We start from the raw sequence: 144,179 nt of genomic DNA on the forward strand, positions 1-144,179 counted from the left end.
GAAGACAGCGCTAGATGGATTTTGGCCAACATTCTGCCAATTTTCTCGTTGATTAAACATTTGATCTCAATACAGTTTTCTATTCCCAAAACTAGAATTTGTTATGAATAGAGTAGACTAAGTTTTGTAGACTTTACCCTTTGCCAAAATAAATTGAGTTTTCGCACATGCACATTTAACAAAGTAGGCGTTCCCTAATGGAAATATGCAAATACATGCTACAGTAAAACGCTAGGTCATGCTTGGCTCTACCCATCTCTTTGCTTGTTCTGGCCACTATGATTAATTTGCTGCGGAATATCTTAGGTTAGATCTAAAAATCTTTGATATAGCGTTTGATCACGTGCAACTACGTTAACAATTTTTATTGGCTGATGCGCATTTTGAGAAAGAAAAAGTTCAAACTTAAGTATGGCCCCGTAATGTTTGTATGTGAAAACTATTTTTAGAGATGCATCATTTTAGTTGTTCAGAACTCACTTCACTCTCGCTAAAGAGGGAGGCTCGCTAGGCTGGTGCTATCACATATACAGATCTAATACACCACTGGAACACTGAATAAATAAACAAATTAGGTACATTTGGGCAGTCTTGATTCAAAATTTTGAACAGAAATGCAATGGTTCATTTGGTCAGCCTAAAACTTGGCACATACAATGCTGCCATCTAGTGGCCAAAATCTAAATTGCAGCTGGGCTGGAATAATACAGTATGGCCTTTCCCTTGCATTTCAAAGATGAGATGGAAGAGAAAAAAATACAAAAGAACGGTTGGTTTTGTTCTTTGTATTATTTTTTACCAGATCTATTGTGTTACATTCTCCTACATTCCTTTCACATTTCCAGAAACTTCAAAGTGTTTCCTTTCAAATGGGACCAAGAATATGCATATCCTTGCTTCAGGGCCTGAGCTACAGGCAGTTAGATTTGGGTTTGTCATTTTAGGCAACAATGGGAAAGAAAGGGGCTGATCCTTAATCAACGTTGTTTCCACATCATTTCAATTAAATTATATTGAACCAATGAGGAATAGAGGTTGAATTGACGTCTGTTCCCAGTGGGTAGCGTGCATGTAAACATACTCAGTGAGTATTCTTGATTAAATTGAGAAAAATAAAATAAAATAAAAACAATTCTAAATCACATTGGTGAATCTCAACCTAATCCCTGTGATCATGGTGTTGCTTTGGTTTGTAGTGGTTTCTATAAATCAAGGCTCTCCAACCCTGTTCCTGGCCCCAGCGTTTCCCAAACTCGGTCCTCAGGACTCCAAGGGGTGCACGTTTTAGTTTTTTCTCCTAGCACTACACAGATGATTAACCTGTTGGGGCTAGGGGGCAGCATTGAGAATTTTGGAAAAAATATGTGCCCATTTTTAACTGCCTCCTACACCAACTCAGAAGCTAGAATATGCATATTATTGTTCAGGTTTGGATAGAAAACACCCTAAAGTTTCTAAAACTGTTTGAATGGTGTCTGTGAGTATAACAGAACTCCTATGGCAGGCAAAAACCTGACCAGGTTTCATGCAGGAAGTACCCTGTCTGACAAGGAGTCGTGCGTCTTGCATCTGTTTATTGAAGAGTAAGGATCTTAGCTGTAACGTGACAATTCCTAGGGCTCCAATAGGCTCTCAGAGCCCGGGAAAAACAGGAATGATGACGAGGCAGCCTCAGGCTGAAACAGATTATCGCCTTTTCCAAGTGTCGCATTAGGTGTCAATGCAATGATGCGCGTGCACGATTCCCCCCCGTGGAGAAATTTCAGTCGGCTGTTTAGGCTCATTGCAGATTCCCGGTCGGAATAGTATCGCTTTTCTACGAGATAAATGGCATAAAAATTGGTTTTAAACAGCGGTTGACATGCTTCGAAGTACGGTAATGGAATATTTAGAATTTTTTTGTCACGCCATGCGCAATGCTCGTGACAGTGATTTAGTATGCTGATAGTGTCTAGAACTCACGAACAAAACGCCGCTGTTTGGATATAACGATGGATTATTTGGGACCAAACCTACATTTGTTATTGAAGTAGAAGTCGTGGGAGTGCATTCTGACGAAGAACAAGAAAGGTAATAACATTTTTCTTATAGGAAATGTGATTTTGATGAAGGCTAATCTTGCCGGGTGTCTAAATAGCTAGCCCGTGATGGCTGGCTATGTACTTAGAGTATTGCAAAATGTGCTTCATCCGAAAAGCTATTTTAAAATCGGACATATCGAGTGCATAGAGGAGTAATGTATCTATAATTCTTAAAATAATTGTTATGCTTTTTGTGAACGTTTATCGTGAGTAATTTAGCAAACTGTTAGTAAATTCCCCGGAAGTTTGCGGGGGGTATGCTTTTTCTGAACGTCACATGCTAATGTAAAAAGCTGTTTTTTGATATAAATATGAACTTGATTGAACAGACATGCATGTATTGTATAACATAATGTCCTAGGTGTGTCATCTGATGAAGATCATAAAAGGTTAGTGCTGCATTTAGCTGTGGTTTGGGTTTATGTGACATGATATGCTAGCTTGAAAAATGGGTGTCTGATTATTTCTGGCTGGGCACTCTCCTGACATAATCTAATGTTTTGCTTTCGTTGTAAAGCCTTTTCGAAATCGGACAGTGTGGTTAGATTAACGAGATTCTTGTCTTAAATAGCTGTAAAATAGTCATATGTTTGAGAAATTGAAGTAATAGTATTTCAAACGATTCAAAAATCGCGCCACTGGATTGAAGTGGCTGTTACGTAGGTGGGACGAATTCGTCCCACATGCGCCAGACAGGTTAAAGTTATCAAAGCTTGATGACTAGTTTATTATTTGAATATGCTGTGTGGTGCTAGGGGGCAAAAAAACAAAAATGTGCACCCCTTGGGGTCCTGAGGACCGAGTTTAGAAAACGCTGAACTAACCTGATTCAGTTTACGCACCAGCTAATTATTAGAATCAGGTGCATTAGATCAACCTACAGGATTGTTGCTCTCTGGGAACAGGGTTCGAGAGGCCTGCCACAAATCTATCTGATACAAATGACTCTGTTAGCTGGAGATGCATCACATGATCGAGGCCAGGGTGTAGGCTCGCCACTAACTTACACCTGGAGTTGGAGGACAATACCAAAGGACTAGTCAGCTCTTCCCCCCCTCTGAGGGGCCAACATGTATCTATCTCTGTTACAGTATCCAGAGGACTACTGAATGACTGATAGAATAATGATATATTAACCATGTCTGGTATATATCGGAGACTTGCTCACTCTAGCGCTATCAACAGCATATGATGTATGATGTACAGGGGGAACTCTGAATTACTCTCAATGAGGGTCTATTGTCTTCTCAGGAATTCTGTCTAATTTACATTGGTCATTGGTCTCAAATCCCACACAAGCTCTTAGACGGTGTGACACAGTACAAAACATGGATTGCGCGGTACAAAACATGGATTTAATATGTTTCTGAGTTTTCCCCCGAGAATGAATACAGTATCGCCAAGAGCAGGTTAGTTGAAAAATCTATGGCAGAGTTTTGTGTAAGCTAACCTGTAACGCACAGTAATGGAAACATAGTAAACACATTCTTTAGGGGCTCTGATGTAGTCTGTGTATATCTCTCTCTCTAGAATGCATTTCCACATAGTGCACCTGTCCTCTGCCCAGCTCTGGGCTCTGATGGATCAAGGGAGACACTCAAGTTTTTTAATCTCTTGACACATTGATGAAAATAGTCATGGCCTCTAAATCTTGAAGCTGCATACTGGACTCTATTCCAACTAAACTACTGAAAGAGCTGCTTCCTGTGCTCGGCCCTCCTATGTTGAACATACATAAATGGCTCCCTATCCACCGTATGTGTACCAAACTCACTAAAAGTGGCAGTAATAAAGCCTCTCTTGAAAAAGCCAAACCTTGACCCAGAAAATATAAAAAACGATCGGCCTAAATCGAATCTCCCATTCCTCTCAAAAAAAATTAAAAAGCTGTCACTGCCTTCCTGAAGACAAACAATGTATACGAACCGCTTCAGTCTGGTTTTAGACCCAATCATAGCACTGAGACTGCACTCGTGAAGGTGGAAAATTACCTTTTAATGGCGTCAGACCAAGGCTCTGCATCTGTCCTCGTACTCCTAGACCTGAGTGCTGCTTTTGACACCATCGATCACCATATTCTTTTGGAGAGATTGGAAACCCAAATTGGTCTACACTGACAAGTTCTGGCCTGGTTTAGATCTAATCTGTCTGTCGGAAAGATATCAGTTTGTCTCTGTGGATGGTTTGTCCTCTGACAAATCAACTGTACATTTCGGTGTTCCTCAAGGTTCCGTTTTAGGACCACTATTGTTTTCACTATATATTTTACCTCTTGGTGATGTTATTCGGGAAACATAATGTTAACTTTCACTGCTATGCGGACGATACACAGCTGTACATTTTGATGAAACGTGGTGAAGTCCCAAAATTGCCCTCCCTGAAAGCCTGTGTTTTAGACATGAAGAAGAGGATGGTGGCACATGTTTTACTTTTAATCTCGAACAAAACAGAGATGCTAGTTTTAGGTTCCAAATAAACAAAGAGATCTTCTGTTGGATCTGACAATTAATCTTAATGGTTGTACAGTCGTCTCAAATAAAACTGAAAGGCGTTACTCTGGACCCTGATCTGTCTTTTTTCCATCTATGTAACATTGCAAAAATCAGAAACTTTCAGACCAAAAATAATGCAGAAAAATGTATCCATGCATTTGTCACTTCTAGATTAGACTACTGCAATGCTCTACTTTCCGGCAACCCGGATAAATCACTAAATAATCTTCAGTTAGTGCTAAACATGGCTGCTAGAATCTTGACTAGAACCAAAATATGTTATCATGTTACTCCAGTGCTAGCCTCTCTACACTGGCTTCCTGTTAACCTGTTAGGGTATAGGGGGGCAGTATTTTCACGGCTGGATAAAAAAATGTACCCGATTTAATCGGGTTACTAATCCTACCCAGTAACTACAATATGCATATACTTATTATATATGGATAGAAAACACCCTAAAGTTTCAAAAACTGTTTGAATGGTGTCTGTGAGTATAACAGAACTCATTTGGCAGGCAAAACCCTGAGACAGATTCTGACTGGAAGTGGATACCTGATGTGTTGAATTGACTTTAAGCCTATACCATTGAAAAACAAAGGGGCTGAGGAATATTTTGGCACTTCCTATTGCTTCCACAAGATGTCCCCAGCCTTTACAAAGTGTTTTGAGTCTTCTACAGTGAGATCTGACTGAAGAAGAGCCTTGGAACGTGATGACCCATTAGACACCTGGCGCGCAAGTTGATGGTGGGTACTCTCATTCCGAAACGTTTTAAAAGAGAACCCAATGGTCCGCCTTGAATTTTATTCATGTTCTGGTTAAAAAAGGCCCTAATGATTTATGCGATACAACGTTTGACATGTTTGAACGAACGTAAATATATTTTTTCCGTTCTTGAAGTGAAGTGAAGTCCGGCTGGCTTAGATCATGTGCTACAACACGGAGGTTTTTTGACATAAATTATGAGCTTTTTTGAACAAAACTACATTCGTTATGGACCTGGGATTCTTTGGAAGTGACATCTGATGAAGAGAATCAAAGGTAATGGATTATTTACATAGTATTTTCGATTTTAGATCTCTCCAACATGGCGGTTAGTCTGTATCGCAATGCGTATTTTTCTGGCGCAGTGCTCAGATTATTGCAAAGTGTGATTTCCCAGTAAGGTTAATTTTAAATCTGGCAAGTCCATTGCGTTCAAGAGATGTAAATCTATAATTCTTTGAATGACAATATAATATTTTACCAATGTTTTCTAATATTAATTAATTATTTTGTTGTCATGACTTGACTGCCGGTATTGGAGGGAAACGATTTCCTGAACATCAACGCCATAGTAAAACGCTGTTTTTAGATATAAATATGAACTTGATAGAACTAAAAATGCATGCATTGTCTAACATAATGTCCTAGGAGTGTCATCTGATGGAGATTGTAAAAGGTTAGTGCATAATTTTAGCTGATTGTATGGTTTTGGTGACGCCTGTCTTTGAATCGACAATACACTACACACAGCTATTGTCAATGTACTCTCCTAACATAACCTAACTTTATGCTTTCCCCGTAAAACCTTTTTGAAATCGGAAAACGTGGTTAGATTAAGGAGATGTTTATCTTTCAAAGGTTGTAAGTTAGTTGTATGTTTGAGAAATTTGAATTTTGACATTTATTTGGTTTCAAATTTGCCGCTCTTGAAATGCACCTGCTGTTGATAGGGTGCGCCACGGGTGGCACGCTAACGTCCCACATAGCCCCAAGAAGTTAAGGCAAGGGCTGGTTTCAAGGTTTTACTGCTAACCTACAAAGCATTATATGGGCTTGCTCCTACCTATCTTTCCGATTTGTTCCTGCCGTACATACCTACACGTACGCTACGGTCACAAGACGCAGGCCTCCTTATTGTCCCTAGAATTTCTAAGCAAACAGCTGGAGGCAGGGCTTTCTCCTATAGAGCTCCATTTTTATGGAATGGTCTACCTATCCATGTGAGAGACGCAGACTCAGTCTCAAACTTTAAGTCATTATTGAAGACTCATCTCTTCAGTAGGTCCTATGATTGAGTGTAGTCTGGCCCAGGGGTGTAAAGGTGAACGGAAAGACACTGGAGCGACGATCCACCCTTGCTGTCTCTGCCTGGCCGGTTCCCCTCTCACCACTGGGATTCTCTGCCTCTAACCTTATTACAGGGCCTGAGTCACTGGCTTACTGGTGCTCTTCCAAGCCGTACCTAGGAGGGGTGCGTCACTTGAGTGTACTGAGTCACTGATGTGATCTTCCTGTCCGGTTTGGCACCACCCTCGGGTTCGTGCCGTGGGGGAGATCTTCGTGGGCTATACTCAGCCTTGTCTCAGGGTAGTAAGGTGGTGGTCTGTTGATATCCCTCTGGTGTGGGGGCTGTGCTTTGGCAAAGTGGGTGGCGTTATATCCTGCTTGTTTGGCCCTGTCCGGGGGTATCGTCTCCTGACCCCTCCTGTCTCAGCCTCCAGTATTTATGCTGCAGTAGTTTATGTGTCGGGGGGCTAGGGTCAGTGTGTTATATCTGGAGTATTTCTCCTGTCTTATCCGGTGTCCTGTGTGAATTTAAGTATGCTCCCTCTAATTCTCTCTCTTTAATTCTCTCTCTTTCTCTCTTCTCTCGGAGGACCTGAGCCCTAGGACCATGCCTCAGGACTACCTGGCCTGATGACTCCTTGCTGTCCCCAGTCCACCTGGTCGTGCTGCTGTTCCAGTTTCAACTGCCCTGCCTGCGGCTATGGAACGTTGACCTGTTCACCGGACGTGCTACCTTGTCCTGGACCTGCTGTTTTCAACTCTCTCTCTCTACTGCACTTGCTGAATCTAACTCTGAATAGAGTTCTCTAGGACCTTCCCTGTGGCTCAGTTGGTAGAGCATGGTGTTAGCAACGCAAGCATGGTTTGTGCAACGCCAGGGTTGTGGGTTTGATTCCCACGGGGGGCCAGTATAAAAAAAATAAAAAAATGTATGAAAAAAAAGAGCGTCTGGATAAGAGCGTCTGCTAAATGACTAAAATGTAAATGAATAAACAGCTATGAAAAGCCAACTGACATTTACTCCTGAGGTGCTGACCTGTTGCCCCCTTTATGACCATTATTATTATCTGACCCTGCTGGTCATCTATGAACGTTTGAACATCTTGGCCATGTTCTGCTATAATCTCCACCCGGCACATCCAGAAGAGGACTGGCCACCCCTCCTCTCTAGGTTACTTCCTAGGTTCCTGCCTTTCTAGGGAGTTTTTCCTAGCCACCGTGCTTCTACATCTGCATTGCTTGCTGTTTGGGGTTTTAGGCTGGGTTTCTGTATAGCACTTTGTGACATCGGCTGATGTAAAAAGGGCTTTATAAATCAATTTGATTGATTGATTGATTGATTGACGTAGTCTGTGTATGTCTCTCTCTAGAGTGCATTGCCATATATTGCACCTGTCCTCTGCCTAGCCTTGGGCTCTGATCCAGGCAGGGAAGCAGGCAGGAGCCCTTCTGCCCCTGCTGAACACATCCCTGCTGGGGCCACTCAGTTCAAATGCTGTCCTCGCATTAGAGGGATATCTAACCAGGTACACCTCTCATGAGAGGGATATCTAACCAGGTACACCTCTCATCAGAGGGATATCTAACCAGGTACACCTCTCATCAGAGGGATATCTAACCAGGTACACCTCTCATCAGAGGGATATCTAACCAGGTATACCTCTCATCAGAGGGATATCTAACCAGGTATACCTCTCATCAGAGATAGTTCATCCCCTAATCAGAACACTGATCCACACACAATACTAACATTGACCAGTGGTTTTCAAACCTCTCCTCTAGGACTCCCAGAAGTTTCATAATTTTGCTGTAGCCCTGACCTAGCTCACCCAATTCATCTAACTGAGGGCTTGATTATTAGTTCAATCATGTGTGCTAGCTCTGGAATATATCAAATCCATGGAATGGCTGGGGTTCCCTGAAGAGAGGTTTGAAAACCCCTGATATATACCACATTCATCTCTGCTACATCACAAGGTAACATAGGGGGGATCACAAGGTAACACAGGGGGCATCACAAGGTAACACAGGGGGCATCACAAGGTAACACAGGGGGCATCACAAGGTAACACAGGGGGCATCACAAGGTAACATAGGGGGCATCACAAGGTAACATAGGGGGATCACAAGGCAACACAGGGGGCATCACAAGGTAACACAGGGGCATCACAAGGTAACACAGGGGGCATCACAAGGTAACACAGGGGGCATCACAAGGTAACACAGCGGGCATCACAAGGTAACACAGGGATCATCACGAGGCAACACGGGGGGCATCACAAGGCAACAGAGGGGCATCACAAGGTAACACGGGGGCTCCTCCACCCACACTGAGGACAATGGTTATTTTCCAAATGAATACCTGAATATAACCAGTCATCTAAACAGCCAATCACCCTGTACCTGTTAGGCGTGTATATGGGAGGCGAAGTCAAGTGCAGGAGAGCGGATTATATTAAACAGGCACACTTTAATACAGGTCAACAACGACAGCACATAAAACATACTAGTGCCACAAACACGGTCTATAACAAAAGTGCAGCGCCTGACAAAATAATCACGTAACAATAAACAAGTACACACAAAGACATGATGGGAACAGAGGACTAAATACATGTAGATTGATTGGGGAATGAAAACCAGGTGTGTATGGAACAAGACAAAAACAAATGGACATATGAGAAATGGAGAGGAGCCGACTTCGGTGGAAGTCGTGACAGTACCCCCCCCCCCCCCCCCCCCGACGCATGGCTCCAGCGGCGTGCCGACACCGGCCTCAGAGACAACCCGGAGGGTGAGGCGCAGGGCGATCCGGCCGGCGACGGTGAAACTCCCGCAGCAGTTCGGGGTCCAAAACATCCGCAACCGGAACCCAGCACCTCTCCTCCGGACCGTACCCCTCCCACTCCACGAGGTACTGAAGGCCCCCTGCCCGACGCCTCGAATCCAGGATGGAACGAACGATATGTGCCGGGGACCCCTCGATGTCCAAAGGGTCCTCCCGCACCTCCCGCACCTCAGATTCCTGGAGCGGACCAGCCACCACCAGCCTGAGGAGAGACACATGGAACGAGGGGTTAATACGATAATCAGAGGGAAGCTGTGATCTGTAATACACCTCGTTCACCTCCTCAGGACTTTGAAGGTCCCCACAAACCTGCCCTTCCGGCAGAGCAGGTGGAGGGGCAGTGGAGCGGCAGGTTTTGGGTCGAGAGCCAGACCCGGTCCCTCACTGCGGTGACGGTCCGGGCTGGTTTTCTGGCGAAGTGCGGCTCGCTGGAGGTGTACACGGGTGGCCTCTCATGTCTCCTCCGTGCGCCTGAACCAGTTGTCCACCGCAGGAGCCTCGGTCTGACCCTGATGCCACGGCGCCAGAACCGTCTGGTACCCCAATACGCACTGAAAGGGGGAGAGGTTAGTGGAGGAGTGGCAAAGCGAGTTCTGTGCCTTCTCGGCCCAGGGCATGAATGCCGCCCACTCCCCAGGCTGTCCTGGCAATAGGACTGCAGAAATCTACCCACATCCTGGTTGACTCTGTCAATGTGAAAACCCGAGGTAAGGCTGATCGAGACCCCAGACGTTCCATGAATGCCTTCCAGACTCTCGACGTGAACTGGGGACCCCGATCAGACACTATATCCTCAGGCACCCCGTAGTGCCAGAAGACGTGAGTAAACAGGGCTTCCGCAGTCTGTAGGACCGTAGGAAGACCGGGCAAAGGGAGGAGACGACAGGACTTAGAGAAACGATCCACAATGACCAGGATCGTAGTGTTTCCCTGTGAGAGGTAGATCAGTTAAAAAATCCACAGACAGGTGTGACCAAGGTCGTTGTGGAACGGGTAAGGGGTGTAGCTTACCTCTGGGCTGGTGTCTCGGAGCCTTACACTGGGCGCACACCGAGCAGGAGGAAACATAGATCCTCACCTCCTTAGCCAAGGTGGGCCACCAGTACTTCCCAGTCAGACAGCGCGCCGTCCGACCGATCCCCGGATGACCAGAGGAGGGTGATGTGTGGGCCCAATAGATCAACTGGTCATGGACAGCAGACGGAACACTGGGGAGCTGTACGCAATGTCCGCGTCCAGCTCCCACATGACCGGCGCTACCAGGCAAGAGGCCGGGAGTATAGGAGTCTGATCCATGGGCCGCTCCTGTGTCATACAGCCGGAACAGTGTGTCTGCCTTCATATTCTGGGAACCTGGTCTGTAGGACAGGGTAAACACAAAATGGGTAAAGAACATGGCCCACCTTGCCTGACGAGGATTCAGTCTCCTCGCTGCCCGGATGTACTCCAGGTTGCGGTGGTCAGTCCAGATGAGGAAAGGGTGTTTAGCCCCCTAAAAATCGCTGCACCTCCTTTACCGTGGTGGGAGTCGGCCAATTACGCACGGCTGCAATGCGGTCACACTCCATCTCCACACCTGATGTGGAAATGCGATACCCTAGGAAGGAGACGGCTTGCTGAAAGAACAGGCATTTCTCAGCCTTGACGTACAGGTCATGCTCCAACAGTCGTCTAAGTACCCTGCGTACCAAGGACACATGCTTGGCGCGTGTAGCGGAGTATATCAGAATGTCATCGATATACACCACTACACCCTGCCCATGCAGCTCCCTGAAAATCTCATCAACAAAGGATTGGAAAACTGATGGAGCATTCATCAACCCGTACAGCATGACTAAGTACTCATAATGCCCTGAGGTGCCCCTAAACGCTGTCTTCCACTCGTCTCCCTCCCGAATACGCACCAGGTTATATGCACTCCGGAGATCCAGTTTCGTGAAGAAGCGCGCCCCATGCATTGACTCAATCGCCGTGGCGATAAGAGGTAGCGGGGTAACTGTACCTCACCGTGATTTGATTTAGACCTCTATAGTCAATGCACGGGCGTAGACCTCCATCCTTCTTCTTCACAAAAAAGAAACTCGAGGAGGCGGGTGAAGTGGAGGACCGAATGTACCCCTGACGCAGGGATTCGGAGACATATGTCTCCATAGCCACTGATTTCCAGGCTGAATCACAGCAGTCTAAGGCACTGCATCTCAGTGCTAGAAGCATCACGACAGACCCTGGTTCGATTTCAAGGCTGAATCACAGCCAAGAAGCTGATTAAACAGCATGATCATTACACAGGTGCACCTTGTGCTGGGAACAATAAAAAGGACACTTTAAATGTGCAGTTTAGTCACACAACACAATGCCACAGATGTCTCAAGTTTTGAAGGAGCGTGCAATTGGCATGCTGACTGCTAGAATGTCCACCAGAGCTGTTGCCAGAGAATATAATGTTAATTTCTTTACCATAAGCCGCCTCCAACATTATTCTGGAGATTTTGGCAGTATGTCCCACCGACAGGGTGCTGAGGAGTATTTCTGTCTGTAATAAAGCCCTTTTATGGGGAAAAACAAATTCTGATTGGCTGGGCCTGGGCCTGGCTCCCAAGTGGGTGTGTCTGGCTGCCAAGTAAGGGGGCCTTTACCCTAGGACCACACATGGCTATGCCCCTGCCTCCCAGGCCCACCCATGGCTGTGCCTCTGCCCAGTCATGTGAAATCCATAGACTAGGGCCTAAAGAATTTCTTTAAATTGACTGATTTCCTTATATGAACTGTAACTCAGAAAAATCTTTGAAATTGTTGTGTGTTGTGTTTAAATTATTCTTCAGTATATATATATATATATATATATATATATATATATATATATATATATATATATATATATATATATATATATATATATAACAGACTGATGATTTATACATTAACCCATGACTTCTAAAGCTACCAGAGCCCTAAACTAAACTCCCTCCCCCTGAGCACTGAGCTTTGATGTAACTTTAATCTCCTGCTAATAAACAAAGTCCACAGGATTCAGCCCTAGTTTACAAGACAGTCTAATTATTTACTGGTCTGGTCAAAGTCTCTTCACTGTCAACGGGATGAACTAGGATCCATTCAAAACATTTTATTTGACACTTAGGCTATATTGAGTATTCGGTTTACCGTCGTTCAATCGGAAATAAACTTTATAAACCTTGGTTTGGTTGAATTATTAATTAAATAGATGGTCTATGAATTATGGGTTCCACTTTAAATTACTTCAGCTTATGCCTTCCTTAACAATACATAAATATGTTACAAAGCATCTATAACTGTATGTCAAGCTTAATAAAGAGTTCATAAATGTGGCATAACTGTTTGAGATAATCACCAGTGTCAAATGTGACATAACCCATTATATCGAATATGATATAAACATTATATCATGACATCACCCATTTATAAAGGGTGACATGCTGTGCTGAAGGATGGTAAAATATTCTAAACTGATGTCATACGCTGTAAAGTGATGTCATACGCTCTAAAGTGATGTCATACGCTCTAAAGTGATGTCATACGCTCTAAAGTGATGTCATACGTTCTAAAGTGATGTCATACGCTCTAAAGTGATGTCATATGCTCTAAAGTGATTTCATACACTCAAGTGATGTCATACGCTCTAAAGTGATGTCATACGCTCTAAAGTGATGTCATACGCTCTTATGTGATGTCATACATTCAAAAGTGATGTCATACGTTCTAAAGTGATGTCATACGTTCTAAAGTGATGTCATACGTTCTAAAGTGATGTCATACGCTCTAAAGTGATGTCATACGTTCTAAAGTGATGTCATACGTTCTAAAGTGATGTCATACGCTCTAAAGTGATGTCATACGCTCTAAAGTGATGTCATACGCTCTTATGTGATGTCATACATTCTAAAGTGATGTCATACGTTCTAAAGTGATGTCATACGTTCTAAAGTGATGTCATACGCTCTAAAGTGATGTCATACGTTCTAAAGTGATGTCATACGTTCTAAAGTGATGTCATACGCTCTAAAGTGATGTCATACGTTCTAAAGTGATGTCATACGTTCTAAAGTGATGTACGTTCTAAAGTGATGTCATACGTTCTAAAGTGATGTCATGTTAGTCACATTACACCTAATCTTGTTCCCAGACACTTCCGCCCTAATGTGCAGAAGGTCTGATGGACCAACGCATCAAACCTGGCCTTCATTAGTTAGGGTTAGGTTTAAAATAACATTTTAAGAAGATAAATTGTGGTAATGGGCAGGGTTTATAAATAAATATGACTTTGTGACTGTGTTAATACTTTACTCAGTAAGGCCACTCCTATAGAATGTAATGGTCACTCCCTCTAAGGCCAACTCTGAATGGTTGATATCCCAGGCTTATATGTGCTGTGTGTTCAATAGCCTGGAGGCGACGTTAAACCAAGAAACACTTACCTTGATGAAAACCCCCAACCTGAAGAAACACTGACCTTGATGAAAACCCCCAACCTGAAGAAACACTGACCTTGACAAAAAATACATTTAAATTCTATTTCTTCTGGAACCAAGTTACATGTTCCTCAGTACACAGAAGCAACAAAAACAATCCATGTGATGGGTCAAGTCAGGTCTTTAACATTACAATATAACCAGCCACAATCGCACAGTGCTGTGCCCAGTCAGGTCTTTAACATCACAATATAACGAGCCACAATCGCACAGTGCTGGGCCCAGTCAGGTCTTTAAAACAACAAAAACAGGCCATACTGCACAGTACTGGGCCCAGTCAGGTCTTTAACATCACAATATAACGAGCCACAATCGCACAGTGCTGGGCCCAGTCAGGTCTTTGACACATCCACTCCCCTGCTGAAAGATCAGCCACAAAATGTCAGCACCATTGTAAACAGGATGTAATCAAGCCCTGGTCTCCATGGGAACAGAAGAGGAACACCTGGAGCGGTAGTCTCAAGTTGGACTACTCCACACACACACACACACACACACACACACACAAGCTAGGCAGGTCCATCAACCCATGTAAATACCTCTCACACCCTTCAGTAACCTGTGGATAATGAGAGAACCTTCATAAATCAACAGAATGTTAATAACCTAGTTATTGACACTTGATGTAGTATCCTGTAATACTTAGCTTGAAGTGAGACAACTTTAGGTCTTTGCTAACACATCCATAACAACTCTATATCCCATGATGCTGCACTTCATTTAAAAAGTCAGACACCTTTGGTCATTCATAGCATAAACATAAAGGCCATGGAAGAACTGGGATATTTTCACCTTCCAGGAATTATGTACAGATCCTTGTTGACATGAGGTTGTGCATTATCGTGCTGAAACATGAGGTGATGGTGGCGTCTGAATGCCACGACAACGGGCCTCAGGATCTCATCACTGTATCTCTGTGCATTCAAATTGCCAATGATAAAATGCAATTGTGTTAGTTGTCCGTAGCTTATCCCTGACCATTCCATAACCTCACCGCCACTATGGGGCACTTTTTTTACAACGTGTCTGCCATCTGCCCGGTACAGTTGAAACCGGGATTCATCCGTGAAAAGCACACTTCTCCAGCGAGCCAGTGGCCATCAAAGGTGAGCATTTTCCCACTGAAGTCAGTTACGTCGCCAAACTGCAGTCAGGTTAAGACCCTGGTGAGGACGATGAGCTTCCCTGAGACGGTTTCTGACAGTTTGTTCAGAAATTCTTCGGTTGTACAAACCCACTGTTTCATCAGCTGTCCAGGTGGCTGGTCTCAGACCGATCCCGCAGGTGAAGAAGCCAGATGTGGAGGTCCTGGGCTGGAGTCGTTTCACGTGGTCTGCAGTTGTGAGGCCGGTTGGCCGTACTGCCAAATTCTCTAAAACAACGTTGGAGGTGGCTTTTGGTATAGAAATGAACATTCAATTATCTGGCAACAGCTCTGGTGGACATTCCTGCAGTCACCATGACCATTGCACGCTCCCTTGAGACATCTATGGCATTGTGTTGTGTGACAAAAACGACAAATTTTACAGTGGCCTTTTATTGTCCCCAGCACAAGGTGCACCTGTGTAATGATCATGCTGTTTAATCAGCTTCTTGATATGCCACACCTGTCAGGTGAATGGATTATCTTGGCAACGGAGAAATGCTCACTAACTGGTAAGTAAAAAAAAATTTGTACACAAAATTTAAGGACATTTCCTTTTATTTCAGCTCATGAAACATAGGACCAACACTTTGCATGTTGTGTTATTAACCAAACAACAGGGCAGGGCATGCTCACTAAATGAATGGCCAATCACACAGTTTCTGAGACCTCAAAAGTTATCCACTGATGTGGTTTAAAGGGTTGTTGTGAACACCGAAAATAACATTTAGTTGTTTTCTATTAATAAAATGTGTGATAAAACTGGGTTAAACTAGAAACAAAATGGAGAAATCTGAAACCTGGATAAACAAAACCTCCCAAAAAAAGGAATTTGGGAAAAATAACTGAAGTAGGTAAAAAATAAACTGCTTTAAAAGGCCCGACCATTGTTTTGTTGCTGTTCATGACTACACATTAGAGTATGTGTCATCCTGCAGCACAAGCATTTTGGGGGAAGTTAAGGTCAGGTCCAATATTGACTATGTACCCAGGAGGGGAAAAAGGTTGGGCCATCCTAGAAATGTTTTAGTGAAATATAGTATATAACATTTAGCAGAAGCTTTTATCGAATGGCTTTTTTTTAATGTATGCTTGGTCCCGGGTACTGAACCCAATATCTTGTCATTGCAATGCTCTACCAAGATATATGACAGGGTTATAAACGCTTTGTGAAGCATCAATTTAATATGATTTATAAGGCCTTTATTAAGCGGTGCTTATGCCACCCTTTATAAAGCACAGGTTTATGTCATATTTGACATAGTGGCTTATGTCACATTTGACGTTGGTGGTTATGTCACACAGTTATGCCACATTTATGAACCCTTTATAAAGCATGAGATAAGGTTATAGATGATCTGTAACACATTTATGTAGTTTTTATAAAGGCTTTATGAAGTGAACATAATTTAAAGCAGGATCAAATTATGAATCAACAAACCTGACATTGCACTTTAACATGTCGTCTGCCTGTTTAAACAGTAGCTTATCCCTCTAAATTTGAAGAGAGAGATCAGTCACTCCATCTCTCCCTATCATTCTGAGTGTTTTAGACAAAGATAGTGAATAGGGTCTAATAAGAGGTTTCCAACCTCTCTCCAACCACTTGGACAGTAAGAAAGGTTTCACCCTGTCTGATGTGGTGCGTCATCTCTGCCTTCTTTATCTTCTCTGCCTAGAAGTCCAGCATCCCGGAGTCGCCTCTTCACTGTTGACGTTGTGACTGGTGTTTTGCCGGAACTATTTAATGAAGCTGCCAGTTGAGGACTTGTGAGGCGTCTGTTTCTCAAACTAGACACTAATATACTTGTCCTCTTGCTCAGTTGTGCACCGGGGCCTCCCACTCCTCTTTCTATTCCGGTTAGAGCCAGTTTGCGCTGTTCTGTGAAGGGAGTAGTACACAGCGTTGTACGAGATCTTCAGTTTCTTGGCAATTTCTCGCATGGAATAGCCTTAATTTCTAAGAACAAGAATAGACTGACGAGTTTCAGAAGAAAATCCTTTGTTTCTGGCCATTTTGAGCCTGTAACCAAACCCACAAATGCTGATGCTCCAGATACTCAAATAGTCTAAAGAAGACCAGTTTTATTGCTTCTTTAATCAGAACAACAGTTTTCAGCTGTGCTAACATAATTGCAAAAGGGTTTTCTAATGATCAATTAGCCTTTTAAAATGATAAACTTGGATTAGCTAACACAACGAGCCATTGGAACACAGGAGTGATGGTTGCTGATAATGGGCCTCTGTACGCCTATGTAGATATTCCATTAAAAGAAATCAGCCATTTCAAGCTACAGAGGTACAGATGCTTCACTGGTGTTGCAACATGCAAGGTGTTTAAATAAACAAAAGTCCACTGAGAGTCTTTACAACATCCACCCCCCCCCCCCCCCCCTGAATTGACTCGATTCCACGGGATAATGGTTTAGGAACTAGAGAAGAGTTGGAGGGGGGAGGATTGGTCTGCCTGTTCACTGCCTCTCTGTGTCACTGAGTAACCACTGTCCAAACAGACACATTGGAGTGATCAAGAAAACCACATCAGCTCACCACAAAACAAAACACCAGGGCAGAATCACATGATCACAAAAAATTATATATATTTATGTTTTATTACACAAGTATCAAGGTCCTTATTTTTTACCATTATGTTTATTTGATTGAAATGAAAAAAAGTGAGTGTGTGCTGAATTCTTCCTACAGTGTTGTGATATAATTCTATGACCTACTGAAGTAATGGTGGTTAATGGTTAACCCTTGTAAATGTGTGTTGAACAATGGTGTGAATACATTACCGGGAACAAACATGTGACCTGAAAAAGAAAAACGTGTGTAATAGATGGTTTTATACATTCTGATCAAATTCAAAAAAACACTTTTCAAGAGTAAACAACGAAAGGTTTGCTTGAACGGAAATCCTCACAGTCAAAACAGTACGCAAATCAAAACGTAGAAGTGGGAGTTTTTTTTTTTAAAGTCCTCTTTTGTCAGATGAGAGGTGTGCGTCTGTCAGGCTGCTTACAGACTCAGAGTTCAGACGGTGCAATTGTATCATATCCACACTGCCAACAAGACCAGCTTTAGCCATGTCGTCCGTCTCCGTCCCGCCACCAAAATGTCTCCAGAAAACCTTTGTGGCTCCGAGGCGACACATGTTTGGACCCGGACCGTCCAATGTTCCTCCTCGCATCTTAGCGGCAGGGGCCGAGCCCGTCATCGGTCACATGCATCCAGAAATGCTCGAGGTAGGTCTACAAAGTTTGATTATGAACAATCAATCTCAACTTAAGGTAACCGTGCAACAAAAAAATGTACTTTTATGCAGAATTTACGCATATGCCTAAATGGTTGAATTGGATATTTTAGAAAAGGCTTATAATATTATCCATATATATATATATATATATTCAGCTCGTTGCCTGTATAAAAGACACCTGGGAGCCAGAAATCTTTCTGATTGAGAGGGGGTCAAATACTTATTTCCCTCATTAAAATGCTAATCATTTTATAAAATTTTTGACATGCGTTTTTCTGGATTTTTTTGTTGTTATTCTGTCTCTCACCGTTCAAATAAACATACCATTAAAATTATAGACTGATCATTTCTTTGTCAGTGGGCAAACGTACAAAATAAGCATGGGATCAAATTATTTTTTCCCTCACTGTAGGTTTCCATCCAATTGGGGACAGATTTTCATGCACAGATTCTATAATCTGCATAGAAACAATATGCACATTTTTCCCACCAGCGATGTTTCCATCAAATTGACTTGTGGCGGATAAAAGGATGTGTGTAGTGACGTAGTGCACATAAAAATTCCCATGTACCGAATAAAAAAACAACAATTTAAATGGGTTTCCATCGCATTTTCAACTCCAAAAAGAAAGGAGGACCAAGGCACTCTTCATATAATTGATTAAAATGCCTTTATTAGTATGGCATGTTCAATAGAAACAATGTTTTTAAAAAACCGACGCGTTTCGGCTGCATGGCCTTCATCAGGGTGTACAAAGAAATAATACAATGTTCTCTGTTTAACAGCTTTTCCAATTAACCCTAATTAGAAGGGGGAGTGGTTAAAATTGATTGGACACACCTAGTAAGCAATAGTATACACACTTTAAAGTGAAATGCTGTAGCTATGTTATCATAAAAATGTAACTCCAAACTAGAAGTATCAGAACACTTAGAAAGGTAGTTCTAACCTTAAATATGTCTGGGCTAAGTGTCAAGAATAAGAAAGCAATACATTCCATAGTACACTAGAACACAGCAAAACATGAACAACAACAGTCTAAACATAGCTGAGGGCAATTGAGCAAAGATATCCACTAGATGACAGCAAATGTACCCATCACAACCCTACAGGAAGGGTGAGAAATCCATATCTTCATTCAAACCCGGGTATTTAGTGGCCTGTAGTTTGTAAATCCAAAAACTTTCCATTTGGTTTAACTGTTTAAGGCGGTCCCCTTTTCTAATAGAGGCCGGGATATGATCAATACCCATAGCTTGTAGGGAGGCAGGGTTGCCATGGTGTAAGGACTTGTAGTGCCTTGCCATGGGGTAGTCTTCAATGACTACCCGTTAACTACATTTGGGTCGTCCGCGTTGCCCTAAACTAAACACAGCATGTAGTCTGCGTATAGGAAGAGGCGGCTCTGCGTTCAACTGATGTAAAAGTGACGTGTGTTTTAAATCTGTTTTGACAACCCATCGAACCTATTACAGTGTTGAGACAAACGTACCAAATCATTATATGAGACGTAGTATCGGATGAAGTTTTATATCCCGAGGGGGGGAAAATTGTCTTAGACACACAGTACTGCAGTATACACAACAGACACCGTACACTACACACTAGACATAACACATAGAGTACACGTCCTAATACTCAGTGTCTTCCCACACAGACTCTTGGTCCCACAATCATCTCTTTACTGTGTGTTTGTTGGTATTCTAGATAATGAGTGACATCAAGAGCGGGATCCAATATGCCTTCCAGACCGAGAACAACATGACGATAGCAGTGAGTGGCACAGGACACACGGCCATGGAGTGTGCCATCTTCAACGCCGTAGAGCCAGGGGAAGGGGTTCTCACCGCGGTCAACGGGATCTGGGGAGAACGGGCAGCGGAGATGGCAGAGAGGATAGGTACTTGATTGTTATTGGATACGTTCCAAATGGCCCCCTTGTTCCCTTTTTTTTGACAAGAGCCCTATGGGTCGTGGTCGACAGCAGTGCCCTATGGGTCGTGGTCAACAGCAGTGCACTATGGGTCGTGGTCGACAGCAGTGCACTATGGGTCGTGGTCGACAGCAGTGCACTATGGGTCGTGGTCGACAGCAGTGCACTATGGGTCGTGGTCGACAGCAGTGCACTATGGGTCGTGGTCGACAGCAGTGCTCTATGGGTCGTGGTCAGCAGCAGTGCACTATGGGTCCTGGTCAACAGCAGTGCTCTATGGGTCCTGGTCAGCAGCAGTGCTCTATATAGGAGATGTCATTGGGTAACCATGACCATTGCCTGTAAAAGTGTTGCTTCTGACCCTCTCCTCGCCCCAACCTGGGCTCGAACCAGGGACCCTCTGAACACATCAACAACTGCCTTCACACAAAGCATTGTTACCTATCGCTCCACAACAGCCACAGCCTTAGCAGAGCAAGGGGAACAACTAGTTCAAGGTCTCAGAGCGAGTGACGTCACCAACTGAAACGCTACTAGCGTGCACCGCTAACTAGCTAGCAGTTTCACCCTATTTACACGCCTGTGACACAAATATGAACCTGTGAGCACACCTGGTTATAAAGACCTCGTTTCAAATACAGTTGCTTTGCCCATTGATGAAGTTCCCTTTAAATTGATACATTTGTGATTTACATAATACATTTTCCATCAACCCAACAGGTGCCAAAGTTAATTCCATTGTGACAACTGCGGGGGGGTATTTCACCAGTGAAGAGATTGATCAGGTAATGACACACCTCTCATTTGATCTCCTCCTACCCTGACCTTCTATAGAGACTCCTACCCTAACCTTCATCTATAGATTCCTACCCTAACCTTTGTCTATAGATACTCCTACCCTAACCTTCATCTATAGATACTCCTACCCTAACCTTCATCTATAGATACTGCTACCCTAACCGTCATCAGTAGGTATAGATAATTCTACCCTAAACTTCATCAGTAGGTATAGATACTTCTACCCTAACCTTCATCTATAGGTATAGAGACTACTACCCTAACCTTCATCCATAGAGACTCCTACCCTAACCTTCATCAGTAGGTATAGATACTCCTACCCGAACCTTCATCTATAGAGATTCCTACCCTAACCTTCATCTATAGAGATTCCTACCCTAACCTTCATCTATAGATATTCCTACCCTAACCTTCATCTATAGGTATAGATACTCCTACCCGAACCTTCATCTATAGAGATTCCTACCCTAACCTTCATCTATAGGTATAGATACTCCTACCCTAACCTTCATCTATAGATACTCCTACCCTAACCTTCATCAGTAGGTATAGAGACTCCTACCCTAACCTTCATCTATAGATACTCCTACCCTAACCTTCATCAGTAGGTATAGAGACCTCTACCCTAACATTCATCTATAGATACTCCAACCCTAACCTTCATCAGTAGGTATAGAGACTCCTACCCTAACCTTCATCTATAGACTCCTACCCTAACCTTCATCTATAGAGACTCCTACCCTAACCTTCATCTATAGAGACTCCTACCCTAACCTTCATCTATAGAGGCTCCTACCCTAACCTTCATCCATAGAGACTGCTACCCTAACCTTCATCTATAGAGACTCCTACCCTAACCTTCATCTATAGAGACTCCTACCCTAACCTTCATCTATAGAGACTCCTACCCTAACCTTCGTCTATAGATACTCCTACCCTAACCTTCATCTATAGAGACTCCTACCCTAACCTTCGTCTATAGATACTCCTACCCTAACCTTCATCTATAGAGACTCCTACCCTAACCTTCATCTATAGAGACTCCTACCCTAACCTTCATCTATAGAGACTCCTACCCTAACCTTCGTCTATAGATACTCCTACCCTAATCTTCGTCTATAGATACTCCTACCCTAACCTTCATCAGTAGGTATAGATATACCAAATTGCTACTATCCAATACACCATAAGTGTGTCCCAAGTGGAACCCTATTCCCTATATAGTGTATTACTTTAGACCAGGGCCCTATTCCTTATGTAGTGTATTACTTTAGACCAGGGCCCTATTCCCTATGTAGTGTATTACTTTAGACCAGGGCCCTATTCCCTATGTAGTGTATTACTTTAGACCAGGGCCCTATTCCCTATGTAGTGTATTACTTTAGACCAGGGCCCTATTCCCTATATAGTGTATTCCTTTAGACCAGAACCCTATTCCCTATGTAGTGTATTACTTTAGACCAGGGCCCTATTCCCTATGTAGTGTACTACTTTAGACCAGGACCCATTTCATCCTGATCTGTCCTGTCATTGTTTCACCCCAGGCCCTGGCCAAACACAAGCCTGTGCTGTTCTTCCTCACCCACGGAGAATCCTCCACAGGAGTAGTTCATCCACTCGATGGCATTGGAGACATATGTCACAAGTAAGAGCCCTTTAATCCACCTCTTCAGCTTCCATGTCAATATAAATGCTTATAAAAACCCAACAGATACCAGTGAATCATTTGTTATAAAGTAGTGCCTCTCCTTTCTTTCTGCAAGGCACAACTGTCTGTTTCTCGTTGACTGTGTGGCTTCAATGGGAGGTGCCCCACTTTACATGGACAAACAAGGTATGGTGGTGTAGTGACCCAGTAGCAAATAGCACAAGGACCCTGCAGGAATAACAGAGTTCCTGTTGAGAGGGATGAGCAAAGATCACACACGTTGCTCCCGGTTACACAGACAGGTTTATCAAGACCACCTAGTTAAAGACCCTGGGGGAAAGCTAGTTAAAGACCCTGGGGGACAGCTAGTTAAAAACCCTGGGGAGAGCTAGTTAAAGACCCTGGGGACAGCTAGTTAAATACCCTGGGGGAAACTAGTTAAAGACCCTGGGGACAGCTAGTTAAAGACCCTGGGGGAAAGCTAGTTAAAGACCCTGGGGAGAGCTAGTTAAAGACCCTGGGGGAAAGCTAGTTAAAGACCCTGGGGACAGCTAGTTAAAGACCCTGGGGAGAGCTAGTTAAAGACCCTGGGGACAGCTAGTTAAAAGACCCTGGGGGGAAACTAGTTAAAGACCCTGGGGGAAAGCTAGTTAAAGACCCTGGGGACAGCTAGTTAAAAGACCCTGGGGGGAAACTAGTTAAAGACCCTGGGGGAAAGCTAGTTAAAGACCCAGGGGGAAAACTAGTTAAAGACCCTGGGGGACAGCTAGTTAAAGACCCTGGGGAGAGCTAGTTAAAGACCCTGGGGGAAAACTAGTTAAAGACGCTGGGGGGAAACTAGTTAAAGACCCTGGGGGAAAGCTAGTTAAAGACCCTGGGGGACAGCTAGTTAAATACCCTCGGGGAAAGCTAGTTAAAGACCCTGGGAACAGCTAGTTAAAGACCCTGGGGGAAAGCTAGTTAAAGACCCTGGGGGAAAACTAGTTAAAGACAGTGGGGGAAAGCTAGTTAAAGACCGTGGGGGACAGCTAGTTAAAAACCCTGGGGAGAGCTAGTTAAAGACCCTGGGGGAAAGCTAGTTAAAAGACCCTGGGGAGAGCTAGTTAAAAACGCTGGGGGAAAGCTTGCCTCTGTGTTGATGCTTATTATGAAGCTACTTTGGACTATTGTCATGCACCATAACCCTGCATATAACTTTGCTAGATACTTATTATTTAACTATGTGAAAATAGCATCACTGTAACGGTCGTCGTAGTGGATGGACCAAGGCGCAGGGGGTTGAGAGCTCATATTAACTTTATTAGAACACTTATAAATAAAACAAGAAAAACCAACACACAGCTATGCAAAGAACAACCTCCCACAAATCCCATGACAAACACATTCCTATTTATAAGACCTTCAATCAGAGGCAACGATAGACAGCTGCCTCCAATTGAAGGCCCCAACCCCAATTACCTAAACATAGAAATAGAAATGACTAGACAGAACATAGAAATACACTAACATAGAACAATGACAAAAACCCCGGAATACATAAACCAAACACCCCTCTACATACACACACACCCCGAACCATATAAAACAAATACCCCCTGCCACATCCTGACCAAACTATAATAACAATTAACCCCTTTACTGGTCAGGACGTGACAATTACTACTAGTTTAATTCATTGTACTTCCATAAGAGCTAACAGATTTTCAGATTAAACTTAACTAGTCAAGTTAATTTTGGTTCGTTGTGTTTTCTTCAGGTATCGACATCCTGTACTCTGGCTCACAGAAGGTCTTGAATGCCCCACCTGGGACCGCTCCCATTTCCTTCAGTGAAAGAGCATGGTGAGGAAGGTGTTCTAGTCCCTAGCTTTAGAAATGTAAAAACAATTATAAAAATACATGTTGGAAGCACTTTTTAATGGTACAAAAATGACCTGATATTTACGAAGCAATTAAACAGTAACAACCTATGAAATTCATTTTTTCTATGAGCACTTATTTTCTGCTTCTATCCAGCCAGAAAGTATTCAATCGGAAAACAAAGCCAGTGTCGTTCTTCCTGGACATGACCTGGCTGGCAAACTACTGGGGTTGTGACGGCAAACCTGCCAGAATGTGAGACTCCCATAATGCATTACATCAGAGTCTTGTATCACCAACACATCATCTAACACCACATTCTATGACATCATCTAACACCACATTCTATGACATCATCTACCTTGACAAAAACACAGTTTAACATGATGCTCTTGTGAATGTCAAGGGAATCGCAGCTCAGAGCGTAAGTAAATCAGAATGTATCATTAGTGACAGAACTTAGTCTGACCTGTTGTTCCTTTGAACAGATACCACCACACTGCGCCTGTGTCTGCCTTCTACGCTCTCCGGGAGAGTCTGGCTATCCTCGCTGAGCAGGTGACTTTAGTCTGGTTCCTAAATCATGATGCAATTCACACCCTCTTAGATAGAGTTACAACTTATAGATTCATACGATGATTCACAGGGATAAATTATATCATAGCACTCTGATGTATGTTTTAAATTCTCTCTCTCTCTCGATCGATAATTAAAAACGGGAATATGTTATAGCAGCATAGCGCACGGTAGTTGTGTTCGTGATGATAAAATGACAGACCTGTGTCTCTACTCTCTGCCAGGGTCTGGAGAACTCCTGGCAAAGACACCGGGAAGTAGCAGAATACCTCCATGAAGGTGTAGAGAACATGGGCCTCAAACTGTTTGTGAAAGACAAGGTCAGTATCAGAGACGTTAAAGAGATTTACTGTAAACTATTTATTGTAGTCTATTTAAAGTACAAATGAAAAAAAATATATACATTCAATAACTTAGCGACACATACGCTATAACTTTATTCTGTGTTCTAACAGAAGTATGTTAAATATATTGCAGACGGCCATATGTTTTACAGTGAAACAAAACACTCAGACACCTTAAACACTCCTCTTTCCATATGTTTTACTGTAAAACAAAACACACAGACCCCTTAAAAACTCCTCTTTCCATGTTTTACTGTAAAACAAAACACTCAGACATCTTAAACACTCCTCTTTCCATATGTTTTACTGTAAAACAAAACACACAGACCCCTTAAAAACTCCTCTTTCCATATGTTTTACTGTAAAACAAAACACTCAGACCACTTAAACACTCCTCTTTCCATATGTTTTACTGTAAATCAAAACACTCAGACCACTTAAACACTCCTCTTTCCATATGTTTTACTGTAAATCAAAACACTCTGACACCTTAAACACTCCTCTTTCCATTGATGGTTCCATTCACCAGAACGCCAGGTTGCCCACGGTCACCACTATTGTAGCTCCCCCTGGATATGACTGGAAGGAGATCACCAGCTACATCATGAAGAATCACAACCTAGAGATCTCTGGAGGACTGGGACCATCCGTTGGCCAGGTGAGTTACTTCAAGGGTAGAGCAACAACAACAAAAAAGGTTGAGAACCACTGAGTTAGTGGACTGAGGCCGTCTCAAGCCAGGACACAGAACGGACTACTGTTGCTTCTCAGTTCTGGATGAGTTACCAGTCATAGTAGAGAGCAGGTGGTACATTTATTAACCATTATGCATTGCTTTGACCATGAGTTAAATAGCTACGATCGTGATCATCAGCCCTCTTTACTAATGATAACAACTATTGGTCTACTGCTGCAATAACAGGTTGGTTGTGTGGGCTCGACCATGCCTTCTCTTATGTGCAACCGGCTCACTGACCTGTCCCGTCTCTGTCCTCAGGTGCTGCGTGTGGGACTGATGGGGGGTAACAGCAGCAAAGCCAGTGTTGACATGGTGCTGGAGGCCCTGAGAGATGCTCTCAGATACTGTCATAAAAGCAAAGTATAACATGGCTCAAACGCTTCCATAATAGCAAGGTCATAGTCTAGATCAACATTGTAAACATTGTCTCTGGCAAAGTCAAACATGGCTAAAACACTGCCATAAGAACAAATTATAACATGGCTATCTGAAAGTCAGTTTAAGTCAGCTTTGATATCAGGGAAGAACAATTCATGGATATATGTTGAATCAAAAAAAATATAAATAAATAAAAAACAGTATGATTTTTTTTTTTTTTTTAACCTCTGATTCAAGTGTTGTGTAAACGTCTAATCAAATTCATGTTATGTGATTGTGTGTTTTCCTTTCATTTTATTAAAAACAAAGCAACCTTCTCAATGCTTTCAATGTTTGAATACATTTTTTGTCGCTCGTCTTCCAAAACTGTAATAATATTCTGTCAACAGTAGATCACGCCCTCTATTTACACAAGTGCTATTTACATTTTATTTTGAAGAAGAACAATCCAGATGTGGAGCCGCAGGACGTTCCTTCCTTGTTGACGTTTTGCACAAAGGCGCGTGGATGTTCCAGTGTCTGTCCTTGTCTGTTGGGGGGAAGTTAGCTAGCTACAACAAGGCTTTTAGTTTTGTGAGTTCCCTGAACACCGGTACAATAGCTATAAAGATATATTCGTGCACTATTTAACAATGACATGCCGAAGAGGAGCTCTCAGTCATCTACAAGGCAGTGAAAACGAGACAATGTAACAAACTAGTCCAAATACTGCAGGAGAGCGAACGGCCGGTTTGAGACCAAGGTAAAGCCTGTTTGAGGTTGGATATTCAATGGATATTCGCGCTTTCAAACCACTTGAGCCACAGACTCCAAATAAGTGTCATGATGTTGGAAAAATTGCACACAACATTGAAAAGGTCGTATTTTCACGATGTGGACATTAATTCGCTTTCCAAATCTAATAAACATGTGGAAATGTGAGCAGCAGTTTGTATTCCTCGTTTAATTAGTTAGGGAGCGTAAACAAAGTATACACTTTTTTTACATTAGAATTTCAATAGCTCCTTTGTCATGTGACCTACTGACCTCAACAAATGTTCAGAATGTCCACTGACTACCCTTCTATATGTAACCGATGTGAAATGGCTAGTTAGTTAGCGGTGGTGCGCGCTAATAGCGTTTCAATCAGTGACGTCACTCGCTTTGAGACCTGAAGTGGTTGTTCCCCTTGCGTTGCAAGGGCCGCGGCTTTTTTTCCTCCTCTCTTAAGGAGTCCTGAGCCTTAGTAAGGGAGATAACGAGGTAGCCCTCTAAGCAGGGGTCTTCCAATCCCTCCTTGTATACCACCTGTTTTCAGGTGTCGCTAACGATGCAAACCAAATGGGAGTTACCTCGGTACTAGTCCGTACGCAAAGAGAGTCCTGCAGATGGTGACGGCTGTTGATCGTTAACAGAAAGGCAGCAGTCGGTCCTGGAATATGGGGCTTTAGGTCAAGCATGAAAATGTGAGGGCGGTTCCACCAGACTCAACGATTTGCTGCGGGGCTCTTGTTAACAAATCCTGACCTTGACAGGAAGCCAATCAGAGAATGATGGCTCGAACGCATCCCTGGCTTTGGCTGGGAGGGGGGAGTTAAGTCCTGGGAGATGGCTGATTGTGATCAGACTGATGCCAGTAAGTACACTGAGTGGCTGTGGTGAAACGTTTAAAACACGCGTCCCCCGTATACTTAGCTAACTCTAAACCGCGAATGTTTGAATCGAACGCTGGCTTCGGCTGGACCCGCTAACAGTGGAGCATTAAATTGAGATGGAATGTGTCGCACTCAAATCCCCCAAGTACATTTGGTGTATGGGCTTGGCTGAGGAGCCAATGGTGCGATGCTGCCATCTGTGGGATTATGACTGAACGCCTCTAAATCAGAATCCCCCCTAAACGTAAAGATAACGTAGCACCATGGATCTTCGGTTGGCCCAGGATAGCCTGCCTCTTTTGGCAGGTGAGTAGAGCGGTTCGTGACGGGGTTGGGGTGTGGCCAGATGATTTGCCGCCCCTCTCCTGATGCGCACTGCATGTTTGTGGGGAACCTGGTGGGCGAGGTTATGGAGATGGCTGAGCTCCTGAGCCCCGGCCGAGACGCGGTGATGGGTGATGCCCAGTGAGACGGGTGTTGACCGGGTAGGGAGAGTAGGTGTGGAAGCCCGGAGGTCTGTAGTTCCAGGGAGTAAGCTATACACTCTCAGGCACAGGGAGAGGTCGGGCAGGGAGTGTAGGCCTAGAGGCCTTGAGGCAGAGGTCACCAGGTCACTGGGGGCCAGCCTGGAGGTCAGGAAGGCCCCAGGGAGAAGGCCCAAGCGAATAGGTGTGTGAGTGACACTGTCCTTCAGGGTAGCAGAGCAGGCAATTAATGTAAAATTGTATGAGATGAAAATGGACAAACAAATGGGAGTGCCATGTATAAGGCTAGTCAGTGGATATTCTGAACGTAGTTTGAGGGATGTAGGTCACATGACCAGGGAACTATTGAAAATAAAAATGTTTAAAAATTCATGTAAAACCGCATGAGATGAAAATGGACAAACTAAAGGGTGTGCAATATAGAAGGGTAGTCAGTGGACATTCTGAACCTTGTTTGAGTCCAGTAGGTCACATGACCAAGGAGCTATTGAAATTAGAAACATTGAAAACATTGAAAATTAATGTAAAATCACGTGAGATTAAAACGGACATACAAAAAGTTGTGCAATATATAAGGCTAGTGACTGGATGTTCTGAAAAGTAGTTTGAAGGTTGTAGGTCATAAGACTAAGGAGCTATTGAAATTTGAATATTAAAAAAATTATCGTAAAATCTCATGAGATGCAAATGGACAAACAAAAGGGTGTGCGATGTGTAGGCCCACTGAGTGGACATTCTGAACCTTGTTTGAGGTGTGTGGGTCACATGACCAAGGTGCTATTGAACTTCAGAAATGAAAATAAATAATAAAAAATAGTATGAGATGTAAACCGACAAAAAAATAAGTGTGTGCAATGTGTGTCTATGCCATCGGGTTAGCTAGAACCAGTTTTGAAAGTTTTAGGAGTAAATGGTTAAAGAGCTATTGAAATTTGAACGTTTTGATTTGTCACTATGTTGACGGTCCCTAACTGCTGTTGGTGGATGTAAGGAAAACTACAGGCGAATATCCGTAGAATATCCAACCTGAATCTGTCTTTACTTTGTCCAGTTGAGATGATGCGATTCCCTGATAAATCTACTTTAGCAAATAGACTTAAAGGGATATTTCGTTTTTTAGCATTTTAGACTTCATTTTCCACTTCTAGTTGCTTGCATAAGCCATATAACGTTAGTGGTAGTAGTCTGGCTCAATAGCAAAAAAAGTTATTCAAAACGTCCCCCACAAGAAACTCTACAGCCATCTCATATCTTTGAGCTATACACGCATGTCAATATCAAAACACTATTTCCACTATTACAAGCATAAACGTGTATAACTCCAACTGTTTACTTCCTGTTTTGCCCATATCTCAAAAGTCCTTTCTACATCACTACTACATCTGCGCACATACACTGAACAAAAATATAAACGCAACATTTCTAGTCTTCCCTGTGGCAGAGCATGGTGTGTGCAACGCCAGGGTTGTGGGTTCGATTCCCACGGGGGGCCAGTACAAAAAAAACAAATGCATGAAATGAAATGTATGCATTCACTACTGTAAGTCGCTCTGGATAAGAGCATCTGCTAAATGACTAAAATGTAAAAATGTGTTGGTCCTATGTTTCATGATCTGAAATAAAAGATCCCAGAAATGTTCCAAAACACAAATCTGTTTACATCCCTGTTAGTGAGCATTTCTCCTTTGCCAAGATAATCCATTCACCTGACAGGTGTGGCATATCAGGGATCTGATTAAACAGCATGGTGTCGATGGGGTTATTGTATGGGCAGGCATAAGCTATGGACAACGAAAACAATTGCATTTTATCATTGGCAATTTGAATGCACAGAGATACAGTGATGAGATCCTGAGGCCCGTTCTCGTGGCATTCAGACGCCACCATCACCTCATGTTTCATCATGATGATGCACAGCCCTATGTCGCAACGATCTGGACACAATTCCTAGAAGCTAAAAATGTTATTCCATAGCCAACATACTCACCAGACATGTCACCCATTGAGCATGTTTGGGATGCTCTGGATCGGCGTGTACGACAGCGTGTTCCACATCCCGCCATTATGCAGCAACTTTGCACAGCCATTGAAGAGGAGTGGGGCAACATTCCACAGGCCACAATCAACAGCCTAATCAACTCTATGCAAAGGAGATATCGTGCTGCATGAGGCAAAATGGTGGTCACACCAGATACTGACTGGTTTTCTGATCCAGGCCCCTACTTTTTTGTTTGTTTTTAAGGTATCTGTGACCAACCAATGCATATCTGTATTCCCATTTATGTGAAATCCATAAATTAGGACCTAATGAATTTATTTAAATTGACTATTTTCCTTATAGGAACTGTAACTCAGTAAAATCTTTGAAATTGTTACATGTTGCGTTTTTATATTTGTGTAGAGTATATTTCACCGGATGTATAAATGTGAACCATCTGGTTGGCGTTTCCACTCATTGCCAAATATGGTGATGAGAGGAAGCCCGGTGGGAGAAGATGGAGCGAGATGGATTTTGGCTGACATTCTGCAATTTCTCATCGATACAGTTTTCTGTTTCCTATCTAAAATCTGTAACAAAACAGAGTGGACTGCGATTTGTAGACTTCACCCTTTGCGTTGTTTCTAAGGAGTGCAAGGGAGAATTGAGTTATTGCACACGCCCACTTCCCAGAGTAGGCGTTCCCAAATGAAAATATGCGGATAAATACTAGAACGCGCCAATAGGATCTCACTACCTCGGTTAGTTATAAAAAAAAATAATAATTGCTGCTCGTCTCGTGTGGCCATACCTCCAAATTCCACAGACCCTGGTGCAAGGCAGTACCGACCAAAATTGAGTGTTTGTGCTGTTCTGATGGGACTTGATAATGCCAACACTTGAAGAACTAAATTTGTCTGCCGAAGACACTGATATCAGTCACAACAGTCTGTGATCATGCAGATTTCCCAGACCTTATCAACCCAGTAGTCATTGACAACGCTTCTCCAGGTCCCTAAGATCAACTGGGGAAAAAGGGGACCATGTCCAGGCGGACCCTACGGGTCCATAGACCAAGTAAACATTTGAAATTGAAGTTATCAATAACGTATACATATCAATTTGAATGTATTATGTTTCCTATAATGATCCCTTATTGATATTTTCCCCTCTTCCATAGTCAATACTGAAAAGTTAACGGACGAGTAATGCAATCCTGCGTCGACACCATCCTTCTGAGGATTTGCAAGAATGTATTTGCAACTGAACACGCACATATGGTATCATGTAGTAACCAAAAAGTGTTATACAAATCTAAATATATTTGAGATTCTTAAATGTAGCTACGCTTTGCCTTGATGACAGCTTTGCACACCTTTGGCATTCTCTCAACCAGCTTCACCTGGAATGTTTTTCCAACAGTCTTGAAGGAGTTCCCACATATGCTGAACACTTGTTGGCTGCTTTTCCTTCACTCTGCGGTCCAACTCATCCCAAACCAGCTCAATTGGGTTGAGGTCGGGTGATTGTGGAGGCCAGGTCATCTGATTCAGCACTCCATCACTCTCCTTCTTGGTCAAATAGCCCTTACACAGCCTGGAGGTGTGTTGGGTTGTTGTCCTGTTGAAAAACAAATGATAGTCAATCTAAGCGCAAACCAGATGGGATGACTTATCGCTGCAGAATGCTGTGGTAGCCATGCTGGTTAAGTGTGCCTTGAATTCTAAATAAATCAGACAGTGTTAACAGCAAAGCACCCCCACATCATCACACCTCCTCCTCCATGCTTCATGGTGTGAACCACACATGCGGAGATCATCCGTTCACCTACTCGAAGTCTCACAAAGACACGGCGGTTGGAACAAAAAAAATCTCAAATTTGGATTCATCAAACCAAAGGACAGATTTCCAGTCTAATGTGCATTGCTCGTGTTTCTTGGCCCAAGCAAGCCTCTTCTTCTTATTGGTGTCCTTTAGTAGTGGTTTCTTTGCAGAAATTCGACCATGAAGGCCTGATTCACGCAGTCTCCTCTGAACAGTGATGTTGAGATGTGTCTGTTACTTGAACTCTGTGAAGCATTTATTTGGGCTGCAATCTGAGGTGCAGATAACTCTAATGAACGTATCCTCAGCAGCGGAGGTAACTCTGGGTCTTCCTTTCCTGTGGCGGTCCTCATGACAGCCAGTTTCATCATAGCACTTGATGGTTTTTGCGACTGCACTTGAAGAAACTTTCAACGTTCTTGAAATTTGAAACGGATTGACTGACCTTCATATCTTAAAGTAATGATGGACTATTGTCTCTCTTTGCTTATTTTAGCTGTTCTTGCCATAATATAGACTTGGTCTTTTTACCAAATAGGGCTATCTTCTGAATACCAACCCTACGTTGTCAAATTCCAGAAATGAACGTTTAACAAGGCACACCCGTTAATTGAAATGCATTCCAGGTGACTAACTCATGAAGCTGGTTGAGAGAATGCCAAGAGTGTGCAAAGCTGTCATCAATGCAAAGGGTGGCTACTTTGAAGAATCTCAAACATATTTTGATTTATAACTCTTTTTTTGGTTACTACATGATTCCATATGTGTTATTTTACTGTTTTGATGTCTTCACTATTATTCTACAATGTAAAAACAAGTAAACATAAAGAAAAACCCTGGAATGAGTAGGTGTGTCCAAAACTTTCGACTGGTACTGTACCTGGACCACCTTTTGAGATGTTCCTTTTATTAACCCTTTACACTGGTGTTGTCATGACATACATGACAAACATTTTTGTACCCTTTAGTGTGTGTACTTTACTGTATTTATACTTGGGATATCACTTTTCAACAGTAAAAGTTTTTTTTTTAAATACTGGAGGACATTTTTAACCCAATGAGATAAATCCAGGGCTAGGGTAAAGAGTCCAGTAACAACCAGCTGTTACAGTAGGTCTACAGGGTTTCAGTCTGGACTGGTGCCTGACGTGGGGCTGCCGAAGCCAGACCCTGTGATGTTCCTTCAGCTCAACCCCTCCGAGGAGGAGGCCCAGCGGGGCCAGTTTGATATGACATATGAGACCAGCGTCTTCCAGAAAGCCGTACAGCAGAAAGTTTGAACAGCTGTCACAACTGGCATGTAAGTGGCTCTGGGGAGATTTGGGTTGTGTTCAATAGGTACAAAAGGGATAAAAACCCTCAAACTGAGCGAAACGGGGAGGTACTATTGGAACTTGTCCAATAAGAAGCCCTCAGGTTTTGCTACAGTGTGCACTAATGAACACAGCCCTTGGTTTCCAGCCAACATTCTTAATTCAACTCAAGTAAAGACTGAATTAAGTCCCACTGTAGATCAGTTGATATCGATACGAGTCATATTCTTGTCTTTCTTCTCCTAGGTGATTGATGCGGCCAAGAACATTTGAAGATGTGCGCACAGACATTAACAACCACAGTGTAAACGCCATTAATGCATCAGAGAATGAGCCTATCGGGGGAGCTGTGGAAGTGAGCTAACAGGGTCATGTTCATTATGGCACACTGTAGCAAAATGTTTGCAACAGAAAAATAAAGTGTTTCTTATCCAGGTAATCCCTCCCTGTTTGTCTGTTTTCTTCTGTTTGGTACCGAATTAACGTGACCCTGGTGTCTAAGGAGCAGGAAGCTTAAATGGGATATATCCTCTTAAAGAGAAAGATCACACACTGGCCTCAATTCCATCTGACACTGCCTGTACACAAGGAGAAGAGGTCAGAGAAGGGAAAAGACTTGAATATGAACAGAGGTCAGAGAAGGGAAAAACCTTGAATATGAAGATGATATGTTGTACAATATTTAAGTGGGTATAAAATCAACTATTTCAAATCCTTATTTCTCTAAAGAGCACAGCCCAAAACTACTAAATTAAAATGTCCAAGCTTTAACTTATTCAATTGTATTTTCATTAACATGTCCATTCTTTATGTGTCGTTAGAGGAAATAAATCACCTTTAAAAATGAGCCAGTGTTCAGTACAGAGATTTTAGACATAATGGTACTCTCAATAATGAAATTATAATACAAGCAATCTACTTTGTCTGCAAATTTCACTCAACCACATTTTGGTTTACAATTTACATCAGTCAATACAGGTAGTGACATAAGCCAAGTGTACAGAGTAAACCAAGTTCCTAAAGACACCGTTGTGTGTTATGGTAATTCAGTTTAGGGGAGAAAGGCACCATATCACTTAAAGCACATGTGTCAAACTCATTTCACAGACGATAATTCGCCCTTGTAATTGATTAATGAATTCAGGTCACTAATTAGTAAGGAACTCCCATCACCTATTTGTCTAGGTCTTCATTTAATGGGAGAAACCTCCCTAAAAACCTGCAGACACTCAGCCCTCCATGGAATGAGTTTGACACCCCTGACTTAATGAAAGGAAATATTTAATGTGTTAAGACATTAAAATCGAGAACCAATGTGAAGATGCACTGAAACTGAATTAAGACTTAAAAAAAAATGGAGAAACAATGTGAAGATGCACGTAGCACTGAATGTTTCCTGAGAGCTCCTGCTACCCGGTAACACCTCGCAGCAAGGAGTTTCCTCATTGGACACGGCGAGCACTACCTGGTACCACCTCGCAGCAAGGAGTCTCCTCATTGGACACGGAGAGCACCAAGTGACTGACCAGAAGACAACTGTTTGACACAATCACTACACCATCGGTGCCAGACTGGCTAGTGTTGTCACCAGTCATCTCCTGTCCCCTATGGCTTCCCTTCTGATACAGAGAAGAATCGTCGGGGGGGGGGGGGTTTCCTGCCAGGACAGATAGTAACTGTATTCCTCCTGTTCGTCACAGGGACAGGATCTCAAACTCTTCATCCTCAGAATCAAAGAACCGCTCCAACCGGTCTGAGAAATCTATAGACGGGAGATAGTGTGAGAAATTAAGGATTTAGCAACGTTATCACGTCAATGGTCTTTTAACACATGTATAATCTGTAGATACATCAAATCACATTATCTAGTCCTCAACATAATGTCCCAGATTCAGGATTCAAGCTAAAAAAGTGTGTTGTAGATTAACACACTGCTCTTGACATTTAAAATGTAACTTCCACTTGAGCCGACGTCAGCAGTTTTTTTTTTTAAATGTTATTTTACCGTGAACGCGATCTCCGCGAACGTCAGGGAAATTGCCTTTAAAAGGCGCTTTGTCGGTAGTGCAACGCGCTTGTCCACAACGCACCTCTGACTGAATTCCAGCCTCATCTGTAAAGAGAAGTAAATCACAATATCCCTTCCCCGACCCCCACAGGTCAAGAGAATGTCCCTTCCCCGACCCCCCCACAGGTCAAGAGAATGTCTCTTCCCCGACCCCCACAGGTCAAGAGAATGTCCCTTCCCTGACCCCCACAGGTCAAGAGAATGTCCCTTCCCCGACCCCCCCACAGGTCAAGAGAATGTCCCTTCCCCGACCCCCCCACAGGTCAAGAGAATGTCTCTTCCCCGACCCCCACAGGTCAAGAGAATGTCCCTTCCCCGACCCCCACAGGTCAAGAGAATGTCCCTTCCCCGACCCCCACAGGTCAAGAGAATGTCCCTTCCCCGACCCCCACAGGTCAAGAGAATGTCCCTTCCCCGACCCCCACAGGTCAAGAGAATATCCCTTCCCCGACCCCCACAGGTCAAGAGAATATCTCTTCCCCGACCCCCACAGGTCAAGAGAATATCTCTTCCCCGACCCCCACAGGTCAAGAGAATATCTCTTCCCCGACCCCCACAGGTCAAGAGAATGTCCCTTCCCTGACCCCCACAGGTCAAGAGAATATCCCTTCCCTGACCCCTTCCCTGACCCCCCCACAGGTCAAGAGAATGTCCCTTCCCCGACCCCCACAGGTCAAGAGAATGTCTCTTCCCTGACCCCCACAGGTCAAGAGAATATCCCTTCCCCGACCCCCCCACAGGTCAAGAGAATATCCCTTCCCCGATCCCCCCACAGGTCAAGAGAATATCTCTTCCCCGACCCCCACAGGTCAAGGGAATGTCCCTTCCCCGACCCCCACAGATCAAGAGAATGTCTCTTCCCTGACCCCCACAGGTCAAGAAAATATCCCTTCCCTGACCCCCCCCACAGGTCAAGAGAATATCTCTTCCCTGACCCCCACAGGTCAAGAAAATATCTCTTCCCTGACCCCCACAGGTCAAGAAAATATCCCTTCCCTGACCCCCCCCACAGGTCAAGAGAATATCTCTTCCCTGACCCCCACAGGTCAAGAAAATCTCTTCCCTGACCCCCACAGGTCAAGAAAATATCTCTTCCCTGACCCCCACAGGTCAAGAGAATATCCCTTCCCTGACCCCCACAGGTCAAGAGAATATCCTTTCCCTGACCCCCACAGGTCAAGAGAATATCCCTTCTCTGACCCCCACAGGTCAAGAGAATATCCCTTCCCTGACCCCCACAGGTCAAGAGAATATCCCTTCCCTGACCCTCCACAGGTCAAGAGAATATCTCTTCCCCGACAGGTCAAGTAGAATGTAGACAGAAGTGTTTGATATTTACCCGGAGTGAGGTTGAGCACGTCTACAGAGCAGGCGAAGTGAGATGGTTGACAGTCTACCAGCTCAAACATGGGCAGGCTTCCTCTAGTGTGGGACAACTAGGGACACACACACACACACACACACACACACAGGTTAGATAATACACTCAGCACCATAGGACCCAATGCACACAGGGCCTGGCTAACTGAAGCACAGTAGAACTACCACTTTCTTTCTATAGATTCCCTATTAGCTGACGCCTTAGGAACCTCTAGTCTTCCTGGGATCCAGAGGAATAGGGACGAACACATCAGAAAATCAGTTGAGTGTGAAGGTGAATTCTTAAAAAAAAAAAAAGGAAAGATTCACCCATTTTGAATGTTATATTGTTTTTAAATGCATCTCTTGAGTGATGTTCTATCGATTCCCAGGGTCATTTCATGTTTATCTGAGCTATTGGCGTTTAAGCAGACAGAAATCCGACCGGTACGATGTAGCACTGTGATAAAAGTCTCTCTCACTACACCGGAAGTTAATTGGAATATGATTTTTTTAATTTATTTTTTCCTATCATACATGTCAGATTACAATACTGGCCGTTGGCATAACTCAGGAGAATGTTCTCTCGAATGAGCCATTGATCAAAAAAATTTAGCAATATTGAAAGATTTGTAATGTTGTACTTTTTCTTGACAAAAATGTGTACTATTGTTGGGTTTTTGAGCTAGCGCCTAATAGACTCCCATTCAGTCCTTGAAGGAGAGAGAGCATTCTTTGTCCCAGAATCGCCCAGAATGCACTGTGCGGCCTATTGACGTAGCATAGGCAGCGTTTCCCCATCTCCTCAAAAGTACAGGTCAGACTCCACTCTGAGGAACATCGATCTGCAAGTTGAACACGGTGAGCTTGTAGACTAAATTGAAAGCTAACTAGCTACTTCACATGCTGATATTGTCTTTGATATTATTGTGTGTAGCTACGATTGCTAGCTACCTAGCTAGCTAGCCAGCCAGCCCATAGAGACAGCATTGCATTGTGGGTTTTGTAGTCTACTTGAGCTGCAACATATTTCCACAACGATTTTCCATGTTGCTACCAACATTATTATAATGCAAAAATGAAACAGTATTATTTAACAATGTGAAAACAATATATGTAAATTAAAAGGAATGAGTTGGTTTTGGGGTGCATTTTTCCTTTAACCTCATAGGGAAAACAGCGTACTGTACCTTTCGGATACGCATACACCAGTCATCGAAGTCATCCTCCGTTCTACAGAAGAAACCCTGGTGAACATCAGAAAACAAGACAACTGTAGAATTGTCTACTTTACTGTGTTAATAAAACAATCTGTTACAGCAAAATAAAAAACACATCTATCGAACTAGAATCATAAATAACCAACTTAGAGGCATTTAGCCATTCACTTCAAATAGTGGTCATCAGAATTAGCTTTTGCTAATGCTAGCATTAGTGTTTATTAGAATTCTCACCTCTTGCTGGGGTGCAATAAGAGTTTAAAAAAAATAAAATAAAAAGTTACCTCACAACACAACGTTGTAAATAAAACAGTACATCATACAAGATATTATAACTCTATTCCAAATGTACCACATAAAATCCACAACAATACAAGATATTATAACTATTACAAATGTACAATATAAAATCCACAACACTACAGTCTAGAGTGCTTGAGTTAGTGTGCGAGTTTGTGTCTCTTCACTTTCCGCGTTGTGCCGTGAGGTGTTGTGTTTTTTAATTATTATTTTTTTTAAATCTGATTTTACTGCTCACTTGATGTGGAAGAGTTCCGTGTAGTCATGGTTCTGTTGCTCTATAGCAGAGGATGTAAAGCTATAACAGATGGGAATTTTTCAACAGCAGACTATGATCGATAATGTCAAAAGCCGCAATGAAGTCTAACAAAACAGATCCCATAATCTTCTTATTTCTTTCAGTCATTTGTGTTCAGTCATGGAACGGAGTTCTCCTTTTTGAGTAAAATTTAAATGAAGGCACTCCAAAGTTTTTTTTAACCATCATCCTTAATATAATTTCTATATTTCATAGTACAGTATATTATTGTTGTTTAGTCACATGATTTTTCAATTTACAGTACGTTTGCCAATCGGCTGTGGAGCCAGACTTATTTGCCATTCCTTTTGCCTTGTCCTTAAATGTTTTAATTCCTCATCAATCCACAGAGATTTAGCCATTTTTACAGTCAGTTTCTTAAAGGGATAATCAGGGATTTTAGCAATGAAGCTCTGTATCCATTTCCCCAGAGCCAGATGGACTCGTGGATACCATCTGTATGTCTCTGCATGAAGTTTGAAGGAAGTTGATACCTTATTAAATCCACTTCAAATCAGTGTAGATGAAGGGGAGGAGACAGGATTAAAGAATGATTTGTAAGCCTTGAGACATGGATTGTGTATGTGTACCATTCAGATTGTGTGTGCCATTAAGTGCCTTTGAACGGGCCTTCGGTAGTAGGTGCCAGGCGCACCGGTTTCTGTCAAGAACTGCAGCGGCGGAGGGAGCGTAACGACACTTTAGGAAGGTGTTCTTAATGTTTTGTACACTGTGTATAAAGACCTTTATATTTTTCTCCTCTATAGTAGGTAAAGGGATTCATTGCCAAAATCCCAAAGTATCCCTTTAAAAATGGGTTATCAGTATGTGGGAAGACCCAATTAAAGGAATCAAGTGCAGCGTCTGATGGCTCCTCATCACACCAATAAATACTCTTTATATCTTCAACATAGGAATCCCTACAGAACCTGTTGTATCATCTCTTATACACTACAATAGGCCCAGCCTTTGGCACATTGGGTTTTTCTAGATGCGGCTACTATATTATGATCATTACATCTGATGGATTTGGATACCGCTTTAAAGCAGATTTCTGCAGCATTAGTAAAGATGTGATCAATACATGTTGATGATTTAATTCCTGTGCTGTTTGTAACTACCCTGATAGGTTGACTGATAACCTGAAACAGGTTACAGGCACTGGTTACTGTTTGAAGCTTTTTCCTTGAGTGGGCAGCTTGATGAAAACGAGTCAATATTTAGGTCACCCAGAAAATGGAGTTGTACCTGCAGCCAGTAAGCTAAAGTATTGCTCCAACCTTCTTTGACCTACATAGGCCCTGCCTCTGTCCTTCTTAGACCTACATAGGCCCTGCCTCAGTCCTTCTTACCACTGCGACGGAGGGGTCTATTTCACAGATGTGCATGCGGCACGGCGGGTGCTGACAGTGGTAGGTGTCGTCAGGGACCTGGCTGTCCTCACAGGGCTCTACTGCAGACTGGGTGGTGTGGGGGTCCAGGTAGATCAACTCCTCTCCTGGGGGGGGGGGGGGAGAGATAGGATAGGGGACATACAGTAAAGAGACCAGTCAGAGGTGTATTGGAATTACAGACACACGGAGTGTACAAAACATTATGAACACCTGCTCTTTCCATGACATAGACTGACCAGGTGAATCCAGGTGAAAGCTATGATCCCTTATTGATGTCACCTGTTAAATCCACTTCAATCAGTGTAGATGAAGGGGAGGAGACATGGTTAAAGAAGGATTTTTAAGCCTTGAGACATGGTTTGTGTATGTGTGCCATTCAGAGGGTGAATGGGCAAGACTAAATATTTAAGTGTCTTTGAACGGGGTATGGTATTAGTAGGTGCCATGCTCATTGGAGTCAACATGGGCCAGCATCCCTGTGGAAAGCTTTCGACACCTTGTGGAGTCTCTCAAACTAGACAAATTAAGGCTGTTCTGAGGGGAAAAGGGGGGTGCAACTGAATATTAGGAAGGCGTTCCTAATGTTTAGTATACTCAGTGTATACGCTAACGTTCAAAAGTTTGGGGTCACTTAGAAATGTCCTTGTTTTTTAAAGAAAAACACAGAATAGAAAGTGGAGTGGGAGGCCCCGGTGCACAACTGAGCAAGAGGACAAGTACATTAGAGTGTCTAGTTTGAGAGACGCCTCACAACTCCTCAACTGGCAGCTTCATTAAATAGTACCCATAAAACACCAGTCTCAACGTCAACAGTGAAGAGGCGACTCCGAGATGCTAGCCTTCTAAGCAGAGTTCCTCTGTCCAGTGACTGTGTTCTTTTGACCATCTTAATCTTTTATTTTTATTGGCCAGTCTGAGATATGGCTTTCTTTGCAACTCTGCCTAGAAGGCCAGCATCTCAGAGTCGCCTCTTCACTGTTGACGTTGACACTGGTGTTTTGCGGTTACTATATAACGAAGCTGCCAGTTGAGGACTTGTGAGGCGTCTGTTTCTCAAACGAGACACTAAAATGTACTTGTCCTCTTGCTCAGTTGTGCACCGGGGCCTCCCACTCCACTTTCTATAATGTGTTTTTTCTTTCAAAAACAAGGACATTTTCTAAGTGACCCCCAAACTTTTCAACGGTAGTGTACATAGAATGTCTGGATATCAAAAATATGTTCAGCAAATGACAAGGCTGCACAGTGTCTGTTTTTAGGTGAACGACTCAGAGGAGCTAGTAAGCAAATGTGTTTTAAGACTTTTTAAGAAGCAAATAATTTTTTTCTTCAGATGTGTGGTTAGTATACAGGACATACCAACATAGCCTATGAAGTAATGGGCACTGTTGGGTTTTCCTCCGATGACACCCAGGGACTGAGGCAGCTGGAAGCATTGCTGTTAGAAGAGACACAGAGAGGTAATTAAAAAAAAAAAAATTGGCAATGGCTGAGCCTTTAAACAGTAGCAGGTGACGTTCTGGTCATTTAACAATCAAACTGACTGTGTCTACATGTCAATTCAATGCAATTGTGTATTGTTTTGGTATGATTGGCCACTCTGTCCCACCTTCAGGGTCTCGATGTAGGCCTTGTTGATGTCGCTCAGGCCCAGCCTGAGAGGGATGAGAAGGACCAGGGGCTTCCAGAGAGCCGTCTCCTCCTCAGCCAGGGCACAGGCCCCCTCCAGGCAGCCGTTATGCTTCGGCATCCACCCCGGGGGCTCTGCACACGCTGCTCCACCATAGTCCAGCCAGGGCATACACAACTGCTCTGGTGAGGAAAAACATAATACATTTTGTGTAAATACACACCCGCTCTGGGGGAGAGGAGGAGAGGTCAAATATCATTAGTCTAGCTCTCATCTCATAAATAAAAAATAGCCTGTTCCCATCTATAATTATGGTGGAGACTGGTCTATAGGTGGTCCATAAGATCCAATAGGGTTACCTGGACTGCACTGACAAAAACATTTAAAAAAAAAATGGGATTATGTTAACGTTAGGAGTAACAGTTGATGCCCCCGTCTTTAACCACATGTTCTATACATTGATGAGGCATAGTGGTAATCATGAAGTACCCAGTGGTCTAGTACTAGTTCATTAGGTGAGGGAGCACTATAAATACATGTGATCCCTCTGCTGTTTCCTGAAGTCCATGATCAGCTCCTTCATTTTGTTGTCATTGTCGGTAATCAAGCCTACTACGGTTGTCGTCTGCAAACTTGATAATTGAGTTGGAGGCATGCATGGCAACGCAATCATGGGTGAACAGGGAGTACAGGAGGGGGCTGAGCACACACCCTTGTAGGGCCCCAGTGCTGAGGATCAGCGAAGTGGAGGTGTTCTACCTTCACCACCTGGGGGCGGCCCGTTAGGAAGTCCAGGACCCAGTTGCACAGGGTGGGGTTCAGACCCAGGGCCCCGAGTTTAATGATAAGCTTGGAGGGTACCATGATGTTGAATGCTGAGCTATAGTCAATGAACAGCATTCTTACATATGTATTCCTCTTGTCCAGATGAAATAGGGCAGTGTGCAGTGCAAATGGCGATTGCATCGTCTATGAATCTATTGAGGCGGTAAGCAAATTGTTGTGGGTCTAGGTTGTCAGGTAAGGTGGAGGTGATATTATCTTTAACTAGCCTCTCAAAGCACTTCATGATGACAGAAGTGAGTGTTACGAGGTGATAGTCGTTTATTTCAGTTGCCTTTGCTTTCTTGGGAACAGGAACAATGGTGGACATCTTGAAGCAAGTGGGGACAGCAGACTGGGGTAGGGAGAGATTGAATATGTCCGTAAACACACCAGCCAGCTGGTCTGCGCATGCTCTGAGGACGCAGCTAGGGATGCCGTCTGGGCCGGCAGCCTGGCGAGGGTTAACACGCTTAAAATGTCTTACTCATGTCGGCCACGGAGAACGAGAGCCCACGGTCCATGGGAGCGGGCCGCGTTGATGGCACTGTGTTATCCTCAAAGCGGGCGAAGAAGGGGTTTAGCTTGTCCGGGAGCAAGACATTGGTGTCCGCGACGTGGCAGGCTTTCCCATTGAAATGCGTGATTATCTGTAGACCCTGCCACATGCATCTCGTGTCTGAGCCGTTGAATTCCGATTCCACTTTGTCTCTGTACTGACGTTTTGCCTGTTTGATTGCCTTACGGAGGGAATAACTACACTGTTTGTATTCGGCCATATTCCCAGTCACCTTTCCATGGTTAAATGCGGTGGTTCGCACTTTCAGTTTAGCGTGAATGCTGCCATCTATCCACGGTTTCTGATTTGGGTAGGTTTTAATAGTCACAGTGGGAACAACATCCTCTTATACACTTTCTGATGAACTCAGTCACTGTGTATACATCAATGTTATTCTCCGAGGCTACCCGGAATATATCCCAGTCCGCGTGATCAAAACAATCTTGAAGCATGGATTCCGACCTTAACATGGGTACTTCCTGTTTGAGTTTCTGCCTATAGGAAGGGAGGAGCAAAATGGAGTCGTGATCTGATTTGCAGAAGGGAAATACCCAGTGGTGTAGTGCTATTTGCACACCTACTCAGTCAAGGTTTTTTTTTTTTTTTACTATAATAGTGAAGATATGGAATCATGTTGTAACCAAAAAAGTGTTAAATTAAAATATATTTCAGATATTTTAGATTCTTCAAAGTAGCCACCCTTTGCGCACTCTTGGCATTTTCCCCAACCAACTTCACCTGGAATGCATTTAAAACAGTCTTGAAGTTCCCACATATGCTGAGCACTTGTTGGCTGCTTTTCCTTCATTCTGCGGTCCAACTCATCCCAAACCATCTCAATTGGGTTGAGGGAGACCAGGTCATCTGATTCAGCACTCCATTACTCTCACTATTGGTCAAATAGCCTTTACACAGCCTGGAGGTGTGTTGGGTCATTGTCCTGTTGAAAAACAAATGATAATCCCACTAAGCGCAAATCAGAATGCATGGTGTATTGCTGCAGAATGCTCTGGTAGCCATGCTGGTTAAGTGTGCCTTGAATTCTAAATAAATCACTGTCAATGTCACCAGCAAATCACCCCCACACCATAACACCTCCTCCTCCATGCTTCACGTGTGGTTCCCACCATGCGTAGATCATCCATTCACCTACTCTGTGTCTCACAAAGACACGGCGGTTGGAACCAAAAATCTCAAATTTTGACTCATCAGACCAAAAGGACAGGTTTCCACCTGTCTAATGTCCATTGCTCGTGTTTCTTGGCCCAAGCAAGTCTCTTCTTATTGGTGTCCTTTAGTAGTGGTTTCTTTGCAACAATGCAACCATGAAGGCCTGGTTCACAGTCGATGTTGAGATGTGTCTGTTACTGTAATGAACTCTCTGCAGCAGAGGTAACTCGGTGTCTTTCTCTCCAGTTGCGGTCCTCATGAGAGCCAGTTTCATCATAGCGCTTGATGGTTTTTGCGACTGCACTTGAAGAAACTTTCAACGTTCTTGAAATTTTCCGGATTGACTGAGCTTCATGTCTTAAAATAATGATGGACTGTCATTTATCTTTGCTTATTTGAGCTGTTCTTGACATAATATGGACTTGGTATTTTACCAAATAGGGCTATATTCTGTATACCACCCCTACATTATCACAACACAACTGATTGTCTCAAAACGCATTAAGATGGAAAGAAATTACACAAATTAACAAGGCAACCTGTTAATTTAAACACATTCCAGGTAATTACCTCATGAAGCTGGTTGAGAGAATGCCAAGAATGTGCAAAGCTGTCAAAGGGTGGCTACTTTGAAGAATCTCAAATATAAATACATTTTGATTTGTTTAACACTTTTGGTTACTACATGATTCCATATGTGTTATTTCATAGTTTGTCTTCACTATTATTCTACAAATGTAGAAAATAGTACAAATACTTTTGACTGGTACTGTAATTAAAAAATACCAGTGAAACTGTATCTGCATGCGACTCATTTGATTAATCTCAATCAGATTGTTATTGAATTACTGTTTCATGAGCGAATTCTAGCAGATGATGTTAAACCATTAGCCTTTCTTGTATTTTGCGCCTAGTGGCGCGCTCCGAGTTTTGGCGGAAATATTTTTTTACTATTTTGCTTCAGCTATCCATCCTAAAATCTAATTAAAAAGTTGCAATTTTTGGTTTAACAGTAAGGTTTATATAGGCTATGCTATTATATTCAGTTCTGTTATGTAAAATACTCATTCATAATTGTGGTCTTGCAAACATTGATTCAGCTTTTAACTAACTTTAATAAAATGAGGACCATTGTAAAGTGAATCTTTAAATAAAAATAAAAAAAATAACAATAACATCAGTAGGCTTATTAGGCGAAGCCATCAGATTGGAGCACACTGTGTGGTAAAGAACCAACTTCTGGTGCTGAAGGATAGCGCTGACATCTGGCCAAACAACAAGAATTTGCAGTAGGCCTATGACTACATGGTATAGCTATTTGTAGGCCTATATCCTAATATATTTTTTTTATACCGTTATTTTACCAGGTAAGTTGACTGAGAACACATCCTCATTTACAACAACAACCTGGGGAATAGTTACAGGAGGGGGATGAATGAGCCAATTGTAAACTGTAGATGATTAGATGGCCATGATGGTATGAGGGCCAGATTGGGAATTTAGCCGGGGTTAACACCCCGACTCTTAAAATAAGTATCATGGGATCTTTAATGACCTCAGAGAGTCAGGACACCTGTTTAACGTCCCATCTGAAAGACGGCACCCTACACTGGGCAAGGTCCCCAATCACTGCCCAGGGGCATTGGGATATTTTTTTAGACCAGAGGAAAGAGTGCCTCCTACTGGCCCTCCAACAACACTTCTAGCAGCATCTGGTCTCCCATCCAGGGACTGACCAGGACCAACCCTGCTTAGCTTCAGAAGCAAGCCAGCAGTGGGATGCAGGGTGGTATGCTGCTGGCTAATAGGTCTATGACTACGTGGAATAGCTATTTGGAGGCTATACCCTAATGTACAACACATTCACAAAGTATTCAGACACCTTCCGTATTCCCACCTTGTTACTTTACAGCCTTATTCTAAAATGGATTCAATTATTTTTCCTCATTAATCTACACACAGTACCCCATAATGACAAAGCGAAAACTGGTTGAGGAATTTTTGCAAATGTATGTAAAACATACCTTAGGTATTCAGACCTTTTGCTATAAGACTCGAAATTAAGCTCAGGTGTATCCTGTTTCCATTAATCATCCTTGATGTTGCTACAACTTGATTGGAGTCCACCTGTGGTAAATTCAATTGATTGGACATGGTTTGGAAAGGCACACACACCTGTCTATATAAGGTCCAACAGTTGACAGTGCATGTCAGAGCAAAAACCAAGCCATGAGGTCGAAGGAATTGTCTGTAGAGCTCCGAGACAGGATTGTGTCGAGGCACAGATCTGGGGAAGGGTACCAAAAAATGTCTGCAGCATTGAAGGCCAAGAACACAGTGGCCTCCATCATTCTAAAATTGAAGAAGTTTGGAACCACCAAGACTTTCTACAGCTGGCTGCCTGGCCAAACTGATCAATCGGGGGAGAAGGGCCTTGGTCAGGGAGGTGACCAAGAACTCAATGGTCACTCTGACAGAGCTCCAGAGTTCCTCTGTGGAAATGGGAGAACTTTCCAGAAGGACAACTATCTCTGCAGCACTCCACCAATCAGGCCTTTATGGTAAAGTGGCCAGACGGAAGCCACTCCTCAGTAAAAGGCACATGACAGCCCGCTTGGAGTTTTCCAAAAGGCATCTAAGGACTCTGACCATGAGAAACAAGATTCTCTGGTCTGATGAAACTAAGATTGAACTCTTTAGCCTGAATGCCAAACGTCACATCTGGAGGAAATCTGGCACCATCCCTACGGTGAAGCATGGTGGTGGCAGCATCATGCTGTGGGGATGTTTTTCAGTGGCGGGGACTGGGAGACTAGACAGGATCGAGGGAAAGATGAACGGAGCAATGTACATCTCTGGAGAGACCTGAAAATAGCTGTGCAGCGACGCTCCCAATTCAACCTGACAGAGCTTGAGAGGATCTGCAGAGAAGAATGGGAGAAACTCCCCAAATACAGGTGTGTCAAGCTTGTAGCGTCATACCCAAGAAGACTCGAGGCTGTAATCGCTGCCAAAGGTGCTTCAACAAAGTACTGAGTAAAGGGTCTGAATACTTATGTAAATGTGATATTGGCAACAACAACAAAAATCGAAAAACCTGTTTTTACTTATTATTGGGTATTGTGATGTCATTATGGGGTATTGTGATGTCATTATGGGTTATTGCGATGTCATTATGGGTTATTGTGTGTAGATTGATGAGGTGGAAAATAATATTTAATCAATTTTAAAATAAGGCTGTAACGTAAAACAAAATGTGGAAAAAGTTCTCTGAATACACTGTAAATAGAAATAGGTTAATATCATTGCGAAGCATTGTATAGCTTACACGCTGTATCATAAATACACTTAAGTCGCTTGAACACGTTTATAATATACCCGATTACAGAATAAGAATTTAAAATAAAAAAAAGAGGTGACTTATCATTTCTTTGAATTTATTTGCATAGATTAAATCAAACCAATTCATCAAGTAGTGGACATAAATCATTACTGTGTAGAATTACAGGAAATCTATTTTAAAACTGACAAAAAAAAAATATATATATTTTGGTGTGGTGTATTTATGCATCTCAATAAACTAGAACCTAAATGCCTGATGACCTCCAACTTGACCAATCTAGAAACAGGTCATGCATCATTCTCAACCAATAGCAGCTAAATATTCCAAGCAGGGTTACACCAACTTCCAGATAGGGTCAGGCTCCACGCTGGTTTGTGTGTCGCCGTAACCAAGTGGTCACATTTCGTTCTGGGTTCCACTGAGGAGGTCTGTGGAGTTTTATGACTATCAAGGCAGACACATGGTGAAAATATATATATATATATATATATATATATATATATATATATATATATATATATATATATATATATATATATATATATATATATATATATATATATATATTTTTTTTTTTTCCAACTTTCTGATTGGCCAAAGAGGTCAAGCCTTTGCAGTGGACAGATATAGCCTATAGTTCAACATTCTCGCCAGCGTCAGAGAGAAGACCATTAACCTCTAGGCTGCTGTACAGAGAGAGAAGAAACCATCATTAACCTCGACTGCTGTACAGATTTCAGGGTTTGTCATTCTATCATTTTTCATTTAATTTTAGTAGTAATTAATTATTATTGATCAGAATTAAATTTCCCAGAATTGGTATTACCAGCTCCGTGTCTTCTCAGATTGAAAAAGGTGAGGGAGCAGCGCTCCAGCAGGACTACACCCCTAGAAGTACCATGACTGATTCATTCTGATTAACGACATACACTGAGTGAACAAAACATTAGGAACACCTTCCTAATATTGAGTGGGACCCCCTTCGGCCCTCAGAACAGCCTCAATTCGTCAGGGCCTGGTCTCTATAAAGTGTTGAAAGTGTTCCACAGGGATGCTGGTCCATGTTGACTCCAATGATTCCCACAGTCCTGTCAGGTTGGCTGGATGTCCTTTGGGTGGTGGACCATTCTTGATACACACATTAAACTGTTGAGTGTGAAAAACCCAGCAGCGTTGCAGTTCTTGACTCAAACCGGTGCATCTGGCACCTACTACCATACCCCGTTCAAAGACACAAATCTTTTGTCCTGCCCATTCACCCTCTGAATGGCACACATACACAAACCATGTCTCAATTGTCTTAAGGCTTAAAAAAAATATATATTTAACTCGTCTCCTCCTCTTCATCTACACTGATTTAAGTGGATTGATCAAGAGATATCAATAAGGGATCATAGCTTTCACCGGGTCAGTCTATGGTCATGGAATGTTCTATACGTTGATAAGGCATAGTGGTAATGATGAAGTATCATGACTGTGTTCACTACTCACTGATCTCCTTCATCACCACGGTGTTGTCCATAGCAACATGTACAGCCAGACGACTCCACGAGTCAAACACAGTTAATTTCCTGAGGGCAAGACGGATAACATTCAACACAGTTAGTTTCCTGAGGGCAAGACGGACAATATTCAACAGTTTTAGACGTTGACTGTAAACACTAAGGGACTGATTTCCTGACATGGGTTAAGACAGATCCTGGACTAATTCTTCATTGAGCATGATTTTATTTTTTTATCCAGGACTAGTCTTAAATCAGGCTGAAAGTGTACAGTCATAATCTAGTAACTAGATGATCATCTAGAGATACCATCCTGTAGGTTTTAACTCCAACCCTGTTCCTGGAGAGATACCCTCCTGTAGGTTTTCACTCCAACCCTGTTCCTGGACAGCTACCGTCCTGTTGGTTATCTCTCCAGGAACAGGGTTGGAGTGAAAACCTACAGGAGGGTATCTCTCCAGGAACAGGGTTGGAGTTAAAACCTACAGGAGGGTATCTCTCCAGGAACAGGGTTGGAGTGAAAACCTACAGGAGGGTATCTCTCCAGGAACAGGGTTGGAGTTAAAACCTACAGGAGGGTATCTCTCCAGGAACAGGGTTGGAGTTAAAACCAAAAGGAGGGTGGCTCTCCAGGAACAGGGTTGGAGTTAAAACCTACAGGAGGGTACCTCTCCAGGAACAGGGTTGGAGTTAAAACCAAAAGGAGGGTGGCTCTCCATTCCATGAAGAGGGTTGGAGAGCGCTGATCTAGACACTAAGTGAGGAGCTCACTGTACTTACTTCAGTACCTGTGCCACTGTGTTCGGTCCGTACCACTGGCCTATAGACTTCCCCTCCCCGACTCCCATCTGGGCTGCAGTACACAGACACACAACTGATGTTAGTGCCATCCTAATGATGATGATGATGTCATCTGGGCTGCAGTACACAGACAACTGATGTAAGTTGATAAAAGATAAAAGATGCTGTTATACCAATGCTGTCATCCTAGTAAAGATAAAGATGACTGACTTGGTCAGTGTTTATATTTGTCATATTGTAGTGGGTGTAAGAAACACACTACTTTTGTAAGAAATACCACCCATCCATTTCTAAATATAAAGTATGACTGAATCAGTGCATCATTGTATGAGATTACAAATCAAAAAGAAAACTATTTTCCAATTTGATAAGCAAGAAAAAAAATAAAGTAGTTTAAATTGAATGAATTGCACGTCAGTATTCACCGATTTGATGTAAAGAATAGTAGCTGTCTTTCTTGTCAAGGAAGGCGTTGAGGATACCGATGTACTCTCCTCTCGGAGGCTGACCTCTCACCCATCTCCAGTCTGCTTAACAAAAACACCATTATCATTTGCTGTGTGAAACAAGTGCTCTATTGAACAGAGTACTTTAGTACAGCGCAATAAGAGATCTGTACCACACAGTGACAGAGATAATTCGGGGGGGGGGGGGGGGGCAGTACATCTTGAATAATAGAAGCTAACGTTGAAGGAATACCACTAGCTGTATGCTTCAGGGAGCAGATGACGCCAAAGAATTAGTAAAGCAGTCATCCATACCTCGGCCTAGATGCCTGCAGACCAGGGCCTCGCCTAGGATCATCTGTCCACATCGCAGCATGCAGCCCCAGCCTGTGTCGGACGTAGGCCCTGTCCCTCCTGGAACACATTGAAACAATCTGTACCTGACGGGCTAATCTTATTGGCATTACAATCAAAAATGACAGCTCTGCTACTGTAGTACGTTGGTTTATTCTGTGGCTAGCTACAGTAGGATTGGTCTACTCACCAATGGGTGGGAAGTTTTTTCTGTAGGTGAACCATAATCGTGAAGTGACATCTGAAAGAATGTCATCCTTTTCTGGATAAAACAAATACAATGAGTTAGCTAAGAAAGTCTGCCTTCTGTTATAGCCTGGTTGCCGTCTCTATTCAGCTACTCCTTGGCACTCGTGCCATTTGCCAAAGACAACGGACTTTCGGCAACCTTCAAATTCTATCATTATGGAACTCGAGAATATCAGAGGATTTGATAACCCTCACAGCTATCATTCAAATCACAATGTTTATGCAAATTAGACTGATAGGAAAACATTCTAACTTAATTCATGAATTTGACTGGAAATATTCTAACATTGGGCATTCTGAGATACCATGATGAGATCCTGAGGCCCATTCATCCGCTGCCATCACCTCACGTTTCAGCATGATAATGCACAGCCCCATGTCACAAGGATCTGTACATAATTCCTTGAAGCTGAAAATGTCCCAGTTCTTCCATGGCCTGCATACACACCAGACATGTCACTCATTGAGAATGTTTGGGATGCTCTGGATCAACTTCTACGACGGCGTGTTCCAGTTCCAGCCAATATCCAGCAACTTTACACAGCCATTGAAAATTGTCTCAAAGCTTAAAAATCCTTCTTTAACCATGTCTCCTCCCCTTCATATACTCTGATTGAAGTGGATTTAACAAGTGACATCAATAAGGGATCATAGCTTTCACCTGGATTCACCTGGTTAGTCTGTGTCATGGAAAGAACAGGTGTTCCTAATGTTTTGTATACTCAGTGTCATCTGCTCCCTTGCTACATTGAGTTTAGGCAACCACCACCTGTGCTATGCATGCCAGATATTTGTCAGTTTAATTAAAAAATGTGCAATAAAAAAAGTATAGTGCCTAGGCATTTTTAATGAAACCCTGGCTGTTGACGTAGGCAAATCCCAGATTCCCCACTGAGCTCAGTTTTGAAAATTGCAAGTTCACTTTCTCCTCCATAAACACACAAGTGCCAGTGTGATGTCCAGCAGCTCACATCAGCAGGATGGGAAGCCTTTTTCATTAGGAGGGACATCTACCGTGGATAACTAAAATAATAATTATGATCACATTCCCTTCATTTTAAAACATTAGGCCTATGGGGACACCTATACATTTGGCAGCCAAACACAAGCGATCAGCGTAGCCTTTAAAATCGTCTAGACATGTTGAAATATCTTCACGCCAAGAATAAAATCCGTTAAGCTGCATATTGAACCTTGAGATGAAAGGACAGTCTCTTTAGCAAATGACAGGAGTGGAATGTTAGCTTAAAAAAGACTGGTATTCAGATTAGTCTTTTGCTGCTGGCTGTATGCCTTTATGTACCATCTATGTACTGTAGATAGACCTATGTGTTTGTTCTGTAGGTCTATACTTCTGCATTTACATTATGACTAATGGAATCATTCCATATTTCACAGTAACGTGACAAGGACACACACAAAAAAAAAAACACACAACATTGACACCACCTAGCTGATCTGATGTATCCAATTACCTGTGAGTGCGTTGAATTCTTTCCCCAAGATCCAAACAGGCTCTGAGGTCTCTGGAAAATCTTCAAACTCTCCAAAGCCAAGTGTGTCGTATGTGAGAGTAGCTGAAATATATAAGTACATTTGATTCAGAACACCTTGCTACATAGCGTGCGTACACACACACACACACACACACACACACACACACACACACACACACACACACACACACACACACACACACACACACAGGAATCATTCATATTCTGATTTTGTCATCTTCATACAAATGACCACTGTGACAGTTGATTGTATATTGATTTAAATAACATTAGGACTATTAGCCATGGTCCAAGCACTTTCAGAATGGCAAAACAGACTCACTCACTCACTCACTCACTCACTCACTCACTCACTCAATGCAGTTTGACAGCTGAACTAGCTAGCTAGCTGGCTTGGCTAGATAGCCAAGGATGGGATTGCGACAGAGAATGACATTGCGAATACATTTGGCTTGCTAGCTATGTGACCATCCTTTCAGCAGTTGTCGGTAAATACCTAGCTAGTGACACTGAACAATAACGTTGGTTTACATAGGCGTATACGCTAAAAACGACTTTTCTAGGAAGCCATGGACCCAGTTCTGCTCGCTAACTGATGTCAAGGACAGAAAGTAGCCTTAACGTTCGTTTGTTGTTGTTGTTGTTTTCAGTCCAAAATAGACCGATTGCTTGTTTAGCTAGACTAATAATAGTTTAGGCTGTCTGTCTGGGTTGATTGCGATGACTAGTTGGTTGATAGCTAACGTTAACTGGCTAGCTAGCTAGCTACTGACTATTTTTAAATTCACATTCAACATATAACATGTAACGTTAAACCTCAACTGATGTAGAAATTGGAATCCTGTATGAAATATAGCAATCTACAAATGGCTGGCTAATATACAACAAAAAACGTTCAATCTTTGATTTTCTTGAAAAAGACTTCGTACCTGCATCCATCCCGACAGTCCATGTTGATCTGTCCAACTGTAAGAAATATCCTACGGCCAATGAGAAATCAATACCGCAGATTTCCTATTTAAATATCCAATCGGAGTATCTGCTTTGGGCGGGGCAAATCTTTTTTCGTCCAATAACAATCCATTTGATCGCTTCCTAGACGCAACGACTCCGTAGATCTGTTGGTGGTGTTGATGGAATAAACTGAACGCGATTCAACGTGGTTTCTTGCAACACATAGAATGAATGTCAGCGAAACTAGGTAAACTGACTGCCACGAACAACCCTAGTAAACAGGATGTCAGAGAAGAAAATGATTTGTCTAACGTGTTTGTCCCACAGAGCTATAATGCCCGAGTAGGTGTGGTATATGGCCAATATACCAGGGCTACGAGCTGTTCTTAAGCACGACGCAAGGTGGAGTGCCTGGACACTGCACTTAGCTGTGGTATATTGGCCATATACCACAACCCCCCCGAGGTGCCTTATTACTATTATAAACTGGTTACCAATGTAATTAGAACAGTAAAAAAAAAAATGGTCATAAGTGATAATGCCCTCAAAGCTGGTGTTTGGATGATATATTGGCACGGGTGTTGTTAGGCCCGAGACGAAGTCGGAAGTCCAGCAAACTGTGGCAATATATGCTCCAAACACCGCCTTCGAGGGCATTATCACTTTTATAGAACGGGTTACCAACATATTCAAATAATGATCGACATATTTTCATTAAAAACATTATTTTGATGAATTTATTTATACTAGTTTATCCTTCCACAATATATAGACCCTGACACAAATCTAGGGTTACTAGAGACGCTATACAGTCGTTCAGTATTTTTGTTCTGTATCTATGGACACGACTCAGTCGTTCAGTATTTTTGTTCTGTATCTATGGACACGACTCAGTTGTTCATTATTTTTGTTCTGTATCTATGGACACGACTCAGTTGTTCATTGTAAATGTTCTATTGCCAGACTGGCTGGCAACGTTCTTATCGTTTGCTCGCTAACTAGCCAACTAAGGCTAACCTACAGTCACGTCAAAAAGTGCAGCCAGAATAACAGCAAAGTAGCTGCATTTCCATTTGTTTAAGCTGTTTTCTAGTGACGTTTATTTGGATACATCCATAACAATAAGCTAATGAGGAGTGACTTCACCTGGCATAGAAAATGCTATTTCGTCAGGAATGTTGTTCAGAGGAGCTAGCCAAGAACACAGCTACAGTAACACAATCTCTTCAAACTGAATGTAGAAAGACTGCAAATTAGCCGCGTTTCGTTTGACCTTTTTTCAATTGACATTGTTTTTTGTATATATCCATAAAAATGATGCCAGCTGATTCATGATTTCGACTGGCTGAGAAACGGCCTGCCTGTCTCTCTCGTCCCGACTCCCGACACGTTCATTACTATAGGACAGCTGGAGATGGAATTTGAATATTGAAACAATGTGGAACGTGACAATTTGTGGAATAGACACCGGCCGGAATGCGGTTTTAACCAATCAGCATTCAGGATTAGACCCACCCGTTGTATAAGGTCTGATATACCACGTCTGCCAGCCAATCAGCATTCAGGATTAGACCCACCCGTTGTATAAGGTCTGATATACCACGTCTGCCAGCCAATCAGCATTCAGGATTAGACCCACCCGTTGTATAAGGTCTGATATAACACGTCTGTCAGCCAATCAGCATTCAGGGCTCAAGAGGAAGCTCAGTGGATGGCAGAGGGAGAAGATAGATCGAGATGAATTTTCTCATCGATGAAACATTTGATCTCAATACCGTTTTCTGTTTCCAAAACTAGAATCGCTTATAAACAGAATGGACTACGTTTTGTAGACTGTACCCATTGCCAAAGTTTTAAAAAAAAGTTAATTGTTTAGAAAGGGTAAAAGGACGAATTTAGTTATTGCAAAAGTGCACTTCAGAGTAGGCGTTCCCTGATGGAAATATGCAAATACATGTCAGAACACACCAATAGGCTCTCACTAGTTTGTGCTTGGCTCTGCCCACCTCCTTGCTTTTCCTTCCCACTATGATTCATTTGCTCCCTTTGGGAAACGACAGGCTGTGGTCTACCTTTGGTTAATTATAAAAAATCTTTGGTAATAATGTGCAGCTTGAATCAGTTATAGAACCCATTTCCCTCTATGGTTGTGAGGTCTGGGGTCCCCGCTCACCAACCAAGAATTCACAAAATGTGACAAACACCAAATTTTGATTGTGCATGCAGAATTCTGCAAAAACATCCTCTGTGTGCAACCGTAAAACACCAAATAATGCACGCAGAGCTGAATTAAGACGATAGGCGCTAATGATCAAAATCCAGAAAAAAGTTCTACAACCATCCAACAGGAGTGGAACAGGTGGAAAGGAATTAGCAACATCTAAACACATGGTTTCCAGACATTATTATGAGCCATCTTCCCCTAAGCAGCCTACGCTGAATTAAACCCAATCAAATCATGAGAAAAAAAACAAAAAAACATAATTACTGAACACATTGGAAAGAACTAACCAACAAATAAAGCAAACAGGAATGCTATTTTTCCCTAAACAGTGAATACCTGATCATTGTGGCAGACCCAAAATGATGGAAAGCTTTGACTATGTACAGACTCAGTGAGCATAGATAGCCTGTCAGCTCTGCCTCTCTCAATAACAAGGCTATGTGCAACACTGCCCACAAAATGAGGTGGAAACTGAGCTGCACCTAATCTCCTGCCAAATATATGACCATGTTACACACACATATTTCCCTCAGACCCACAAAGAATTTGAAAACAAATCATATTTAGCTTATCAAAGTTGCCAGGATGTCACGTGTCTATACTAATATCAGTACACTCATAATAACTTAAGCATTACGCAACTTTTATTTGATCAAATCAACATAAAAACACTTTTGTTGAGCAAATTCGACACTCGCATTGAACCCCATACAAAAGCTCTTTGCTTGGTGGGCGAAACAACGAAAAAACGCCACCTGCTGGAGGGAGACAGATTTCCCACCGACTCGGGCCTCAATATCCGCGTCTCATCCGGTTTATGCCTTCGTCATTAGTTACCACAGCCACGAAGTTATAAACGCGACTATTTCTACAATATATCTTCTTATAATGTGAGAATTTAAACCTAACCATGACCTTAAAAATAAATGTATCCAATACTGCTTATGTATAACCCTAACCTTAAATTAGGAGCAACAAGTACATTTTTGTTTTCATGAATGTTTACCATATAGCCAATTTTAACTTTGTGGCTGTGGTAACTAGTGGAAACCGGTTTATAATAACCAACATCACATGAGCACAAATGACGTATTTAAAACCTGCATCATCATGATCTGACGTTGTCATCGTCATACAGATGAGCACTGTGACAGTTAATAGTCCTAATGCTATTTAAATCAATATACAATCAACTGTCACAGTGGTCATTTGTATGAAGGTGACAAGTCAGATCATGAATGATTCCTTGTTCAAATAGGGATCCCTGGTGTGTGTGTGTGTGTGTGTAAGCTATGTAGCAAGGTGTTCTGAATAAAAAAAAACCTTCCCTACTCCTATCCCCCCTGCTCTACTCCTACCCCGCTTCTCTACTCCTACCCCCCCTTCTCTACTCCTACCCCCCCTTCCCTACTCCTACCCCCCCTGCTCTACTCCTACCCCCCTTCTCTACTCCTACCCCCCCTTCCCTACTCCTATCCCCCCTGCTCTACTCCTACCCCCCTTCTCTACTCCTACCCCCCCTTCTCTACTCCTACCCCCCCTTCCCTACTCCTATCCCCCTTCTCTACTCCTACCCCCCTTCTCTACTACTACCCCCTTCCCTACTCCTACCCCCCTCCTCTACTACTACCCCCCTCCTCTACTACTACCCCCCTCCTCTACTACTACCCCCTTCCCTACTCCTACCCCCCTCCTCTACTCCTACCCCCTTCTCTACTCCTACCCCCCTGCTCTACTCCTACCCCCCTCCTTTACTCCTACCCCCCTTCTCTACTCCTACCCCCCTCCTTTACTCCTACCCCCTTCCCTACTCCTACCCCCCCCTACTCTACTCCTACCCCCCTTTACTCCTACCCCCCTTCTCTACTCCTACCCCCCCTTCTCTACTCCTACCCCCCCTTCTCTACTCCTACCCCCTTCCCTACTCCTACCCCCCTTCTCTACTCCTACCCCCCCTTCTCTACTCCTACCCCCCCTTCTCTACTCCTACCCCCCTTCTCTACTCCTACCGCCCTCCTCTACTCCTACCCCCCCTTCTCTACTCCTACCCCCCCTTCTCTACTCCTAAATCCGATCGAACATCTCTGGAGAGACCTGAAAATAGCTGTGCAGCGATGCTCCCCATCCAACCTGACAGAGCTTGAGAGGATCTGCAGAGAAGAATGGGAGAAACTCCCCAAATACAGGTGTGCCAAGCTTGTAGCGTCATACCTAAAAAGACTCGAGGCTGTAATCACTGCCAAAGGTGCTTCAACAAAGCACTGAGTAAAGGGTCTTAATACTTATGTAAATGTCATATTTCAGTTTCGTATTTTTCATATATTTCCAAAAATGTCTAAAAACCTGTTTTTGCTTTGTCATTATGGGGGATTGTGTGTAGATTGAGGGGGGAAAAAACTAACAATTGAATCCATTTTATAATAAGGTTGTAACGTAACAAAATGTGGGAAAAGTCAAGGGGTCTGAATACTTTCCGAATACACGTGTATATATCGGCCTCAGCGACAATTATATGAATAATTTAATGTATGCTTTGTGCACAAAGGCGATGACTAAATTGTTTTATTAGTAATTTTCTAATCTGACTTCTCTTTGCGGCCGTCTATGGAAATTGTCTTTCTGGGCCGGACTTCAGTTAAACTGCAGTACCGAAGCAAAACTGTAGGAGCAATCAAAACCGTAGAAGCAGTCAAAACCGTAGAAGTCAAAACCGTAGGAGCAGTCAAAACCGTAGGAGCTGTCAAAACCGTAGGAGCTGTCAAAACCGTAGGAGCTGTCAAAGCCGTAGAAGTCAAAACCGTAGGAGCTGTCAAAGCCGTAGAAGTCAAAACCGTAGCGGCAGTCAAAACCGTAGGAGAAGTCAAAACTGTAGGAGAAGTCAAAACCGTAGAAGTCAAAACCATAGGAGCAGTCAAAACCGTAGAAGTCAAAACCGTAGGAGCTGTCAAAACCGTAGAAGTCAAAACCGTAGGAGCTGTCAAAACCGTAGAAGTCAAAACCGTAGGAGCAGTCAAAACTGTAGAAGTGAAAACCGTAGGAGCTGTCAAAACCGTAGGAGCTGTCAAAACCGTAGAAGTGAAAACCGTAGGAGCTGTCAAAACCGTAGAAGTCAAAACCGTAGGAGCAGTCAAAACTGTAGAAGTCAAAACCGTAGGTGCTGTCAAAACCGTAGGAGCTGTCAAAGCCGTAGAAGTCAAAACCGTAGCGGCAGTCAAAACCGTAGGAGAAGTCAAAACTGTAGGAGCAGTCAAAACCATAGGAGCAGTCAAACCGTAGAAGTCAAAACCATGGGGGGAGTAAAAACCGTAGAAGTCAAAACCGTAGGAGCTGTCAAAACCGTAGGAGCTGTCAAAACCGTAGGAGCTGTCAAAACCGTAGGGGAAGTCAAAACCGTAGGAGAAGTCAAAACCGTGCTTCTAGACTGGAACATGGCCCCTTGGTCCATCCAGTGATTACTTGTTAATCTCTTTTCCCTGCAGCTGTCACCTCCCAATCAATCACATTTATTTTATAAAGCAGTGCTAAAACCCCCCAAAACAAGCAAAGTACAGTGGCTTGGAAAAACTCCTTAGAAGGCAGGAACCAAGGAAGAAACCTAGAGAGGAACAAGGCCAGTCCTCTTCTGGCTGTGCCAGGTGAAGATTTAAGAGTACGGCATATGGCGATATTGATCTGGTATTGATGTCGACCCAATATCGCCATCTGCCGGCCTTTGGGCTAGAAGTACATGTGGCCAATAAGGCCAGATAGTAAACCAAGTCGTTTAAATGTTCATAGATGACCAGCAGGGTGAAATAATAACCATGAAGGTTAGAGTGTGTAAAAGTTTAATAACACCTCAGTAGTCAGTGTCAGTTGTCTTTTCATAACCAGGCATTCTGAAATTCAAGGTCCGAGAGGGAGGTGAATGGCCGGGTGAATCAGGTCAGGGGTCCACAGCAGCAGGCAGGACAGCAAATCTAGATCAGCAGCACGACCAGGTGGACTGGGAAAAGCTAGGAATCATCAGGCTAGGTAGTCCTGAGGTATGGTCCTAGGGCTCAGGTCCTCCGGGAGGGGAGACAGAGAGAGTGAAGGGGTATTTGAGAGAGCATAGCTAACATTTTAGTCATTTAGCAGACGCTCTTATCCAGAGCGACTTACAGTAGTGAATGCATACATTTCATAAACATTTTTCTCTGTACTGGTCCCCCGTGGGAATCAAACCCACAACCCTGGCATTGCAAACACCATGCTCTACCAACTGAGCCACACGGGAGCTAAAAACACAGTACAACTGCCCTGTTATTACTTGTACTAGCTGCTTTTAATTAAAGTACCATTATGTTGAGCCACATCTCACGTTTTATTACATTATCTATGGGGGAAGTTTTATTATTTACTACGGTAACGTTCAAGCATCTTTTTAATACCATACACATATTTAATCTGCATCCTACAGTTTTATCAATATGACCAGAATGAAGCTTCTCTCACATTCCAATGTAGAAAAACGTTTGGTGATATAAATATATTGGACGCTAGATGGCAGTAAATCATGATAGGTTAGCTATTCAAGACCGCATATGGCAGACTTGGACTATTTGGGCCATTCATTTGAAAGTAGGCAAAATTGGTAGCTATCCATTTTCAATGTATGATACGGACAATTAATGAAACCAAATTAAAACAAATGTTGAAATATAAAACATTTTATTTTCTGAAGACACTCAGTGTTGCATGCCAAATATAATATATGTAAGCTACTGTGTAGTTATTCATGAAATTAAAATAACTTGTAGAATAAAACAGACAAAAAAATGTCTGAATGGGATTTTAAGTTTCAGACGATGGAGTGATCCATAATAGCACAAAATTCTACAAAAACAGTCCCCCCCCCACACAGACACACACACACACACAAAATCTGGGGGACTTCTATAAATCCACACACTCGTCACATAAATCAAATCAAATCTTATTTGTCACCGAATACAACACCTTATAGTGAAATGCATACTTACAAGCCCATACATGAAGCATGCAAACAAACTTTATAATCAAAACTATATTTCCATCCAAACTGAGGAATTGATCATTATTTCACTTAGTGAAGTCCATTATCCTTTGCATTCATCTGACCATCATCAATACAGAGATCATAAAATCACAACGTCAATTCCTGTGTTTTTCGGTCATTCCTGTTTCCAGCCACTAGGGGCTGAAAATTCTGCTTTATTTAGAAGCACTGGGAGAATCTCAATTGCTATTTCTTTGAATCTTCGCGTCCTCTCTCCTCGCCTCCTTCTCAAAACCAATTGGATGAGAAGTTCAGAGGTCCCTCCTCTCTGACCTGCTCATCCAATGGGTTTTGAGTAGGTGAGGAGAGAGGATGTGAGGAATCAAGGGAAATAGCAATTGAGATTCTCCCACTCTGTCTGGGCCATATGCTCAAATTTATACAAATATTCCATTGCTTTAAATTGAATATTTGCCCAGGAGTAAAAGACAGGTTGGTTGTTTAGCAACAAAACCAACGCATGCACAACTATGGGGCAAAAGCAGACGTGGTTGGCTTGGATTGTTAACAACATGTAAACTATATTTCATCTACAATGTTTATTGAAAACATAAAGTTGCACAATGAGCACTTGTTGTCTCTCAAATACATCGTTACTGTTGTTGGCTAGCTAGCAAATATTAGCCATATAGGCATAGACGTGACATCAGTCAAAACACCTCAAACCAAGACATGGAATCAAGAACAAGATCAAAACGAGCCACTTACGATTGCCCAACATGGCAGTTTATTGTCATTGTTGCTAGCTATCAGGGCAGTTTATTGTCATTATTGCTAGCCGTCTGTCCATCCAGAATCAGGGCAGTTTATTGTCATTGTTGCTAGCTGTCTGGCCATCCAGAATCAGGGCAGTTTCTTGTCATTGTTGCTAGCTATCGGGGCAGTTTATTGTCATTGTTGCTAGCTATCAGGGCAGTTTCTTGTCATTGTTGCTAGCTATCAGGGCAGTTTCTTGTCATTGTTGCTAGCTATCAGGGCAGTTTATTGTCATTGTTGCTAGCTATCAGGGAAGTTTCTTGTCATTGTTGCTAGCTATCAGGGCAGTTTCTTGTCATTGTTGCTAGCTATCAGGGAAGTTTCTTGTCATTGTTGCTAGCTATCAGGGCAGTTTCTTGTCATTGTTGCTAGCTATCAGGGCAGTTTATTTCCATTGTTGCTAGCTGTCTGACTATCCAGAATCAGGGCAGTTTCTTGTCATTGTTGCTAGCTGTCTGACTATCCAGAATCATGGCAGTTTATTGTCATTGTTGCTAGCTATCTGGCCATCCAGAATCATGGCAGCTTCTTGTCATTGTTGTTAGCTATCTGGCCATCCAGAATCATGGCAGTTTATTGTCATTGTTGCTAGCTATCTGGCCATCCAGAATCATGGCAGCTTCTTGTCATTGTTGCTAGCTATCTGGCCATCCAGAATCATGGCAGCTTCTTGTCATTGTTGCTAGCTATCTGGCCATCCAGAATCAGGGCAGTTTATTTTCATTGTTGCTAGCTATCTGGCCATCCAGAATCAGGGCAGTTTCTTGTCATTGTTGCTAGCTATCTGGCCATCCAGAATCAGGGCAGTTTATTTTCATTGTTGCTAGCTGTCTGTCCATCCAGAATCAGGGCAGTTTCTTGTCATTGTTGCTAGCTATCTGGCCATCCAGAATCACAACACACATCCTTCTGCCTCTTAGAAGCGCGTGCTTTTTTTTGTGTGACGTCGTCAGTTAACCAGTCTATGTAAGCATAAAGAAAACAAGGAATGTGACAGAGAGAGCTATAGAAAAACATAGATCCAGATATAGAATAAATAGAATGGGCATTCCCATTCAAGTCAACGGTTAACTCTATGGATCAGTATGTATAGACTACTACCTCACAATACAGCTGGAGAATCTGTACTTGTACGTCACAATAATACTGTCAAGCTAAATCATAAATACCCTTGTTCAAAGCAGACGTAGCTAACGAGCTTATTCACATTGATGTTCCAATGCCGGTGCGTTTGTTGAATTTGTTTGTGAAGGCCCCCAAGGTGCTCGTCAGTGGCAGTGGCAGAGGTTCAGTGCAAACTGCTGCAGGTGTAAAACAACAACATATCTAGAACTCTAGAGGAGGGATGGCTGTAGCTCAGACAGACGCCGGTTGGCTTAGTGCCAGTCTGTTTGGGCTATCATGACAACTCCTTGTCACTCACTTGTCCTGACAAACTCCTTGATTGAAAACACACAAACAAACATGTTTGGCTTGACAATGACAGCAATAGAGTTGTCAGGAGCTCGAACAGATCTGGGAGCAGCAAAAGGCTCTCCTGTCCTACACTGGCGGATGGGGCAGGATGTCCATCGTGTGGCCGTGACTCAACTCGTCCTCCGTTGTCACTTGTCCCGGAGTAGGTAAAACACCATGGCCTTCAGGTAATGTCCACAGGCGCAGGTAGCAGACACCAACCAATGGGAGCGGAAGCTGGGGTCCGTGTTCACCACGCACTTTGTGATATCAGCCTATGAGAGGAGAGAGAGAGGGTGACAGTCAGCCTATGAGAGGAGAGAGAGTGGGTGACAGTCAGCCTATGAGAGGAGAGAGAGTGGGTGACAGTCAGCCTATGAGAGGAGAGAGAGTGGGTGACAGTCAGCCTATGAGAGGAGAGAGAGTGGGTGACAGTCAGCCTATGAGAGGAGAGAGAGTGGGTGAATGTCAGCCTATGAGAGGAGAGAGACAGCATCCCTCAGATACTGCACGTCCCAATCCGTCAACCTTCTCCCAAAGTGTGCAATTGCATACTTCCCATCGTGGATATACCAACGGTGGACACTCCCTCCAGCCAATGATTACAGTAATCAATACTTTTAAATCCATGAGGGAACATGTGTGCAAGAAGTGTGGAGAGTCAGGACACAGACATGGACCTCTGAGGGATAAGGGTGGAGAGTCAGGACACAGACATGGGACCTCTGATGGAGAAGGGTGGAGAGTCAGGACACAGACATGGGACCTCTGATGGAGAAGGGTGGAGAGTCAGGACACAGACATGGGACCTCTGAGCAGAAGCTGGGCACTTATGACTTCACAGGTCAAAGTTTTCACAGGCAGTTGAGGGATGCGCAATATACCAGTCAATTTCCTTTACACAGGGAGTGACCCTTTAACAGTAAGTCTATAACCAATGAATGCCAAATAAATTACCTGCATTAACAGGACGATATTATATTACAAAATGTGTTTGAGACATGCCGCTCTACTCAAATAGATATTATCTAGACTAGAGGCCAGGTTAAAACGTTCATAAAAAAAAAAAACACGTTTACATTGACAATGTCCAGAAAAAAAGTAGAAGGAAATATGGCGAACGTGCAAGTATGCAACGTCCCAATCAAACAAAACACTGTGATCTTAACAACGCATATTTCAAAATACCACTTGTGACAATTGGTCAAAAGGTTTTGACTGGCAATAAAAAAAATACATGATAAGGGAGAAGAAGAAGAAGAAAAAGGAAGAATACATGGAGACTAAATAAGCAGGCTACATCAACACACAGTTCTACTATCTGATAATAGCAGCCGTTTCCTTCTCAATGTTGTGGTATGTTTTTTTTTATTTTTTTTTTATCAGCAACGTTTCCTGACCCTTTCAGTTTTTTTTTGTAAATCGGTTAGTGCCTAAGAATTTCTGTGAAATGTACAGTATGGCAACTTGAATGTTACAAAAAAGACGACTAGGACCTGAATTGGGGTAAATTTGCACCTAATTTTACAAGGTTGTAGTTGGTTACACAACATATTGTGTTCCATACTAATCTGATAAAATAGGTCAAGCTGTCTTGAGAAACCAGAGGACTCAACAACGTTCCGGGTTTAAGGAGTTAGCAAGGTAACTTTGGTCAACTCTGAGTTCACCTCGGGATAACACGATCAGAGGAATGTTGCTCGCCTTTTAGCCAGGTACATTTCTATGGCAACGAATCCTTTGAGAACTAACCTGGTCCAGGGCAGGCTAACTCAGGGCTAACTCTGTTTATCCTGCATTCAGAACTAACCTGGTCCAGGGCAGGCTAACTCAGGGCTAACTCTGTTTATCCTGCATTCAGAACTAACCTGGTCCAGGGCAGGCTAACTCAGGGCTAACTCTGTTTATCCTGCATTCAGAACTAACCTGGTCCAGGGCAGGCTAACTCAGGGCTAACTCTGTTTATCCTGCATTCAGAACTAACCTGGTCCAGGGCAGGCTAACTCAGGGCTAACTCTGTTTATCCTGCATTCAGAACTAACCTGTTCCAGGGCAGGCTAACTCAGGGCTAACTCTGTTTATCCTGCATTCAGAACTAACCTGGTCCAGGGCAGGCTAACTCAGGGCTAACTCTGTTTATCCTGGATTCAGAACTAACCTGTTCCAGGGCAGGCTAACTCAGGGCTAACTCTGTTTATCCTGCATTCAGAACTAACCTGGTCCAGGGCAGGCTAACTCAGGGCTAACTCTGTTTATCCTGCATTCAGAACTAACCTGATCCAGGGCAGGCTAACTCAGGGCTAACTCTGTTTATCCTGGATTCAGAACTAACCTGTTCCAGGGCAGGCTAACTCAGGGCTAACTCTGTTTATCCTACATTCAGAACTAACCTGGTCCAGGGCAGGCTAACTCAGGGATAACTCTGTTTATCCTGCATTCAGAACTAACCTGGTCCAGGGCAGGGCTGCCTTAACCAACATCCAAGGCGCCTGGGGAACACAAGGTTAACTGCCTTGTTCAGGGGGCAGAATGACAGATTTTTTTTTACCATGTCAGCTCAGGGATTCAAACCAGCAACCTTGCAGTTATTGGCCCAATGCTCTAACCACTAGGCTACCTAACGGCATTAATGAAATGTAATAAAATAAAAGACGTCACTTCTAAGAGCCTATTTCACACCATAGTCTGGTGAATATGCAAGATCACGTTGCTTTCATTTTGATTTCTGCACAAATGTAAATGTGGCGCTGACTCGTCCATGGATTGAGGTTTCAGCATTGTTTCAATAAAGAGTTCTGACTTGCCCATAATATAGATGTTTCAGCATCGCCTCATTGAATAATTTTGGGGGTCGACTAGCACTTGTAGTTACAAGCCTGCTAGAGTTAGCCGACAGGCGGAAGAGCAATATCCACGGTCGTAGCACAGATGAAGCCTAAACTGGAATGTGAAGCTAACTGAAGCTAGTTCATTTCATAAAAGCCTGGGTAGTTAGCTAGTTAATTTCATAAAAGCCTGGGTAGTTAGCTAGTTCATTTCAGAAAAGCCTGGGTAGTTAGCTAGTTCATTTCAGAAAAGCCTGGGTAGTTAGCTAGTTCATTTCATAAAAGCCTGGGTAGTTAGCTAGTTCATTTCAGAAAAGCCTGGGTAGTTAGCTAGTTCATTTCATAAAAGCCTGGGTAGTTAGCTAGTTAATTTCAGAAAAGCCTGGGTAGTTAGCTAGTTCATTTCAGAAAAGCCTGGGTAGTTAGCTAGTTCATTTCATAAAAGCCTGGGTAGTTAGCTAGTTCATTTCTGAAAAGCCTGGCTACATCTAGCTACGTACATAGTATACCCTTCTGGTTTCAACTGGAACCTGCAGAGATGAGGCCAGAGGAATGGGATTAGGTCACGTAGACATCTTTCATTATCTTGGCATGTTTAACTTCCAATGGGCCATTCCAAGGGTTTGTGTCCCAAATGAAACCCTATGGGTCCTGATCGAATGTAGTGCACTACATAGGGAATATGGTGGCATTTGGGACACAAACCCAGCCCTGGTGTAGAGGGATTCTTGGTTGATTTTTAAGCTTTGCCAACAAAGCGGATCTAGGCCACGGCTCCTTGCCAGGCCTCCTCTCTGCTCTGACTACCAGTTGAGCACCACACTTTGCTCTTTACAGATTTTTATCAGATGTTCTCCAGAGCAAGACTATTATTGAAACATTCTTTGGAGTTTCTTAAAGTAATGGCTCAATTAAATTCAACTCCATTTCCGGATGTTTTTAAGAAAAAAAAAATATTTTTTTTTTAGAAATATCTATTACAGAGTTAACAAAAACACAATGCCTTTTTACTATGTACAGAACAGAGAGTTTTGTTTTTGCACAGTCATGATTGTGTTGTTTTCAGGCTCTTGTTTGCCTCAGTTTAATTTAGCTATTCTCTCAGTGAACACGTTCAGGACATGTTCAGGACCCGTTCAGGTCAGACCTGATAGGTGGGTACAACATAGGGAAACACATACAGCTGTCATAGTCAATGCACAATGTATCTGTAGAGAAAAAGAGAGAGAGAGAGTGAGAGAGAGCGAGAAAGAGAGAGAGAAAGAGAGAGAGAAAAAGAGAGAGAGAGAGAGAGAAAGAGAGAGAGAGAAAGAGAGAGAGAGAAAGAGAGAGAGAGAAAGAGAGAGAGAGAAAGAGAAAGAGAGAAAGAGAGAGAGAGAGAAAGAACGAGAGAGAGTGAGAGAGAGTGAGAGAGAGCAAGAGAGAGAAAGAGAGAGAGAGTGAGAGAGAGAGTGAGAGAGTGAGAGAGAATGAGAGAGATTGAAGGAGAGCAAGAGAGAGAAAGAGAGAGAGAGTGAGAGAGTGAGAGAGAGAGTGAGAGAGTGAGAGAGAACGAGAGATTGAAGGAGAGCAAGAGAGAGAGACAGAGCGAGAGAGAGAAAGAGAGACTCTTAGAGAGAAAAAAGGTGCTATCTAGAACTTAAAAGGGTTCTTCGGCTGTCCCCATAGTGCATGGATACTAGTCAGAACATATAGTATGTATAAGGACAAGAACAAGTTAGGAAACAGAAAGAGAAGTTGCATTGCTCAGCTTTGACCTCTTATGTAACATGCCTATGGTTCAGTGATTGACTAAGTCCCTGGTTCGTTTAGTATAGTTGATAATAGATAGGTGCTATTTTAAAGCCTGTGCCTGCACTCTTAGGGGGAAAAAGGGTTCTACCTGAAACCAAACAGGTTTCTTCAAAGGGTTTCAGGTAGAACCCTTTTTGAGTTTGAAAAATGCAAAAGGGTTCTCCTATGGGGGCATCCGAAGAACCCATTTCGGGAACACTTTTTCCCCCCCTAAGAGTGCAGGCACAGGCTTTCTTACTGTCCACTATGACCGTCTTAGTACTGAGTCTGTCATCTGGGAAATCAATAATGAGTTCTGACTAGTATCCCTGCAGTACTACAGACAGGGTTCTGACTAGTATCCCTGCAGTACTACAGACAGGGTTCTGACTAGTATCCCTGCAGTACTACAGACAGGGTTCTGACTAGTATCCCTGCAGTACTACAGACAGGGTTCTGACTAGTATCCCTGCAGTACTACAGACAGGGTTCTGACTAGTATCCCTGCAGTACTACAGACAGGGTTCTGACTAGTATCCCTGCAGTACTACAGACAGGGTTCTGACTAGTATCCATGCAGTACTACAGACAGGGTTCTGACTAGTATCCCTGCAGTACTACAGACAGGGCCTGCTGTAGACCCACATGATATGAAAGGTAAACATTCCCACAAGGCAGTGCGGTCTGAGCAAATATCAGCAGTCAACCGCCTTCCCTGCTGCAGAGACATAAACCACCACGACGGTGAAATCGTAGAAACACATCCGATACCAAGTCAGCCACGCTGATGGTACCCATTTTTATTATGTCTGACTGCGGTCGTTTGATAGGCTTTTCATTCTAGCAATCCGATGTCTATGGGTGAGCATAGAAATGTATTCAATACAAAAAAGGGCATGGTGGACCTCTTAACGTTCTATAGATTCTACTGTATTTCTATACTAGTGTTTATCTTACCCATCCTCCTCTCCTCTTCAACCAGGAAACCAGGCTCTTGCGGACAAACTCCCCCATGCAGTCTACGATGGTGTGGACCATGGCTGGGTGACCATGCCTCACGCAGTCCACCGCCAGGGCACCGGCTACCGTATACAGGGACACCACCTTCCCCCACGTTATACCTGAGGAGAGATGCAGACAGAGACTCAGGACACTAGAACCTCCTACAGCAGACACATAAACACCCAGTACGACTAACTGACTGAATGCAGTCTTCAGTCAGTCAAGGAATCTTCAGACATGCTCATAAAGTTATCGCGCTTCCAACACATTTCAATAATCGTAAATAAAAAATAAAAAAAATGTACACCTCTTTATTGACCATTTCCTTTAAGCTTATTACACAATGGATAATGTAAAATGATTACTGCATAATACTGAGACTGTATAGCAATGACGTGAGATAATGGCTTGCGTTATACATGATCATGCTGCCTGATGGATTCATGACAGAACATTACCACTAAGCAGTGCATTTCTGAGCTCCCTGTCTGCCTGCCTGCCTGTCTGAGCTCCGTCTGTCTGAGCTCCCTGTCTGTCTGAGCTCCCTGTCTGTCTGAGCTCCCTGTCTGCCTGCCTGCCTGCCTGCCTGCCTGCCTGAGCTCCCTGTCTGCCTGCCTGAGCTCCCTGTCTGCCTGCCTGAGCTCCCTGTCTGTCTGTCTGAGCTCCCTGTCTGCCTGCCTGAGCTCCCTGTCTGTCTGTCTGAGCTCCCTGTCTGTCTGTCTGAGCTCCCTGTCTGTCTGAGCTCCCTGTCTGTCTGTCTGTCTGTCTGTCTGTCTGTCTGTTTGAGCTCCCTGTCTGTCTGTCTGTCTGTCTGTCTGTTTGAGCTCCCTGTCTGTCTGAGAGACCGGAGTGTGTTTGAGGAGCGGACTGCATCTCTGCCAGGAACTCCTTCAGTGAAGGGGGGTAGAGAGAGAGAAAAGGAGAAAGAAAGGGGGAGAGAGAGACAGAGAGAGAGGGGGAGAGAGAGAGAGAGAAAGACACAGAGCGAGAGGTAAGAGAGACAGAGAGAGAGAGGGGGGAGAGAGAGAGAAAGACACAGAGCGAGAGGTAAGAGAGACAGAGAGAGAGAGGGGGGAGAGAGAGAGAAAGACACAGAGCGAGAGGTAAGAGAGACAGAGAGAGAGAGGGGGGAGAGAGAGAGAAAGACACAGAGCGAGAGGTAAGAGAGACAGAGAGAGAGAGGGGGGAGAGAGAGAGAAAGACACAGAGCGAGAGGTAAGAGAGACAGAGAGAGAGAGGGGGGAGAGAGAGAGGGAGAGACAGAGAGAGGACTTATGCAACTAGAAGCAGCAGCCAGATATTCAGCAGACATGCCTAACTGCCCGTGAACAAGACCCCACCAGTACACCAGAAACAGCCAGGCCATCTCTAAAAGGGTTACATTATTCCTGACTAGCTCAGACATTTATCAAACTTGAAGCATTTGTTTTCAGTAAAGATTTTATCTAGTACGCTACCATTTATGGTAAGGTGTTCTGGCTATGAGGACTGAATAGCTCCACAGTCTAATTCCTTTGTCCAAATAAGATAATTTCAGTTCAAAGTAACATAAAATGATTTCTCACTTCTTTCTCATCCAAACAAATAGTTCTAGGGATTTTGATCTGAAAATGTAACATAATCAACAATGTAATGGACTCTGTGTGTAATTTAAGGTTTAAGTCCAACGTCATGGATTCAACAGTCAATCCCCGGCAGAATGGGACAATGTCAACACGACTATACTGTAATTAGTATAGCTATAGATACCATAGATACTATAGTCTCTTGTGATAGATTGTATCTATGTTTATCGCAAAACAAAAGAGAAACATCACAACAAAGATCCCTTGTCTATGAGTGTGAGACTTCTCCTGTCTTACACCTGGTCAAATAACTCTCTCCACTACGTTACTAATTGAGAGAAAGTACTGTATGTAATGTATGAACTGTAAGTACTGTAAGTACTGTATGTACTGTAAGTACTGTATGTACTGTATGTACTGTATGTACTGTAAGTACTGTAAGTACTGTAAGTACTGTATGTACTGTATGAACTGTAAGTACTGTAAGTACTGTAAGTACTGTATGTACTGTAACTACTGTAAGTACTGTGTGTACTGTAAGTACTGTATGTACTGTATGTAGCCGGACTCGAGCTGGGATACATCCCAAATGGACCTCTATTTCCCTTTGGTGGCTCTGGTCAAAAGTACTGCATTGTATAGGGAATACGATGCCATTTGTGACAGCCTGTCACGGATGTGTGGAGAGACGGACCAAGGCGCAGAGTGCTCTGAGTTCCACATGTTTTATTTAGTGAAACTTACAAAACAAAAGGAAACAAACAACTAACCGTAACATCAGTGGTGCTACATGCTACTAACTCAAAACAAGATCCCCACAAAACACAGTGGGGAAATGGCTGCCTAAATATGATCCCCAATCAGAGACAACGATAAACAGCTGCCTCTGATTGGGAACCATACCAGGCCAACATAGAAATAAAAACACATAGGTCAACAGCAGACTGACAACAGGACTAGGTCAACAGCAGAATAACAGGACTAGGTCAACAGCAGAATAACAACAGGACTAGGTCAACAGCAGAATAACAACAGGACTAGGTCAACAGCAGAATAACAACAGGACTAGGTCAACAGCAGAATAACAACAGGACTAGGTCAACAGCAGAATAACAACAGGACTAGGTCAACAGCAGACTGACAACAGGACTAGGTCAACAGCAGAATAACAGGACTAGGTCAACAGCAGAATAACAGGACTAGGTCAACAGCAGAATAACAACAGGACTAGGTCAACAGCAGAATAACAACAGGACTAGGTCAACAGCAGAATAACAACAGGACTAGGTCAACAGCAGAATAACAACAGGACTAGGTCAACAGCAGAATAACAACAGGACTAGGTCAACAGCAGAATAACAACAGCAGAATAACAACAGGACTAGGTCAACAGCAGAATAACAACAGGACTAGGTCAACAGCAGAATAACAACAGGACTAGGTCAACAGCAGAATAACAACAGGACTAGGTCAACAGCAGAATAACAACAGGACTAGGTCAACAGCAGAGTGACAACAGGACTAGGTCAACAGCAGAATAACAACAGGACTAGGTCAACAGCAGAATAACAACAGGACTAGGTCAACAGCAGACTGACAACAGGACTAGGTCAACAGCAGAATAACAACAGGACTAGGTCAACAGCAGAATAACAGGACTAGGTCAACAGCAGAATAACAACAGGACTAGGTCAACAGCAGAATAACAACAGGAGAAATCCCTAAGAAAGGCTCTGCAGCGTTTCTTGCTACTAACAGGATGCCTAGTACACAGATATGATCTCATTTCACCATCCTGTTGTAGCCACTTACTGTACGTCTGTCTGCTTAAAACCACAGTTATGGTTCTCAGAAGAATACTTTAGCCATTTCAGACAGTAAATTCAGTTAAGATCATGGCCTGGATTGCATCCCAAATGGCTCCTCATTCCCTATAGGTGGGTCTAAAGTAGTGCACTATAAAAGGAATAGGGGGCAATTTGGAACAAACGACTGATGTTTGCCCTTGAGCTGCCACTCCTTAAAGGGATATTTTGACATTTTGGCAACTATGCACCTTTTTTTTCTAACATGCTTGCTGCTCTGGTAGACTTTCAGTTAGTTAGTTAGTTAGTTAGCAATGGCTCCAGAAACTACCGTCAACGTCCTTCAAACTGCACACAGAGACATAGAAATGGATGCCATGAGTTCATCGGACTCTTGGTAAGTAGGAAAAAAAAAGTGCTTAATTGCCCAAATGTCAAATTATCCCTTTAATTTCCTTTTGTTGCAGAGTTACTGTTACTGTAGCAGGGTGGAGATTGTAGGGAATTACTCTGGAGAAGGCTGATTAAATTGTGGAGTAAAACTCCCTGGGCTAGGTGGGGCCTAACAGAACAGAACAGTCTGGCAGTCTGGCATGTGCATTTTCTAACCCAATATGGGCCAGCCTTGAGTTCAGCCCTCTACCAGTTCTGTTCTGAAGGGAGAGCAGAGCAGCAACAGGAAAGAATCTACAGTCTAGAATTCACAGCTTCCAGGCTTCTGGTTGTCATATTCTTACCAAATATTGGTTCCAGAATTCTTCCCTCGACCAGTTCCATTCCGAGTCTGACAGGAGGAGACCCATCTCAGAGTATAGGAGTGCTGATCTAGAATCAGTTTTCCTTACGGATCACAACATATACGATTGTATAGACAGGTGGGGACCTGATCATAGATCAGCATTGTGAATACGGGCCCTGGTCCCCCCCCCCACCCCGTCCATGTGATTCATTGTGATCTAAGGCCCTATTCCCACTACGAGAGATGAAGTGGAGTGCCGAAAGAGATTTCTACTTTTCAGTTCACATGACATCCTTGCCTTACCTGTCGTTGTGGCTGGCAATGCGACATTCTGGGTCTGCAACGCCACATTCTGGATCCGCAACGCCACATTCTGGGTCCGCAACGCCACATTCTGGGTCCGCAACGCCACATTCTGGGTCCGCAACGCCACATTCTGGGTCCGCAACGCCACATTCTGGGTCCGCAACGCGACATTCTAGGTCCGCAACGCCACATTCTGGGTCCGCAACGCCACATTCTGGGTCCGCAACGCCACATTCTGGGTCCGCAACGCCACATTCTGGGTCCGCAACGCCACATTCTGGGTCCGCAACGCCACATTCTAGGTCCGCAATGCCACATTCTGGGTCCGCAACGCCACATTCTGGGTCCGTAACGCCACATTCTAGGTCCGCAACGCCACATTCTGGGTCCACAGCTCAAAGCGACCATAAATATCACAGTAGCCACTAGCCAGTTAGCACCAACTATTTAACAATCCGAGCAACTTTTCTTCTAAAACATATTACACTATTGAATAATGCAACCATTCACAAGCATGTGCAGAAAATTAAATGGTTTTATTTTCTAGTCGTACACATTAAATTAGCTGACAATACACAGCTAGCGAAGTCCTGCTAGTCTGCTATCTAACAACATGCTTCATGATCAAGTAGCGTTAGCATATCAATAATGAACATTTACCACTCCCATACGAATATAAAAGTAAAGTAACATTATCATACACTGTCATTCATATTACAATATAGCTAGGCTACACAGCTAGGTAATGTCAGCTAGCAAGCTAAACAAAATAATTTCTTCATCCTTCTCTAATCAACGTGCTGGCTGTTAGCTGAATGTTGACCTTTAGCTGAACCATAGCTTACACTTGCATATTAAAGTTACCTTAGAACAAACCAGACTTCATTTGATCAATATCATGGAAGTCATCAGGACTATATAAGTTAAAAAGGCTCCCGAGTGGCGCAGCGGTCTAAGGCACTGCATCTCAGTGGTAGACGTGTCACTACAGACCCTGGTTCGATTCCAGGCTGTATCACAACCGGTTGTGATTGGGAGTCCCATATGGCAGTGCACAATTGGCCCAGCATTTCCCAGGTTAGGATTTGGCCGGGGTAGGCCGTCATTGTAAATAAGAATTTGTTCTTAACTGACTTGCCTAGTTAAAATAAAGGTTAAATAAAAAAGCAAATTGCAACTGAAAATAAGTCTCAAAGATAAGGAACATTTTTATATTTCAGCTGTTTCAAAAAATACATTTCTGCTATTGACATTTTTACTGTAACATCATTGGCTCAACGATACAAATGTGTTTACACTGCCCTGTTTAGAACGGGGCAACTGTCAGGCGTGTGTCGGTCGTGACGTGACCAGTTTGCAGTATATTTGTAACAGAGGGTATTCAGGCGAAAAATCTACCAAGTGTGAAGAGGCAAAACTGACTCTAGATCAGGACTCCTAATTTTATGAATATGAAGCCCAGAGCAGCAGACTAGATCAGGACTCCTAATTTTATGAATATGAAGCCCAGAGCAGCAGACTAGATCAGGACTCCTAATTTTATGAATATGAAGCCCAGAGCAGCAGACTAGATCAGGACTCCTAATTTTATGAATATGAAGCCCAGAGCAGCAGCATAAAGACACTTTTCAGTCTCCAGTTTTAAGGCTCATGGCTGAGTCTCAATCTCTCCTCTACAGGCTCATGGCTGAGTCTCAATCTCTACTGTACAGGTTCATGGCTGAGTCTCAATCTCTCCTCTACAGGCTCATGGCTGAGTCTCAATCTGTCCTCTACAGGCTCATGGCTGAGTCTCAATCCCTCCTCTACAGGCTCATGGCTGAGTCTCAATCTCTCCTCTACAGGCTCATGGCTGAGTCTCAATCTCTCCTCTACAGGCTCATGGCTGAGTCTCAATCTGTCCTCTACAGGCTCATGGCTGAGTCTCAATCACTCCTCTACAGGCTCATGGCTGAGTCTCAATCTGTCCTCTACAGGCTCATGGCTGAGTCTCAATCTCTCCTCTACAGGCTCATGGCTGAGTCTCAATCACTCCTCTACAGGCTCATGGCTGAGTCTCAATCACTCCTCTACAGGCTCATGGCTGAGTCTCAATCACTCCTCTACAGGCTCATGGCTGAGTCTCAATCACTCCTCTACAGGCTCATGGCTGAGTCTCAATCACTCCTCTACAGACTCATGGCGGAGTCTCAATCTCTCCTCTACAGGCTCATGGCTGAGTCTCAATCACTCCTCTACAGGCTCATGGCTGAGTCTCAATTTCTCCTCTACAGGCTCATGGCTGAGTCTCAATCTCTCCTCTACAGGCTCATGGCTGAGTCTCAATCTCTCCTCTACAGGCTCATGGCTGAGTCTCAATCTCTCCTCTACAGGCACATGGCTGAGTCTCAATCTGTCCTCTACAGGCTCATGGCTGAGTCTCAATCTGTCCTCTACAGGCTCATGGCTGAGTCTCAATCTCTCCTCTACAGGCTCATGGCTGAGTCTCAATCACTCCTCTACAGGCTCATGGCTGAGTCTCAATCTCTCCTCTACAGGCTCATGGCTGAGTCTCAATCTCTCCTCTACAGGCTCATGGCTGAGTCTGAATTTGTCTACAGGCTCCAGGTTGCTCAGAGTGTGTTTACGTTGTAAAATCCCCTGAAGCTCTATGAGCTTTTAATCTAAACTTAAAGACAGAAAAAGACTGAATGTGTACAGAAATATCAGAAGTGGTCTATTTCTCCCTTCTCCCACAGAACTATGCTTTAGCACCCTGTCAGTAAATCGTTTTAAAGACTGGTAAAATAAATGTAACACACCACACTGAGAGCTGGTCTTCCTTGAAGTGAGTCAAGCAAAGTGCTCCCGAAGTTGAAATATCTTCATTGTGTTTGATTGATAATGAATCCACTAGTTCCTCCTTTTCTAAACAAAGCACACAGCTAAAAGGCCCCCAACATCCTCTGTGCTTCCTTACTTCTCTTTTTCATGAATACTTGAATACTTGTGCTAATATTTGCCACAATACAAGAACTCTGTACCAACATTGCCACTGGCATCATGTTACAACCCAGATACATTATAATCAGAGTAGTGTCGTCCATACATTATAATATATGTTACAGTACTACGCCGAACTAAGCCAAGCCAAATCAAGTTGAGCTGGCCTGGTTATGAATCCACCATATTGTAGATAGTAGATGGAAACATGCTGCTGAAAAGATCACATCCGAGTCAACACAGGTCATGTAAAATGAGCAATTGTTTGTTTGCCCCAGGCTTGTTGTCAGAAAGGTATAGTCTTACTGGTGTGGTAGTGAATAGTTATTGACCTACCGGTGGAGAAGATCTCTGCAGCCACAGCCAGGAAGGCATCAGACACCACACTCTCAGACGCTACGGTGATGTTCAGCTGACGAGCTACGTTACGGTAGATGTTGGGCCGCAGGAACTCCAACTCATCACCTAGGGAACAACAGAACAGGTAGTGAGCCAATCAGGAACTCTCCAACTCATCACCTAGGGAACAACAGAACAGGAAGTGAGCCAATCAGGAAGTCCAACTCATCATCTAGGGAACAACATAACAGGTACTTAGCCAATCAGGTACTCCAACTGATCACCTAGGGAACAACAGAACAGGTAGTGAGCCAATCAGGTAATATAACTCATCACCTAGGGAACAACAGAACAGGTAGTGAGCCAATCAGGAACTCCAACTCATCACCTAGGGAACAACAACGGATCCATCTGTACCTGAATAACCGAGACCCGAGCAGGTCCGGATCCAGAACTCTAAATAATGTCAGATCAGTCTGGGTCAGATCGGAAAGGATTGTCGCAGGTTTCGGGTATGTGTAATTTTAACTGACTTGTCCGGAAGGACCCGTACAGATCCGAACGAGACTGTTGCAGTAGAGAGAGAGAGAGAAATGTTAGAATTTATGCTGCTGCTCTTTGCTTTTCACAAGAGTGGAGCGTGGCGCTTGTTGTTGTTGGCCAATCATAAATGATCAAAGGGGCACCAGGCTACAGTCACAAGCTCAAGGAGAAGGATAGGCTACAATGACCAAAAGCCAACAGGTAGGCTACTTTATATTCTGAATGGAGTTGTTGTTGTGTGTAATTGTAGGAAAGATAAAGCGCATATTCTCCAAACATAACGTTAGCTAGCTTGACTAGCTTCTCTCGTGTTGATGCAGTGAAGATAGGTACTACGTAATCATATTTTGATGATAAATAACCTAGCTATGACAGCTACTAGTCTACTATAGCGCAAGTCGGCTTGGTCACTTTTGCCTCTCTCTCCCTCCTCTCCAGCATTATAATCTTTGGCTAATAAAGTACACAATCGGATCAGACCAGGTCTATATGGAACGGGTTCAATCAATCAAATGTATTTATATAGCCCTTCTTACATCAGCTGATATCTCAAAGTGCTGTACAGAAACCCAGCCTAAAACCCCAAACAGCAAGCAATGCAGGTGTAGAAGCACGGTGGCTAGGAAAAACTCCCTAGAAAGGCCAAAACCTAGGAAGAAACCTAGAGAGGAACCAGGCTCTGAGGGGTGGCTAGGAAAAACTCCCTAGAAAGGCAGGAACCTAGGAAGAAACCTAGAGAGGAAACAGGCTGTGAGGGGTGGTCAGTCCTCTTCTGGCTGTGCCGGGTGGAGATTATAACAGAACATGGCCAAGATGTTCAAATGTTCATAGATGACCAGCATGGTCAAATAATAATGGGTCGAGTTGTCCTCGGGTCCGTTCGGAATGGGTCTCTATTTAAAAAAAATATTTGTATGCATATCAGGTCCGGGTATGAAAGCCCCAGGTCCATTTCAGAACGGGTCCAACTTGTTTGATACCCGTGAAGACCTCTAGTAGTGAGCCAGTTAGGTGGTTTGGTTTCCCAGTCTGGTCCGAGGTGTGTTTGTGCTCAGCTCACTAGAATTAGGAATACTATTTTAACAGGATCTCTTTGTATAGACCACTCCTATGGTCATTCGTCAACCATATGAAGTTGACAAGACCGTACAAACAGATGTTGAACCACGCTAGTGACTTCCCTGTTCTCTGTTCACTAGGTACTAGTTCAGGCACCAAATCTTTCAGTAAGTTATCTTCCTTTACACTGGTATAATTTCTGCTATTATCTGCAGCAGGTCAGGTGCACCTGATCCAGGGGTTCTGGTCAAAAGTAGAGCAGAGAGCCAAATTCCAACACCAAGTTAATCTGACCACGTAGGCTTGGCTACTAGCCTGTAGAAAGCCTGTAAAATAGCTGGATCTATAAACAGAGCCTATTAAAGTGAAATATTCGCTTTTTTTTTATGAAGCCGGGAAAAGACAGAAAAATCTAAATCTAATTTGTCCTATTCACTAAAAAGGTATTTCAACATCAGGAGCTTCACTACTGCTACATTACTGTACCTTTACTGATCTGCTGTACACCAACAGCAGATGTACTCACATCGGATGGGTTGATTTTAGGATTCAACAGCCTAATACATACTTGTAGAGTAGGTTTACCCCATTAATGTAAACTTGTTTTTTTTCTTCATGTAAAGACATTATGAGTGGAATGGGATTATGTCTTACGTTGGAAACAAATATGTTTACTTTACAAAGTACATTAATGGGCTAAACCTTTTCTAATGTATTAGGCTGTTTGAGAGAAGGTCTTTTTTGGCTTCAGACAAAAGCTAATATTTCACTTAAACATCTTTTTTTTGTATTGATTTCCAGGGTTTTTTCCCCGGAAGATCTGATAATAACACAAGTTCTGCCACCAAACGTTATTACTGTGCATTATAACTATTTGGAATTGCATTAAACAACATGGCTGTAAACGGTAACTTATTTTGGTTTTCAAAATGGTACAGCTCTAGTCTAAACTACAGACATTAGATAAACTGTAAAAAAGTCTTACAATTAAATAACTTGTTTATACTGTATAATGATTTAATTGTGCATACATTTTCATAAAAGGAATACACCACAATACGTAACTTCACCCCAGAATGCATTTTCTGAATACCGTGTCAGGCCGAACAATGCCATTTAGCTGTTTATTCGGTCTTGCAGAAGAAGCAGCTACTCTTCCTGGGATCCACAACAACAAAAAAACGCACAGCATGACAAGTAACAAAAGAGACAGTTTGCGCTGTTCTCTGAAGGGAGTAGTACACAGCGTTGTACGAGATCTTCAGTTTCTTGGCAATTTCTCGCATGGAATAGCCTTCATTTCTCAGAACAAGAATAGACTGACGAGTTTCAGAAGAAAGTTCTTTGTTTCTGGCCATTTTGAGCCTGTAATCGAACCCACAAATGCTGATGCTCCAGATACTCAACTAGTCTAAAGAAGGCCAGTTTTATTGCTTCTTTAATCAGAACACCAGTTTTCAGCTGTGCTAACATAATTGCAAAAAGGTTTTATAATGATCAATTAGCCTTTTAAAATGATAAACCAGGATTAGCTAACACAACGTGCCATTGGAACACAGGAGTGATGGTTTCTGATAAGGGATTTTGGGTATCGGGGAAGGTTTGTTGGAAGGACTCTTTTTAACCTTAGTAGTACAGGATTAGGTAGAAGGGTTTTGTTTTTCTTAATGTTGGTTTCTTTATTCATTTAGTCTGTAAACTGTGATTGTGTCACGCCCTGACCTGAGAGAGCCTTTTTATTGTCTCTATTTAGGTTTGGTCAGGGTGTGATTTGGGTGGGCATTCTATGTCCTTTTTCTATGCTTTGTATTTCTTTGTTTTGGCCTGGTATGGCTCTCAATCAGGGACAGCTGTACATCGTTGTCGCTGATTGGGAGTCATACTTAGGCAGCCTGTTTTCCTTTGGGGTTTGTGGGTAGTTGTTTTCTGTTTAGTGTTTGGTTATACCTGACAGAACTGTTTGGCTGTCATTTTCTTGTTTTGTTCAAAGTGTCTCGATTAAAATTAAATATGAGCACTCAACACGCTGCGCCTTGGTCTACTTCTTCAGACAGCCGTTACAGATTGATTACACACCAGTACAGTAGTTGAAGGCATGCACCTCTAATGCTTGTTTGTGGCCGCCATAATTCCTTACCAAGAAGAAGAAGACCGGGAGAGGTTTTGCATAGGCAACTGAATAACATACTGTAACATTAGGATGGCAGGTGGGTCAAGAGCCCTGTTTAACAAGCTGTTGGACTGGTTCAAACCGCTATTTTGAAAGCGGGAATGCCGGCGGGTAGCGAGGATGAGGCGATGGAGGATATGGAGAGAAGGTTGGAGAAGTAACAGATTGACGGAATCATGATGGAATTAGAAGCGCTGGTTGATTCTGACGGTGCGTTGAGCAAGCTGGGCGAGTGGAAGACCGTGGCAATGAAAAATAGAGCAAAAATAACGCACATTGTAGATTATCTTTGGTTTCTTGTTGGAGTGCGATTTGTTAATAATGATGTATACTTGAGGAGATTCATTTGAGGTCAAAAGATATAGAGGATGCATTAGGAAAGGTAGAGTCAGTCAGACTTACCAGGAGTGGTTTTGCTCTGATTTTACGCGCCTCGGAAGAGCAGAAGGACAAAGCTTTGTTGCTCCATAAATTGGCGACATCTGAAGTGGAGAGCATTAATTTTCAGAGCAGGGCACCAATTAAAAAGGTGTGATATCAGGAGTATCGCTGGACATTGAGGTTTCAAGTCTTAAGAAGAAGATTCCAGGCGTGGTGGAAGCACGGTTTCCCGTACCATGTAGTGGATGGACAGAAGGAAGAAAGCCCGTCGGTTTTTTACTGATGTTTGATGAAGAGTATCTGCCTACACATGTAAAGATTGGATACGTAAGAGCCTTCGTAAAATACACCGTTACAGTGCCAAAAATTATGTCTCAAGTGTGTGTCAATGGAATCAACATGTAGTTCAAGAATCTTATGATGCACGGTGTAGCAATTGTGGTGGAAATCACCGAATTCCTGGAGCTACTAGGGTAAAGGAGTTTGAAGTTGCAAGGATCCGAGATGTTCAACAGCTCTCCTACAGAGATGTGCGTGAAATAGTTGAAGGAGCAAGTTGAGCTGAGGAAGATATGGCAGTGAATGAACCGCAGCTGGTTCAGAATGTCGCTCCACAGTTGAGGAATACTGATACATCGATTGTAAAGAAGGTGGATTTCGTGGCGTCATCCCCACCAGGGTTTTATTGTCACATACACCAGACAAGTGCAGTGAAATGTGTTGGAGGTGAGAGATTTCAGTGCAGAAGATCTACAGCAAGTCTTGAGAGAAGGGATTCCATCCTCTCAGGCCGACAGCCTGGTGTAGGATCGTTTAGGGCCAAAGTAGGATGTACTGAAGGCCTGTAAAAAGCCAATCAAGAGTCAAGAAAGAATTTAAAGGAATTGCTGATATGGTTTTGTAGGCTACATAAATTACAAATTATATTTTCATATTGTAAGTGCAGAGAAAAGTAGATGTCTTGGTCACAGTACACTACATTTGATTCTAAGACCATCTCTACAAAATGTGTGTACCATGTGTTGTCTTTTGGGGGAGAGTGTGTATATGTGCAGGAATAAATGGTGGTGTAATTTTAAAATTTAAGGTGGTGCAATTTATTATTATTTTTTACCAAAAATGTGCAATCCGCATTCCGACCTGCGAAAGCAGCAATACGCAACAAAGCACCTAGTCTGCCGGAAAGCCACAAGAAGAAGAAGTAACTTCAGGACATCGTCATCGGAGATTGGAAAATTGTACCGGTGTTGAATTACTTAAAAATCATACAATGTGATTTTCTAGATTTTTGTTTTAGATTCCGTCTCTCACAGTTGAAGTGTACCTATGATAAAAAAATGACAGACCTGTACATGCTTTGTAAGTAGGAAAACCTGCAAAATCGGCAGTGTATCAAATACTTGTTCTCCTCACTGTATATCTACAATTCCTCATTACTGATTGGTTTGTTAATTGTTTGTATATAGTGTTAGTATATGGTTCATTTACAGTTATGTCTCTGGTTGTGTGGATGGATGCATTCACAGACACAGCGATCAGCTTGTTGGGTGTGAACTGGGAGCACAGTGCTGTAGTGGTGGGACAGAGAATACGACAAGAGAGAGGGCTTTGTCCTGAGCCCTATACTACCAATCAGGTATAATGAGTTAGCGCGGTAACTTTGGTCAACTCGGGATAACCGGTGACATGAAAGTGGCTCACCTTTTAGCCAGGTAAATTTCAATGGCAAATGAATCCTTCAGAACTAACCTGCCCCAGGGCAGGCTAACTCAGGGATGACTCCATTTATCCTGAATGAAGTGACTGAGCTGCGAGTTGAGGACCAATGAAATCAGATTCAATCTGTCTCGCAAAGATTGTGTCATCTTCCCCTTCATTTGTGGAAGACGACTGATGAAATATTTTATTAATCAAAGGTTTTTGTGTGTGTGTAAAAAAGTTTTTTCTGTAAAAATACATATCACATAAAACATTTAGTAAGGACAGCATTTGGTTTCCAAACTATACGTTTGTCGCGTGATTGTTTTTTGAAATGTGCATAAAGGCAAACTGACAGCCGCATCCAACCATAGACATACAGTGTATTCGGAAAGTATTCAGACCCCTTGACTTTTTCCACATTTTGTTACATTACAGCCGTATTCTAAAATGGATTAAATAAATGTTTTCCCTCATCAATCTACACACAATACCCCATTATGACATCACAATACCCCATTATGACATCACAATACCCCATAATGACAAACCTTATTTACATAAGTATTCAGAGTAAGTAAGTATTCTTTGCTATGAGACTCGAAATTTAGCTCAGGTGCATCCTGTTTCCATTGATCATCCTTGAGATGTTTCCACAACTTGATTGGAGTCCACCTTTGGTAAATTAAATTGATTAGACATGATTTGTAAAGACACACACCTGTCTATATAAGGTCCCACAGTTGACAGTGCATGGCAGAGCAAAAACCAAGCCATGAGGTCGAAGGAATTGTCTGTAGAGCTCAGAGACAGGATTGTGACGAGGCACAGATCTGGGGAAGGGTACCAAAACATTTCTGTAGCATTAAAAGTCCCTAACAACACAGTGGCCTCCATCATTCTTAAGTGGAAGAAGTTTGGAACCACCAAGACTCTTCCTAGAGCTGGCTGCCGAGCCAAACTGAGCAATCGAAGGAGAAGGGCCTTGGTCAGGGAGGTGACCAAGAACCTGATGGTTACTCTGACAGAGCTCCAGAGCTCCTCTGTGGTGATGGGAGAACCTTACAGAAGGACAACCATCTCTGCAGCACTCCACCAATCAAGCCTTTATGGTAGAATGGCCAGATGGAAGCCACTCCTCAGTAAAAGGCACATGATAGCTCGCTTGGAGTTTGCCAAAGGCACCTAAAGGACTCAGACCATGAGAAACAAGATTCTCTGGTCTGAAGAAAGCAAGATTGAACTCTTTAGCCTGAATGCCAAGCATTCAGAAAAGAATGGGAGAAACTCCTCAAATACAGGTTTGCCAAGCTTGTGGAGTCACACCCAAGAAGACTCGGGTCTGTAATCGCTGCCAAAGGTGCATCAACAAAGTACTGGGTAAAGGGTCTGAAAACTTTATGTAAATGTAATATTTCCATTTTGCATTTTTCATAAATTTCAAAAAATGTCTAAAAACTTGTTTTTGCTTTGTCATTATGGGGTATTGTGATGTCATTATGGGGTAATGTGATGTCATTATGGGGGATTGTGATGTCATTATGGGGTAATGTGTATAGATTGATGAGAAAACAGATTTGTTAACACATTTTATAATAAGACTGTAATGTATTAAAAAATGTGGAAAAAGTCAAGGGGTCTGAATACACTGTATAATCCATAGATGGCTGTTCCCATTCAAGTTAAGACAGGCAGCCATTGCTAGTGTACTCATGAGATTAACAGTCAAATTGCCAGGGTTAGGAGGTTCAAACCCCTTCTATGGATAATACTGTATGTCTATAGCCAGAACACAACATGCTGTTCAACAGATAGGAGTGGGTAAATGTGGTTGTGCGTTGATCATTGTTATTTAACTTGGCAAGTCAGTTAAGAACAAATTCTTATTTACAATGACAGCGTTGGAACAGTGGGTTAATTGCCTTGTTCAGGGGCAGAACGACACATTTTTACATTGTCAGCTCGGGGACTCGATCTAGCAACCTTTCGGTTATTGGCCCAATGCTCTAACCACTAGGCTACCTGCCACCCCATAAGCACACCAAAGATCACTTTCCTTTCATTTTGATTTCATCACAAATTAAAATGTGGTGCTGACTTGACCGTGGATTGATATTTCAGCATTGTTTCAATAAAGAGTTCTGACTCACCCATGGATTGATGTTTCAGCATTGTCTCAATGAAGAGTTTTGCATTCGACTAGCCATGTGTGACATGCACACGCAGTTACAAGCCTGCTGGAGTTAGCTGCAAGCGGTCGGGCGAGCAATATCCACCGTCGTAGAACGGATGAAGCTTGACTTTGAAGCTAACTGAAGCTGTCTAGCTTTATAAAAGCCTGAGTAGGTTTGCAAATAGTCTGGGTAGCCATTTGATTAGGTGTTCAGGAGTCTTATGGCTTGGGGGTAGAAGTTGTTTAGAAGCCTCATGTACCTAGACTTGGCGCTCCGGTACCACTTGCCGTGCGGTAGCAGAGAGAACAGTCTATGACTAGGGTGGCTGGAGTATTTGACAATTTTTAGGGCCTTCCTCTGACACCGCCTGGTATAGAGGTCCTGAATGGTAGGAAGCTTGGCCCCAGTGATGCACTGGGCCGTTCGCACTACCCTCTGTAGTGCCTTTCGGTCAGAGGCAAAGCAGTTGCCATACCAGGCAGTGATAGAACCCGTCAGGATTTATTTTTTTAATACATTTTTTATTTCACCTTTATTTAACCATGTAGGCTAGTTGAGAACAAGTTCTCATTTACAACTGCGACCTGGCCAAGATAAAGCAAAGCAGTGCGACACAAACAACAACACAGAGTTACACATGGAATAAACATGTAAATAACACAATAGAAAAAAAAAGTCTATATACAGTGTGTGCAAATGGCGTGAGGAGGTAAGACAATAAATAGGTCAAGTAATTACAATTTAGCAAATTTACACTGGAGTGATAGATGTGCAGATGATGATGTGCAAGTAGAAATACTGGGTGCAAAAGAGCAGAAAGTGAATAAAAACAATATGGGGATATAGGTCGGTAGATTGGATGGCTATTTACAGATGGGCTATGTAGAGCTGCAGCGATCGGTTAGCTGCTCAGATAGCTGATGTTTAAAGTTAGTGAGGGAAATATAAGACTCCAGCTTCAGCAATTTTTGCAATTCGTTCCAGTCATTGGCAGCAAAGAACTGGAAGGAAAGGTGGCCAAAGGAGGTGTTAGCTTTGGGGATGACCAGTGAGATATACCTGCTGGAGCGCGTGCTACGGGTGGGTGTTGTTATGGTGACCAGTGAGCTGAGATAAGGCGGAGCTTTACCTAGCAAAGACTTATAGATGACCAGGAGCCAGTGGGTCTGGCGACGAATATGTAGCGAGGGCCAGCCGACTAGAGCATAGTGGGTGGTATAAGGGGCTTTGGTGACAAAACGGATGGCACTGCGATAGACTGCATCCAGTCTGCTGAGTAGAGTGTTGGAGGCTATTTTGTAAATGACATCGCCAAAGTCGAGGATCCCTAGGATAGTCAGTTTTACTTGGGTAAGTTTGGAGGCTTGAGTGAAGGAGGCTTTGTTGCGAAATAGAAAGATGATTCTAGATTTAATTTTGGATTGGAGATGTTTAATATGAGTCTGGAAGGAGTTTACAGTCTAGCCAGACACCTAGGTATTTGTAGTTGTCCACATATTCTAAGTCAGAACCGTCCAGAGTAGTGATGCTAGTCGGGCAGGCGGGTGCGGGCAGCGAACGGTTGAAAAGCATGCATTTAGTTTTACTAGCGTTTTAAGAGCAGTTGGAGGCCACGGAAGGAGTGTTGTATGGCATTGAAGCTCGTATGGAGGTTAGTTAACACAATGTCCAAAGAAGCGGCAGATGTATACAGAATGGTGTCATCTGCGTAGAGGTGGATCAGGGAATCACCCGCAGCAAGAGCAACATCGTTGATATATACAGAGAAAAGAGTCGGCCCAAGAATTGAACCTTGTGGTACCACCATAGAGACTGCCAGAGGTCCGGACAACAGGCCCTCCGATTTGACACACTGAACTCTGTCTGAGAAGTAGTTGGTGAACCAGGCGAGGCAGTCATTTGAGAAACCAAGACTGTTGAGTCTGCCGATAAGAATACGGTGATTGACAGAGTCGAAAGCCTTGGCCAGGTCAATGAAGACGGCTGCACAGTACAATCTTTTGTCGATGGCGGTTATGATATCGTTTAGTACCTTGAGCGTGGCTGAGATGCACCTGTGGCCAGCTCGGAAACCGGATTGCACAGCGGAGAAGGTACGGTGGGAATCGAAATGGTCAGTGATCTGTTTATTAACTTGGCTTTCAAAGACTTTAGAAAGGCAGGGCAGGATGGATATAGGTCTGTAACAGTTTGGATCTAGAGTGTCACCCCCTTTGAAGAGGGGGATGACCACGGCAGCTTTCCAATCTTTAGGGATCTCGGACGATACGCAAGAGAGGTTGAACATACTGGTAATAGCGGTTGCAACAATGGCGGCGGATAATTTTAGAAAGAGAGGGTCCAGATTGTCTAGGATGCTCCCGATGGTGCAGCTGTTGAACCTTTTGAAGATCTGAGGACCCATGCCAAATCTTTTCAGTCTCCTGAGGGGGAATAGGTTTTGTCGTGCCCTCTTCACAACGGTCTTGGTGTGCTTGGACCATGTGAGTTTGTTGGTGATGTGGACACCAAGGAACTTGAATCCCTCAACCTGCTCCACTGCAGCCCCGTCGACGAGAATGAGGGCGTGCTCGGTCCTCTTTTTCCTGAAGTCCACAATCATCTCCTTTGTCTTGATCACATTGAGGGAGAGGTTGTTGTCCTGGCACCACATGGCCAGGTCTCTGACCTCCTCCCTATAGGCTGTCTCGTCATTGTCGGTGATCAGGCCTACCACGGTTGTGTCGTCAGCAAACTTCATCATGGGGTTGGAGTCGTGCCTGGCCGTGCAGTCATGAGTGAACAGGGACTACAGGAGGGGACTGAGCACGCACCCCTGAGGGGCCCCTGTGTTGAGGATCAGCGTGGCGGATGTGTTGTTACTTACCCTTACCACCTGGGGGCGGCCCGTCAGGAAGTCCAGGATCCAGTTGACAAGGGAGGTGATTAGTCCCAGGGTCCTTAGTTTATTGATGAGCTTTGAGGGCACTATAGTGTTGAATGCTAAGCTGTAGTCATTGAATAGCATACCTTACTGATAGCATACCTTACTGATAAGACCATGTCAATTTTCTCTCCTTCCCATCTATCCCCCCCCCCCCCCCCTCAGTGTTCCTCTGGAGAGGCCTGCCTCGGATAAATGAGACCGAGGGCACCCCCCGCGCCACCACCTCGTCTCACTGAAGAACGATCAAGGAAAGACTGAGGAGTACAAGTACAGAACAGTGTGGGACCGGGTCAGTCGAGGAAGAGATACTGTTTTTGATTCAAATCATTTTAACACTTGATGATGTTGATCATTTGGATCAGCTATGTAGTGCTAGGGGCAAAAACAGAAATACTGTTCTATCTAGACTAATCGCATTCCCCACCTCACCTCTCCCTGGCTACTGCATGTAGACATCATTAAACTCTGTGAACACATTAACTATAATTCAGTCAATGTTTGTTACCTAAACCTATTCGCTTTCTTTGTCGACCACAAGCATGTAGGTTAGATATGAGAGATTTGCTTGATTTAAAAAAATTAAGTTTTAGTGTTGCTACAGTTTGCAAACAAGTCTTGTGACACTATAATATATATCTCTAGAGTCGTCCTAGAGATTCACCTGGAAAAACATATATATATATATATATATATATATATGTTTTTCCAGGTGAATCTCTAGGACGACTCTAGTCGTCGGAGTGCAATTTGTTTAAATCAGGTGTGTTAGCTGGGGCCGGGGAAGAAGTGTGACACCAATCATGCCCCCGACACTGAGGGCTGGAGTATCACGATGAAGATTAGCAGATCAACAGACTCGATGCAAGAGCCCCTGGGCACATGCCCTGCATGCCCAGTTGGTATTCGGTCATGATTACTACGAGTTTAGATAGCTGGCTTGTCACGAATCCCCCACAGTACTGCTGCTCATTCCGTTCACCAGCTCCGGAGGTCTACGTCACCGGCCTTCTAGGCGTCACTGAACTGGATTCATTACCACCAACCCCGGACTGTCTTGTCTCATTACGCACACCTGGTTCCCATTACCCCCGATTAGTATGTGTATACAGTTGTAGTCGGAAATTTACATACACCTCAGCCAAATACATTTAAACTCAGTTTTTTCACAATTCCTGACATTTAATCCTAGTAAAAATTCCCTGTCTTAGGTCAGTTAGGATCACCACCTTATTTTAAGAATGTGAAATGTCAGAATAATAGTAGAGGGAATGATTTATTTCAGCTTTTATTTCTTTCATCACATTCCCAGTGGGTCAGAAGTTTACATACACTCAATTAGTATTTGGTAGCATTGGCTTTAAATTGTTTAACTTGGGTCAAATGTTTCAGGTAGCCTTCCACAAGCTTCCCACAATAATTTGGGTGAATTCTGTCCCATTCCTCTTGATAGAGCTGGTGTAACTGAGACAGGTTTGTAGGCCTCCTTGCTCGCACACGCTTTTTCAGTTCTGCCCCCAGATTTTCTATAGGTTTGAGGTCAGGGCTTTGTGATGGCCACTCCAATACCTTGACGTTGTTGTCCTTAAGCCATTTTGCCACAACTTTGGAAGTATGCTTGGGGCCATTGTCCATTTGGAAGACCCATTTGCGACCAAGCTTTAATTTCCTGACTGATGTCTTGAGATGTTGCTTCAATATATCCACATAATTTTCATTCCTCATGACGCCATCTATTTTGTGAAGCGCACTAGTCCCTCCTGCAGCAAAGCACCCCCACCACATGATGCTGCCACCCCCGTGCTTCACGGTTGGGATGGTGTTCTTCGGCTTGCAAGCCTCCCCCTTTTTCCTCCAAACATAACGATGGTCATTATGGCCAAACAGGTATATTTTTGTTTCATCAGACCAGAGGACATTTCTCCAAAAAGTACGATCTTTGTCCCCATGTGCAGTTGCAAACTTTTTATGTCGGTTTTGGAGCAGTGGCTTCTTCCTTGCTGAGCGACCTTTCAAGTTATGTCGATATAGGACTCGTTTTACTGTGGATATAGATACTTTCTACCTGTTTCTCCAGCATCTTCACAAGGTCCTTTGCTGTTGTTCTGGGATTGATTTGCGCTTTTCACACCAAAGTACATTCACCTCTAGAAGACAGAATGCGTCTCCTTCCTGAGCGGTATGACGGCTGCATGGTCCCATGGTGTTTATACTTGCGTACCATTGTTTGTACTATTGTTTGAACGTGGTACCTTCAGGCATTTGGAAATTGCTCCCAAAGATGAACCAGACTTGTGGAGGTCTACAATTTTTTGGCTTGGCTGATTTCTTTTTGATTTTCCCATGATGTCAAGCAAAGAGGCACTGAGTTTGAACGTAGGCCTTGAAATACAGGTACACCTCCAATTGACTCAAATTATGTCTATTAGCCTATCAGAAGCTTCTAAAGCCATGACATCATTTTCTGGAATTTTCCAAGCTGTTTAAAGGCACAGTCAACTTAGTGTATGTAAACAATTGTTGGAAAAATGACTTGTGTCATGCACAAAGTAGATGTCCTAACCGACTTGCCAAAAATATAGTTTATTAACAAGAAATTTGTGGAGTAGTTGAAAAACAAGTTTTAATGACTCCAACCTAAGGGTATGTAAACTTCTGACGTCAACTGTATATGTGCCCTCTGTTCCCCATTCTCTTTGCTGATTATTGTTCCATGTCCGTTGGTTTTGTGAGTACCTGTGCTCTGCTGTATCGGCTTGCTTGTTACTGTGTTAGTGTGCTTGTTATTACAGGTCTCGTCCCATGTATTTATTAGAGGTTTATACCTCGCTCTTTGTTTGGTTTACAGCCCTGTGTTATATATACACGTGTTTGTTTTGGGCTTCATCCCAGTCATGTTCATGACGTACACTATTTTGGGTAGAGAATTTTCTTTTTAAAGTATTTTGTATTCCTGTGCCTGTCTCCTATTATTATACATTTATATTTTTTACATTTTAGTCATTTAGCAGATGCTCTTATCCAGAGCGACTTACAGTAGTCAATGCATACATTTCATATATATATATATATATTTTTTTTTTTTGTACTGGCCCCCCGTGGGAATCGAACCCACAATCCTGGCGTTGCAAACACCATGCTCTACCAACTGAGCCACACGGGACCACCCCAATTTTTTTTTTAAATGTAATTATACAACGTGACATGGCTAGACTACAGTAACTACCAATCAAACAATCGTTAGCTGACATGGCTAATTGAGTGACTGTCAGCGACTGACATAACAAGAGGAAAACTAATGACGCACACATTTTGAAATTACTCCCAACAATAATTACTCCCAACAGTAAATTGACACCCCACTGAGTTCCTAAAAAAATTCTTAATAAAATGTTTTGGGTCTGGGCCCCCTAGCATCTGTGGGCCCTACGCAACGAACTATATTACTTATGCCTGGAATTGATTACACAACTGCCAGAAAGTCAAGATAAATCATGCTAAGATGCTGCAACATCAGTCAACAGCCATCTTCGTGCAGAACAACATTGCATGAACACTTATATAAATAATTTTGTGATGGGACACCAAATAATATTAGCGATATTGCCAAAGAGTAGCTAATATCAATGATCAAGGTAAGAATAGACATAGCTGTAACATTCTACTTCTGTTTGATGAAACTGTCGCGGCATTATTGTCACGATCACTGTCCTCGAACTCCCTGTCGTAAATAAGCCAAGGCGCAGCGTGCCGGTAATTCCACATACTTTAATGAAGGAAAACCTAACAAAACAATAAACAGGTAAAACAGACAGAACCGTGACGCTCTGGGGCTGCTCAAAGGCAGCTGCACAAAAACAAGATCCCACAACTCAAGGAGGGAAAAAGGGCTGCCTAAGTATGGTTCCCAATCAGAGACAACAATAGACAGCTGCCTCTGATTGGAAAACACCCCTGGCCAAAACATAGAAACAAAATACATAGAATGCCCACCCCATATCACACCCTGACCAAACTAAACAGATAAAAACGGCTCTCTCAGGTCAGGGCATGACAATTATGCTATTATACAGTATGTAGCATTGGTTTGATTGGCTAACGTAGCTAGCTACAGTGGAGAGGTTTGTTTGATGCACCAAAAAAAAAATACGGTTGTAGCCGATCATGTCTGTTAGATAGTTAATCTGCCGTGAATTTAATTGTGAATATGCCTGAGATTAAAAAAATATATATATTTTTTTTATTTAACCTTTATTTAACAAGGCAAGTCAACATACTTATTTTGTTCAACTAATTACATGAAGGTCAATGTTGTCAAGGTACAATGAGTTAGCTAGCCAACTAGCATAGCTGTGCCATAGCTGTCCTTCTTGGACGAGACGTGAACCCGGGAGCCAGGCTAGTTAGTTAGCATCTGCCATTACAACGTAATTTAACGAAACAGATACAATTTCAATAATGTAGAATATCTGGCTTAAATTCCATTTTGAATATGGTTTAGATATGAGAACAAAAATATATTGAGTGTCAATGTTGTCTGGACATAACGTTAGCTTAAAAACGTGTGTAGCTAGCTCCTGTTGCTAGGAGATGAGTGGCTAGGTTTCAGTGTTGCATCATTTCCAATGAGGACATGTTGCATTTCTCACCTTGAATAAAACACAATTAAGATTACAGATCATAGTCTCTTTTTCTGTTTCTCCTTCAACCAAAATGTAATATTAGCCTCTTAGTCCCCCATGTAATTTAGTGATTTTTTTTGTTGCTGTAAAAAGATAGCAGAAAAAGTATTGTTTTTAATTACATCAACAACACGTTTCTGGGAAATTCAAACGGGAGGCAATTTGAGTGTCACTGTTTAGCAATTTAGTGTATTTTCTTAAATGTCTTCTTAAAGAATCCTTACGGAAAAATGGTACATTTCTATACATCCTTCCAGCAAGAGAACTAGCGGTACCGTATTCGGTTCCGTAATATGGAGGATTGACGGAGAAATGACTTGGGAGTAAAAACTCACTTCAAGAGAGTGTTACGAAATTAATGTCAAAACGTAGTTGTCAAAATATATTTGGATTAATCAAAATCAAATGGATGCTTTCATCTTTTTCCACATCCAGAACCTTGGCAATGAAGCCAATATTGGCGATCAATCTACTTTGAGAGAGGGGGCCGTTTCTATGGCGATTTAACAGGGAAAGACTCAGAAATACACGATGAAAACAAGAACAGATTGTCTTCGCCGAAAGTGGATATTGAAATTCAGTCTGTTAGCTTTGTAAATATAGATATATTTAAGCCAATGTTTTCACTCATGTTTTAACTCACGAATCTGCATCCATTAGTTACTATATAGCTTGTCCGTTTAGTACCGTTTTGTCCGACAACACTTTTTGATCACGCCTGTGATGACTTACCATTATTAACATGCTTAAATTCTCAGTAAATCGTCTTAACTTTTGAAAGACATGTGGTTTGGCCAATTGTTTTTCTGACGGAATTTTCTATTGAATGGACATATGTGTATAAACCTTGAATTAAATCATCATTTTATGGATGAACATCCTATAACATGCATTGTTGGTTTAAAAACGATCGTTCCGTTTATAATATTTGGACATTGTAGACAATCTATTACCAAGTGCTTTATAAAATGGTCTAAAATAGGATGTACAGCCCTTATAGGTACGCAGCCTGTCATTCAGACAGACACAGTAGCCCACCAATATACACAAACTGCGTTCTTACCTAACCACATGAGGACAGAGGAGATCTCTCCAAGAGTCCCACCTGATGCCGACAACTGATGCTCGGGCTTCGACCACCCAATCCCGGTCCTATTCAGTCTGGAATGGATAAAATCCCTGCATAACGCCTTCGCCTGCGACACCAGCTCCTTGTCTGTGGGGGATCGGTCAAATACTTCCATCACTTCTGCCGCGAATACTGAGGAGCGACGCAACATCTCCATACCCCAGTCCCCAGCAGCAGTTAATCACAAGCAACCCGCCTGCCTGGCGCTGGCATTAATCCGCCTGCGCCTCCATCACCGTTTATGGTTCTCTCTGTCACCAGAATGCTACTTCCTTACCTCCTCCCTCGGGTTGAGGGCGTTTCGAAAAGGAGGGATTATTGAATGTCTATTCACGAGTGTAGAATTGCATTGGTTTGTTCACCGTCACGGCAATGCCAAAATCATATTCCTTGAGTTATAGGCTGATTTAAAAATATATATATATTTAACCTTTACTTAACTAGCCACGTCAGTTCAGAACAAATTCTTATTTACAATGACAGGCTACCCCGGACATCGCTGGGCCAATTGTGCGCCACCATATGGGACTCCCTATCACGTCTGGATGTGATACAGCCTGGATTCGAACCAGGGACTGAGATGCAGTGCCTTAGACCACTGCGCCAGGGAGCCCAATTTAACCTACCCTGGTTATACATTGACCCACATTATCACTACACAGAAACTTCTATCGGTAGTCTGATTAATCAGGCTGTAATACACAATTCATTGGTATATAGCCTAAAACATTTGAGTATAAAATCGTGTAAATGTACCTTACAAGACAGAATGTTGAATAGAATTACATTTGAATTTACTCTCCTGATTGTCTGTGAGGTTTGGCCTTCAGCTGCTCGAAATTAGAGACAAAATATCCACAGGAAAGTGGATATTTTTTGAGAGCCAGTAGGTATATGGTTCGTGCAGGTATACAACTAGTTTTATATTGGATATTCAGTTCTCTCGTCTATAACTACAGTATGACGATTAAAATAGTATATTCTGAATCAGGGGAGGGTGGAGAAAGATCCACACCTTTTTTTGGTCTGAATGTAATTTCAAAATATATACAGTACCGGTCAAAAGTTTGGACACACCGACTTTTTGTGATTTTTGCTATTTTCTAAATTCCAATTGTTGAATTTTTGAATTGAAGTAGTAAACAGGATGCAGAATTGCTATTTGAATGAAAGGAAATAGAATATAATTGAGTGAAATTCAAGTTCCTCTTCTATATTAGGTGTAGTCTATACAAATACACATCTGGTACATAAAGGGAAAGGGGGATACCTAGTCAGTTGTACAACTGACATGTGTCTTCCGCATTTAACTCAACCCCTCTGAAATCAGAGAGGGGCGGGCATAATCGACGCCGGGGAACAGTGGGTTTACTGCCTTGTTCAGGGGCAGAACGACAGATTCTTACCTTGTTAGCTAGGGGAGTCGAGATATATATATATAGTGTGTGTGTCTCTGTGTGTGTCTGTGTGTGTGTGGTACTAGTCAAAAGTTTGGACACCTACTCTTTCATCAAATATATTTAGACATTCTTCAAAGTAGCCACCCTTTGTCTTGACAGCTTCTTGTCTTGACAGCGTCTTGGCATGTTTAAGACTTTTTTTTTGGTTACTATATGATTCCATATGTGTTATTTCATTGTTTTGATGTCTTCACTATTATTCTACAATGTAGAAAATAGTAAAAAATAAACAAACCCTGAAATGAGTAGGTGTGTTAAAACTTTTGACTGGCACTGTATATTTATTTGAACTTAAAACACAAAACACATGCTAAATCAACAGTGGTTCTTCACATGATCTCTTAGTGAAAAGTCATTATAGTGCCTTAGCTCACCATGCCAAGACAGGCCCTGTAATTACTGTACATCAACAGTTCAGCCGAATTACCCTGGAACAACTGTAGATTTCAGTTCCCTTATTACACAATGGGGCCCATCCCAAATGGCACCCTGTTCTCTAAATAGTGCACTACTTCAAAAGGGCCCTAGTCAATCTTAGTGTACTATATAGGGAATAGGGTGCCATTTGGGACTTCCCCGTGTTTCTCACTGATGATATTGTCTTTTTTTTTTAAAGTATCTTGGGTAACGTGTCCTATGGACCGGTTTCATAGACACTCAGAAGTCTCCATTTGAATGTGCTTTTTTTAGTCCCGGACTAGACTTATTCAGTGTCTGCAAAACCGGTCCTATACAGTATGTATAGCTTATTCACGTGTGTACAGTAACTACTGCTTAAGAGCATTAACCACATGTTGGGCTGAGGATAAAAAGACAAACAAGAAGAAAAATTACTTCAAAAATCTGTTTAAGAACATGATCAACACAGCAGAATGTTGACAGCAGAATGTTGACAGCTGAATGTTGACAGCTGAATGTTGACAACAGATGGCTTGTGCACTGTTTCCCTGGTTCAAACCACAAATGTCACTTTTGGCTGTCCCTTCTCCTCCCCTGCTCTGGCTAAAAGGGAATGTTATCTTGAGAAAGTAAAGGAAGCTCTTTGGAGCTGTCACATAAAGATTACAGAGGGGCCTTGAGGACGTATCCTATGCTAACACACACAGCAACAGTTCTCCCTGGTGGTCCAACCAGGATTTAAAGTACTGTATTCTCTTTCTGTTATTAGTTCATGAGTTTAGTTGAATTAATTAAAACCATGGACAATAATAGCATGAGGGTATGAAGACCACAGCCTTAAATAAGAGGAGTTTATAGGAATTTAGGAAGGAAAAGACATCTCGCTCACAAAACTTGTTACCGTATTGATCTAAGTATTAATATCCTGACATTTCGGCCATTAACGAGTCACACAACCTTTTGAGAACACTCAGGAAATCTTAGAAATGTATATATTTTTTTTAACGTTTTACCCAATTGGTAGTTACAGTCTTGTCCCATCGCTGCAACTCCCGTACGGACTCGTGAGAGGCGAAGGTCGAGAGCCATGCATCCTCTGAAACACAACCCACTGCTCGCTTAACCCGGAAGCCAGCCGCACCAATGTGTCGGATGAGGAAACACTGTACAACTGGCGACCGTGTCAGCGTGCATGCGCCCGGCACAGGATTCGCTAGAGCGCAATGGGACAAGTACATCCCGGTTGGACAAACCCTCCCCTAACCCAGACGACGCTGGGCAAATTGTGCATCGCCTCATAGGTCTCCCAGTCGCGGCCAGCTGTCACACAGCCCGGGATCAAACCCGGATCTGTAGTGACGCCTCAAGCACTGCAGTGCCTAGACCGCTGCGCCACTCGGGAGGACCCAAGAATTCTGTTTTTAAATGACATACAGTATTAGACAAGATGCAAGTTTACATTGGGGCTAGAATACGGAGTTGTACATGTGTTTACAGTGAATGAACCTATATGACAACAGTATGCCCACACCTTGATTCACCACACCCTCTCAAACAGCCATTTGTGTGGAACAAGGAATTTTGTTTGGACATGCAAAGAGAATACCTTCTTATAGGATTCTCCAATTGACTATTAATCATCTTCATATCCTGGTTTTGTTTGAGTTGTTCTCAGGGTAAATAGCTGTGTAACTAGGCTGCTATGGGTCCTGAGTTGTCAGGCTAAATAACTGTGTAACTAGGCTGCTATGGGTCCTGAGTTGTCAGGCTAAATAACTGTGTAACTATGCTGCTATGGGTCCTGAGTTGCCAGGCTAAATAACTGTGTAACTATGCTGCTATGGGTCCTGAGTTGTCAGGCTAAATAACTGTGTAACTAGGCTGCTATGGGTCCTGAGTTGTCAGGCTAAATAACTGTGTAACTAGGCTGCTATGGGTCCTGAGTTGTCAGGCTAAATAACTGTAACTAGGCTGCTATGGGTCCTGAGTTTGAATCTCTTGGTCTTGTCTCAAATGGCACTCTTTTCCCTATATAGTGCACAACCTTTGACCAGAGCCGCTGGGAATAGGCTGCCCATTTGGACAGAGCCATTGTCTCCGATCCCCTCAGGTTTTCACCCACCAGGAAGTTGGGAAGAGCACCCTGCCCGTTTCATGATCATGGTGGTCCACAGCTCACCGCTGCCATCTTCTGGTAAAGTGAGCCAGATGGACAGGGAAACATCTTCTGGCAAAGTGAGCCAGATGGACAGGGAAACATCTTCTGGCAAAGTGAGCCAGATGGACAGGGAAACATATTCTGGTAAAGTGAGCCAGATGGACAAGGAAGCTAATAAAGATATTGTCTGTGTTTGAAATGGCACCCTATTCCTATTGTCTGAAATGGCACCCTATTCCCTATACTGGTCAGAAGTAATGCACATGCACTATATTGTAAATAGGGTGACTTTCAGACGCAGACATTGGAAAAGAGTGACTGATAGAGGTGCTGGTTAAATACAGGTGCAACTGTCCCAGCTCCTCTGTTAGAAGGTTTAATAAATATATTCAACTGTCCTCTGTTAGAAGGTTTAATATATAGGTTCGACTGTCCTCTGGTAGAAGGTTTAATATATAGGTATAACTGTCCTCTATTAGGCTTAATATATAGGTTCAACTGTCCTCAAAATCAAAAGTAACAGTCAGTATCTGGTGTGGCCACCAGCTGCATTAAGTACTACAGTACATCTCCTCCTCATGGACTGCACCAGATTTGCCAGTTCTTGCTGTGAGATGTTACCCCACTCTTCCACCAAGGCACCTGCAAGTTCCCGGACATTTCTGGGGGGAATGGCCCTAGCCCTCAGATTGCCTGCAATGACAAGCTCAGTCCGATGATGCTGTGACACACTGCCCCAGACCATGATAGACCCTCCACCTCCAAATCGTTCCCGCTCCAGAGTACAGGCCTCGTTGTAACGCTCATTCCTTCGACGATAAACGCAAATCCGACCATCACCCCTGGTGAGACAAAACCGTGACTCGTCAGTGAAGAGCACTTTTTGCCAGTCCTGTCTGGTCCAGCGACGGTGGGTTTGTGCCCATAGGCGATGTAGTTGCCGGTGATGTCTGGTGAGGACCTGCCTTACAACAGGCCTACAAGCCCTCAGTCCAGCCTCTCTCAGCCTATTGCGGACAGTCTGAGCACTGATGGAGGGATTGTGTGTTCCTGGTGTAACTCGGACAGTTGTTGTAGCCATCCTGTACCTGTCCCGCAGGTGTGATGTTTGGATGTACCGATCCTGTGCAGGTGTTGTTACGTGGTCTGCCACTGCGAGGATGATCAGCTGTCCATCATGTCTTCCTGTAGCTCTGTCTTAGGCCTCTCACAGTACGGACATTGCAATTTATTGCCCTGGCCACATCTGCAGTCCTCATGCCTCCTTGCAGCATGCCTAAGGCACGTTCACGAAGATGAGCAGGGACCCTGGGCATCTTTCTTTTGGTGTTTTTCAGAGTCAGTAGAAAGGCCTCTTTAGTGTCCTAAGTTTTCATAACTGTGACCTTAATTGCCTACCATCTGTAAGCTGCTAGTGTCTTATCGACCGTTCCACAGGTGCATGTTCATTAATTGTTTATGGTTCATTGAACAAGCATGGGAAAAAGGGCTTAAACCCTTGACAATGAAGATCTGTGAAATTATTTTGATTTTTAAGAATTATCTTTGAAAGACAGGGTCCTGATAAAGGGACGCTTCTTTTTTTGATGAGTTTATTATTCTGTTAGAAGGTTTAATATATAGTTATAACTGTCCTCTGTTAGAAGGTTTAATACATAGGTATAACTGTCCTCTGTTAGAAGGTTTAATATATAGCTATAACTGTCCTCTATCAGAAGGTTTAATATATATAGGTATAACTGTCCTCTTTCAGAACATTGGTAGTGACCAGTATTAGTAGGAGACAGATGTACAGAACATTCTTTATTCCACACTCAAGACAGACAGCCACACACACACACACAGCAATAGGAATGGGACTGATGGTAGTAGTGAATAGTGTTGTAGTGCAGGGTTTCCCAAACTCGGTCCTAGGCCCTAGCCCTACACAGCTGATTAAAATGACCAACTCATCATCAAAAGTGTAAAAAAAAACGAAACGTGCACCCTAGGAGGGCCCCAGGGCTGAGTTTGGGAAACCCTGTAGTGGATTTAGAGAGGGGACTGAAAGAAAGACACAGTCGGGCACACACACAGCGATTGGAATTGGACTGATGGTAGTAATGAAAGTGCTAGTGGTTTCTGGGCTCCCGAATGATGCAGTGGTCTAAGGCACTGCATCTCAGTGCTAGATGTGTCACTACAGACCCTGGTTCGATTCCAGGCTGTATCACAACCGGACGTAATTGGGAGTCCCATAGGGTGGCGCACAACTGGGTCAGCGTCATCCGGGTTAGGGTTTGGCCGGGGTAGGCCGTCATTGTAAATAAGAATTTGTTCTTAACCCTTGTTGTAGTCTTAACATTCTATATACTGCCGTTGTCCTAAGGGTAAAAAAAAATGACCTTCCTTCACTAAACCCCTAAAATAAAGCAGCTTAATTGAATTTTAAACCCCAAATCTATTTTGCGAGAAGAAACAACCTGTCATTCATCACAAACTTTGTGAATATCTGGGTTACCCCTCTTCACAATGCAGAAAGACTGCATTTAAATCAGTGGACACCACTCGTTTTTATTACAACATGCCTGCCCCAGCTGCAGCCTCAGGTGGATCAGGACAAGATTCATCCCCCTGAACAGCTTTCACAAGCGCTGCAGAGGCTGCTGTGCGGGGGAGGCGTGCCCTTCTTTGAATGTGTGGGATTACAAGTGCCTTTCCCAGCTGCACCAGGAACACCCTCTTGTTCCACTTATCAGGCATCCATGTAGGGTTGATCTTGTTCATTATCATGAAGTATTGTATGAGGACACATCAATGATGTTATGGAAGATGACCAGGGGCCAACGGGCAGTCATCCTCCTGCAGCTGTAAGTTCCAATCCAGGTTGTCCATGCCTCCTTTGTTGTGGTTGTAGTCCAGGATGATGGCTTGCTTCCTGTCCTCACGATCACCGTTTTGTGCAGTGTGCTCGAGAGGACCACATTCTTGTTCCTCTTTGGGAGGTAAGAAACTAGAGTGGTGGTGGGGGTGAAGGCAAAGTTTGATGAGAGGGCCTCTGTCCCCCTTGTTGTGAGGAGTGCAGGGGGGAGCTCAGGCTTGTTCTTTCTAACTGTGCCAACCATGGTGATCTTCCTCTTCAGGAGCTGCTGGCTGAGTTCATAAGAGGTGAAGAAATTGTCACACGTGACATTGTGCCCCCTCAGCCCATCTGTCACATCAAGCACAACCTGCATCCCCTGGTTCTTCTCCGGGCCTCCACTGGTCGGCTTCCCTGTGTAGACTTGCATCTTCCAAGCGTAGCTAACAGTCTAACAGGCGTAGCTAACAGGCCACCCATATCTTGATGTCATACTTTGCTGGCTTTCTGGGCATATACTGCCAGAAAGGACAGCAACATTTTGACAAAATAGATTACTATCAGTAATTAGTATCAGTGTCACAGAAAACAAATCACATAAATCAATGATATTACAGCAATACATAATAAAATGAACAGTGAAAATCACTTACATTACAGATATAAAAATAAAAATGTACCTCTGAATGGAACCAGTTTCTCATCCACTGTTACTTCAGGCCCAGGGTTGTAGAGGCATGGCAGACGCTCCACCCACTTCTCCCAGACCTCTCTTATGCCTGCCAGTTTGTCTCTCACACGTCTTGCAGGTCTTGACTCAAATCATAGCATTCTTGAGAAAGTGTGAAAGACATTCAGTGGCATCGTGGCAAAAAATATATAATTTAAAAAAAAAAATCGCCCTTCCACTCTCTGCATCCCGGAGACTACATGTAGCCTCGCCTCGGGACCTATACACACCCCTAAGATTAGCAGCCCTATGTAGGCACACAGGTCAATCTCATCCATCGTTTTCCAGTTGTCTCCATATTTATGGAAACCCTCCAAATTTGTTATCTCCAGGATGATTGAGGCGATGTCCTGGGCAACTGTAGAATGTTGAGGCGATGTCCTGGGCAACTGCATGTCTTGCGGGCCCTGAGGTCATCCTTATGACATTTTGTGCTGCCATCCTGCCCTGGTTGTCATATGGTGACAAGGACCATGTTATTTTGCTTTTCTTTGACAAAAATGTCTCTCTTTCAGCTTGGGGGATTTCTTCTTCATCCGAAGATGATGCATAGTGCTCTGGGTTTTATTCTTCCCCATCTTCTTCCGATACCTCCTCCTCTAAATCATTGTTCTCTTGTTCCTCCTGGACAGCTGAAAAAAAGGGCACTGAAACATGCACTCATGGCTTCAACAAAGAGAGAGAACTGTGGGGGGACTGTCATCTGCAGCACCTTTATAGCCTCTGACTGCATTCCCCATTAGTAAACAATGCTTTCAAGAAATGTTTATTTTGTCTGAAATTGTTTTATTTTATTTTGTCTGTGAACTTGAGTCATGTGTGGGGTCGTGGAGGGGAGATGCTGCACATGCACAAGGAAGTTTTCGTTTTGTCTGAGTTCAATCATTAGCACACAATCTTTGACCCTTAAGACAACTGACTTGCCTAGTTAAAGAAATGTTAAATAAAAAATGTAGTAAACTGAGAGAAAGAGTATATATCCATTACACAGTGACAGTTTCCGATCAGTTATAGCTATGTAATAGCATTAGAATAGATAACTGTGTAATACTGATAGCAAGGAGCAATGTAGGATAAAAGGGCAATGTTTATTTTTTTTTACAATGATGGCCTACCCCGGCCAAACCCGGACGACGCTGGGCCAATTGTGCTCTGCCATATGGGACTCCCAATCAATGTAAGTAGTGTGCATAATGGCTAAGGTATTGGCAGCAGCTAGTAGGTCAAACATAGCAAACTATATGCAGTCCAAGACAATGGCAGTAGCATTAGCGGTACTAGGATGTTAGCCTACTAGCCGTCTATATCCAACAGGCTACATCATAATGTACTATACGGGGGGGTTAGCATAGCATACAATATCTACAAGGGGAAGCTAGCATAGTAGAAAAAGGGCTAGTAGGCTTTAGGATGTAGTGTACAGTAGTATATACAATACGGACAAGTTAGCATTAGGGTTAGCGGCTAGGAGTTAGCATGCTATGTTGCTAGTATGTCAACAAAAACCATCTTAGTTGTGGCCAGGAAATGACTCTGGACGTGATGACATCACTAGCAAGCCATCTTGACTGAGTACAGTCGTGGCCAAAAGTTTTGAGAATGAAACAAATATACATTTTCAAAGTCTGCTGCCTATGTATCTTTAGATACTTTTGCCAGATGTTACTATGGAATACTGAAGTATAATTACAAGCATTTCATAAGTGTCAAAGGCTTTTATTGACAATTACATGAAGTTGATGCAAAGAGTCAATATTTGCAGTGTTGACCTTTCTTTTTCAAGACCTCTGCAATCCGCCCTGGCATGCTGTCAATTAACTTCTGGGCCACATCCTGACTAATGGCAGCCCATTCTTGCATAATCAAAACTTGGAGTTTGTCAGAATTTATGGGTTTTTGTTTGTCCTCCCACCTCTTGAGGATTGACCACAAGTTCCCAATGGGATTAAGGTCTGTGGAGTTTCCTGGCCATGGGCCCAAAATATCGATGTTTTGTTTCCCGAGCCACTTAGTTATCACTTTTTCCTTATGGCAAGGTGCTCCATCATGCTGGAAAAGGCATTGTACCTGGATGGTTGGGAGAAGTTGCTCTTGGAGGATGTGTACCATTCTTTATTCATGGTTGTGTTCTTAGCCAAAATTTTGACTGAGCATGAATGGTCTCATGATGCTTTACTGTTGGCATGACACAGGACTGATGGTAGAGCTCACCCTGTCTTCTCCAGACAAGCTTTTTTCCGGATGCTTCAAACAATCGGAAAGGGTATTCATCAGAGAAAATGACTTTATATGTCACATCCTGACCATAGTAAGTTGTTATTTTCTATGGTAGAGTGGTCAGGGCGTGGCAGGGGGGTGTTTGTCCGTTTTTCTATTTCTATGTTTAGTTTCTAGTTTTGTATTTCTAGGTTAGTTTTTGTTTGGCATGACCTCCAATTAGAGGCAGCCGGTTGTTGTTGTCTCTAATTGGAGGCCACATTTAAGTTGATGTTTGTCCCACCTGTGTTTTGTGGGTGATTATATTTTTTGAGTAGTGCGTGTTCCTCCTGAGTCACGGTTTGTTGTTTTGTCCTTAAGTTTATTTTGTTATTGCATTACGTTTCACGGATTAAATCAAATATGTGGAACTACACAAAACGCTGCATCTTGGTCCGCTCCTTCAAACAGCCGTGACACTTTACCCCAGTCCTCAGCAGTCCAATCCCTGTCACTTTTGCAGAATATCAGTCTGTCCCTGATGTTTTTCCTGTAGAGAAGTGGCTTCTTTGCTGCCCTTCTTGACAGCAGGCCATCGTCCAAAAGTATTCGCCTCACTGTGCGTGCAGATGCACTAACACCTGCCTGCTGCCATTCCTGAGCAAGCTCTGTACTGGTGGTGCCCCAATCCCGCAGCTGAATCAACTTTAGGAGACGGTCCTGGCACTTGCTGGACTTTCTTGGGCGCCCTGAAGCCTTCTTCACAACCATTGAACCGCTCTCCTTGAAGTTATTGATGATCCGATAAATGGTTGATTTAGGTGCAATCTTACTGGCAGCAATATCCTTGCCTGTGAAGCCCTTTTTGTGCAAAGCAATAATGAAGGCACGTGTTTCCTTGCAGGTAACCACGGATGACAGAGGAAGAACAATGATTCCAAGCACCACCCTCCTTTTGAAGCTTCCAGTCTGTTATTCGAACTCAATCAGCATGACAGTGATCTCCAGCCTTGTCCTCATCAACACTCACACCTGTGTTAACGAGAGAATCACTGACATGATGTCAGCTGGTCCTTTTGTGACAGGGCTGAAAAGCAGTGGACATGTTTTTTGGGGGATTCAGTTCATTTGCATGGCAAAGAGGGACTTTGCAATTAATTGCAATTCATCTGATCACTCTTCATAACATTCTGGAGTATATGCAAATTGCCATCATACAAACTGAGGCAGCGGACTCTGTGAAAATTAATATTTGTGTAATTCTCAAAACGTTTGGCCACGACTGTACATACTGCATCTAAGCGGCGAGCAGGAGGCAGCATCTGAAACCCTTTCTCGGAGTGTATGGGAGTTGATGTAGTGCTCTGTACACAAAAATGTAGGTCAGAACCGGTCCAGACCTGTTCAAAGTCCCCTAAATAAGGGGACTTAATATTTAAGAGGTTTGTCTCCCCATTGACTCCATTGACTGTTGATTGATGGGTACTGGTGAAGTCTGCTAGCTTGCATCTTGATCCTGATCTGAGCTTCCATTGTCGAGATCAGAATGGTACTATGAGGCTAGGAGTTCGCTAGCTTGGGTCCGAACTGAATTGTTCTGTTTCACATATCGAGAAGTGCAATGGATGGATCCAAGGCCACACAAGCTTTTGCTTGATTATTTAAGTGAAACATAGTAGATTCTTTAGTTGACTGTAGTAAGCAATGTCTAGTTGGTAGCCATCTAGACCCATAGAGTAATGGGTTTAGATTTTACTTCCTGACCTGTAAAAACACACATGAACTATGTCACATATGGGCGAGATAAACACAATAGGGCTGGTACACAGGCATGAAATACCAGCATACTAACATCAATAAGGCACGTATAAGAACGCAGTTACATAGTAATATGGAGCTTATAACGTACAGACAGATTAGATATACACATGAACCCTAACATGTTCAGTGACGCACTAATAGGCTGACCACACTGCTCGTGTCGCGTGCGCAAGCGTTGCAAAATACATTTAGAAATCTACGTTATTCAATTATTGCACCCACACTGCTCGCGCGTCTGCGTTGCCAAGGGCTAAAATAGAACTCCTTTCTATTTCTGACGCAGATCGCGCTGCAAGTCCTGCCTCTCCCATCTCCTTATTGCTTTATAGAAGCAGGTACCCACGTGCCATCTCCTCATTGGTTATACCCACGTGGGTGATTGAAAGATGAACTGTGTTGCCGGTCAGTGTAGTAATACTATGAAAGTTTAGATGCCATTCGGTTGACCGTTTTGTGTTGATTAATTGTCGGAGTATAGGACCTTGTGCATTTCAGGTAAAATAACAACTCAGTGTTTATATCCCAGGACAAATTAGCTAGCAAGTACAAGCTAACTAGCTAAATTGCCATAAATGTTTAATGCTTTTCGACCTGTTCCCAAATTAATGTAATGGGTTTCAGAGTGTTTTGATATTTTAACCTGTGTGTCGTTATCGTGTTTGGTGTAGGGGGACAAAATACATTTATGCACGATGGCGCACACATGCAGCCGGTTTGGGTTCCGTGTAACACACGGTTGGGGAAGTCTTAGGAAGTCTTGTCTATTCAGGAAAGGTCCAGTGATGAGTTTGCAGTGGAGGACAGGAGTTTACAGATACCTTCTCAACCTGCCCTCCTCGGAACAACTAAAGCACAAGCAGGAATGGGGGTCTGTTAACCCCAGCAGGTAGAGCCTGTGATTGGCTGGCCATGGTCAGCTGACTGAGTTCCCTGGGAACCTGGTTGCTAACACATTGTAGTGACTTCCTTTCCTCTTTACCATAGCCACTGCCCTAGCCTGAAAGCGGGGTTGTTTCGTACGCATATAGTCCACACTCCAAAGTTTCCAAACGGCCAAAACATTCAATGAGATCCAGGGATATGGTGCAACAAAAAGGTTTATTCTTCTTATATCTAACAAAAAAAATGATGCTCCAATCAACTTAAAGCAGAGATTACTTGACATGGAAAATACATAATATGACCTGTCTGTATGTTTGTATGTCTGTATGGTCAAAAAACTATACCGCTCCTGCGTCTAGCTAGGACTCCTCCCCCCAAAGGCCCAACTTCCTGTCTTTATCCTAACACATTTACCACAGTACAATGAATGGGCAAGAGGGGGAGCCAAAGACTAAGTTACACTAATAACAAATGAATATATCTCAATCAGGTAAATATAAATCATAAAAAAGGTACGTACCTAATATTTCATCATATACATTCATATTTAATATATTTACACAAACGCACATGGAGCGCTGTATGTTCTGTCTTTTATACAAATATGTCCAAATCGGCTCTAACATACCGGCCCTTAATTGTTAACTGCACTGAATGCACAACAATTACTTAATATTCAAACGTAGAGCCAATACACAAAACATTCTATACCAGAGCACTATTACAGTTCATAGCTATATACAAATATACAAGGTCCCATATAGGAAAAGAGTCCATAGATCTCAGTCTGAGTTGAAGTGTTCAGGTGTTCAACTTCCAAACAAATGTCAAAAGTTTGACAACAAAGAATGTAAGAGTACGACATCGAAGAATCAGAGGTGCACGTGATTCAAAGATGGAGCACTGTGTGTGTGTGTGTGTCTCACTCCACCACCTCCAGGAGCAGACAAAGTTTATTGATAGGTCTCTGTAAGATATTGGTCTAGGTCTTAACCATGACGCTCCGGACAAGACCATTGGCCCCTGGCAAAGCCTCCACCCCATTAGCCAAGAGTTCCTTGGGTCGGTGTCATCAACGATGACAACAAGGTCACCAGGACTGAAGTTTCTCTTAGTTTTTGTTCCACTTGTTTTGCTCCTGCATAAGTGGAAGATACTCCCTGATCCATCTCTTCCAGAAGAGGTCAGTGATATATTGTACTTGCTTCCATCTCCTTCGTGAGTATAGGTCACTCCTCTGGAATAGTCCTGGTGGCAGGACTGGCTTTGCATTTACATTTTAGTCATTTAGCAGACGCTCTTATCCAGAGCGACTTACAGTAGTGAATGCATACATTTCATTTCATACATTTTTTTTTTCTGTGCTGGCCCCCCGTGGGAATCGATCCCACAACCCTGGCGTTGCAAACACCATGCTCTACCAACTGAGCTACAGGGAAGGCTTTGCTTTCAGATGAAGCAGATGGTTAGCAGTCAGGGGTTCTAGATCATTAGGGTAATTTGTTACAGTTGTGATTGGTCTGTCGTTCATAATTGCCTCAACTTCACACAAGGCTGTCTGCAAAGACACATCATCCAGTACTTGCTCTTTAAGGACTGAATAGAGGATATTTTTCACCAGTCGGATCAACCTCTCCCATACCCCCCCATGGTGGGCTCCAGAGGGAGGGTTGAATGACCATGTCACGCCTTCCTTCAGTAATTCATTTTGAATCTTGTTGTGATCCAGCTCTTTCAGAGCTTCTCCTAGCTCTCTGTGTGTTCCAACAAAGTTGGTGCCATTGTCTGTTCTGATACTTGTTACTGGGCCCCTTCGACAGATGAACCTGCACAGGGCATTGATGCAGCAATCGGTATCCAGATAACTAGCAACTTCTAGATGGACAGCTCGACTCAAGGCAAGTAAAGATCACACCATACCGCTTCACATGCATGCGGCCTCGCTTTACCTCTATGGGACCAAAGTAATCTATGCCCACATGGGTGAAAGGCGGCAAATCAGGTGACACCCGATCCCGTGGAAGGTCGGCCATCTTCTGTTCTCCAGGTCTAACTTGCATCCGCCTGCAGAAGACACAGCACTTAAGGAACTTCCTGGCTAAGGAGTTGGCACAGGGTATCCAACATCACTGGCGAAGTCTAGAAAGCATGTTACCTCTCCCAGAGTGGCCAACCTGCACATGGATGTGGAGTAAGATCAGTCTGGACATGTAGGAGTCTTTGGGCAGGATCATAGGATTCTTTAGTTCCGTAGGCATAGCAGCTTTGCTTAACCTTCATCCCACTCTCAGAATGCCATTGTCAACAATTGGATCAAGCTTACAGATTGAGCTGCTTCTCTTGGCACATTGTTTTCCTTTCAAAACTAGGGCAATTTCTTGTTTAAAGTGCTGTCGTTGCTCAAATCGAATGATGACCTTTTCTGCTTCATCTAGGTCATCCACAAACAGACTTTCTTTTCCAAACGTCAGTTTGAACTTGTCAATCTGTTCCTTCAGTGAGTTTGTTAGACTCTGATCTGATCCTGGATCAGTTTGTGTGAGAACTTTCCTTTTCTGGCTTAACTGTAGAAGAAGTCTCTTCAGTTTCAGCATCCAGGTAACTGCTTTCTTCAAGCTGTTCCATGTTGAATAGTACTCAATCAGTTTGCTGGTCGGACTCTTTTCTTCCACACTTGTACTGTTTACGATGACGTCTTTTCTCACCTCTGGATCATCCGGAGGGAGGGAGCCAAGCTTCTCTGGGACTTTTGGCCACTGTGTTTCTGCTTTCTCCTGGAATTCTGGTCATTTGCACCATCTCTATGAGTTCAGGAAAGTTTCAACAAGTAATCCTCTTGAGGCATCATCGGCTGGGTTGTGTTTGGGAGTTCAAATACCTCCACTGTTTTGCTTTCGATAGGTCACGGATCATAGCAACCCTATTAGCCACAAAGGTATGGAATCTCTTGGTATCGTTGTGGATGTATTTTAGCACAGTGTCACATCCTGACCAGTAAAAGGGGTTATTTGTTATTGTAGTTTGGCCAGGGCGTGTTTTGGGGTTGATTTGCACCATCTCTATGAGTTCAGGAAAGTTTCAACAAGTAATCCTCTTGAGGCATCATCGGCTGGGTTGTGTTTGGGAGTTCAAATACCTCCACTGTTTTGCTTTCGATAGGTCACGGATCATAGCAACCCTATTAGCCACAAAGGTATGGAATCTCTTGGTATCGTTGTGGATGTATTTTAGCACAGTGTCACATCCTGACCAGTAAAAGGGGTTATTTGTTATTGTAGTTTGGCCAGGGCGTGTTTTGGGGTTGAGGTTACATTCTATGTCCTTTTTTCTATGTTTGGTATTTCTTTGTTTTGGCCTGGTATGGCTCTCAATCAGGGGCAGCTGTACATCATTGTTGCTGATTGGGAGCCATACTAGGTAGCCTGTTTGCTTTTGGGTTTTGTGGGTGGTTAATTTCTGTTTAGTGTTGTTACCTGAGAACTGTTTGGCTGTCGGTTTCCTGTTTCTCTGTTCTCAGTATAATACATTTCATGATGAGCACTAACCACGCTGCGCCTTGGTCTACTCCCTTCAACAGCCGTTACACACAGACTGGCTGTCTGTCCAGAAAGTTGACCCCTCAAGTTCAATCTGGAGCTCCAGCCTTAACATCCTGTCCACTCGCACTGCCAATGTTGCTGCAGCAAGTTCCAGTCTGGGGATCGTGATCTGCATGAGTGGAGTCACCCTTGATTTCCCCAGTATGAATGCGATGTGGACCTTTTCCATACCGTTTGTGAACCTAAGGTAGCTTGCCGTGCCATAACCTTGTTCACTTGCATCACCGAAGTAATGCAGCTGTGCGGTCTTGACCAAAGTTTTCAGGCATCATACACCTGTCAATCTGGAATCTGGAGAGCCAATACTTCCATGAAATAGAGTGTTCTTTGGGGATGACTTCGTCCCATCCACACTTTAGCTTGCAGAGCGCTTGAAGAACTTGCTTTGCCTTTAATACGAATGGGGCGAGGAAACCTTGTGGATCCCAAATAGACCTGCCAGTTGAGTGAGAACCTCTTCTTGTAAGGGTTCTGTTCTTGACAGTGACTCGGAAGGTAAACATCACTTTCAATGTTCCATCGGATTCCAAGTGCTCTTTCAACAGGCAGCTTTTCTCTGTCCAAGTCCAGTTATTTGATCTGCTTGGCTTTGTGTTCATCAGGGATAGAAGCAGCACAGCGCGGCTGTTGCTGACCCACTTGGTCAATTTGAACCCACCCTAAGAGCACACATCTGAGTTTTTTTGTGAGAGCTATGGCTTGTTCTTCTGTGGCCACTGACTTGAGGCAGTCATCAACATAGAAGTTCGACTTGACTGTTTGAATCACCTCTTCATCGTACCTCTCACAGTTGTCTTCTGCAGTCTTTCGCAGTGCAAATTTTGCACAACTTGGAGAGGATATAGCACCGAAAAGATGTACTGTCATTCTGTACTCCTCCAATCTTTTGTTAGTGTCACCATCCGGCCACCATAGGAATCGCAGGAAGTCTAAGTCATCTTCATGGACACATACTTTTTTATTTTATTTATTTTATTTTTATTTCACCTTTATTTAACCAGGTAGGCAAGTTGAGAACAAGTTCTCATTTACAATTGCAAGCTGGCCAAGATATGGCAAAGCAGTTCGACAACATACAACAACACAGAGTTACACATGGAGTAAACAACACAGTCAATAATACAGTAGAAAAAAAATAAGACTATATACATTGTGAGCAAATGATGTGAGATAAGGGAGGTAAAGGCAAAAAAATGCCATGGTGGCAAAGTAAATAAAGTATAGCAAGAAAAACACTGGAATGGTAGATTTGTAGTTTGAAGAAAGTTCAAAGTTCAAATATAAATAATATGGTGCAAAGGAGCAAAATAAATAAAATAAATAAATACAGTAGGTGAAGAGGTAGTAGTTTGGGCTAAATTATAGATGGGCTATGTACAAGTGCAGTGATCTGTGAGCTGCTCTGACAGCTGGTGCTTAAAGCTAGTGAGGGAGATAAGTGTTTCCAGTTTCAGAGATTTTTGTAGTTCGTTCCAGTCATTGGCAGCAGAGAACTGGAAGGAGAGACGACCAAAGGAGGAGTTGGCTTTAGGGGTGACCAGAGAGATATACCTGCTGGAGCGCGTGCTACAGGTGGGTGCTGCTATGGTGACCAGTGAGCGGAGATAAGGGGGGACTTTACCTAGCAGGGTCTTGTACTTGATGGAACATTCCTTCGATGTCTGCCATCATGGCAATGTGCTCTTGCCGAAATCTTAGCAAGACTCCTATAAGCGTGTTTGCCAGGTCAGGGCCTTGAAGGAGTTCACTGTTAACCTCTCTCGGGTATGTGAGACAAAATCGTCCCACCTAGTCAACAGCCAGTGGAATCGAGTGGCACGAAATTCAAAAACCTTAAAAATGCTATAACTGCAATTTCTCAAACATATGACTATTTTACACCATTTTAAAGACAAGACTCTCGTTAATCTAACCACATTGTGCGATTTCAAAAAGGCTTTACAACGAAAGCAAAACATTAGATTATGTCAGGAGAGTACCCAGCCAGAAATAATCACACCCATTTTTCAAGCTAGCATATATGATGTCACAAAAACCAAAACCACAGCTAAATGCAGCACTAACCTTTGATGATCTTCATCAGATGACACTCCTAGGACATTATGTTATACAATACATGCATGTTTTGTTCAACCAAGTTCATATTTATATCAAAAAACAGCTTTTTACATTAGCATGTGACGTTCAGAACTAGCAAACATACCGAAAACTTCCGGTGAATTTACTAAATTACTCACGATAAACGTTCACAAAAAACAAATTATTTTAAGAATTATAGATACAGAACTCCTTTATGCAATTGCGGTGTCAGATTTTAAAATAGCTTTTCGGCAAAAGCACATTTTGCAATATTCTGAGTAGATAGCTCGGCCATCACAGGCTAGCTAAATTGACACCCACCAAGTTTGGCGTTCACCAAACTCAGAATTACTATAAGAAAAATTGGATTACTTTTGCTGTTCTTCGTCAGAATGCACTCCCAGGACTTCTACTTCAACCACAAATGTTGTTTTGGTTCAAAATAATCCATAGTTATGTTCAAATATCCTCTGTTTTGTCCGTGCGTTCAGGTCGCTATCCGAACGGTGACGTGCGGACGCATGTCGTGACAAAAAATGTCAAAATATTCCATTACCGTACTTCGAAGCATGTCAAACGCTGTTTAAAATACATTTTTATGCGATTCTTCTCGTAAAATAGCGATAATATTCCGACCGGGAGACGTTGTTTTCGTTCAAAGACTGAAAGAAGAAAATGGTGTCTTCACATGCACGCGCGCACCCGTGTCATTGTTCTCAGATCGACCACTTTCCAAATGCGCTACCGTTTTTCAGCCAGGGACTGCAGAGTCATCATTCCCCGTTCTGGCGCCTTCTGAGAGCCTATGGGAGCCTTAGAAAATGTCACGTTACAGCAGAGATCCTCTGTTTTCGATAAAGAGTCTATAGAAGGCCAAGAAATGGTCAGACAGGGCACTTCCTGTATAGAATCTACTCAGGTTTTGGCCTGCCATATGAGTTCTGTTATACTCAGACACCATTCAAACTTTAGGGTGTTTTCTATCCAAATCAAACAATTATATGCATATTCTAGTTTCTGGGCAGGAGTAATAATCACATTAAATCGGGTACGTTTTTTATCCGGCCGTGGAAATACTGCCCCCTAGCCCCAACAGGTTAAGAGATGTACCTTTATAGGATGATGAACAGTCAAACACCACTCGTATTGTTCCTTTGCACTTAGGGTGAACGCCATGGTGTGGTATGTATCATACCTTGCCTTTCTCTCTGAGAAGCTGTTCTTGTGGTACCTTTTCGGCATAACCTTTTGTTATCATCTCTTCCATGAAGCCTTTGTACTCTGCAGCGTAACCTTCATCCTTCTTGAACTTCCTGATTATATTTAGAGCCCGCTGCTTTGCCATGTCACGATTGTTCGGCAGGACTACATGTTTGTTGCGAAAGGGCAACGGTAAGTAGTAGTGACGGTCTTTGAGGGTTATGGAGCTTGATACTATCTCCATAAACTTACGATCCTCAGCTGACATCTCACTTTTCTCTTCATACTCTCTCTCAGGGAAGTCATGGTTGTACTGATTTACAAGAAGAACCCCCAGGTTGGCCATTGAGATACAATTGGCCATCACCGTAGGACATCCAGATTCTTCTGCCATGGTACAATTGTTAAGAGGACCGTTCATCACCCATCCAAAGATGGTTTTCACTGCATATGGTTCGTTGCCTTGGCTATTTATGATTTGCCAGGGTTCCATTGCCTTTGGAGCATTTACGCCAATCAGGAGTTCGACGTTCACATCAATTTCCTTCAACTGAACCTCTTTCAGGTATGGCCACCTTTTGAGATCTTTCTGAGTGGGAATGTTCTCTCTTGTCACTGGGATCTTATTTTGGGTGTAGACCTTTGGTAATGCAAGAAATGTGTTGCCTTCCATGTTGCCAATCTCTAATCCAGATATCTCAAAGCTCTTGGAAGGACTCTCCTGCCCCATCGTGCATAGCAGAATTTCAGTCTCACTGCATTTAGCATTCAGCTGCCTCATGAGTCTCTCCTTACAAAATGTTGCCGAGCTACCAGAATTGAGTAACGCATAGGTTAACACAGACTTGCTTCCATTTGCCACCTTTACTTGAACTGGCACAATTGCAAGTGCACAATCTGTACCGGCCCCGGTATCTTCACCAGCTTCCAGTGAAACAAGAGCACTGCTGACAGTCTCCTCCAGTTTTACTGCTACACCACTCATATCTGCCTTTTGAGATCTAAATCTCTCTCTTCCTTCAATGTGCAGGATAGTGGGGTGCTTTCTTTGACAGGTCATCCTTCTTTTACATTCTTTGCTTAAGTGTCCTCTCATCAAACAGCCAAAACAAAGGCCTTTTGATCTCAGAAACTCAACCTTGGATTCGTGCGGCTGTGCCTTCACCTGTTGGCAGTCAACCAATAAATGCTCTCCAGCACAAAATACGCATGAGATACTGGGAGCATCAGAAGGGTAGGTGCCTGGTCTCTTTACTTTTAATGTTTGTTCTTTTAGAGGTTTTTCAGAGTCACAATCTGCCACTACAGCTACTGCAGTGGCAAAGCTGCTTCCCCTACTCTTGGACTTGAACTGCTGTTTAAAGTCAGCTTCTGTTCTGGTTTTTAAACACTTTTTGTTGGACAGGGGATCTTGAATATCTCCATACAACGGATCCTGCAGTATTTTGGCCTGTTTTTCCATGAACGTCACAAGGTCACTGAACTGGGCCCTCAGGTGTCTTCTCTCTAAAATATCACATGCCGTAGACCTCCATTTTTCCCTTAGTTTGTAGGGAAGTTTTGACATTATCAACTTTATGTTGGAGGGAAGATTAAGCTCTTCCATGTTCTGTAGGTCTTGCATAGCGTTACAGCAACCTCTAAGATAGAGTGCATAGCCACCCAGCCCCTTTCCATCATCCAGTTTGATGTTTGTCCAGTTCCAAGCTTTGTCCATGTAAGCAGTGGTGACTTTGATTTCATTGCCAGTGTTCCTTTAGCAACCTCTTAGCCTCTGCATAGCCTCTTCTGGCTTCCATATGCAGACAACTACGTACCAGATCCTTGGGCTGACCAGTGGTGTACTGTTCCAGGTAATAGAGCCTATCCTGGTGACTGCTTGTCTTGTATACCATGTTCAAATGCATGCATGAATGGCCTAAAGTTTAGAGGATCACCGTCAAACATAGATATCTCCCTAACAGGGAGTGTGGCCTGTTTGTGCTGTAGTACAAGGAGGTCAGCAATTTCATTCTGCCTTTGCATGACAGTAGAGAGGTTATCATGGCTGGTATTATGGCTGATACCCATAGTGTTGATTCTGTGTTGATTGCTAGACCTTGCTGTTGGCTGCTGAGGGGTTTGGTTTATGACTGTTTTCTGAATAGGTTTTGATGGCTTTGTTGTCGGTTGTTGTAAAACCCTTTGCAGTGGGGTCTTTGGAACTGCACCTAATGCAGCAAACTCAACAGGTGATGGTTCAGGTTCCACATAGACCTCGGGTTCCTGGTTCTCAAAATAAGAGTTCATTCCATCTTCTTGGCTTAGTAAATGGGCTGCCACAGCATGGGATTGAGAAGTTGACTCAACACTCTCCAGGACCTTTAGTTTGGCATTATATGCTGCCATGTCCGTTTCCAGTGCCATTTTCTCCATCCTAACATTCAGTTGAGCTCTCTGTTGTTCCAGTTGAGCTTTCTCCAGTTCCAGTGCATGCTTGTCCTCCTGTAATGATGCTTGGCGAGCTAGTAGAGCTGCTCGTTCTGCCTCAGCTTTTAGGCGTGCAGAGGTCACTGAGGAAGCAGTCTTAGAATACTTTGTTTTACTTGATGTTTTTGACACATTGGAAATGCTGTCGTGTGGTTCAATGAGCGTTTGTGGCTCAACTTCAGCTTTTTTCCATATTTCCACCTCTTTCAGGAAATGTTCATAAGTTCTCATTCTTGGTTGATAATAGTTAATGCTCTCCTGGTCCTGTTCCTCCTCTGTGACCAGCTCTAGCACAGATTCATGAGCATTCTTAAAGTCATTGAAAACAGCATCAAATCCTTCAAGACTCTCATTCACAGTTTCAATGTTTCCTCCATCAACAAGAAGGACTTTTATTTCATTCATTTTGCGTGTACACACTCCAAGTTTGCCTCTCCGGGCTGCATAGAGTGAATTTAGATGCTCCTCTGCCCTCTCCAGTGGAGTCTTATTTGGGATTTCATCCTCCATCATTCACTTTTAGTTCACTCAATTTACAACGACACAGTTGTTGGTTTGATTGTTAAACGTAATGCCCCTTTAGACCTCCTTTAATGCTTTAAAAACAGTCATCCATTTCAACAAATTGAACCATTTTGAATTGAACATGTGCAAGTCCGGCATTTTAGATGCGTTTTAAACTTTTCATATCATTATAAGTTGTCACTTTAATGAAGTTTAAACACGCAGTATCTTTAGATCCTTAAGTTGCATTCGTTGCGTGGATGCACTGCATTTCCAAGTTAGGCCAAATATTAGACATTTGATTAGTCTACATTGTGCATAGAATCTCAGTGTTCGCCAAACTTAAACTTCTTAATTATTTTCACAGCGCTGTGTTTTGTGGAATTCCATTCCCAAGTTTATCAAACATTCCAATTATAAGCACATTTGCGCTTCCATAATATGCATGATCAAACGATCGCGTTGAACAGGGCAGCTCATTCATTCGCAGTGGTTACTCACGGCTGGCGAATTCTAGGAGTTCACGTTCTTCCAAGCGAGCTGTCCTAATGGTCTGAATGCAATTAAAAATAGAACAATATCCAGCGTGTGTACGAACCGGAGATTTCCTTCCGATAGCAATCCTTAACGGAGGTTTTTTACTTAATTGAAGTGGCTTCCTTTCCTCTTTACCATAGCCACTGCCGAAGCCTGAAGCGGGGTTGTTTGGTACGCATACAGTCCACACTCAAGGTTTCCAAAAAAGCCAAACATTCAATGAGATCCAGGGATATGGTGCAACAAAAATGTTTATTATTCTTATATCTAACAGGAAAAGGATTATCCAATCAACTTAAAACATAGATTACTTGATATGGAAAATACATAATATTAAATGTCTGTATGGTCAAAAAACTATACCGCTCCCGCGTCTAGCAAGGACTCCCTCCCCCTGAAGGCCCAACTTCCTGCCTTTATCCAAACACACTTACCACTACCACAGTACAATTAATGGGCAAGAGGGGGGGCCAAAAACTAACAACAAATGAATATATGTCAATCAGGTAAATATAAATCATAAAGGTACCTAATATTTCATCATATACATTCATATTTAATATATTTACACAAATATATAGGGAGCTCGGTATGTTCAGTCTTTTATACAAATATGTCCGAATCGGCTCTAACAACCATGGAGAACCAAGTACCAGACTGAGGGTAGAACCATGGTAGAACCAGGTACCAGACTGAGGGTAGAACCAGATACCAGACTGAGGATAGAACCATGGTAGAACCAGGTACCAGACTGAGGGTAGAACCAGATACCAGACTGAGGGTAGAACCAGGTACCAGACTGAGGGTAGAACCATGGTAGAACCAGGTACCAGACTGAGGATAGAACCATGGTAGAACCAGGTACCAGACTGACTCATGGTAGAACCAAGTACCAGACTGAGGGTAGAACCATGGTAGAACCAGGTACCAGACTGAGGATAGAACCATGGTAGAACCAGGTACCAGACTGAGGGTAGAACCATGGTAGAACCAGGTACCAGACTGACTCATGGTAGAACCAGGTACCAGACTGAGGATAGAACCAGGTACCAGACTGACTCATAGCAGAACCAGGTACCAGCCAGAGGGTAGAACCAGATACCAGACTGAGGATAGAACCATGGTAGAACCAGGTACCAGACTGAGGGTAGAACCAGGTACCAGACTGACTCATAGTAGAACTAGGTACCAGAAAGACACATGGTAGTAGAGCCTGGTAGTACACTAGAACAATGGTTGAATGTCAGGAAGACCTCAAAATACCACACACTTTACCAGATGTAAAGCAGACTGGTAAACAAAAAAATCCTCTCGTTTGTTATTTGACACACAGTTGAGAAAACATTAATCTCATCGGTTCCAGCAAGATATATGATAGGGTGATGTCATATTGTCAATCAAAATAACTATTTTTGACACAAAATAAATAGGAATACATGAGATGTGGAATAACCGGAAGCCTGTTTTGAGGATACTCTACTAGCTTAATACCAACCATTCTAATACCAACAATTCACATCCAGAATTGAGAAAGTAGTAAACAATCACATCATCACCAATAACTTCTGTGACTCTGGTTGGTCAGCATCACATCATCACCAATAACTTCTGTGACTCTGGTTGGTCAGAATCACATCATCACCAATAACTTCTGTGACTCTGGTTGGTCAGCATCACATCGTCACCAATAACTTCTGTGACTCTGGTTGGTCAGCATCACATCATCACCAATAACTTCTGTGACTCTGGTTGGTCAGCATCACATCATCACCAATAACTTCTGTGACTCTGGTTGGTCAGCATCACATCATCACCAATAACTTCTGTGACTCTGGTTGGTCAGAATCACATCATCACCAATAACTTCTGTGACTCTGGTTGGTCAGCATCACATCGTCACCAATAACTTCTGTGACTCTGGTTGGTCAGCATCACATCATCACCAATAACTTCTGTGACTCTGGTTGGTCAGCATCACATCATTGACATTTTTCACTTCAAGTTTTTATTAGTCCCTCCACCCCACCGGCAATTTGATAGCATGCAAAAATCAATCAAGAGATAAAAACAAATCAATAAAATATTGCATAGGTAATCTCCTTAGAAATACATCACGTACAGTGCATTCGGAAAGTATTCAGACCCTTATTATAAAATTGATTTGACTCTTTTCCCCCGCCTTCATCAATCTACACACAATAACACATGATGACAAAGTAAAAACAGTTTTTTTAGACATTTTTGTAAATATCACATTTACATAAGTATTCAGACCCTTTACACAGTATTTTATTGAAACACCTTTGGCAGCGATTACAGCCTCAAGTCTTCCTGGGTATGACGCTACAAGCTTGGAACACCTGTATTTGGAGAGTTTCTCCCATTCTTCTCTGCAGATCCTCTCAAGCTCTGTCAGGTTGGATGGGGAGAGTTGCTGCACAGCTATTTTCAGGTTTCTCCAGAGATGTTCGATCAGGTTCAAGTCCGTGCTCTGGCTGGACCACTCAAGGACATTCAGAGACGTGTCCTTAACCCACTACTGCGTTGTCTTGGCTGTGTGCTTAGGGTCGGCATCGTGTTAGAAGGTGAACCTTCGACCTAGTCTGAGGTGCCGAGCGCTCTGGATCACGTTTTCTTCAAGGATCTCTCTGTACTTTGCTCCGTTCATCTTTCCCCTCAATCCTGACTAGTCTCCCAGTCCCTGCCGCTGAAAAACATTCCCACAGCATGATGCTTCAACCACCATGCTTCACCGTAGGGATGGTGCCAAGTTTCCTCCAGATGTGACACTTGGCATTCAGGCCAAAGAGTTCAATCTTGGTTTCATCAAACCAGAGAATCTTGATTCTCATGGTCTGAGAGTCCTTTAGGTGCCTTTTGGTAAACTCCAAGCGGGCTGTCATGTGCCTTTTACTGAGGAGTGGCTTCCATCTGGCCACTTTACCATAAAGACCTGACTGGTGGAATGCTGCAGAGATGGTCAGAGATGGTTGTTAGGCCTCAGAGGCCCATTGTATAATCTTCAATATCATCACAAAATCCTTTTTTATTTTGAAAAATGGACTTTCTGATGACTAACTTATTACACATCTTTGAATGTTTTCTGTTGTTGAACGTCAATAAAGAAACCAGACTGCAATGAAAGGTTGTTGTCATTCTACATCCTCGTCACTTATTTACATATTTACATCTTAAACAAGGTTATAATGAAAGTTTAAATCACGGTATGTAAGTATATTTAGCCTTCCCTGTGGCTCAGTTGGTAGAGCATGGTATGTGCAACGCCAGGGTTGTGGGTTTGATTCCCACGGGGGGCCAGCACAAAAAACAAAAACAAATGCATGAAATGAAACGTATGAATTCACTACTGTAAATCGCTCTGGATAAGAGCGTCTGCTAAATGACTAAAATGTATATTTGCAAGTTATTGTTTTATAACTTCAGCTCTGGAAGGTTTAACTCATTCACAGTAAAAGGTATTTCTACTCTGATCCTTACAAAATAAGAAACACCTGTTTTAGTGACTGCTAGTAAAAAGAAAAAAAAAAAAATCGATGGAATTTTCCGTGATCAGACACTTTCTTTTCCAGATAGTAAATTAAACACATATCTGCACCAAAACAAACTACAGAAAGCATTGAGTCTTACTGTCACAACATCTACAGAAGGTGGCGCCTCTCCCCGTTCGGGCGGCACTCGGCGGTCGTCGTCGCCGGCCTACTAGCTTGCCACCGATCTCCTTTTCTTTTTCATTTAGTGATGTCTGTTTAGGTTAGCACCTGTGTTGTGTTGGTTCATTAGTGGGGGGTATTTAGTCTGTCTGTTTTTGGTTTGGTTTTGTGCGGGATTATTTTGTGTCGTCTATTCATAGGTTGGGGATTTGATTTTCCTCTGCCGTTCTGTGTTTAGGCATTAGGGTTTGCTGGGCTGCGTCCCGACTCATTTAGGGTTTTGCCTGTCGCTTGAGTTTTGTACCCTGCCTTGTTTTCGCGGCACTTTTGGACTTTGTTCATTAAACGTCTGTTTCACGTACCTTCGTCTCCTGCGCCTGACTTCACCCCTCCTGCGTATTAGAGTCGTTCTGACACTTACATTTGATAAGGGAAGACGCACAAGTAATATAATATTAATAAAATAATAACTTTATTGAAAGAATAAGGTTAGGGGAATACAATTGTCTTATTTGACCTGAAAACAAAATGCAAGTTACATCACAATCATAACAGCAACATCACACACAACCACTCAACTGCATTATGGTGCCACACAAGCATCCCACGTCATATTCTCCTTTCTATATTTCCTGTAGCAAAGCCAACAATTTCTAGAGTAGTCCTCAAGTACATTAACTTAAGGCTAGGCGTCCCGCTAGCGGGACAACTGTCGACAACATCCGGTGAAATTGGAGGGCGCGCAATTCAAATAAATAATCGTAATATTAAACATTTATGAACATACAAGTATCTAATATCGATTAAAAGCTTAAATTATTGTTAAGGTAACTGCGTTGTCCGATTTACAATAGGCTTTACAGCAAAAGCATACCATGCGATTGTTTTAGGTCAGCGCCCCACATCAACATATTTTTCAACCAGCACAGGCTTCATAAAATCACAAATAGCGATTAAATAATCACTTACTTTTTGAAAATCTTCCTCTGTTTGCAATCCCAAGGGACCCAGCTACAACACGAATGGTCATTTTGTTAGATAAAATCCTTCTTTATATCGCAAAAAGTCTGTTTAGTTGGTGCCATCGATTTCAGTAATCCACTCGTTCAACATGCAGACAAAGGAGTCCAAAAAGCCACCACTAAACTTTGTTCAAACAAGTCAAACTACATTTCTATTTAATCCTCAGGTACCCTAAAATGTAAATAAACTATAATATTTCATACGGAAAGAAGTATGTTCAATAGAAAACTAAAATTATAAAGTGCGCGCCCACAGACTAATTTTCCACTGTGACTCTTTGTACCAAAACACCAAATTCTTCCTCGTTTTGGAAGAAACAAGCCTGAAACCTTGAACAAAGACTGTTGACATCTACTGGAAGCCATAGGAATTGCAATCTGGGAGCTGGAATTACATAGGACCCATAGCTTTTCATTGAAAGAGCATGGAATCTCAAAACAAAATATTTGCATACCATATCAATTGTGTTATAGTCTCATACATTATTTTAACATTTCTACAAACTTCAAATTGTTGTCTATCCAATGGTACCAATTATATGCATATCCTGGCCTCTGGGCCTGAGTAACAAGCAGTTTAATTTGGGCACGTCAGTCAGGCGGAAATTCCGAAAAAAGGACCTTAAAACCTCTTACATCTACACGTTCCGCTAGCGGAACACCTGCTCCAATATCCAATGATGGGCGTGGCGCGAAATACAAACTCCTCGAAAATCCGAAAACTTCAATTTTTCAAACATATGACTATTTTACACCATTTTAAAGACAAGACTCTCCTTTATCTAACCACACTGTCCGATTTCAAAAAGGCTTTACAGCGAAAGCAAAACATTAGATTATGTCAGCAGAGTACCCAGCCAGAAATAATCAGACACCCATTTTTCAAGCTAGCATATAATGTCACATAAACCCAAACCACAGCTAAATGCAGCACTAACCTTTGATGATCTTCATCAGATGACACTCCTAGGACATTATGTTATACAATACATGCATGTTTTGTTCAATCAAGGTCTTATTTATATCAAAAACCAGCTTTTTACATTAGCATGTGACGTTCAGAACTAGCATTCCCACCGAACACTTCCGGTGAATTTACTAAATTACTCACGATAAACGTTCACAAAAAACATAACATTTATTTTAAGAATTATAGATACAGAACTCCTTTATGCAATCGCGGTGTCCGATTTTAAAATAGCTTTTCGGTGAAAGCACATTTTGCAATATTCTGAGTACATAGCTCAGCCATCACGGCTAGCTATTTTGACACCCACCAAGATTTGTACTCACCAAACTCAGATTTACTATAAGAAAAATTGGATTACCTTTGCTGTTCTTCGTCAGAATGCACTCCCAGGACTTCTACTTCAATAACAAATGTTGGTTTGGTTCCAAATAATCCATAGTTATATCCATAGAGCGGCGTTTTGTTCGTGCGTTCAAGACACCACCTTTTTGTGACAAAAAAATTCTAAATATTCCATTACCGTACTTCGAAGCATGTCAAACGCTGTTTAAAATCTATTTTTATGCGATTTTTCTCGTAAAAAAGCGATAATATTCCAACCGGGAGTCGTTGTTTTCGTTCAAAGACTGAAAATTAAAACATGGACTCTTCACGTGCATGCGCGCGCCATTCTCATTGTCCTCAGATCGACCACTTACAAAATGCGCTACTGTTTTTCAGCCATTACATTTACATTTTAGTCATTTAGCAGACGCTCTTATCCAGAGCGACTTACAGTAGTGAATGCATACATTTCATTTCATGCATTTTTTTTTGTATTTTTTTTTTGTACTGGCCATGGCCATGGCCTGCAAAGCCATCATTCAACTTTCTGGCGCCTTCTGAGAGCCTATGGGAGCCTGAGAAAATGTCACGTTACCGCAGAGATCCCTTGTTTTGGATAGAGATGATCAAGAAGGCCAAGAAATGGTCAGAGAGGGCGCTTCCTGTTTGGAATCTTCTCAGGTTTTGGCCTGCCATATGAGTTCTGTTATACTCACAGACACCATTCAAACAGTTTTAGAAACTTTGGAGTGTTTTCTATCCAAAGCTAATAATTATATACATATTCTAGTTTCTGGGCAGGAGTAATAATCAGATTAAATCGGGTACTTTTTTATCCGGCCGTGAAAATACTGCGTCCTATCCATAACAGGATTTATTAACCTGGACAATATTATATATATTATTTCAAGTTTCACTCTTTTTGTTCTGACAATCAGCCAAATGTTAGCTTGGTATTCAATCCATTTGCGCTATATAGCCAACTCCTATGTAAAGCCAACTCCTATGTAAAGCCAACTCCTATGTAGAGGGTTAAAGGGGAACCAGCTTGGTGTAGACAGCAGCCACCTCTACCAGCATCAACCTAGGAGGGTTAAGGGGGAACCAGCTTGGTATATACAGCAGCCACCTCTACCAGCATCAACCTAGGAGGGTTAAGGGGGAACCAGCTTGGTATAGACAGCAGCCACCTCTACCAGCATCAACCTAGGAGGGTTAAGGGGGAACCAGCTTGGTATATACAGCAGCCACCTCTACCAGCATCAACCTAGGAGGGTTAAGGGGGAACCAGCTTGGTATATACAGCAGCCACCTCTACCAGCATCAACCTAGGAGGGTTAAGGGGGAACCAGCTTGGTATATACAGCAGCCACCTCTACCAGCATCAACCTAGGAGGGTTAGAGGGGAACCAGCTTGGTATATACAGCAGCCACCTCTACCAGCATCAACCTAGGAGGGTTAGAGGGGAACCAGCTTGGTGTAGACAGCAGCCACCTCTACCAGCATCAACCTAGGAGGGTTAAAGGGGAACCAGCTTGGTATATACAGCAGCCACCTCTACCAGCATCAACCTAGGAGGGTTAAGGGGGAACCAGCTTGGTGTATACAGCAGCCACCTCTACCAGCATCAACCTAGGAGGGTTAAAGGGGAACCAGCTTGGTGTATACAGCAGCCACCTCTACCAGCATCAACCTAGGAGGGTTAAAGGGGAACCAGCTTGGTATATACAGCAGCCACCTCTACCAGCATCAACCTAGGAGGGTTAAAGGGGAACCAACTTGGTATATACAGCAGCCACCTCTACCAGCATCAACCTAGGAGGGTTAAAGGGGAACCAGCTTGGTATATACAGCAGCCACCTCTACCAGCATCAACCTAGGAGGGTTAAAGGGGAACCAACTTGGTATATACAGCAGCCACCTCTACCAGCATCAACCTAGGAGGGTTAAAGGGGAACCAACTTGGTGTATACAGCAGCCACCTCTACCAGCATCAACCTAGGAGGGTTAAAGGGGAACCAACTTGGTGTATACAGCAGCCAATTGTTTTCACTGACATTTGAGAAAACATGTAACATGTTTTAATATCTGATAGTCCATAAGTTAAATATTTATGATCATGTATGCCTGTTTAATAGCACAAACCAGATAAGGTGCATCAAAGCTGGGACCGAGAGATTGAGAAACAGCTTCTATCTCAAGGCCATCAGACTGCTAAACAAGCAATCACTAACTCAGAGAGGCTGCTGCCTACACTGAGACCCAATCACTAGTCACTTTAAACTATGCCACTTTAAATAATGCAACTTTAATAATGTTTACATTTATTTGTTACGTTCCCCAGTTTCTGTGTTGTGGTTTGTGTATTTGTATGTATTTCAGGAAATGGCTTCCTGAAATTCTCCAAGCAGCTGATTGGTCGGCCCCATTACTGATTGGAGAGCTGACCCCGCCTCCTCGTCAGGACGTAGCTGTCTCCAATTAACAACTCCTTCTCCAGCTATATAAGCCAGTGTTCTGTTGCTCAGAGAGATGATTGCTGAGGGGGATATTTGCTGAGCGAGGTGGTTGATGGCAGAGGGTTTTATATATGTTGGTTGTTTCTCAGAAAGGGAATTGGGTATGTACTGAGTTAGTTGTTGCTGAGAAAGCTTATTGATATGTTCTGTGTTTGGTGCTCAGAGAGTTTTCTTTAATGTCCTGGGTTAGTGTTTTGTTGTGAAGTAGTTTGTACATTTGTGTTATTCTGTTTCATTTGTTCCCAGGGGGGAAGGCACCTAGGGAGTGCTTAGGCAAGAGACCCGCGGGGATACATTACCCGTAGTAGTTTATTCTCTATGCACACTAGGAAAGACCTGGGCGGACCACCCCTGTATTTTGGTTAGTGCACCAGGTGGTGCTAGTTAGGTAAGTAGTGGGTAGGCAGGTAAGGTAGGAGAGGGGGCTTTGATATTTACTTTCTTTGCTTTGGTTCCGTCCAGCCCCTTTTCCCCAAACTTACCGTGCGGAGGAATAAATTCCCTGTAAACGGTATTCTCTGCCTTTTTGTCATCCTTACTCACACCAACAGTCCCATACCTCTTTCACACCACGGAGAGTTGAGTTGTAGCAGGGTGTTGCGTTCCCTCTTTCTAGAGGCGTGCGTAACAATCTTACATTACTCATATCATATGTGTATATACTGTATTTTCTACTATCTACTGCACCTTGCCTATGCCGCTCGGCCATCGCTCATCCATATACTTATATGTACATATTCTCATTCACCCCTTTAGATTTGGGTGTATTAGGTAGTTGTTGGGGAACTGTTAGATTACTGGTTAGATATTACATCACTGTCAGGAACTGGAAGCACAAGCATTTCCCTACACTCGCATTAACACCTGCTAACCGTGTGTATGTGACCAATAAAATGTGATTTGATTTGATAAACTAAGCAGGACAATTTAGTTACCAATCTGCCCCCTTCATAGTCTTGTGATCTATTAACATAAGGATTATGCAAGACAAAGACAAAATACCTGAAGTTTCTGCTTGTTCACCCTCGTTCATTCACTGGTGGGTTATTTTTCTGCTGAAAGACAAATTCCAGAAAAATAGGTCAAGAGGTAAGAATATCTATTCATTCATCTCCTACAGCTTGTTATTGCCTGTTCACTGCTACAGCTGTACTAAAAATCACCAGCTAAAAAAAAACAAGTAACAGAGGTTGCCTGCCCTTGTACCAACCAAACACTGGCAATGTAGATGTGAACGGTATTCATCTAACTAGCCACCTAGTTAGTTAGCCTAAGCTAATTGTGTAATGTTAAATCCAAGCCAGCAAGCCAATTTAGCTTTGTAGTTCATGTGCGTGGATTAACAACCACAGTGAATATTTTCAGAATGTGAACATGAAAAACCTGACAATAATAACAAAGATGATCTTATCTAGCTAGCTAACGCTAGATAAGCAATCAACGTGAACCCAGCTAGCTAGTATGCTAACTAGCTAGAATACAGCTGGCTAGTTATCTATACTGAGCAAAAAAATATAAAATGCAACATGCAACAATTTCAAAGATTTTACTGAGTTACAGTTTATATAAAAGAAATCGGTCAATTTAAAAAAATTCATTAGGCCCTAATCTATGGATTTCATATGACTGTGAATACAAATATGCATATTTTGGTCACAGACACTTTAAAAAATAGGTAGGGGCGTGAATCAGAAAACCAGTCAGTATCTGGTGTGACCACCATTTGCCTCATGCAGCGTGACACATCTCCTTTGCATAGAGTTGATCAAGCTTTTGATTGTGGCCTGTGGAATGTTGTCCCACATCAATGGCTGTGCAACGTTGCTGGATATTGGCGGGAAATGGAACACACTGTCATACCCGTCGACCCAGAGCATCCCAAACATGCTCAGTGGGTATGTCTGAGGAGTATGCAGGCCACGGAAGAACTGGGACATTTTCAGCTTCCAGGAATTGTATACAGATCCTTGTGACATGGGGCCGTGCATTATCATGCTGAAACGTGAGGTGATGGCGGCGGATGAATGACACGATAATGGACCTTTTGGATCTCGTCACGGTATCTCTGTGTATTCAAATTGACATCAATAAAATGCAGTTTTGTTTGTTGTCCGTAGGTTATGCCTGCCCATACCATAACCCCACCGCCACCACGGAGCACTCGGTTCACAACGTTGACATCAGCAAACCGCTCGCCCACACAACACAAACACGTGGTCTGCGGTTGTGAGGCCGGTTAGATGTACAGCACAAGTTCTCTAAAACGACGTTGGAGCCGGTTTATGATAGAGAAATAAACATTCAATTCTCTGGCAACAGCTCTGATGGACATTCCTGTAGTCAGCATGCCAATTGCACTCCCCCTCAAAACTTGAGTCATCTGTGGCTTTGTGTTGTTTGACAAAACTGCACATTTTAGAGTGGCCTTTTATTGTCCCCCAGCACAAGGTGCACCTGTGTAACGATCATGCTGTTTAATCAGCTTCTTGATAAGCCACACCTGTCAGGTGGATGGATTATCTTGGCAAAGGAGAAATTATCACTAACAGGGATGTTAAATGTGTGCAAAAAAAAATAGAAATAAATTAGCTTTTTGTGCGTACGGCAAATTTCTGGTATCTTTTATTTCAGCTCATGAAACATGGGACAAACACTTAAAATGTTCCTTTTATATTTTTGTTCAGTGTAGAATGAATGGCTATTTATCATTAAAGAGCAATTCTGCCACTTTGAACCTCATATTCATTATCTACAGCACCATACCAGTGTCTACTGTACATCTGGAAAAACAGTTTCTATGATCTGTGGTTAAAAAAAAAATGCTTCTCTGTGACATCACAGGGTAGGATTTAAAAATAAGGAACAACTGTGATTTTCAAAACCTGCAGTGAGTTTCTAACCAGAGGAAGGGTTTTGTCTTGCTACCTACATCACTGATTCGCTTAGTGTTTGAATATAAAGTGTTTATAAAATGTGTAAAATTTTGATGATGTCATCGGGTAGATATTTTTTTTCTACAAAAAAACATAGAAATTAGCTATTTTCAAATATTTAGCCACTGGTATTGTGCTGGAGAAAATGAAAATTAGCTTTAAAAGTGGTGGAATTTCCCTTTAATTTAACGGTCGAAAATGGATGTAGCAACTGGCGATTGCCTCTTTAAGGACAGCATAACGTTAGGAAGGTGCTACACATGAATGATAATGAGTGTATTTACTGCCATATGAATTAATATTGTAAGTGTGTTTGCTGCCATATTAACTAATATTATAAGTGTATTTGCTGCCATATGAATTAATATTGTAAGTGTGTTTGCTGCCATATGAATTAATATTGTAAGTGTGTTTGCTGCCATATGAATTAATATTGAACATGTATTTACTTCCATATGAATACTTCCATATGTGTATTTACTGTCACATGAATGACAAGTTCTAGGCAGAACATACAATCATCTTGTTAAATTCTTCTATATCTTTTCCATCTGTGTGGAAATGGTTGTATTGTGTTGTGTCCTGGGGATCTGTAAATAACCTGGTGTCTTAGGAAGAGAGGAAATTAGTTACCATACCTTACGTTACTGTATCAGGATAGTCAGCCCTTCCTCTCTGGTGACATCATACAGGGCTGGAACACAGTTACAGGGCTGGAACACGGTTACAGGGCTAGGAAACGGTTACAGGGCTGGAACACGGTTACAGGGCTGGACCACGGCTACAGGGCTAGGACACGGTTACAGGGCTGGAACACGGTTACAGGGCTAGGACACGGTTACAGGGCTGGAACACGGTTACAGGGCTAGGACACGGTTACAGGGCTAGAACACGGTTACAGGGCTGGGACACACTTACAGGGCTGGGACACGGTTACAGGGCTGGAACACGGTTACAGGGCTGGGACACACTTACTGGGCTGGGACACGGTTACAGGGCTGGGACACAGTTACAGGGCTGGGACACGGTTACAGGGCTGGGACACGGTTACAGGGCTGGGACACACTTACAGGGCTGGGACACGGTTACAGGGCTGGGACACGGTTACAGGGCTGGGACATGGTTACAGGGCTGGGACACGGTTACAGGGCTGGGACACACTTACAGGGCTGGAACACACTTACGGGGCTTGACACGGTAACAGGGCTGGAACACGGTTACAGGACTGGGAAAAACATGGACGTAAGAATAACCCATAGACAAACAAAAGCATGAGGTCTGACTGAATGGTGGAGCTAAAAGCCAGTTTATGGGTTTGTGGCAAACAGATGAATAATACATTTAACAAAGCATTAGGACACACATCTATTTATAATGACAGGGGCTTCACTGACAGGAGAGGCATTTAAGTTGTCACACTCCATGTGTATAATTCACACTGTCAGAGGGCTCCAAATGGGCCACCACCTATGGAATCTGGCGTGGCTCTCTCCGCTCAGATTAAAGAACAGATGTATTAATAAGGCTTTTAACTGTGGCAGCCATCGGCATTGCATGTGAGTGTGTGACAAGTCCCTTGGGGACTTGACGCTGTCACAGAAAGGTTTCCACAACCTACTACAGGACTTTTCAAACAACAAGTTAAGATCACGGTGGCTCTCCGCGCTGCCAAAGCTGACTCTCTCTCCTCTGTTCTCATCCTCCGAGATCTATCCGCTGCCTTTCACACCCTGAACCATCAGATTAGGGCTGTCTCCGAGATCTATCCTCTGCCTTTCACACCCTGAACCATCAGATTAGGGCTGTCTCCGAGATCTATCCGCTGCCTTTCACACCCTGAACCATCAGATTAGGGTTGTCTCCGAGATCTATCCGCTGCCTTTCACACCCTGAACCATCAGATTAGGGCTGTCTCCGAGATCTATCCACTGCCTTTCACACCCTGAACCATCAGATTAGGGCTGTCTCCGAGATCTATCCACTGCCTTTCACACCCTGAACCATCAGATTAGGGCTGTCTCTGAGATCTATCCGCTGCCTTTCACACCCTGAACCATCAGATTAGGGCTGTCTCCGAGATCTATCCGCTGCCTTTCACACCCTGAACCATCAGATTAGGGTTGTCTCTGAGATCTATCCTCTGCCTTTCACACCCTGAACCATCAGATTAGGGCTGTCTCCGAGATCTATCCGCTGCCTTTCACACCCTGAACCATCAGATTAGGGCTGTCTCTGAGATCTACCCGCTGCCTTTCACACCCTGAACCATCAGATTAGGGCTGTCTCTGAGATCTATCCGCTGCCTTTCACACCCTGAACCATCAGATTAGGGCTGTCTCCGAGATCTATCCGCTGCCTTTCACACCCTGAACCATCAGAATAGGGCTGTCGCCGAATTAAAAATAATCTTGGTAGACCAAAAGTCATCTGTTCTTTCGACCATCTTTCGACATTTTTTTAAATGTGTATTTATACACATATAGACACACCCTATGCGTTTTAATTAAATATGTTTGATGAAATAAAACACAAATGACTCAAGAGGGAGTCAGAGATCAAGATAACCTGAACCGACCATCCTCCTCCCGCTCCTATTGGCTTTCATAGATTCTGCCGTTACTTACATGAAGTTGCCGTAAATAGCCTACACGAGGAGTCTGCAACCTTTCTCATTTGGAATGACAATTTATCTGACAATTTCTACCGATTCATATGCACATTTTTGTGGAACAGTTTAATTTAATTTATAATAAACGTCTTCATATCTCAAAATCATTGTCATGTGGTTAATCAAAATTATATCCAAATCTAAATGAAAATGATACAAACATAAAAATACATGATATTGTCATTAATAACTATGTAAAAATAGCCTATAAAGCCAACAAGTAAAAACATTGCAGACTGCAGGTAGAAAATATTCTGAAAAATAAAGAAATATCCTATGAATCACATTGGCTATGCATGCCCTGTCTGCAACGAACTTAAAACATTGTATCAACTATTAACTTGGGTCTGGCCTGAAGCTTGCACTAGAAAACTTGCAACAAGTAATAACATATTCTGGACCATATTCTAGTCCCTCAGAGTTTCCTAGCCGGTGAACTCGGGACAAACACAGCTGTAGGCTATTTACGAGAGGGATAAGAAGTAATAAGGTAGGCCCTATTTTATGATGTTTTCACTGGATCAGAGCATGACATTTTTCCCTTTCACACTGAGTGGTTATCGAAAGAGAGAGAGAGAGAGAGAGCTGGAAATATTTTTCTAATACATTGAGGAACTGTTGTCATTAACAATTGTTGTAAAAACAGACTTTATTTCCTTGCTGTTTTGAGGTGTAGAAAACATGACTTTGGGAAGCTCCACAGCTCATTAGTGATGGTGCTTTAAGCCAATCAGAAAGACTCTCAGATCCCCAAATGGGAACATTTATATGCCTACATTACATTTGCGCGCAGGCCAGGTAGCCTATAGGCTTACTTCTGTGTGTAATCAGGTGCATGTCCTTAATCAACAGGGTTCATCTTCCTCTGGGCCACCTTGTCCTACACTTCGTCCCATCTTCAGGGTTCATCTTCCTCTGGGCCACCTTGTCATGCACTTCGTCCCATCTTCAGGGTTCATCTTCCTCTGGGCCACCTTGTCATGCACTTCGTCCCGTCTTCAGGGTTCATCTTCCTCTGGGCCACCTTGTCCTACACTTCGTCCCATCTTCAGGGTTCATCTTCCTCTGGGCCACCTTGTCCTACACTTCGTCCCATCTTCAGGGTTCATCTTCCTCTGGGCCACCTTGTCCTACACTTCGTCCCATCTTCAGGGTTCATCTTCCTCTGGGCCACCTTGTCATGCACTTTGTCCCATCGTCAGGGTACATTGTCTTGGGTTGATTCCAACCTACAGCCATACATCCAATATAGTTAATGAAATCAATTGAGGCATTGAGCAAATACAAATAAGACAGCTAGATACGCCTACTTTCAGGCTGGGTTTCTGTACAGCACTTTGACATATCAGCTGATGTAAAAAGGGCTATATAAACACATTTGATTTGATACTTCAAACCCTTGCTAACTAATAGAACATTGCCAAAGCTACAATACTGCAGATTCTTTTACCAGACTCATAACATTTTCATTTCTTTCTGTTCATACTACTGGTACAGTGAACAGGTTTACTAATACTGTAACATTATATGGAACCATGTTGTTTAAATTAAACCAATGGTTAGCGGGGGGGGGGGGAGCTATACGATCACTCCTGGCCTTGCTAAAAAAAACAATGACATACTGGATGTTGTGCAGCTGAGAGCCTCGTGAATACCGAATCACACAGTGTTGAGTACACTCTGTCCCGGTGTTGTTACCTTTCATGCTCTCCCCATTGACTAGACTATATCGCGGTAAAATATATCACGGTGACATCTAGATGGCTATCACTATTACTTATTTCTTGTGTAGGCTGCCATCCTACTTGAAATATAATCATGGAAGGGGGGGGAGGAATGGGCCATGTTACTAGCTACCACTGGCGACACTGTGATAGGCTAAAGCTGCCCATTGCACCTTTGGTCGGCAGGCAGATCGATACAACACTGGTGCCATTCATATCGGATTTATTGGCTTGCGAGTATGGACCACGACGTTGTTTGCCGGTATGTGTAAAATACGGCCCTTCTATCTTAAAAAAACACCATTGCGCCGGTAATACATTTGTCAACTGCTAGAAACAAAACATTTCTCTGTAGTGATGGTGTAAACATACCTGCCAATTATTACCTGGGAGATGTTTTTCTAGGTCGCACAGCAAGATGTTTACAAGCAATTTACAGTAAACCGGAATGCCTTGTGTCAACTTGAGCTAACTAGCTAGCTAGCTATGTTAGCTAAGAAAATATGCAGTCATTCAACGTTGACTAGCAATAAATATACGTATAAACAAGTCAAGGTACCTAGCCGGCAGCAGCTGAAAATATTATTATTCCACTTCACAGTCGCTTCAAGAAGATATTTACTAAAATAGTTTGAGCTTCATGTGTCTCACCTGAGACAGCATGATGTTGGCGCCTGTAACAGATCATTTTAATCTACATTAGGCATAAGCTATCACTGTGAAGACATACGGTATGTTAGAGTCATTTTTACAGGAGGCTTCCAGTTACAGTTAATAACAGTATTGTTTTACAAATTTTACCCACAATGCAGTGCGATCTACTGCATTAATGCTGTAAAATGCACCTAGGGTATTTTCATCTACATTCTACAGTGTTTTACTGTTGAAATGACAGAAAAACACTTTTACAGTGCATGAGGTTAAGCCTAAGCATGTCACTATGGTTGTGTTCCAAACGGCACCCTATTATCTATGTAGTGCACGTCTTTACAGGCTACCTCTATTGGCCCTGGTCAAAAGTAGTGCACTACATAGGGAATAGTGTGCCAACACATCGTGGAATACATCAGTACTCAATTCACAGCCATAGACAAATAGACAATCAAGATACTACTAACAACAGTTTCTCTAGACAGGGTTTCCTCAATGTTTCAAGCTTATCACGTCTGTCTGTAATAGAATGTCAAATCAAATCAAATTTGATTGGTCACATACACATGGTTAGCAGATGTTAATGCGAGTGTAGCGAAATGCTTGTGCTTCTAGTTCCAGACAGTGCAGTAATATCTAACAACTAATTTAACAATTCCCCCAACAACTACCTTATACATGCAAATCTAAAGACCTCAACTGGCAGCTTCATTAAATAGTACCCACAAAACACCAGACTCAATGACAACAGTGAAGAGGCGACTCCGGGATGCTCGCATTCTAGGCAGAGTTGCAAAGAAAAAAGCCATCTCTCAGACTGGCCAATGAAAAGAAAAGATTAAAATGTGTAAAACAACACAGACAGATGAACTCTGCCTAGAAGGCCAGCATCCCGGAGTCGCCTCTTCACTGTTGACGTTGAGACTGGTGTTTGCTATTATTTAATGAAGCTGCCAGTTGAGGACCTGTGAGGCGTCTGTTTCTCAACCTGGACTCTCTAATGTACTTGTCCTCTTGCTCAGTTGTGCACCTTGGTCTCCCACTCCTCTTTCTATTCTGATTAGAGCCAATTTGCGCTATTCTGTGAAGGGAATAGTACACAGCGTTGTACGAGATCTTCAGTTTCTTGGCAATTTCTAGCATGGAATATACTTAATTTCTCAGAACAAGAATAGACTGACGACTTTCAGAAGAAAATCCTTTGTTTCTGGCCATTTTGAGCCTGTAACCGAACCCACAAATGCTGATGCTCCAGATACTCAACTAGTCTAAAGAAGACCAGTTTTATTGCTTGTTTAATCAGAACAACATATTTTCAGCTGTGCTAACATCATTGCAAAAGGGTTTTCTAATGATCAATTAGCCTTTTAAAATTATAAACTTGGATTAGCTAACACAATGAGCCATTGGAACACAGGAGTGATGGTTGCTGATAATGGGCCTCTGTACGCCTATGTAGATATTCCATTAAAAGAAATCAGCCGTTTCAAGCTGCAATTGTCATTTACGACATTAACAATGTCTACACTGTATTTCTGATCTATTTGATGTTATTTTCATGGATAATTTTTTTTGCTTTTCTTTCAAAAACAAGGACATTTCTAAGTGACCCCAAACTTTTGAACGGTAGTGTATATATATATATATATATATATGGAACAAGACTGTAACTACAATTTTCCAGGAAATTGGGGAGAAAAAGGTGTATATTTTAAAATATATATATATTTGAACACCTTTTTCTCCCCAATTTCCTGGAAAATTGTAGTTACAGTCTTGTTCCATCGCTGCATATCTACAGACCGTAGTCTCTGCTGTTGCCTATGGTCAGGTTTCCGTGACTACTGACAACACAAAGTAGAAAAAGTTTCTAAATCCAACCACTAGATGTCCCTCTTGCTCCATTGAAGTGGCCCAGACCAAGCCCCCATTAGTATGCCCAGCCCCAGCTCTGTATCCCTTTTAGACCAGTTTTCATGCGTTGATGTAGTTATAAACAGATGCATTTTCATTTGCGTGACTACAGGAAGCTCCAGGATTTATTTGAACTCACTACAGGTGGGGGGAAAGAAAGCGTTCTTAAATGCATGGCATGCTATCAAGGCGGTGCTACTCTGTAATTCACATTCCCTGGCTGTTCGCTGGCTCGACAGGGCGTGATATCTGCTGGTCTATGCTGCCAACTCCTGGAAGAAAGCTGCCTTGTGCTTTCCTGAAGTCTCGCTCCAGAACACTGACCCTCCCTCTCTCCAGGCTGCCTGCTTAGGAGAATGTTAAACCTTGGGAACGAGTTGAACCACACTCACTGCACCAACCTTCTCCTCTCATCTCCTATGTACTGTATGTGTGTGTGTGTGTGTGTGTGTGTGTGTGTGTGTGTGTGTGTGTGTGTGTGTGTGTGTGTGTGTGTGTGTGTGTGTGTGTGTGTGTGTGTGAACTCAACCCACCTCATCTCAGCTCCTGCCACACAAGCACATCAGTGGAGACTTCTGCGGGCAGGACGGCTCACAATAATGGCTGGAACTGGGTGAATGGAATTGCATCAAACACATGCAACAACCGGGTTCCCGCCATTCAACCCCTAGTACAGAGAGGGTGCAGAGAGGGTGCAGAGAGGGTGCAGAGAGGGTACAGCGAGGGTATAGAGAGGGTACAGAGAGGGTACAGAGAGGGTGCAGAGAGGGTACAGAGAGGGTACAGCGAGGGTACAGAGAGGGTACAGAGAGGGTACAGAGAGGGTACAGAGAGGGTGCAGAGAGGGTACAGAGAGGGTACAGCGAGGGTACAGCGAGGGTGCAGAGAGGGTACAGCGAGGGTATAGAGAGGGTGCAGAGAGGGTACAGAGAGGGTACAGAGAGGGTACAGAGAGGGTGCAGAGAGGGTATAGAGAGGGAAGGGTACAGACAGGGTACAGAGAGGGTACAGAGAGGGTGCAGAGAGGGTGCAGAGAGGGTGCAGAGAGGGTACAGAGAGGGTGCAGAGAGGGTATAGAGAGGGAAGGGTACAGAGAGGGTACAGAGAGGGGAGGGTACAGAGAGGGTACAGAGAGGGTACAGAGAGGGTACAGAGAGGGTGCAGAGAGGGTACAGAGAGGGTACAGAGAGGGTACAGAGAGGGTACAGAGAGGGTGCAGAGAGGGTACAGAGAGGGTACAGAGAGGGTACAGAGAGGGTACAGAGAGGGTGCAGAGAGGGTACAGAGAGGGTACAGCGAGGGTACAGCGAGGGTGCAGAGAGGGTACAGCGAGGGTATAGAGAGGGTGCAGAGAGGGTACAGAGAGGGTACAGAGAGGGTGCAGAGAGGGTATAGAGAGGGAAGGGTACAGACAGGGTACAGAGAGGGTACAGAGAGGGTGCAGAGAGGGTGCAGAGAGGGTACAGAGAGGGTGCAGAGAGGGTACAGAGAGGGTGCAGAGAGGGTATAGAGAGGGAAGGGTACAGACAGGGTACAGAGAGGGTACAGAGAGGGTGCAGAGAGAGTACAGAGAGGGTGCAGAGAGGGTGCAGAGAGGGGAGGGTACAGAGAGGGAACAGAGAGGGGAGGGTACAGAGAGGAAACAGAGAGGGTACATAGAGGGTACAGAGAGGGTACAGAGAGGGGAGGATGCAGAGAGGGTACAAAGAGGGAAGGGTACAGACAGGGTACAGAGAGGGTACAGAGAGGGAACAGAGAGGGAACAGAGAGGGGAGGGTACAGAGAGGGAACAGAGAAGGTACAGAGAGGGGAGGGTACAGAGAGGGAACAGAGAAGGTACAGAGAGGCGAGGATGCAGAGAGGGTACAGTGAAGGGAGGGTACAGAGAGGGTACAGAGAGGGGGAGGGTACCTAGAGGGGAGGACGTAGAGAGGGGACAGTGAAGGGAGGGTACAGAGAGGAAACAGAGAGGGGAGGGTCCAGAGAGAGAACAGAGAGGGGATTCCATGAGTAACACCTTAAACCACTGTACCTATGTACATTCACACACACACACACACACACACACACTAAGGTTTAATGGAGGAACTGGATTTACCGCGCAAACCCATTCCCTTTTCCCGGGATAAATAATTTTGAGAGACCAGTAAATTAGAATAAATTATTTGTCTGAACAGCATGAAGTGAAATGGAACTGTTAAATTATATGCCATTATATGCCACCAACCTGCATTTATCTACCAGGTTGACCAATCTGCTTTTATCTACCTGGTTGACCAACCTGTTTTTATCTTCCTGGTTGACCAACCTGTTTTTATCTACCAGGTTGACCAACCTGCTTTATCTACCAGGTTGACCAACCTGCGTTTATCTACCTGGTTGACCAACCTGTTTTTATCTACCTGGTTGACCAACCTGCGTTTTTCTACCAGGTTGACCAACCTGCTTTTATCTGCCTGGTTGACCAACCTGCTTTTATCTACCAGGTTGACCAACCTGCTTTTATCTACCTGGTTGACCAACCTGTTTTTATCTACCTGGTTGACCAACCTGTTTTTATCTACCTGGTTGACCAACCTGTTTTTATCTACCTGGTTGACCAACCTGCTTTTATTAATTCCGAAAATAGTGTTTTTGTGGCAGACCTTTACTTAAATGAATGCCGCTGAGGCCGAATGCAAAGAAGCACCTCTTTCCACCCTGTGACCTGGTTATTTACTATAGCCTGTAGCCTACCAGGTTATTTACTATAGCCTGTAGCATACCAGGTTATTTACTATAGCCTGTAGCCTACCAGGTTATTTACTATAGCCTGTAGCCTACCAGGTTATTTACTATAGCCTGTAGACTACCAGTTTTTGTACATAGCCTATAGCCTACCAGGTTATGGTACATAGCCTGTAGCCTACCAGGTTATTTTACTATAGCCTGTAGCCTACCAGGTTTTTGTACATAGCCTGTAGCCTACCAGGTTATTTACTATAGCCTGTAGCCTACCAGGGTATTATACATAGCCTATAGCCTACCAGGTTATTTACTATAGCCTGTAGCCTACCAGTTTATGGTACATAGCCTGTAGCCTACCAGGTTATTGTACATAGCCTATAGTCTACCAGGTTTTTGTACATAGCCTATAGCCTACCAGGTTTTTGTACATAACCTGTTGCCTTCCAGGGTATTATACATAGCCTGTTGCCTTCCAGGGTATTATACATAGCCTGTTGCCTTCCAGGGTATTATACATAGCCTGTGGCCTATAGTTTGTGTGGCTAGAGAATTAAGGCTCATGTTATTCTACACTTGTTTGGCCCGGGTCTTGAAAATCTGTCAGCTAATTATAGTTTCTCTGTTTCTGACCAAGTCCGTTTTTCATGTTGAAAAATAATGCGAGAACCGGGTTTCTTTTAAAGATCTCTAAGTTTTATGAAAATGTCAGTTTTCTGTCTTGAATAAAAGTAATAATTGATATTAAAGTTGTCTGTGTCTTGACTTAATTATGAAAGGTTACTATACAGTCCAAGTTTGTCTGTGAGCATGTGGTTTATGCTGTTTGTGAGTGTAACAGCATAGCTTCCGTCCCTCTCCTCACCCCAACCTGGGCTTGAACCAGGGACCTTCTGCACACATCAACAACTGACACCCCGCGAAGCATCGTTACCCATCGCGCCACAAAAGCCACGGGTAACAACTACTTCAAGGTCTCAGAGCGAGTGACGTCACCCGATTGAAACGCTATTATCGCGCACCACCGCTAACTAACTAGCCATTTCACATCGGTTACATATGCATGTGGTTTTATGCCGTCTGTGAGCATGTGGATGTATGCTGTCTGTGAGAATGTGGTTTTATGCTGTCTGTGAAGATGTGGTTTTATGCTGACTGTGAGCATGTGGTTTTATGCTGTCTGTGAAGTTGAGGTTTTATGCTGTCGGTGAGCATGTGGTTTTATGCTGTCTGTGAGCATGTGGTTTTATGCTGTCTGTGAGCATGTGGTTTTATGCTGTCTGTGAGAATGTGGTTTTATGCTGTCTGTGAAGATGTGGTTTTATGCTGTCTGTGTAGATGTGGTTTTATGCTGTCTGTGAAGATGTGGTTTTATGCTGTCTGTGAGCATGTGGTTTTATGCTGTCTGTGAAGATGTGGTTTTATGCTGTCTGTGAGCATGTGGTTTTATGCTGTCTCTGTGCATGTGGTTTTATGCTGTCTGTGAGCATGTGGTTTTATGCTGTCTGTGAGCATGCGGTTTTATGCTGTCTGTGAGCATGTGGTTTTATGCTGTTTGTGAGCATGTGGATTTATGCCGTCTGTGAGCATGTGGTTTTATGCCGTCTGTGAGCATGTGGTTTTATGCTGTCTGTGAGGATGTGGTTTTATGCCGTCTGTGAGCATGTGGTTTTATGCTGTCTGTGAGCATGTGGTTTTATGCTGTCTGTGAGGATGTGGTTTTATGCCATCTGTGAGCATGTGGTTTTATGCTGTCTGTAAGCATGTGGTTTTATGCTGTCTGTGAGCATGTGGTTTTATGCCGTCTGTGTGCATGTGGATGTATGCTGTCTGTGAGCGTGCGGTTTTACGCTGTCTGTGAGCATGTGGTTTTATGCTGTCTGTGAGCATGTGATTTTATGCTGTCTGTGAGCATGTGGATTTATGCCGTCTGTGAGCATGTGGTTTTATGCTGTCTGTGAAGATGTGGTTTTATGCTGTCTGTGAAGATGTGGTTTTATGCTGTCTGTGAGCATGTGGTTTTATGCTGTCTGTGAGCATGTGGTTTTATGCTGTCTGTGAGCATGTGGTTTTATGCTGTCTGTGAGCATGTGGATTTATGCCGTCTGTGAGCATGTGGTTTTATGCTGTCTGTGAAGATGTGATTTTATGCTGTCTGTGAGCATGTGGTTTTATGCTGTCTGTGAGCATGCGGTTTTATGCTGTCTGTGAGCATGTGGTTTTATGCTGTCTGTGAGCATGTGGTTTTATGCTGTCTGTTTTGTGTAGTTTTGCTCAACTGACACGTTTCTTCGAGTCCTACCACTATTCTACCTTAGATGTGCTGTAATATACATTGTACTTTAGATGTGCTGTAATATACATTCTCCTACAAATTATGCTTGAAATGGAAATGGCAAAACTCAAAGAAGTTAATACAGCCTCTTACTTATCACTGCCAGTTAATCCCCTTGACATTTCAAAATGGTGTCCCTACCGACAATCATCCTGTTTAAAATACAGCCGAGACATTAGATTCATGCACTAAAGACACAATCTCCATACACTCTAATTTGAGAATTTACAGCCTTGAAATATGGCGGCAGTAAACGTTGGCTGACTTGGCTCCATGGGCAAATATTGTTCCCGTACTCATTCTTTCCAGATGACTAAAGTTGAATAATTTAAAGTACATTTACATGATAATTGAATGCTTGTGTTAATCCACCGTGAAGCTGAGATTTGTATCGCTATATGAAATGTCCACTGTTTGTATAAAACCAGAGAACTACTGTCTTCATTGAGACTTGTTGGAAACTCTTTCTATTTCATTATCTCTCCATTTCTTTGGTTTCATCTTTCTGGTTCTATGATGGAGAATTACCACTCTTACTCACAGTTTGGTAAGCTAAAACGGTTGTTTTCCAACAGAACAGAATTGTGATCTCTGTCACAGTGCATTAAAGTCTATTGAAATGAAACACTGGGCTACATCTTAAGTAAAGATCTGTCAGACATGCTGTTCTGCTGTTAGCTGTCTCCACAGTCCCTTACCACTGCCAAAAGGACCTGTTGGAATTCATTCACATGATGGCTCCTTGACAGAAAGTAGTGTAAGATGTTTCAGCTTTTAGTACTGATGAGCCTCACAGCCGAGACATCGGAAACCGACACTATGTGTATGCTCAATGGACACTAATGGTTTCACTTTTGACAAAGACATTTCTTGTCTGTTAGAATCCTTGGCACACAATGGGTTTCACTGGGGTCTTGTCTGTTAGAATCCTTGGCACACATTGGGTTTCACTGGGGTCTTATCCTACCAGGTGCTGCACAGAGCCTGATTGCTGAAATCAATTGTGTGGATTAAAACGCTTATTCATGCTGTTTGCTTGCAAAAGGTTAGCTTAACTGTCAGTTATTGAAGCTCTGAAAGAATGTGCAGTAGACTGTGTTACATTGCATTACATCACTTACTGTAAATATCCAATTAAATTGAAGATGAATCTATCAAGCTAAAGGGGGAGGGAGATACACTGATTCTGCATGTGCTGAGGAGGTCTTAGTTTGCAATTTTACATCTAGTTAAGGTGTTTGGTGCAGTATTTCTCCCATAAGAAAATGTGCATGAAAACTATATTCAGTGCACTACAGACAGTATCTAGTCAGCTGCTGCTGCTGGCTGTGCTCAGGACTGGTTTCTGAGAACATCATCATCATCACGCTATCAAACTGTTGTAAAATAAGGCACAAGATGTACGCTGTTTATAATCAGTGACCAAAATCACCAGCTAGCTATCAACCCAGCTAGGACATAACGTTCTGCTAACCATATGTTTCGTAGAGCATGAGTTGTCCTTATGGTTATTTTGCATACAACCTTCACACACCTTTCTGAGAATGGTTCAGGATTGTTTGCTTGGCTTTGGAACATTCTCAGCACATTTAAAACCACTTAGAGTCAATTGACACACCGGTGCGTCAATCGAAGTAACATAACAAAAACAATCCCCATCCAAATCCGCCAGTTTAAACCAGAGATATCTGTTGTTAGCATTGGATGTATATCAATCCACCGCATTCGCCAATCGCACTTTCGCATCTGTGCTGAAAGATGGCAGACCTAGAGCAGTGTTTTTTTCGACCATGAGACATTCCGGTGTTCCCTCGTAAACGTCTGTAGTGTCCAAACGGTATGACCACTCTTTGTAAAGGAGAGACTATTATCAAACATGGTGTTTTCCATTTTTGCTCTATGATCCCCACACGTGTCACTGGACTCGTATGAAGGTAACCGGTACTGTTTTTCTTTTTTTTTTATCAATGGAAGGTAGTTTTGTACCTAGAAAATATTTCCTGAGTTTTTAGGGAAGACACTTTAAAACCTTTTGATTTATTTTGTTGAATGTCCTTTTTTCCATTGATGAATGTGTTATTCAATGCATTTCTATGGGCTTTAGTAGTAAAGGCCAAAATCTATATTTTATCAAATCATTTTTTAAATATATTTTTGGGATAACTAAAGGGGTCCTAAAATTCCAAATCAATTAGCGAAATAATCAATAGTATGACTATTTTTAAACAATTCCATATGTCAGTTTAGCACCGCCCCAACATCTTAGACTCTAAAGAATTAAGGAACTTTACAAAGACATTTATTTTTTTTAAATGTTATTACTTTAACAGAATGTTTCATAAAAGTTCAAACATGGTTACAATACATTTAAATGTTGGTAATGTTCTAGGAGCGTTCTCCAACAGGTTTGACATTGGGAATGTTCTCAAATAGTTCAGAGAATGTTAAGAAACAGCATTATTCTGTGGGAATTTGAGTACTTCAGCAAATGTTTCCTACAGGTTTCCTCATGGTTTTATTTAAAGTCATGTTCTCAAGTTGTTCCAAGAATGTTAATAAAAAAAAAGTTCTGTGGGAATTTCAGTCCTTCAGCATAATGTTTCTTCATGGTTCTATTTGGTGATGTTCTCAAATTGTTCTGAGATCCATAAAAAAACTTTCCATAAAAACCACAAGAAAACCATAGTAACGTTCAGCGAACGTTCTAAGAATGTTATTTAAAAACATATTCAGTGCATTCGGAAAGAATTCAGACCCCTTGACTTGTCCCACGTTTTGTGGGGGGGAAAAGTATTCAGACACTTTGCTATGAGACTTAAAATTGAGCACAGGTGCATCCTGTTTCCATTGATCATCCTTGAGATGTTTCTACAACTTGATTGGAGTCCACCTGTGGTAAATTGAATTGATTAGACATGATTTGGAAAGGCACACACCTGTCTATATAAGGTCCCACAGTGCATGTCAGAGCAAAAACCAAGCCATGAGGTCAAAGGAATTGGATTTAGAGCTCCGAGACAGGATTCTGTCAAGGCACAGATCTGGGGAAGGGTACTAAAAAAATTCTGCAGCATTGAAGGTCCACAAGAACACAGTGGCCTCCATCATTTTTAAATGGAAGAAATTTAGAACCACCAAGACTCTTCCTAGAGCTGGCCGACCGGCCAAACTGAGCAATCGAGGGAGAAGGGCCTTGGTCAGGGAGGTGACCAAGAACCTGATGGTTACTCTGACAGAGCTCCAGAGTTCCTCTTTGGCGATGGGAGAACCTTCCAGAAGGACAACCATCTCTGCAGCACTCCACCAATCAGGTCTTCATGGTAGAGTGGCCAGATGGAAGTCATTCCTCAGTAAAAGGCACATGACAGCCCACTTGGAGTTTGACAAAAGGCACCTAAAGACTCTCAGACCATGAGAAACAAGATTCTCTGGTCTGGTGAAACCAAGATTGAACTCTTTGGCCTGAATGCCAAGCGTCATGTCTGGACGAAACCTGGCACCATCCCTATGGTGAAGCATGGTGGTGGCAGCATCATGCTGTGGGGATGTTTTTCAACAGCAGGGACTGGGAGCAAAGTACAGAGAGATCCTTGATGAAAACTTGCTCCAGAGCAGTCAGGAACTCAGACTGGGGCAAAGCTTCACCTTCCAACAGGAAAACAACTTTAAGCACACAGCCATGACAATGCAGGAGTGGCTTCAGGACAAGTCTCAAATGTCCTTAAGTGGCCCAGCCAGAGCCTGGACTTGAACCCGATCGAACATCTCTGGAGAGACCTGAAAATAGCTGTGCAGCGACACTCCCCATCCAACCTGACAGAGCTTGAGAGGATCTGCAGAGAAGAATGGGAGAAACTTCCCAAATACAGGAGTGCCAAGCTTGTAGCGTTATAGCGAAGAAGACTCGATGCTGTAATCGCTGCCAAAGGTACTTCAACAAAGTACGTTTTTTTGGGGGAATTATAAATTAGCGAACATTCTAAAAACCTGTTTTTGCTTTGTCATTATGGGATATTGAGTGTAGATTGATGAAGAAAATAAACAATGTAATCCATTTTAGAGTAAGGCTATAACAAAATGTGGAGAAAGTCAAGGGGTCTGATTAAGGCACTGTACATTCCATTCTCAGCATCAACAAAACTCTCTCTGTCCCCTAATCATGTTAATTGTGTTCCGGTGTGTTGGCTAAACCCACTAATTGGCCACACCTGATCTTAATGAGTGCTTGTTTGTTTTGAAATGGGGTCTGCTTGAATAGACTAAAATGAACAGCTTTGTATTCATAAAACAACATGGTGCTCTCCCTCCTGAAGGCGCAGTGGACTAATTCCGTGGATAGAGAACAGAATTACAATTGGGAGTCACTATAAATAAATAAATTAAT

At 42.9% G+C, this 144,179-nt stretch overlaps 3 protein-coding genes and 1 long non-coding RNA gene across 6 annotated transcripts; 2 read left to right on the forward strand and 2 right to left on the reverse strand.

Moving 5' to 3' along the window:
- Nucleotides 1-17,930: 17,930 nt before the first annotated feature.
- agxta (alanine--glyoxylate and serine--pyruvate aminotransferase a) lies at nucleotides 17,931-26,978 on the forward strand. 2 transcript variants are annotated; one of them, XM_029695432.1, is made up of 12 exons: nucleotides 17,931-18,370; nucleotides 20,090-20,282; nucleotides 21,036-21,100; nucleotides 22,658-22,758; nucleotides 22,877-22,947; nucleotides 24,518-24,602; nucleotides 24,777-24,875; nucleotides 25,109-25,178; nucleotides 25,421-25,516; nucleotides 26,070-26,198; nucleotides 26,538-26,646; nucleotides 26,724-26,978. In XM_029695432.1, the coding sequence occupies exons 1-11, from the start codon at nucleotides 18,212-18,214 to the stop codon at nucleotides 26,643-26,645; spliced, it is 1,176 nt and encodes a 391-aa protein (XP_029551292.1). In that variant the 5' UTR covers nucleotides 17,931-18,211; the 3' UTR covers nucleotide 26,646; nucleotides 26,724-26,978. The 2 variants fall into 2 exon arrangements, with proteins under 2 accessions (XP_029551292.1, XP_029551291.1); XM_029695431.1 differs by having other exon boundaries at nucleotides 17,932-18,370; nucleotides 26,538-26,978.
- Nucleotides 26,979-34,657: 7,679 nt separating this feature from the next.
- LOC115151469 (cysteine protease ATG4B) lies at nucleotides 34,658-53,968 on the reverse strand. Of its 2 annotated transcripts, XM_029695433.1 has the most exons (14): nucleotides 53,853-53,968; nucleotides 52,882-52,983; nucleotides 51,348-51,419; nucleotides 51,119-51,217; nucleotides 50,783-50,884; nucleotides 50,337-50,409; nucleotides 49,546-49,625; nucleotides 42,140-42,342; nucleotides 41,890-41,968; nucleotides 40,489-40,634; nucleotides 38,509-38,565; nucleotides 37,299-37,395; nucleotides 35,897-36,004; nucleotides 34,658-35,653 (listed from the first exon to the last, which is right to left on the reverse strand). In XM_029695433.1, the coding sequence occupies exons 1-14, from the start codon at nucleotides 53,860-53,862 to the stop codon at nucleotides 35,586-35,588; spliced, it is 1,296 nt and encodes a 431-aa protein (XP_029551293.1). In that variant the 5' UTR covers nucleotides 53,863-53,968; the 3' UTR covers nucleotides 34,658-35,585. The 2 variants fall into 2 exon arrangements, with proteins under 2 accessions (XP_029551293.1, XP_029551294.1); XM_029695434.1 differs by lacking the exon at nucleotides 35,897-36,004.
- Nucleotides 53,969-62,846: 8,878 nt separating this feature from the next.
- Nucleotides 62,847-93,732, reverse strand: LOC115151470 (bcl-2-related ovarian killer protein homolog A). The gene is made up of 4 exons (XM_029695435.1): nucleotides 93,401-93,732; nucleotides 76,705-76,833; nucleotides 68,927-69,090; nucleotides 62,847-63,646 (listed from the first exon to the last, which is right to left on the reverse strand). Exons 1-4 carry the CDS (start codon nucleotides 93,621-93,623, stop codon nucleotides 63,521-63,523), a joined length of 642 nt encoding a protein of 213 aa, XP_029551295.1. The 5' UTR covers nucleotides 93,624-93,732; the 3' UTR covers nucleotides 62,847-63,520.
- Nucleotides 68,168-69,283, forward strand: LOC115151471 (uncharacterized). The gene is made up of 2 exons (XR_003867297.1): nucleotides 68,168-68,830; nucleotides 68,952-69,283. It is a non-coding gene; the product is annotated as an uncharacterized LOC115151471 (long non-coding RNA).
- Nucleotides 93,733-144,179: the final 50,447 nt, after the last annotated feature.

This window comes from Salmo trutta, chromosome 17 (genome assembly GCF_901001165.1).
Source record: "Salmo trutta chromosome 17, fSalTru1.1, whole genome shotgun sequence".
Classification (NCBI taxonomy): domain Eukaryota; kingdom Metazoa; phylum Chordata; class Actinopteri; order Salmoniformes; family Salmonidae; genus Salmo; species Salmo trutta.

What these genes read in the sequence shown, in the direction of transcription:
- agxta (XM_029695432.1), top strand. Translation starts at nt 18,212, where the DNA reads ATGTCGTCCGTCTCCGTCCCGCCACCAAAATGTCTCCAGAAAACCTTT. An exon ending in GACGGCAAACCTGCCAGAAT is followed by an intron (nt 24,876 to 25,108) that starts GTGAGACTCCCA and finishes TCCTTTGAACAG; the next exon opens with ATACCACCACACTGCGCCTG. An exon ending in TGGGACCATCCGTTGGCCAG is followed by an intron (nt 26,199 to 26,537) that starts GTGAGTTACTTC and finishes CTCTGTCCTCAG; the next exon opens with GTGCTGCGTGTGGGACTGAT.
- LOC115151470 (XM_029695435.1), bottom strand. Translation starts at nt 93,623, where the DNA reads ATGGAGATGTTGCGTCGCTCCTCAGTATTCGCGGCAGAAGTGATGGAA. An exon ending in CTCTGTCCTCATGTGGTTAG is followed by an intron (nt 76,834 to 93,400) that starts GTAAGAACGCAG and finishes GTTGTTCCCTAG; the next exon opens with GTGATGAGTTGGAGTTCCTG. An exon ending in TGCAGAGATCTTCTCCACCG is followed by an intron (nt 69,091 to 76,704) that starts GTAGGTCAATAA and finishes ATCTCTCCTCAG; the next exon opens with GTATAACGTGGGGGAAGGTG.
- LOC115151469 (XM_029695433.1), bottom strand. An exon ending in AGAATTCAACGCACTCACAG is followed by an intron (nt 51,420 to 52,881) that starts GTAATTGGATAC and finishes TGTTTTATCCAG; the next exon opens with AAAAGGATGACATTCTTTCA. An exon ending in CGTGCTCAACCTCACTCCGG is followed by an intron (nt 36,005 to 37,298) that starts GTAAATATCAAA and finishes TTCTCTTTACAG; the next exon opens with ATGAGGCTGGAATTCAGTCA.